Source organism: Ambystoma mexicanum, chromosome 2q (genome assembly GCF_040938575.1).
Source record: "Ambystoma mexicanum isolate Mex_15411 chromosome 2q, UKY_AmexF1_1, whole genome shotgun sequence".
NCBI classification, from domain to species: domain Eukaryota; kingdom Metazoa; phylum Chordata; class Amphibia; order Caudata; family Ambystomatidae; genus Ambystoma; species Ambystoma mexicanum.
The window spans coordinates 1335933916-1336078094 of NC_090924.1; positions in this window are offsets into that span (position 1 = coordinate 1335933916).

A 144179-nucleotide genomic window follows, 5' to 3' on the forward strand; every position below is an offset into this window, starting at 1 on the left:
GGTTATTGAACAAATTGATATCCATACCGCAGTTACAAAATATTAACACAGGGGACATAGAATCCATCACCCTACCGAAAATTGGAAGCTGGGAAAATTGGGCTATTGTCCGATTGAGATCCGCGGTGTTTGTTGATCTTATACGGGAGAATTCAAATGGAATATGGGGGAATGAATATGAAATTGTGATATGCAAATCTCCCAAACATAAAAATCCCAGTATATTAAATAGGGGTTTGGAGGAGTTCCCCTCAACTGGCACTGAATATGGAAGTAACTCTAAGGAAATAACAACTTTGAAAGGAAATATCCCATGCCCTAACTGAGATAAGGGATGTATTAATGAATACACCCTTCTCTCTTGGAATTGTAGGGGCTTTAACTCTCTTTTACATGAGGATGGCATACAATTATTATTAGAGAGTGAACATCTTTGCCCTCCAAGAAACTTGGATCACTGAGGAAATCTTATTGGATGGATATAATATATGGCATAAAACTGCCAACAAAGGGGAGAAGGGTTGTCCCTATGGAGGGCTTTGTATTGGGATAAAAAATCACTTTAATTATACACCATATCAGAAACATGCTAATTTTCAGAATGTTATGTGTGCATCTATAAATAGAGGAAGCTCCACAAGGAAATTTCTTCTCATAAATATCTACTCTCAACCTGGTGGGGAAAAAATCCGGGAGATTGGGGAGTATCTCAATTTGACTCTTGAAAGTTGGTCTCTGGAATCACCTGATTCTGACATTTGTATAGTGGGAGATTTTAATGCCCACTGTGATTTAGCTGTAAAGGATATGAATATGTGCAAAGAACTGTGGGAGGAAACAGTTATAACTGCGTCAATAGAATCACAGGACTGTATCGGGGTTGGGGGGAAAAACCAGCAAACCCTATTGGGCTGTCGATGGATGAATCTGATGACTGATTGGGGACTCATGTACTTGGAAACAAATATAGGTACAGGTGATGGGAATACTTGGTCCAATGGAAAGGCCTCTTATAGGTTAGACTGCATGTTCGTGAATAATAATCAAAGATATTCTAACACCTCGTTCGCGCATGTAGATATCCTGTTAAGCGACCATATTCCCCTTAGGGGTAAATTTAATTATGACCCTTGAACCCAAAGATGGGGAGTGGACAAGGAGATGAATATACAATTCTCAGCAAGTGGAAATAGGATTATGTGGTCTGATAAAAATCTAGCATCTTTCAATGGTCTGTTTGATCACTTAATTATTGATGGTCAAGACATTGGCCCTCATTACGACCCTGGCGGAAAGTGACTGACCTGACCGCCATAGCGTAAATAGCGTTTCCGCCATTGCACGACGGAGCAAAGTGCGGCTAATTCCGATCCATCGGGCACGAGCACTACGCCATGGCGGAAGTGCAAAGTCCGTGATGGCGGAAATGTCCCCAAAACGCCCCTCACCGCCGTCGTACGGCGCCCTAGGTGCAATTCCGCCACCCATCTTAGCGGTCACCGTAATGAGCGGCAATCGGAAAGTACGGTGACCGCAAATATACGGAAACGGAAGTAAAAACATGGTCCCGGAACGGGAAACAGCACGCCGTACACCTATAAAATCAGAATTCCCACACAACCATAAAAAATACTACCCTGAGACACATCCCAACCCGTCATCCACCCTAGTGAAAGCAATAAAAATGGGAAAAGTAGCGAAAAAAGCGTGCGACCGCAAGCGGCAGGTCCACTTCTCCCGTGAGGAACTCACCGTGCTCACAGAGACCCTCCAGGAGAATGCTGCCGTCGTCTTCTCGACGCAAATGACCAGGACGGCACTTGCGAACAAGAAGGCCATATGGGCCCTGGTGGCACAGCGGGTAAGTGCGGTGGGGACCGCACCCCGCAACCCACAGCAATGCAGAAAGCGATGGGACGACCTGCGGATACGCGTACGGAGCATACTATCCGTCAACCGTAACATTGCCACAGCTACCGGGGGAGGATCGGAATCACCCATCAAGTTGACCCCCTGGGAAGAAATCTGTGCCTCCACCATTGGAATGGAGAGTATAGAGGGAGTCGGAGGGATGGAGAAAGGAGTGCAGACATCCGAAGAATCAGGTAGGTGGGCCAAATAAAACAATGCTAAATCCACAATGTCCAATCCTGTGAAGTACCATGTGTCCACATAGTGCAACAGTAACACATGTCCAGGAGAACGTCCACATACATTGGCCTGATAGCGCACTTTAAAACTCACATGAAATACATAAATAATTAAAAATCCTAAAAACACCCTCTACACGTGCAGCAGGCACACCCTAACTGCAGGCTGCAAAACAACTGCATCCTCAATCCACACAAAAATGAAACCACCTCCAAGGCCCCGACCCAAATCACCCTCAGGTACCACCCCAATGCATGTGATACATTGCCATTCCAATTTCCACAGACCCATTAATAACGCTCGCCCTCCTTTACTCCACCACAGGGTCCGATTCAAACGACGAGCTCCAGGACACCCCTACCAGCACACCTGCAAAGAGGGCCAAGACCAACGGCCAAAGACCCTCCACCTCAGCTGCACGCATCAAGACACGGCAGCAGCACAAATCAAGTGGCAGCACACAGGAGGGAACTTCAACAGGCACCCCAGCAGCCAGCATGCCCACAACAGCACCACCACAGGTCCCCCCAATGGATGCCACAGAAGGCACTGCTTCTGGTGGCAGCAGCACCATAGGTGACACTGCATTAATGGCAGCATGCTCCGACACAGAAAACGGGGATGTCGAAGTAAGATCCATCCATGACCTGTCTCAATCCCCCTGTTTGTTTCATCCCGTACACCATGAGGATACCACGCAGGGGCACCCACAAGACGACGACTGGCCATCCCCCACAAGCCCTGTGGCAAGGCAACATGAGGTGACCAGCCCCTCTGTGACACCACCGCAAATGGCCATGGCACAGCAGAGGCAACAGTCCCTCGACCAGGTGATCGTGCAACAGCAGCAACTGGCCACGCTCCTCAAGGACCATGCTGATGAATGTGGGGGTACTAAGGCAGCCATAGAAACATCAACTGAGACACTTAGGGCAGAAATGGAGAGAAGTACAGAGACACTAAGGGCACAAATGGAGAGAAGCACCGAGAGCCTGAGAGTACAAATGGAGAGAAGCACCGAGAGCCTGAGGGGGGAACTGCATGCGACGTCCAAAGACGTATGTGCTGAACTTGCCGCTGTGCGCCGTGTGCTCACTGAGCTCTCACAAACCCTTAGGGACATGCATGGACGTGAGCAGGCAGAGACATCATCCGTAGCAAGTTCCGTCCAGGGCAGCCCCCAACGTAGATCTGGGAGGAACCTGCGCTCCACAGGCAGGGGTGCCCCTGATACCCGGAGAGGGGGCTTGCAATAGCGTCTGCCCACTGACAATGAGCATCTTTGGACACTGGTGTTCGGGGGGGAGGTAGGAGGGTGGAGGGGGTGTGTTGGGCTCACTTGGGTGGCGGGTCGATGGGGTGTGTAACATAATTTCACATATGCTATAAACATTGCACAATCATCCAATGAGATGTGTGGACATTGATCTTTGTGTACGAGGCCTTTATAGCCGTACAGTCCATATTGTGCATGTTCCAGACACACACAGTGCCACAAGTCCCGTGTCCATGTATCAGCCACCAGGCGTGAGTGCTAGAAGCATGAATCTATGAGAATCTGACGAATGTCACGGCCCTCCTGTGCCTCGCAGACTCCTTGAGGTGCTGCCACATCCCCACCCTCATCATGACCATCTTCAGGTGCTTGCAGTTCTGCGTCAGGGGGCATGGGCACATTTCTACGTACGCACATGTTGTGTAGCATGACACATGCCATGACCATCTTTGCAACCTTCTCATGGCGGTACAGGAGTGCCCCGCCAGACCTGCTGAGGCAGCGGAAACGAGTCTTTAGTAGGCCGAATGCCTGTTCTATGACTACACGGGTACGTGAGTGGGCATGGTTGTAGTCCTCCTCATGCTGGTTCTGTGGGTTCCGGAGTGGTGTAAGGAGCCATCTCTTCAGTGGATACCCGGCATCACCTGTATGTGGACAATAAAGGATGTTTGTGGAATGACATTGCTACGTACGCACCCCCCCCCTTCCTGCCAGGTCATTGCCGCATCACATACCCCACATTATCATGCATGAAATGAGGCTCACCGAGTAGCCAGGATCTGTTCCCTGCGTGTCGCTCCATGTAGCGTGGTATTGTAGAGTTCCTCAAAACCATAGAATCATGGGTTGATCCAGGAAATCGGGCACAACAATGTGTAATGATCCTGTTGGAGTCACACACCATTTGTACATTAAGAGAATTAAATTGTTTTCGGTTGCGGTACTGGGCCTCCATGGCATGTGGGACGACCAATTCCACATGGGTGCAGTCGATGGCACCAATGCAACCCGGTATGCCGCCAAGTGCATGGAATCCCACTTTTGTGTTCGTAATTTCCTGCTCCGAGCGTGGTAGAGAGATGTAGTCGTCTGCGTGCTTCAGGAGGGCATCGAGCACTTGCAATAGTGTCCGTGAGAACACTGGCTGTGAAATGCCATGCAACTGTCCGACTGTGTGCTGGTAGGTGCCTGTGGCCAGGAAGTGGAGTACAGACACCACCTTCAGTAGGGGTGGGATGGCGGTTGGGCTATCTATCATGCTGACAAGGTCAGCCTGTGTCATGTCCACAATGGCGGTTATGGTGTCCCGGTCCAAACGGTAGAGGGTGTGGATCTGCTCATCAGTGAGGTTGAACGGATGAGCTCGGAGGCGTGGGATTGCGGGCTGCCTGCGTGGTGGTAGTGGCTGTGCTGGCGGGCCTTGCTGGCCCTGCCTTGCCCTCCTCCTCCTCCTGCGTCTCCTCTGTGCGGCCGGTTGTTGTAGTAGTTGGTGTTCGTCTTCTTCTTGAAGTTGGAGTACTTGCAGTGCTATCAGGTCCCCCAGGGCCAACATCGCTAGTCTTGCCGGTAGCATTTTGGAGTGGGTGTGGTTGTGGGAGGGGGTTGGGTGTGCAATTTATGTGTTTTCAAGCTGTATTGCCTCCACCTGTGGTGATTCATTCCACCTGTGCAAGCTGCAATCCCCTTTGGGCGAGCACGTCCCGCACACAACGCTGCAATTTGACGCATGCCATCTTGCTATTACAATCATGTATTTGATCCCGATGGCAGTGAAATATTGTTTCATATGTTCATTCTGCTATGGTCCCATTGTTTCACATACTATCTTTGCAGTCGCGAACAAACTTGTGAAGGGTCAGTGGAATGTAGTACTCGATTGACGGTGGACCCTCATGCAGCACTGTACCTCGGTTCACCGACGGGCGGGGCGTCCCATTTGTGAGTGAAGCCAGTTTGCATTTTCACACATTGCCGCACTACATGGATGAATTTGTGATTTCAAGCGGTCACAGATGCCTTTTCGACGTGATGTTGCAAATGAGGAATTCGAAGGACGGCGCTTTCGGTTTTCAGCTAGCGGCGAGGAGACGCCCACAGGTCTGACTGCAAATATAACGTTCTATTGTTTAATGTCCTTGGGACAGGGGCCATGGCGAGAATGCAATGATTGATATGAATAGTATGGGATGCGCAATAGCGTAGTGGACGATAAGGCAGGACGTTCCCAAATACATGTTACTTCACAACACTGGAATTCCGGCCTGGAGCACAGTGGATTTTGCAGACTGCATTACGCACAGACTCAATGGAAATTTCACATGTTATGTGAGTAATTAATCAGGCGTTTTCATACCGGGATGAGGGAATGATGTATGGATGCATGGACAGATGATTTGATGGAGAGTTTGCCATGTACAGGGCTTTTTGGAATCTATCCACCTCCCCTGCGCTATGTGATGCAGAGCTGCCATAGTGGGACCATCGTCTATCTGCCCTTGTTGAACCCTCCCTGTCTCGACGCGCCTTCAAACACTTGTGTCTATGCACGTTACTAATCCCATCGAATGGATTATGTTTTGACAGACGCATGCACACAAACACTCGTTTGTAATAGTGTTTTCACCTCGATTTTTATAGTTATGATTCGCAAGTGATTTTTGGGTGGGAATAATCCTTTGGAGTGGGCTAGCATGCATATGGCTGTAGATTTAGTGTGATCATTGAAGTGAGTAATACAAATGAAGTTCTGATGCCCATACTATTCTTTTTCATTTCATTTGGGTGACAGGTATCTCCTCCCCTTTTGCCGCTGCCATCTGTATGCCACTCCTGCAGATGGCTTTTACTCCCGACACCTGCTGCTTCGAGTTAATCAGTGGAGCACCATTACGATCTTATGGGACGATCGCCAATGGGCCACATGCCCTTACGCAGTACTAGTGGCTAGGAGCAACATTTCGACCTTTCAGCTGGACTAGTGCCTACCTAATGGGACGGCCCTGCGGTTCTAGGCGCTTCCATGTTGGCTTTTTGAACGTGAATGTAGCCCCTGTGTACCATGAAGGAACAGGGCGTCACACAAGAAGAAGCTGGTCATTTATTGCGGATGCAGCCCACAATAATGAAATATATTTTGGAGTTCATGACCTAATGGCTGTATGGGCTTGGTGATTTTGTGGTGCATTAAATTTCTATTCTGATATTGACCGTGTAGCGTTCTTCTTTGCAAGTAATGTAGCATATTCCTATTTGTGGAGCGATGTATTGTGAGAAGATCTGCATTGGGTTCCGGCTTCTGAGTATAGTTGCGTGGTACTGTACTGGGCGCGTTTGCCTACGAAGCCCAGTGTGGTCAGGGATAGGGGCTACCATTATGACTGTTTTAATGATGTCATGCTCAGGGGCGGGGGATTAGCTTTTGTGTAACAGATGCCGGTCAGCCAGGTGGATTGGTGGAATGATGTGATTATCAGAATATGGCTGGTCACAGGTGCCTGTGTTTGCGTGCGTTTCTTGGAGGGAGACTGAGGTCATGTCCATTGGAATAGCTTCTGTATTCGTGCCATCTGTGCCCTGCAGCTCCCATTGGCCCCTCTTGAGATGAGCCTGGCTGCTCAGTCACTCTGCCAACTTGTGTGGTACATGCTTATGCTGATGGTTGGTTTGTTTACTGGCAGGAGTACAGGGCTGGTGCAGTCTCCCTCAGGATACTGCTTTGAATGTTGCCGTACACTGGTGTCAGTCGATGGGGGGGCCTGTTTTTGTTTGTCTCATTTTTCTGCTCATGTTGCTGGACTTGAACCTTCACATGCCTGTGCTGCATCAGTACGGCAATGGTGCCATGGCAAATATGGATGGCCACTCACAAGGCACTTGGAGCCCCTAGATTCATTTGTTCGTTGGCATGCATGGGTGACTTGTACATTTCACTGGTTGCATTGTGTGACTTCATTGCACCTACGAGGAGTTGTGCAATGTGGCCAGGGAGTGGTGTACAGGCACTCAGTAGGGCCGTTTACGGTTGATTCGCGATGCCGTACTTCTCACCATGGCGGAATGGTACTTTCCGCCATGCTTGATGGCGTTAGGTACATGTCCGCTAGGGTCAGAATTCGCGTACCGTTGCGCCATGGTGGTAATTACGGTTTGGCATGGCGCGCGTGCGCGTACTTGGTGCAGTTAGCGTTGGCGTTCTCTACGGTGTCGCTAATGGCATCGTACTTTACGGTGACGGGTCATAATCGCACCGAGCGCTATTCGATGGCGGTATTGCATTTCCGCCATCGTTTTTCGATTTCCGCCAGGGTCGTAATGAGGGCCATTGCCTGCAATGGGCTCAATTCTATTACCAACTTATTGGGTATAATACGACGTACAAACAGTAATGTTATTTTGAAAAATACAAAGGGGAAAAATTATTCACATAAGTTTGATCAAGCAATTTATGATAGGAAAAAAGAGATGATGCGTGACATTCGAAAACTTAAGCAGATGTGTGACTTAAATGACAAAGAGAGAAGTAAAAGAATTAGTAACATAAAGACGCATTATAAAAATTGGATAAAGGATTATACATACAACACCAATAATGCAAATTGGAGATGCATATATAGGCTATGCAAAACCCATGACTCAAAAAAATGTTGGTACCTTTATCGACAATTCCTTATGGATGAAGACAATAGGGAAAATAATGATGTTGGCCAGGAGGCTTGGAAACAATATATTACTGATCTCTTTTTCACAAAAGTATGTGTTTTGTTTTCACATACGAATGGGACAGTTATGACAGCAGTGCTTACACAGAGGACTACATTGGTGTACAAACCCCTGGAATATTACAGTGGGATTTTAGATACAGGTATGCAAGGGCATTTTCCTTGCGAACAATCACTGGCAGCAGCCTCAGTCGCAATAGAGAAGTCTACTGGTTTTGTGATGGTGTGTTCTATGACATTGTTTATTGAGTATGCTTGGTTTGCCATTTTGGAGAAACCTCGGGGTACATTGAAATCTCAGAGGGCTTCTGCATATGATGTAGTTATATTGAATCCAGCAATCAAAATAGTCAGGTGTAAAAAAGTGAATCCTTACATGTTTGTAGCCGAACCTGTGGTAGAGGGTGAGCATGTGCATGATTGTACTAACTATGAGAAGTTCTATGACGACATCCCACGCATAAAGGAAAATGTGTTAGCATGGAGGAGATTCTATTTATTAATGCTTATTCATAAATTGATCAAACTGATGGGGAAAGGCATTCTGGTTCAGCTGTGGTAAGACACAGAGCCAATGGTGAATTTGAGGTGCAAGTACAAGACTACTGTCTCGCTTTTCAACACAAGCAGCATAATTGGTGGATTTTTTTGTTGCGCTCGAAAAAAATGCAGGGCAGGAAGTAACGGTGTACAGTGACTCCGCCTACATGATACCAACCGTGCACGCAGGGCTAGCACGTTGGAAAAGGAGGAGCTACCTCTGAGCAGACGGCACTCCAGTGCAACACACAGAATTATTGGATAGGTTTATTAAGGCACTACAGCTCCCAGTAGCCATTGCAATAGTTAAACATGCAGCACATACTAAGCAAACTACTTTATCTCTCGTGGGAACAAAGCCGCAGACCAAGAGTCCAAAAGGTTTGCATTTCCACCAGATATTTCAGGTTTTGATACTGTAGATGTAGTAATAGTCATGATTATGATTGTAAATGAAGGGTTTAACCATTTGTCAAGAACACAGTTGATGGAGGTTCAAGGTGGAGCACCACAGGAGGAGCAAGAATTGCAGAAACTGAGGAGGTGTTCTTTATCCCCCTCTGAAGCAGTGTGGCGACAGGACAGCAATGGAAAGCTGGGGATGCCTGTAGCCTTGTTAAGGGTAGCGCTTGAACAGCTGCACTACCCAGTGCATGTAACTAGGGAAAGCCTGCAGCAGCTATAGCGGAGGACTGGTTTGTACCAAACCTGTTAGAACATGTTGCATCTTATGCAGTAAACTGCATCGTATGTCAAAGGTTTACTGCTGGGCATACACTGCAAATTATCAGAGGAGTGATTTCTTGACTGAAAGGTCCTATACAGCATTTACATATTGACTATGTTGATAGGCTGCAAGTATGTAGAGGATACTGGTGTTAGTGAGAATTCTATTTTATGGCTAATTTCCCTCACCTAGTGAGTCCCTCAGCAGCTTTGCTGGATTTCAGGGGTTTATTTTTTCCACCTGGCAAGAGTGTGAGCCCTTTTTCCCACTCTTACATGTGTTTTGCCATGTGTATTTCTACTTTTTGTGTGATCTTGGACTCTGGAGCCATACCACTCCATTAACCCCACTTTTGTGTGTGTTACACAGCACCTTCAGTGCAGTGACACAGGGTTGTCTTTTGAGACTTCCCACTGACTCCATTTTTCTGGGGCTGACTACTGTCCCCCAGGAACATGTAAAGTTGCCATTACCTTTATGTAGTCTTTTTAAATTACAGACCCAGTACACTCCATCTTACATGGAGTATTGGAAACAGTTAATTCCTACCCCTTTTTGTCTGTGCCTCCTGGAGCTCTCTTAACATTTAGACTTGGCTGGTGGCAGTGGTATCTACCCTAACTTTTCTACCGCGATTATACTATATAAACATGGTACTGTTTTAGGCTATTGTATTAGCCTCGAACATAAACCCGCTTGACCAAATAATTTTTATTTTGGCTCCGGTCAGGTTTAGTCGCCATTTCTTTTTGTTAAGGTCCTTCTTGTGTCTTGCTTTTCATGCCATACCAGGTTTACCTTCTTTGTTCGCCGACCTTTGGCAGGCTTCTGATCAGAAGCCCTCCTTTGGCGTCCTGGTGTCTAGGTGGGCTGAATGTGAGGGAGGGGTTTAGTCACCCCCTGCACAGGGTGTCCTTGGAGACCCAAGTCATACTTTGTGTTGATTGGCTGAGGTGGTTGTCTGGGCCGGACAACCGCCCTGCTGAGTGATTGACAGCCAGGCTGTGTGAATGGGGGATTTTGGCATAAAAGGCAGGACTCTTGGCCTGGAAGTCAGAGTCACCACTGGAACTGCAAAGAACCGAAGAGTAGCGGAGAAGAAGACGGCTGCTGCAACTCCGAGTCCGGGTGAAGCCCTGCTGCAGTCCTGAGCTATCTACCCTTCAACGACCAGAGAAGATCGAGTCTGGAGTCTTCTTCCCTTGAGCCTGGTGGGGTCGACCAGCTCATCTTCCAAAGCCTGAGGATCCTCTTCGTGGTCAAAATCGCTGCACACTGCTGTAGTGGTCCGGATAGCATTCTGAAGAGCCTCTCCTGTTTTAAAGGAGCGCACCTTTTATTCACTGTTGCTTCGTTGCTGCTGTCCTCATCCCTGGGTAGTGCAGATCGCTTCAGACATCCTCCTTCTTATCCCCACGACTAAAGCTCCAGGAACCGTGAGTCTGCAGGAAACTACCAGGAACAACTGCCGTGGCACCAGCTTTCTTCAATGAGTAATGTACTGTGTCCGACTTCGAGGAATTGGGGTGAACCCTTCTTCCTCACCAAAGGCTTGTCCTTTTCTTTCTTCCCTCTTATAACTTTTGCCTCCTTTTATGACAATATCTAAGTACTCCTGGCAACCTCGAATCATGAACTGTCTGACTGTGTGATCCTCAGCAACAGGAACCCTGTTCCACTTAACACTGGCTCAGGCCTATTGACTTTTATCCACTGATTAGAAAGTGCCCTCCGATTCTATCTGCCTTGACAAAAGTATTGCCTATGATTTTTATCCCCAACTCTCGTGTGTTAATTCATGTGCTAAGTGTGTTTGACTACGGTTACATTTCTTCCCGCGGGAACGCTTATCTTTAGTAAGACCGAACTGCCATTACTGTCAAAAAGTGATTGTATATACTCCAGGTAATGTCTTTGTTTCATAACACCGGTCTGTCAAATCCTAAGGTACTTACCTTGAATTGTCCTGCACAAGTTGTTAGTCTGAGAAGTCTTTCCCAGATGGGCAGTATGTGAGATGCTGAGATCCGACAATGAGCCCCATTTTGTTAATAAAGCATTAGAATATATTAGCCTATTGCATAGTATAAAAACACGTTTTCTTCTGCTTATCACCTGAAAGTGAATGGGATATATGAGAGACTCAATGGTCTCCTTAAAGAGAGAATTGCTAAATTAAATTTGACATTGAAGAAGGGATGCTGTATTGCCTGCCCGTTGCATTATATGCATGAAGCAATCAGCCTGGGTCGACCACCACTTCACACCCCACAAGCCAGTTATACGGAAGCCAATAAGAATGAATGCCTTTGTCTCCTCCATCGAGGAGAAGAAATGTATCCCAGAAGAAAGCAGGAATGTTAGAAAATTAATTACATGCTTATTTAATCTGTTTGACTGCTAATATCTCTGTCATTTCAGATCAACTCAAGCGCAAGGGGGGTCAGTCTCAGGACACAGATGAAGACCATTCAGCAACCAGATTTCAAGAACTACTTCCTGTACCTAGATTATTTGTGGGGGATTCAGTCCTAGTGCAAAACTTCACAAGAAGCCACATTTTAGTGGTCCCTTTATTGTTGAGAACATTACTCCCTCAGTAGTAAAAGTCCAAGAGAGACGTGCATGGACCCACTTAAGTGATGTACAGCCTTACGCTGGTGACACCGTTGCACACCCAAACGTTGATTCAGAATCAAGGCAAGAAGAAGAACTTCAACATGTGCAGACTCGATTGATGACGAGGAAGAAGGACGCCAAGGTTACTGATTACATAAATACAAGTGTGCATTTGGACTGTGACTCCCCCCAGAGACTCTTTATAGATATTATAGCAGGAGTGCAAAACCTAAGTTATGAGTCAAAGGAATCTTTTATATTGGGCTTTAGAAAGCATTGAAATATTACAGATATACCAAACCTAGAATTTGAATTTGACGACTGGAAGCGTGAGCAGTTTCCAGATTCATTCCTCACTGAGTTTCCTTTTGGTTAAACCCATGGTTCTGTCAGATGCTTATGTCCATAGACTACTTCTCGCTGACTTTGTTTTCATACTCCAAACTTATCCCGCTCTTGTTGGGCTTAGTACTAATATTTGTGTCTTTCAGCAAGATCCTAAAAGTGGCCCTGCAATTAGGAGGTTACTTGTGGCGATAGTTGAACAGATCTTGCAGTTACCTGACCATTTAATGGAGTTGACGTCATGAAAAGATTTTTTCCTTCCTTAAAGCAGTATACAGGCACAATGAGGAATGTCGAGAATGGTACAGTTTCAGAAAGTGAAACTCAACGAAATGGGGAGAATTGTAAATGGTGGGGACTAATGTACTGGTGCAATATTTATGTGTGCTCAACATTTATCATAGTTTTTCTAATTTTTCTAATTCATACGGTCTATTTCATTGGCCCAGGCAAGGTAGAAGTCCCTTTGATTCTTCACATTCCAGTGAGTTATGCAGATGTATTCATTATCAAAAGGCCAAGACCATTTGTGATTATCCCTACACCAGTGACACATGTAAGGTCACCCATTTCTCTGAAAAGTGTTCCTATGATCCCCCCTGTAGGAAGGACCCTTATTGATGTACTCCATGAGCATTATGCACACACCCTTCCTGCAAGAGGGAGACCCAGGAGAAGCACAAGGGAAGATGATTATGAGTTAAATAATTATCTAGACAGTACAGCACATTTGGGGAATAACGTGGTATCAGCACATGAAAAAGTTGGGAGAAAAAACCTATATGGAGAGTTGCTATGTCTGTGCTCTACTACCTTATGCTATGGGTAATTCCAAGATATTGATAGCTATAGAAGTAGAACCCCAGAAAGCGCACTGCCTAACACACCTTGCACTGTGCCATACGAGAGGTCAGTTCCATGGTTGAACAGCCTCCTTGGTATGGGTGACCGAGTGGACAGCTCTAGCAGAAAATGATTATGTGCAAGATTAAAATACAAGAGCAAGAGCACACACCAGAGATCATGTGATAAGATATGAACAGCCTGGAATGAATGGAGAAGGAATCAGATGGGAAATAAACAAAAAGCTCAAGTGTCAAGGAAAGGACCCTGAAGAAATACAAAGATGGATGGGAGAAAGGCCTGATTGTGTGTAAAGCATCAGCATTAACCGGACAGCCTGAAGCAATTGTGTGGCATGCAGAAAATGAATGCAAGCAGCATTCTCCAAAGATTGCAAAGTTGCTGACATGGATCAATGATACAGGAGGCCCGTTGCAGATAGTGCCTCTAGCTAGTGCAGTACTATGTTTCAGAAACAATGGCACAAGAAAGGTTGGAATGAATTAGCAGTGCAGTCAAACTTTCGATGTACCAGGAATGAAGGATGGAACAGTAGTGATAATGGGTCACTACTGTGCCTGTGGATCCAGAGAATATATGAAGTAGCCCAAGGACAGGGGAGGGTTGTGTTCTATAGTGATTGTCCATGTTCCAGCATGGGTGATTCCGAAGAGCGACCTGAACATTGGGGAGATTCCAAAAGCAGATACTCACCAGAGAAAGAGGAGATCAATTTAACCAAGAGGGAGAAATACTTTTCTGCTAAATCGATAGAGGCCTTTGATTCTATTCCGTAAGAACACATGTTGTTCAGTCAGACTTGGGCATTATTCCCGACAATCTTCATGCCAGGGATCCAGACAATGGTGAATGCCAAACTGTTACAGATTACCAGATGGGAGCTCCTGCAGATGATCAACACTACCATAAAAGGATTTGACGCTATGAATGAAGAATTGAGAGCCATAAGACTGATGATCCTTCAGAATAGATATGTCTTGGACATGATTACAGCCATGGATGGAGATGTTTGTGCCAAAATCGGAGAATCATGATGCACATTCATCCACTCTCACGATGATGAGAATGGGACCTTGACAGAAGCCATAACAATGTTGACAAACTTGCACATCAAAATGAAAGACGAAGTAGAAGATATTGCAGATGACAGCTAGTTTGCATCAATCTTATCATGAGTTCCACAATGGATGGTGAATATCTTCCATTTCCTTGGAGCATTGTTAGTGATGATCATGTTTGAAATCTGTGTGATCAGAATAATAATCACACAGTGTAAGAAGACAGCAAAGAAAGCAGTAGGAATGAAGATCATGATAGATGTCGAGTCAGGGTTTGGACCCAAAGAGCTGACAGATGAAGAAATCAGAAAGTATATAGAAACAAGTATTCTAGCACCTGAGAGAATGAAGTTCCTGTGTGCAAGAAACCACAAGAAGTATTTGGGAAGATGGATCTCCTGCAGCCCGAATGGACAATGTAGTAACATAACCTGGAGTGTTGATGAACATATAAAATCAGCAGGATCTTTAAAAGGAGCTATGGCGATATGGACTCCAAAGAAGTATTTGTTTCAGACGAGGATGTCTAGACGTTAAGACAGATGAGAGAGTGGTTGATGAATCAACCAGAGGGGGGAGTGTAGAGGATGAGCCACATGCCTCTACCAGAAGTCCTGCCCCATTCTTCCTATATGTTGGAAAACAGAAATTGCAACATGCATGACAGCAATAATGGTACCTATCCCATGACAAATCCTTGAGACAAAGTAAGTATCCATTGAGAAAACCCTACATGAAGTACCCACGGAGAAATGACAGTCTCTTAAAGGAGGTTCCAGAAGAACTGTGAAAATTAATGAAAAATTCAGCTGGTTTCTTCTACTGCACCACACTTTCTGCCCTTCTGTTCATGGGGTCCTAGTTTGCTTAAATCCAGATTATAAGTCCATACAACTATAGACATAATGTCCAAAAACAATCATAACAAAAGGCTCAATAAAAAATATTAGAACATCATCTATCGAGATATCAAACAACTGTTTGATTTATCCCAACTAAATCTAAGTGACATGCTGGGGGCGGCTTTGCAATAAAAATTCCATACTAGAATTAGATGCAACACAAATCCCATGACAATGCTCAAACGTCTATGGCGCAAAAATAGTTCACTAATAGCTGTTACACCAGAAGCCCTAAGAGAGGGGTAAAGCCACCTTGCACCTAATGTTGAGTAGGATGCACACAATCAAGGACATTGAATAAGGGCTTCTATACACTAAGGAAAAAAAGGACATTTATTTAGGTGTGCCTCGCTCAAACTATGAAATGTATGTACCAACAATAAGGCAGTATATTTAAAAACCACTTATGGTCAAAAATGGTTTGATGTCATTAAGATATTTTTAAGGTCCGGGGAAAACACCCAAATAGACATGCCAAGCCAACTGCCCCATCATCTAAAAATGCACATTGTAATCCATGAATACCTTCCTCTTCCTCTATTATTAGTTTGGGCTATTAAGTGGCACTTTAGTGCCACCTATACGTGGAAGCTATTGCATTAGATCAAAGATAGGGAGAAATGGTATATGATGACAGACACAAAGCTTGAAGTTGCAGTATCCACACCAGTGCAGATGGAGGTGTCAGGAAATGCCCAAGAGTTTGCAAACACTAGAATAGCTGTGGTTTGGTTAGAAGTAAGGTAAGTACAGTGGGGCGGGGGACCGCAGTACCCTAGCCCACAGTGGCAACACGTAAGACAGCTGCGAGGAAGAAGTGGTTTCTGAGGTTTAAGGCGACGGGGGTTTGGAAGAATGAGGCCCAGAGGGGGAGGAATGGGGCCTTCACAATGTGGGGAACTGCACAAAGAGGGGGCATTTCGCAAGAGAACGCAGGAGCATACCATTTTTTTTTTTTTAAACTTTCTTTATTGGTTTTCAACAGATTAACAGACCACAAACATTTCAAGTACTATATGTATGCCACACGTCCAAAACTTCCCCAACACCACCCCCCGCCTTCCTCCCCCACCTCCAAGATCCCGGTCAATACCCCCGTCCTATTCCAAACCAGTTTAGAGGCCAGGGCTGGCCGATCCTTCTGAGGGGTCGTCCACCACTCTGGGGTGGAGTAATGGCACTGTCAGCGACACCCAGCAGTGTAGTTCCGCACTGGAGTCTAGCCTCTGTTCGTGGATTGCGGTTTCCCATGCTCCGGTCTCGGCAACTATCCACTTTGTGAGGTCGTCCCACCATTGCGCTTCGATCGGGCCCCTGGGGCTCTTCCAACCCATGGCTATGCGTCTTTTCGCCGTGATATAAATTAAGTCTCTAAGTCTGTTTAGGGGCTTGTTCTTGCGGTCACTGCTGTATCTACCCAGGATGCAGGCCGCAGGGTCGTGCACCTCTAGTACAATATCTGCTTTTGCCACCCTTTCCCGTACTTGCGTCCAAAAGGTGCGTATCACTGGGCAACCCCAGAACATATGAGTCATTCCCGCCCTCGGCTCATTGCATTTAGGGCATAGCTGGATAGCGGCGCCCTTGAAACTCGATATAGTTTCGGGAGTAAGGTAGGCCCTGTTGGTGATGTATAGTTGGATGAGTTGTAAGCGGGCGTTTCTGGAGATTTTCTTGTGGTAGAGGGTGACTCTTTCCCATTCTTTATCGTCGAATTCCAGGCCTAGTTCGTGTTCCCACTTTCCTCTGCTTCTGAGCTCATTCCCGGTCGTGCCTAACATTAAGGCTTCGTAGAGCCGCGAGGTTTGGTGGCCCCCTTCGGCGGTGTTTAACATTGTTTCTATGATCTCGTTGTCCGTAGCAAGGGTGGCCGCCTTAGGCCATCTATCCTTCAGAGCCTGGATCACTGCTCTATGGAGCAGGAATTGACCTGCTGGTAGCTCCGTGGTCTCGCTGAGGTCGGAGAATGTTAGGATTTCCTGGTCATGAACCAGGTCTCCAAGGGTGGCCACCCCGCGGGGTTCCCATTGTGCACGCGTTTCCAGACGGCCCCATGGGAGATGGGCCATGAGTGCAGCTATGGGAATCTGTGGGGAATATGGATCTGGGGACCCCAATGTCCTGCAAGCCCTTTGCCAGAGCCGGGTTCCGAGCTTCACCAGGTATGGGTACTGCCTTAGGGTTCCCTCCTTGACCCAAAGTAGGTCTCTGAGTAAGAGGCCGGTCAGGGCTGGTTGGAGAAGTCTGGTATCTGTAGTGATCTCATCGGCCATCCATCGCATCACGTGTCTTACCTGGCATGCTAGGTAGTACAGTTCGAAGTTGGGGACTTTCAATCCTCCCCTTTCGTAGGGTCTTTGGAGTGTCTCCAGCGCCACCCTGTGCCTGCGCCCCTGCCAGAGGAACTGCCTACATAACTTATTAATGTCACTGAAGAAGGAGGGGGGGATGTTGAAGGGAACATTGGTGAAATTGTGTAGAAGGCGGGGAAGTGCAACCATCTTGAGGAGACCCGCTCTCCCAGCCATGGAAAGTGGAAGCTTCCCCCAGAAGTCCATGGATTTTTCTAGGGTGTCTTTAGCTCTAATCGTATTGAGGATGTGTTCCGTGTGAGGGTTACGGTGTATAGTGATTCCCAGGTATCTAAAGGAGGTCACCTGCCATTGGAGATCTAAGGGGGGTAGGGATCTGAAGTCTTCTCTGTATAGTGCAGCTAACGGGTAGAGGCAGGACTTGTCTTTGTTGATCCGGATTCCCGTGTGTTTGTGGAAGCATTCTAGGGTTTCGAGAATGTAGGGCAAGAGGTGTTCGGGGTTATGTAAGTATAACAGGGTATCGTCAGCGTACATGGAGACAAGGTGGGTTATCCTGTCAATCTCAATGCCCCCATCCCCGTATTCCTGTCTAAGGTATGCGGCCACAGGTTCGTTGGCGATGATGTATAGCATCGGGGAGAGTGGGCATCCCTGGCGGGTGCCCCTGTGGAGGGACCACGAATCAGAGTATGTCTTGTTGGTCCGCACCCTGGCAGAAGGATTGGTGTAAACCAATTTGGACCATTTCAGGAAAACTGGTCCTATTCCCATTTTTACCATGGTGGCGTAAAGCCACTCCCACCGCAGGCTTTGGTGGCGTCTAGAGACGCAACCGCGTATTTCTGGGGCCTCAGTTCCGTGCTGTATATAACGTGGTGCAACCTCCGCAGGTTCTCGGTTATGGAGCGCCCGGGCACATAGCCCGTTTGATCCTGATGGATTAAGTGTGGTATTACTCTACGTAATCTGTTCGCTAGGAGGGAGGTTAGGATCTTGCTGTCAACGTTCAACATGGAAAGGGGCCTGTAGGAGCCGCAATCCGTACCATCCCTGCCAGGCTTGAGGAGAGGGATAATAACGGCTTCCCTCATGGTGTCAGGGAGGGTGCCATGCTCATAAGCTTCATTAAACACCCGGGCCAGCAGAGGGGCTAGAGTCTCCACATAAGTCTTGTAAAACTCTCCGGGGAGGCCATCAGTACCTGGGGCTTTTCCAGATGGAAGGGATCTAATGATTACCTTTACTTTGTCAGGGGTGATGGGTTCGTCTAGCGTCTCAGCCCTCTGTGAGTCCAATTTAGGCAGCTCAATGATGTCCAAGACATCTTCAATACGGGCATCAACTACAGGCGGGGTCTCGGAGTACAGGTTATGGTAGAAATCTGAGAAAACTGAGTTGATTTCTTTTTGGGTGTGTGCCGTGGTGCCATCTGGCTTAAGAATTTGGCAGATGGGTGCGCGGGGGGTTTCCCTTTTTTATAGCCAGTCTAGGAGTTTCCCGGGTTTGTCTCCCAGGGCGTGGGTTCTTTCAATGTGTTTAGTGTAACTCAATTTACCAAGGGATTCCCAGTGAGTTAAGCAGGTTTGCTTTATGTCGGTTATTTTTTGTAGGAGTTCTGTGGTAGAGTCGGCTCTGTTTTCTAATTCGCCCAGCTCCCTTTCCAAGCGTTCCAGGGAGGATATGATGGATCTACGGGCTCCACCTATGGACGCAATCATTTCCCCTCTCATGACCACCTTGTATGCCTCCCATGCAGTGCCTATGTATCTGACGCTATGCAAATTACGTTCCCAGTAGTCCTCGGTACAGTCACTTATGTGTTCCCGGAAAGTCGCATCATGAAGGGCTTCGGCTCTAAGCCTCCAAGTAGGGACTGGGGGTCTAGGCGGGAATACTTCCCAGGTGGCCAGCAATGGGGAATGGTCAGACAGCACCCTGGGCAGGTAAAGGGCGTCGCCGAACATAGCTTGTTGTTCTTGACTTACAAACAAATAATCCAGCCTAGTGTGGACCGCATGGGGTGGGGAGTAAAAGGAAAATACTCGTTGGTCAGGGTGCAGTTCTCTCCATAAATCGCGGAGTAACAGTTGGCGAGTCAGTTTGGACAAAATTTTGGCCGGGGGGGACGGGCGGGTATGTTTATTATCCGATCTATCTTTTAGAGGCTCTAGTGTGCAATTGTGATCACCTCCCCAGATCATGGCGCTGTCCCTGTAGGGGCTGAGCCTCGGGTACAGGGAATGGAAGAAAGCTGTAGCGTCGTGGTTGGGTGCGTAGGTACTAACTAGGCATACCTCTCTGCCTTCGATGGTGCCGCACGCTAGTGCCATCCTGCCTTCATCGTCTGTTCTAGTGCATGTTACTCTGAAGGGGATGGATGGGTCAACCCATATCAAGACTCCCCTAGCATAAGAGGAGTAGGAGGATCCTATCAAGGTCCCACGCCAAGTTTTAGCCAATGTCTTCAGTTTATCAGCAGATAAATGTGTTTCTTGGAGCATGGCAATCCCGGCCTTGCATCTTTTCAAATATGCGTGGATGCGACGTTGTTTCACATAGCTATTCATGCCTCTGACGTTCCACGTAATGATTTTTATTGTGTCAGCCATGGGTGATTGGAGGTATAGCGTTTATTTGGGGGACTAGTACGTGGCAAGGGGCGTGTAGAGAATTTTGGTGGTCTTGGTGCTTCTAGATGGAGGTACTTGACTATAAAGCCACCACATCCCGTCCCCCCTCTCAGCAGCTTGGGGGTCGCCGAGCCTAGGGGCCGTGTTGACTTCAGGTTGCGTATGGTGGACGTCAGTGGTCTAGGTGTTCCCCTTTCCCGGCACCTAACATTCGTGCCAACTCCCGTTTTCCCTCCCCCCCATAACCTTAAACTCCCCAAACTGAAAGAAGGTCGAGCGAGGTCTCCCTCGTTGTGACTGTCCCGTTTCCGCTCCGTTAGTCTGTGCATAGGTCGCCTGGTGCCCTACGGGCGGGTATGTGTATACCCAAAAGAGGAAACTTCCGGGGGTGGAAGAGTGTTCGACTCGGGTGCCCCGCTGTGTAGAATCTGTTCAGCTGTGTAAAGCTGGCATTAGCATGGAGGGGCGCTAGAGGGTCCTCAGACCCGAACGCCGCCATCATGGTGTGGTTCAGCGCGGTCGCCTTCCCTTTACATCTATGTCAGGGATCTGTTCTCTGTCCATCCAGTCCTGGGCTTCAGAGGGGGTGTCAAATAGATGGGCTTTGTTGTTGCGTATAACTTTCAATCTGGAGGGGTAAAGGAGCATGTAGCGCAGTCCGGCGGTCTTCAATCTGGCTTTTGTATGTATGAATTGAGCCCTCTTCAATTGGACCTTGAAGGTGTAGTCGGGGTAGATGGATATTTTGGCCGAGTCTTTGAGGATCTGGCCGCCCGACCGTGAGTAGGCCAGGATGGTCTCCCGGTCTCTGTAATTAAGAACCTTCGCTATTATAGGTCTGGGAGGGGCGCCAGGGGGAGGCCTTTTAGTGAGGGATCGGTGGGCCCTTTCAATCGTGAAGCCTTGAGACAGCTTCTCAGCGCCGATCTCCTGTAGTATTAAGTTCTCCACGTAATTTGTGGGGTCGGATCCCTCAATGCCCTCAGGCAGGCCCAGGAGGCGGATGTTATTCCGGCGTGCTCGCCCTTCTGCCTCCTCAGCCCTTTCCTCCAAGTTCTTCACTCTTTGCTGCAGCTCATCAACATCTTTGAGGAGCACCACTTTGGTTTCAGTGTTTTCGCGCACCTGAGCCTCAAGTGTATCAGTCCTGTTGGCCAAGGAGCGGACGTCCTGGCGTAGGAGGCCCAGGTCTATGGCCACCGCGTCAATTTTGTGTTCCATAGTGGTCTGGAGCAGTTTAATGGCTTCAAGGATATGGGTGTTGCTAGGTTCAGTAGCCGATCCCGGGGGGACAGGCTGTGCATCTATGATTGAGCCGTTAGAGGTTTCGGAAGCCAGGGGTCCCTCAGCCGTGAAGGTGTCCAAGGTGGTTTGGCGCTGTTTGGACCTGGCACCTTTGGTGGACATGGCGGATGGCCCGGCGGATCGCTGTCTGCTCTAGCGTGGGCCCGGGGTGGTCTGAGCGCAGCGGGGGCTGGGCGGCCGTGTGATCCCCGATAAGGGCGTTGACGGTAGGGCTCCCTAGGGCGGTGGTCGTGTAGGGAGCTCAGGGGAGATCCGTGGTGATGGCACCCGGGCCTTCAGTGCTGCCGGTGTAGTCCTGGGGCGCGCCCAGCAGGCCCTCAGCGCCTCGGGGCAGGTCGCCCCTCCTGGCCGACACCGGGCCCAGACTTCCAGGCCTGTCCCATAGGGCCTCAGGTATACAATTCGTGGTGTTGCGCCCCACCCGGTGAGTATGGTGGGCAAGGGGGGGGGAAATGCTGGCACGGCAATCCGGTGATCCCGCTAGTAATGGGCTTTCCCCCCGCTCACCTCGTGGGCGTAGCGATGCCCGGGCTCTCCGCTCCTCTTTCCGGCCGCCACTCCAGGGGCTCCGCTCCCAGCAGGCCGCACCGCCCTCTGCCTGCGCGCCGGGCCGCGTGTGTCTTCCGATGGCTTCCCTCACCGATCGGCTAGGCCTTGCAGGGTCCTCTGCTCAGCGGGGGGACCCAGGAGTGGTCCCGGGCTCCGAGCTCTGCGCAGGTAGGTGAGGAGGGACAGGGCGAGACCCCAGAGCAGCACAGGGCCCGTATCCTGCCCACCGCCCGCGCGGCTCCGCCCGCCGACCGCTCCGAGGGCAATGTTCGTGGCTGAGGGGCTTCCCCTCTTGGCTGGGCGCCCAGTCGGGTGTGTCTTGCGTTGGCGTCCAGCGCGGGTCGGGCCGGACCGCTGGTGTCGTTATGTCCAAGGGTATCCGATCGGTTCAGCCGGCGCGGCGTTGCAGCCCATGTGCAGCACTGGTGTAGGGGCTACCGCGTATCTTAACGCGAGGGAGCCGCCATTTTGGCTCAGATCTGCCGCGACTTTCCGTGCGGCCGCTCGGTCTTCGTAGGGCGTCCACGAGTTTGGAAAAAAGCCAGCGGGTGCAGGAAGGTAGCAGCGTTCGATGAAGAGGACCACGGGCATCCAGGGTTCACAATTTAAGTAAGAAAAAACTGCTTATGTTGGTCGCATCGAGCGGAGCTCACCCAGAGCATGTCCTCTTCACATGGCAGTTAGCCACGCCCCCAACGCAGGAGCATACCATACGAGATACACCAGGCCTACACCCAGTTACCCCTGTAGATACCTGGTCCACCAGCACAATAGCATAAGGCAGTACAACAACACACACCTCAGCACACCTTCCAGCAGGGAAGTGGCACAACCCTGTTCAATGGAGCACCAATGGTACGGTTGCCCCCTTCCTGCTGTGGTGGGGTGAAATCCCTTTTTGTTTCCAGGACAAACACATATTATGACTAGAACAGCCCACAGAGAACTCTTGCATGTCCTCTTCTGTCAATGACCCCCAACCCGAAGAGGAAAACTTGATCGGGGCAGAGATAGGAAACAAGCAATTCATATTTATGGTCGATTTGGGTGCAGCAAACTCATGCATCAGTGAGGGGGACTTCCCACGATAGTGTAAAACTGTTGACACACAAGTCTTCTCTGGGGCTATTTCTACAGTTCCATATACTGAAGCGCTGGATGTAAAGGTGGGAGGGAAGGTGGTGCATGCTCCCTTATTGTATTCTGAAAGTTCTCCTGTCAACCTGTAGGAAAGGGTCCTGCTCAGCAAGCTGAACATGAGAATCTCATTCACAGATCACAGCATTGTTTGTGCTACGCCAGAAATTGGGGCAATAAACGCAATGGTGGTAATACATGCAATGGCAGGGGAGGTAGTGGTCCGTGAGATACCTGTGGACCCAGACATGTTTATATACAGAATAACAGTAATTGTGTGGAGAGCTGTTGGAGAGTGCCGCAGATTTTATCTTTCACCCTTTGGTGTGCCCAGAGTTGGTGGCGGGCACAAAATTGTCCCTAGACCTACAAGGTTTGCTGGTGTCAGCTAAGAGAGTGTTCATACTAGGGACAGACCGGGATGGATGCGAGTGGCACACAGTACTTTGCATTGACCCCACTGTACCTCTGAAAGAGGTGAGAGATGCAGAATTGTTTGAAAACAATGACGGTGATAGAGAGATAATTCTAGAGATTTATGTCCCCTGCAAAATGATGGTGCAGTATTGAAGAGTGAAATGCCCCCTGATCACCATTGTGCCACTGCTACCTTTATTGAAGCAGACCTAAAGTATGTACCTGAGCGGGTGCGGACCACCAATCCACACAATGTCAGACTTTTATGTGAGGTAACCACAGGACCTATAACACTAAAAGTAGGGGTACTGCAACCCCAGCCAGAAACAGTACCCACTATCAAGAGAAACAGAGGAGGAAATTGGACAAACAACACAGGCCCTGCTTCATCAAGGTATAATAGTGCCATCCACATTCCTGTACAACACAGCTATCTACCCTGTGAAAAAAATCAACGGGGCAATTGGAGTATGATACAGGATTTACGCCCCCTAAATGATGTGGTACAGAAGGAATTTCCTGTGATCCCTAACCCTACCATCATTCAATGTAGTATCCCCAAGTAGGTGACCCACTTCACAGTGGTGGATCTGAAAGCCTTATTTTCAATAAGTTTGCACCCCAAATCTTAGTGTGTTTACCCATGGAGGAATATGCTTCGAGCACACTCATTTGCCTCAGGGTTACTACGAGAGCCTAAGCATTTTTAACAGAATAGTGCACAATGACTTAGGAAACATTCATGTATCCAGTGTGATGATCCAGTACAAGGATGATTGCTTGTATGTACTGACAGTGAGCAGCACTGCCGGAGAGACTCTATAACACTCGTGCAACTACTGGCCTGTAATGGGGTACATGGTTGGCAGGGTGAAACTACAGTACTGCCAGAAGGAAGTACTGTACCTAGGGCAATTATATCAGCAAATGGCAAAAGGATCATACCAGATTGGGCAGCATCTGAACGTGCCACCCCCAACCCACCACAGTGAAAGACATGCAAACATTTTTAGAGTTATGTAACTTCTGCAGTGAATGCATTTTTGACGGTTGCCAGTCATTTGGTCGAAAACCAAATGGTCGAAAAAAAAGGTCACATTTTTTTATTTTTATTTTTATTTTATTTTTATTTTATGGGGGGGTTCACCCCAACCCCCCTTTTTCTTTATTAAAAAATATTTTTTAAGCAACCAAAACTAAAAAAAATATATAAATGAATACATTGTTTTCGACCATTTTGATTCGATCAAATGGTCATTCGACCATTCATTTTCGACCAAATGACCAGACACCATTTTAGACTATGCAGCATATATCAGGCCGCTCCTGCCGGCCCTCAAGGAAGCACAAAAAAGCGATAACAAAGTGGAGTGGACAGCAGACATGATATCCAATGATATCAATTTAGTGAAGTGATATCTACAGCCACTCCAGACTACACACAGGAAATTATACATATTCTCACATTCTAACGGTCAGCTTATGACTGCAGTATTTACCCAGAAGAGTGCAATGGGTCACAGGCCATTTGCTTACTATGGTGGCACACTAGATTAGTAATGGAAGGACAGGTCACAAGCGAACAAGCACTCGCTGCAGCTGTGTTTGCAATCCAGAAGAGTTCAATGATCGTGAGGGGGTGTTCCGTCACTTTGTATCTGGAGCATTCGGTGTTTGCCATTCTAGAAAGATCAACATCCACCTTGACCACACAGAGAGCTTCAGCGTATGAAATTATGCTCTGTAGCCCAAACATCCATATTGTACGATGCAAAACAGTGAACCCTGCCACCTTTTTGACAGAAATGTGTACTGAAGAGGACTTAGCGATGCATGACTGTGTCACATATGAAGTGGAGGGAGATACCATCGCCAAGGCAAGAGACAGCCCATCATAGGAGGGGGAGGTTCTCTTCGCTGACGGGTCAGCAAAAAATGATCATGAAACAGGCCAGAGGCACATGGGTGCCTCATTGATGATCCTTGAGGCAGATGAATATGAGACACTTATTATGAAAAGATTGTTGATGCATAATTCGGCCCAATCAGCAGAGCTCATAGCCCTCATTGAAGCGCTGTGGGAGTCAAAGGGGTGTCACGAACAGATATTAAATGAAAGCACACTTGCTGGCAAAAGGGTCATGCTTGCTGGTGACAGACAGTTTGACAGTCTAAGATTTTCCACTTAATTCTGCCCTTCTTATTTACAAGGAATGGAAAGTAAAAAAAATAGTGAGTTTGGTCATCAGGCAGGTTTCTGAATGTACATCATCTGATGCCATGGAGAAACATGGTTTCATTAAATCAATCAAACTTCTGGAATCCAGGAGAATGCAAATAGACCTGATAGCCACTGACAAGCATGTTGGAATAGCAAAGGCCATGGGAGAGCAGTTCCCACACATACAGCATCAATTTGATGTATAGCACACTGCAAAATCAATTTCTAAATAAATGACAGCTGCTGGTAAAGAAAAGTGTTCTGAAAACATTTTGAAGTGTTCTCATTCTATCAGCATTCATCTTTGATGGAGCTCAAAAACTTGTAATGGATCTTTAGAAATTCTACTTGAAAAGTAGCATTCATTGATGCACCATTGTTCCAACATACACCCTTGGAGAGAAAATGAACATTTCCATGAATGGGGACATGGACCTTTGACTAAGGAGCAGGAGCGTAAGAAGAAGTAGTTGGTGGTTCTCCTTCTCATGCAGCACTGGAGAACATTTTACAACAAAATGCTTTCAAGAGACCTGAAGGGACTCACCAAATTCTGCCACACTGGAGATTTAGAGTGTTCCGTAACCTGTGCTTAAAAGTACAGGCCAAAAAGTTTGCATTTCGGCATTGACAACATGGAGGCCAGAAACAGACTGGCTGTACTTGCGCACATAGCAAGAACATTGGGAGGGACCAAGCAAGAACTGCAGGAACCTTCAGAATGCTTTGTTACAAATGGCGTTTCCAAAATAAAGCAAACAGTGGGTGGCCAAGCCAATATTCCAGGAAATGGATTTTGAATTTGTGAAAGATCTGACATTGACTGTGCTGGCTATGCATAGGCATGGAATGTCTCCAGAGTTTGTTTCCAGGGCCCAGACTATGCCACACAATATTACAAAAGAGGCTTGACCTCTGAAACTTGAACTTTTTGAGAGGTTGACTTCCAGATTTAAATAATTCACACATTTTTCACAAGCAAGTTCCAATATGTTACCCAAGGTTTGGACACTGTATTGATTAAAAAAAATATAATGGTATAACATTTGCAAAGTTAATGTTCAATAATATATTTGTATTTATTTATTTTTGGTCACGTAATTGTGTTAAATATGCATACATTTTTTCATTTTACCTTTCTTCTGTTTATATTGCTTTTCCTCTGTCATTGAATATATATTCAAATCTAAAAAATGTCAATGGCCCTCATTACGACCCTGGCGGAAAGGGGTTTACGCCGGCGTAAAGCATGGCGTACCTTTCCGCCTGACTACGAGTTCCCGTAGCGCCATGGTGCTTTTTTCGCCTGCTTTTTCCAGGCGGAAAAATCCATGGCGCTACGGGACTTGTTGTTAATTACGCCACCGTAATTTACGGTGGCGTAATTAACGCCTTCCCCACTCCCATTATACCCTATGGGGCAAAAATGGGAATGGGGAAGGGTAAATGGGGATTGGGGACTTACCGCCCCGCCAAGGTCGGAATGGGGCGGTAAGTCCGCCAACCACCATGGCGAAGTTGGCAGCTTAGCGCCATGGACCATGGTGCAAATTGCACCATGGTTCTCCGCCAGGGTCGTAATGAGGGCCAATGTCATTATTTGAACTATGTGTCTTTATTTCAAAATCATGGAAACGTTTTTGGTGATTGAAATTCTTGAGAATTATGATTTCCAATTCTCTAAATCTTTCTTTGTCGCTCCCTCTCCGGACATATGGACTACCCACATGGTCTCTGTCCTCTCCCGTTTCTATTCATCGCCCATTAATAGTAGCACCAGATGGGAAGTACTCTTGTCTATCAGAATGGGATCCTCTGATAAACCCTCACTCCCTGCAACCCATGCAATCCCTGGCACTTGCGCTGATGGCCTACCCTTAGCACTGGCATGGGCCCTGTGGCCATCTGCCACACGCTCCACCCTCCCACTCCTTTCACCTGCATGCTCTCCTCTTTACTCTGCACTTCCCTTCACATAGTAGCACTCCACCCACACCTCTTCCTCGCACTTCTTACTAATGCACTTGCACTATCCAAATTTCAAGTGAACTTGTAGGTAGGACCACTATTATTATCTTCATCCCTTGTCCTGAGCCACCTCCCTCCACCCCCTACTTGTCGGTCTTGTGGCAAATTAAAAGACCATTAGTTGTATAGGAGCATTACAAACATCCCACAAAATAAATGAACAAAAATAAAGTTCAAACAAGGATCGACGGAACAGAAAACATTAGTTGTGTGGTTGATATTCATCAAGCAATCTTACCAGGTAGAAGTGGTAGGGACGCTAAAGTTTGTTTGTATTAGCCCAACTGCATTAGCCCACATAACTCAATGGCCATTTGCTTGCAACTCATTAACCTCCATTGCCCTTCATGAAACACCACAAAGTGTCTTTTTGCTGCGCAGTGTCACTTTGCATGGCAAAAAAACACTTTGCATTGTTCCATGAATCAGGATGTATGTTGGTAGTCAAGGTCACTTTGTACCAGTGAAAGTAACTTTGCACAGTGCAAAGATTCCATGAATTAGGCCCACAGTGTTTTAAAGACTCAGCTCATGGTGCGTGTGGCTGCTCGACATGAGAATAAACACATGGGAGACATATGTAGTGTGAGCAGGCAATCTCATCTACTATCACCCGATGGTACACAGGGCTGCTTCAGGTGCGCAAGTGAGCATGAATAGACATGTGGAAATTATAGTAAGAGGCATACAATATTTGTCAGAAATGTAGATAGCGAAAATACGAATCAAGGGTGGAAAGGGTCTTAGAAATGAAGGTCTGTAGGTTTGAAGGAGACTAGGCAAAGTGTTAAGGATTTTAAAGGGGCGTCACACACCAGACCAGGACTCTTGATACTGGCCTAGGATGCAGGGTACAATTAAAAAACTTTGGGCGAGAAGGGGGCGCTGTTGTGCAAAAAGATGGCCGCTTGAGTGAGGAGCTCCGCTCTGGCGTGAATCCTGATCGAATTATCCCCTGTTTCCAGAATGCTTTGAGCCTCGTAAGCTACCCGCGCTGTTCCCGGAGAAAATCCTGAACTTGCTGGCGAAATCCCGACCGAAATCAGACTTCCCAAGCTTGGGAACCCTGGTGGACCTTGAAGTGACGGACCCGAGCCGCTTTGCAGCTCCACAAGAATCTACGAGGGCGCCGCGGCTCCCTCCTACACTGGGCCTCACAGTGGGCGGAGCGAGACTGGCGGACCGCGGCCACAATACACACATTCTCTGGGCATACTGTGCTCTGCCCAGAATAGAGCGCCCTGCAACGTCCCTCCCACTGTGGACAGTGCTTGCAACGAGGCCTCCTCCGTCCCCTTGTTACTGCACCCCTGGGGCCGCGGTGTGCCGGTCCCCTGCTCGGAACCCAGCTTCCGGCTTCCGGGCCCTTCACTTGTTCGCGCCTGTGGCTGGCGCGATCACCTGTGCGTTCTGACACGGTCCACCGATGGATCTCTGTGGCAGCCCGGGGCACGTCCTGGGTAGCGACCCGGCGGCCTGGATTAGACGTCCCCGTTCCCGCTCCTTGTCCCCGAGGTGAGAGCTGCGTGGGGCTGGGCTGGCGCTGTGGCTGAGAGCGAGGCACGTGTAAGGCTCTCTGATCCGAATCAAACATATCCTGGGGCGGCCCCTGACGGACACGGCGGGCGTCCCCCCGGGTCACGCTGTGCTCTCCTTCAACTGGCTCAGAGCCTCTACCATCAAATTACACTGGGAAAATTCGCGCCTGTCAGGTGTGGCGGTCATTGCCCCGCTTACGCCATGGAGCACACCATCTTGGAACAACCAATGTTTCGGGTACACCGGGATCCCTGCGGACCTTGCGCTCTCCTGAGCCGTACTCCACCGCACTTGATCACGCGGTCCTCTCATACCATCAGGCCCAGGCCGTTTCTCTACTTCCACAATGCCTGGAAAAAACTCGGGCAAAACTAGGAAGACGGGGCCTATGGACTCCTTTACCAGCTCACAATCATCTCCTGAACGCCCGGATCTTCAACCTCCGGACTCACCCCTAAATGCAGAAGATACGAAATTTGATCATCTGCTGACAACTGTTCAAAATGGGTTCCTGGCCATTAATGTCAAACTTGATGACATTGTCTCCACGATAGGCTCCCTAAAAACTCGCCTAGACAAGGAAAGTGCCAGAATCACAGAAGCTGAACGCAGAATTGGCACGAATGAGGACTCTACTCGGCGAAACACCCAGGACATCGCAGTCCTTAGAGGGGAAATGAATAAACTCTGTGACAAGTGCGACGATTTGGAATCCCGGTCCAGACGGAACAACATCCGCATAGTCGGCCGTTCGGAGACCTTCTGCAAGGGTCCAATGGAGTCCCGAATCGAAGACCTTTTGAAATCTTTCCTTGGGGAAGAGGCACTCTCACCCCAGTTCCTCGTTGAGTGGGCACATCGCTCCCTCGCTCCGCCACCCAGACCAGGGTCTCCTCCCCACACAGTGATTGCCAAACTGTTGAACCACAGGGACAGGGACGCCATCCTCAAACTGGCAAGGGAGAAAGGACCCCTGAGGTTTGGCAACAACAACATCCATATATACCCGGACTTCTCCGCAGGCGTCCAGACTCAAAGACGATCCTATGAAGCTGTCAAGCACCAGCTACGATTGAGACAGGTCCCCTTCGCCCTTCTCTTTCCGGTGAAATTTCGTATACAACATGCTGGAAGAGCGCACTTTTTCGAATCTCCTGGAACAGCTTTGGCCTACATGGAAGCCTCGATACCCCTCCCGCCCGGGAGACAGGAGCTTGACCAGAATGACTTGCAACAACCTGTATAACCTGTCTTCCTACTCATTGGTCCCAGCCGCAGTCATGGCTGGTCTATGCTGGTCACTGTAAATGCTGGAAACAGGATGAAGCAGGGGGGCATCCTCTGCCCTCCATCCTTTGACGCTGCCGGATTAGATGCGCCCGACCTCGAAGCGGAGTTGCTGCACTCGTCCCCTTCTTTGGGAACATACAAGTTATTTAAAAGGGTTCATCATCAAGTTGGGCACGATGGTGTGGGAGGGGGTGGGTACTGGCAACAGGGGACTGTTCCACTGTTCGAACATTACGTTAACGCTGCAGGCAGTCCCTGTTGGGCACCAGGCACGATGTTCAGTTGGCTTAACCATCGGTAAAATTGCACTCACAGTTTCACTTGCTGTCCTACGTTACGTGAAAAGCCACTCTTCCAAGCTCTTGTATGACACACGGAAATGGTGCTGAAAACTAGTACACTCAGGGGGCTTAAACTAAAACTGCTCACCTGGAATATCCAGGGTTTAAACAACAGAGCGAAAGCCAGCAAAGTGGGCGCTTACATTAACAGGCATCACCCGCATATCGCTGTGCTCCAAGAAACTCATGCATTAAAATCCACCAACGAAAGTATCCTGCGACAGTGGGGAACAAATAGGTATTACACGGAATACTCTCAAAATAGAGGCGTCATCACGTTAATACACCCCTCATTGGGGTTCTCCACCGAGAAAAGCATAATCGATCCACAGGGCAGATATGTTGTGGTCTGGGGCACCGTGGCTGGCAGAAAATTTATATTGGTTAATACATATGGTCCAAACCTAGATGAGCCAGAATTCTACACGCACCTCCTTGCAGAGATAGACCCTACAACGGAAGCCTGGGTATTGTGGGGAAGAGACCTTAATACTATCCTTGACACTACATAAAGATAGGTCCTCAAGTAAGCCTAGAGCCCTTACTAAAACAGCCAACATTATACACCAAGCCCATGAGGAACTTGCTTTGTCCGATGCATGGAGAGGGACCGACCCTACAGATAGAAATATACCTTTTATTCTTCGGTCCATGATTCTGAATCCAGAATAGACTACTGGCTCATCTCCTCCTCCCTCATAAATTCCATCGAAATGCTGCAATATTCTTCTGCGCACACTCTCGGATCATTCCCCTGTAATTCTAGATATACTGCTCTCCGACATCCACCGCTCTGCACAGCGATGGAGGATGCCCCCAACATATTTAAGGACCCAAATGTGGTGAAGGCTCTATATACTGAGATGGAAGAATTCTTCCAGCTGAATAAGGGTTCTGTGGACAGCTAGGCTTCCATCTGGGAAACATGTAAGGTGTGGGTACGGGGCAATCCTATGTCCAAGACGCCCGGTCTCCTCAGAACCGTTAGAACCACCTTGGGCAACACAGAATCGATCCTGTAATCGCTCAAATCTGCCTATAGTAGGACCCATGACAAATGCATTTTGGCGGACATTAGTCTACACCTCCAAACCTTTAACGAACTGGCCACCAAAGAACAACAATACATGGCCATCCCGACTAGGGCAAGCAAATAAGGGGAGGGCAACAGGGCGGGCCACCACCTGGCCCGTATACTTCACAATGACCACAACCACACCCCTATGGCAAGTATTCTAACAGATGGGGGAACAGCTGTACACGGGGAGGATGAAATAAACTCTGAGTTCACAGACTATTACATTAATCTTTACACCAACCACGATAGATGCACACGAGACGACGTAAAGTTGTACTTGAGTAAGATTTCCCTCCCTAGGCTAACTTTAGAAGACAACTGGTCCCTTGAACAACCCATGACGGCTGAGGAAATTGCTGAGGGCGATTAAAGCACTTGCAGCGGGTAAAACTCCAGGACCGGATGGTCTACACGCCGACCTGTATAAGGCATTCTCTCCGATACTCGCCCCAGTATTGTCCCTTGTATGGGAAGAGGCTATGAGCACTGGTTCACTCCCTGAGTCGATGTCAGATGCAGTTATTACGGTGCTCTTGAAACCCAGACGCCCGGCATATGAACGCTCCTCCTACCGTCCCTTGTCCCTGATCAACACAGATGCCAAGATTTACGCGAAGGTACTGGCCACTAGACTGCTCCCCAAAATGACCACCTTAATCCATCCCGACCAATGCAGATTTATCCCTACGAGATCCACGGCCCTGAACCTGCGCAGACTATTCAGTGTTCTAGCGCAGATCAAACCAGGAGCACAAGCGGCAGCCATTTCACTTGACGCCGAAAAAGCGTTTGATTTGGTATCATGGCTTTATATGTTTGAGGTCCTTCACAAATTGAGATTCGGCCCTTATCTGATAGGTTGTGTCAGACTTCTCTACTCCTCTCCCAAGGCCAGAGTTCTAACCAATCGTAACCTATCGAATCAATTTACTCTATGCAGGGGAACGAGGCAGGGATGCCCCTTCTCACCCATCCTTTTTGCCCTTACCATTGAACCAGTGGCAGCTGCAGTCAGGGCTGAACAAGACCTTTGGGGTATAAAAATGGCCGGGGTATACCAAGCCATTTCATTGTAAGCAGACGATGCACTACTATATGTTCGGGAACCAGAAAAGAACCAATCCCCCATTTTGGCGGTGATCACCGAATTCAAATACTTCCAAATCCGAGATCTTTCCGTTGGCATGAGCCACTACTTGCCCTACAAACACTCATGGCCTGTCATGGGCTCCCGATCACATTCGATACCTGGGAATCCTGGTTTTTCACGACAAGAACTCTCTTTATATAGATAACTTTGAATCCACGCTACAAACCATATACCCTAAACTTCAAATTTGGTCCAAACTCCTCATATCTCTTGCCGGCCGGATAGCAGTCCTTAAGATGACAGTACTCCCTAAGCTCCTATACATCTTCTGTAATGTACCTATATGGCCGGACAAGCTCTTCTTCGACAATCTGCGTTCCATGGCCACCACCTTCGTGTGGAATGGTGGCGCGAATAGAATGAAATGGAACAAATTGGTCGAACCCTATGATATGGGAGGCTTCGCCGCCCCTGATTTCGAACTGTTCTACTATGTGGCACAGGCACACTAAGCAAAGTTCTGGCAGGACCCCTCGGATAATACATCACATATACCCATCGAGCGTCATTCGGGCCGCCCAACCGATTTGAGATCCATCATATTTACGAAGTCCCATAAAGATGATTGCAAGTTTGACCCTGCCTACTGTACAGTTGCGGCATGGGCTGCAATAAGCAAACGCCTGTACATAGACTGCCCTTATGATTCCCAAGCCCCGCTCTGGAACTTCCCGGGAATTAAGCCAACATACGACATTGCCATCCAGAAAAACTGGCTACCCGAATATGATCTCACAATGAAAACCATGTTCCCTAATGGTAAATTTTTAACTCCTGAAGACTTCGCAAACTCAGTGGGAAGCAACCAACTAGCCACTCTACAATTCCAACGTATGAAAGCCGTGTTCAAAGAAAGGTGGCCATCATTCCCAGACTAACCCCCCGAACATGTATGCTACCAGTCATTGTACTCTCAGGCAGGCACTGGGGTGTCCAAATTATACAATATTGTGCAGGCTCATAAAAAATCAACAAACACCATTAAAGCATCGTGGGGAAAAAGACATGGATATTACAATCGAGGCAGGGAAGTCGTCCAGATATTGTCTCCTATCTAAGAAGACCTCACTTAATGCAGGCCTGAGACTAATAAAATTCAAGGTTCTGAACAAACTACATTTCACTCCAGCCAAAATGGCAAAGTTCTACAGGACCATTCCCGACAGTTTCCCGAAATGCCATGCCCCTGGTGCGGATTTGTTTCATATGTACTGGGCCTGCCCCCAGATAGCGGGTTTCTGGCTCGCAGTGGCCAATATCCTTGAGGAAATAATACAAATCCCTGCACACCTCAATCCACCTAAATCCCTGTTTAGCGACATTGGTAAGGTCCCTTAAAAAACGAGGAGACTGTTTAACGTCGCCTGTGCAGTAGCGAAGAAATGCATCCTTCAGAAATGGAAGAGCGGCCAGGCTCCAATAGCAGAACAGTTCCTTGCGACCCTCACTTACGTAAATTAATGTGAAGAAAACTGTGTTGGTCTTATGCCTGAAATGCCAAAAGACATTTGGGCCCCGTTCAGGGCATACTTAGATGAAACCTCCACAGACACTGACAATTCTGACAATGATAGCGTGGATGATACGCCATGCCACAGAGCTAGCTAAATGTATCTTCATTCTGTGGGAATACCCGTGGACATACACCTGATGTAAAAGACTGTAAGGGGAGTTGGGTTGTCAATTTGTAATGTGAATCTGTGTGATGTAGATGTGAGACACGCAGAGTGTACTGTGACATGCAAATCAAAAATAAAGTTCTTAAAAAAAATAAATAACACTTTGGGCCTCATTACAACCCGGGCGGTATGTGTTTAACGGCACTGGTAAAGGTTACGGCGCCGTTAAACCCATACCGTCCTATTACGAGGTCCCCTTGCAGGAGGGTGGTGATAATTACCCTGTGAAATGATAGAACACACTTAGTTTGACATTTTAACATCAGACATATAAGGCAAAAAAATACAAGCAAGATTATTTTCAGGAGGTGTTTTCTGATAGCACCACCATTAATATTTCCCCCTGCAACACACCCTCAAACCCCTATTAACTGAATTGTGCGTGGATAGAAAGGAGTAGCAAGGAGTCAGGTATACAAGGCAACAAACAGAATTCCAGTCCGACTTTCCCAATGAACAAAATAGCACTCGGAATGAGTAAATAGTTATTTTACATATGCGTTTGAATGAATGAGGTAGCAGTGAGGATGGCTGCGTCAGAGAAGTACGAACACGAGTAAACTACAAGGCTATGTACTAACAATGGGCATACGGTTCATAAAATCAACTTTGGAAGCAACACACAATGCAGCAAAATCACACGTGGAGAAATTACATTTGCTTGATTTCACAGGTTTAAAATGACAAAACAGCTTGGAAAACAGGTTAAACATGCAAAATCGGAATGTGGTTTCGATGCTAAGGGACACATGCACATCACAGGGATAGTATGAAAGTGAAAGGGTAACTCTGAATGGATGACTGGATGAGATTCTTAACAAGAAAGGAAACTCGTTTTTTTGTGTTTTTAATGGTAAACAGTTGCACAGGGAAAATCGGTTTGAAAAAGAAATGACAAAAAAAGGGTTACGCTGCAGTCTTAACCCCCCCACACGCCACGTGTCTCTTTATGTGGGAATTAATTAGTTTATTCCAAATATGACTAAGGACTTATGCAATGGATTAAAAGTATAGGAAAGAATGGCGCTAACACATTGAGATGAAAAAACAGGATTCACAGAGGATTATGACAATTTAAACAAGTTACTGGGATATTTATGGGATTACTTATAGCGTGGAACAAATGGCAAGGTATCAAAATGGGATATGCTACGCTTTGCTCTTGGGAAGGGGTTATACTTACAATAATCTTACTTACAATAATCACTTGCATTGGTTATCTTGGACAGCCAATCGAGTTTCTGGACAGCGGTACAAGGATTTGGTCATGGTACACAGCGGCGGGCTCTCCTAGAAAGGGGCAGCTGGCAACTGGGGTCTGGTGCCAGCAGATAGCGAGGTGCATCAGCTGGATGAAGCAGGTAGCAGGGCAGAGCAGGTAGCGCAGGAGAATCCCAATGAGGTTTCAGCCACCTTTCCCCCTTTCTCCCTGGATTACGGGGATATTTGTAGGGCTTGAGTTCTGCAGGGTGGTTCTTCCTGTATAGGAGGGTTTGGGTCAGCTACCCTTGTCCTGGCAGTGGAATCTAAAATCTTGCAGGGTAAATCTGGAATGTCTGCATCTCTGGATGCGCAGGAGCTGGAAAAGTCAGAAGAGAGTCCTTTGTCTCTCTGAGCCTCCACCTTATATAAGAAGGATGACATCATAGGATTTTACTTATTGGGGCAGACTTTGGCTGGACATGCCTCTAACAACTGGATTGGTCAGGGGTGGCTGTCACTGCCTTCCTGTCAGCCGGTTGGACTTCAAGGACATGACATCAGTTTTATGGTGTGTGCTTACAATGCACATGGCCCTCCCACAGTTACTTTTGCCAAAATCAGTTATGAAATAAATTGCACATTTTCACAGTTGTGGCACTTTTGCAAATCAATTAGGCAAATGCCATATTTTACACAGATCGTGTCATTCTAATTTCCAAGTTTGTATGATGTGGTTTGGTCCCTCTAATAATCTTTCGCAATATTTAGTGGGAACCGTCTCCCCTAAAAATCTACACATTGGTACACTGAAGCCTATCAATGTGGGAAATGTCATATACAATTTTTTCATAAATGTCATTTATCTGGTGTTTGCATCTCCAAACTGCTAGGAAATGCTATGTCTTATTTTAATGGCGCACACATTACATTCAAACTGTTAACATTTTGTGTTACTGTGTTTTCAGATTGCAGAAATACATGTCTTAAAGTTTATTAAATAAGAAAAGTCTTTTGACCCAGAATGGCCTGGCTTTGTCTTCCAGTATGGACAATCCTTCCAGCCCACAGCCAAATGTCAGACTCTTGTCCAGTGTTGCATGGATTAGCCTTTGAAGCCTTTCAGTTTGCGTTGAGGGGAGGTGTCCCCAGGACGTCACACCTACGTGTCCTGGAAGTCCCTTGTCTTTGGGCTGCAGAATGCTGCTTCATCTGACGAGGGTGTTACATTCTTCCCCTTGCCCATTCATAGTTTCCAGGGGGATGGTCTATTGGGGGAAAATGATTCTGTTCCCAGGAAGAAATGATTTTTGAAGCCAGGGCCTGCCAAAAACCTGTTCTGCCGGATTCACAGTAATTTTATTTAATTATTTATTTTTCTTTTCTTAGCCAGAAAACCAGTCTTTTAGAAATAAATATCATGTATATGTTTAAAGCAAGCCCCCATCACATTTTCATGCAAGCAAAAAGACTTAGTTTAACATTTCACTTTTTAAAAGCCATTTTCTTGTTTGTCAAAAGCACCATTTTACACGTGGGTTAATATTCCTTAAATGTCACTTTCAAATGCGGTTTTCTCTTTCATATGTGTTCTCAGCATTTCCATGGCTATAGTCAATTTCTACCGCACAGGAGGCTGTCCAAGTCAAGGGTCCAGTGAAACAGACATAAGGAAAGAGAGAGAGAGTTTCTTGTGAAGGGTTTGTCTGTTTAATTTTGTTGCAAAAGTAAAGCATTTTGCATACGGCTTGGAGTAAAGTTCTCTGCTATTTCACAGATTTTGCCTGACACAACATGGCATTCAGTGAGGAATGCCCCCATTTGCTGGTGTACAACCTGCATGTAGATGGGCATTAATGTGTCTTAATGGAACCAAACAGTGTACTGTTGAAAAGATGAAAAAGAGCATCAGGGTGCAGTCATTTTAAAAGGCAGAATATTTTCTTTTTCAATGAAAAGTTTTGTCCTGGCAGCATAGCAGCGCTGCCTTTGAATTCTTTTCTTTGATGCACATAAAGAAAACACTGGCAGCCATTCTCGGGGTGTTCCATGTTCCATCTGGCCCTATATTTGCTTGGCAAAGAAAGTGCAACCATCATTTTTGAACTGCTGAAGTGTAGTTTGGTGATGTAAGGGTATTATGCTGGGCTGGTAAATGTACCCAACATCAGGGGTATGCTTTGGGCAATGAAAGAGTGTGGGGCGAGCAGGAAGGAGTATCGATCTCCTATTCCTACAGTGCAGAGATAGCCCTTGAGGTAACAGCAATACATGATGTTCTGGTGTGTTATTGCTCCCCTGTTGAGGCACATATTGTAAATTGCTGTGTTTAATTGTCCTTATTTTTCGAAACCTAGTGTCAGAAGCAAGGTCTTATGCTGTATTTCATTTTTTTGTGCCATTGTTTCTCCAAAATGTAACCTACCCCTCACTTGCTTAGATCACTGAATGCATGCTGGCATTGTTATTTTTCCTTGAATGAAACACACTCACAGTTCAAAGGACACAATGTGTAATAATAGCCACAAATTATTGGCAACATTGACTACATTGAAAGTGGAAATACAAAACTTCAGTTTCTATTTTTGGGATCTGTTGTTCGGAGTGGTTGTTCTGCTTGAAATCGAGAATGGAACACCCTGAAATTATGTAAGCGTAACTTTCCATAATATTTGGGTGATTGAAAATGGCACTTGATAACTATGTGACAGACAAATGTACTTTTTGATGAAAAGAATGCACATTGTATGTTATGTTATGTTGAAAAATATTTATACTTCGCACTATAACCACCCGATTGTTGCATTTGCGGTTGGTTGTGCCTTTTTACGATAAAATATTCTGAGCAGAGTTGTAGGTTGTTAGGTGGCATATATTGTGCTGATGACTCCTCTAATACCTGCACCCACAACCTGTGTTCAGGCTTATTATGTCTACAACGCTTTGTCCTGTGGCATATGCCACTGTGCAGCCACCATCGCATCCCTTGGCACTATTAACGCAGGGCACAGAACCTTTTCCCTGTGCCCTTGGGCTCCCTCGGCCCTCAGGGTTATCTGTTCACTTGCTAGATTTCTTACTTTAATTATAATGCCCTCTGTCTGTGGTTCAACCTAAGACATTCCTATCTTTGTCCTTAGTTTCAGGTAGGGGCCGATATGGGAAACAAGTGCACCTGGGTCTCCCTCCCATTTAGTGGTCTGACTCAGAGGTGTGGCTAGTGGGGGTAGGGAGAATAGTCCCTGGTCTTTTGGTTGTAGCCCCGGATAGAATCTCAGGAGCTAAAACCAAAAGGTTAGCTGGCCCCCAGACAGTTCCAACATCAGCATAGCCCTGTGTCTTTTCCAGACCTAGCAACATCACTGATTACTTCCGTTCACTTCCCTGCACGTCATGGTGTGACCTACTCCCCCATCTTGACCTCTCTGTTTTCATTCCATGTGGTGTGGGTGTTGCTCATCGCTTTCGTTTGGTACTGAATTATAACGTAACTTGTAAGCTAATGTATTTTAATGTGTACATTCGATTATAAAATGGCTACTGAAATATATAATTTATTCTGTCATTTACATAGCTATATTCTACCGTTCTGCAGATGCCATAGTTTCCAGATGCCATCAGATGGATTCTTCAATCAATATTGGATGTTGATCATCAACGTGGCTTCTTTGATTACCATTATGGTGGGACGATCGTCAGGGACCAATCAGTCCTTTAGCGTTAGCAGCAATAAGGAGAAACCTGTCAGTGTTTATGATTTGAAAACAAGCTGATGGGAAGGCTTTGCATTTGAAAGTCAAACGAATCCTTATCTCCTGGCTAATCAAACAGTATGTGGTTCCAAGAAACATCAGCAATGTAACATAAGGACACAAGGAACATAGATGAAATGAAACACAAGGATTCATCAATCGCTGAACGCAATCAGTGCATCATGAGCAACTTATTTAAAACTTTCAAAGCATGCCATGTACGCTAGCTATAACTTCTCTTGGCTAACGTTATCATTTTTTCTTGGATGTAATCTTCTATTTTGAGCTTTGTGTGAAAAATAAAAGTACTTGTTACATTGCAGACTATTGATGTTTTCTTTCAAATAAATGTTTTCTTCTCCTATTTGTGAAAACAAAGAAACGTTTCATGATGTGAGAGGATGTGTGTGTTTATATTACTGGTTCTGCGTTAGGTAATGATATGGCGTGGGTTATGACAGGGTACGTTTGGCTACGCTGGCCACTTATCTCATTAAAACAGGTGGAGTCTACCAGTTGGACAAGTGATGTCAGTTTGAGGGGTGGGCAATCTATATTATGGTCACGATTGCACTTGAACTTAGGGTGATGTATAAACGGATAAGATTAGCACAGGATGGCAGCGCTCAACCCATTGTTTTCACATGTGTGAATGTAAGGAAAACAAAGGTAAGATGCATAGGACATTGCTTTAAGATTGGTTAAGGTATGGTGTTTCATGCTTAATCCACCTCGAGTAAAAATATTGTTGTTGAGCCCCCCAAACCCACGAGTAAAAGCAATGTTGCCTTGTCCCCTCCAGATGGCATATCTGCTTATATTTTCTCTTAAAAACAATCACTGTACTCACTTATTGAAGAGCTTTGTGCCCCCATCTCCTGGCCATCCTTTGGGCCCCCACGGTTTGAAGACCACTGCTATATACAAATGTTAAACTAGGAGTTTGAATTGTTTCTGGAGGTTTGCTCCATCCTCTGCCCCTTAGTGATTGGATCTGTGCAAACCATTGTTGAGAAAGGATCAAGCCCATCCCACCCCTCTATGCGCTTTAATGTAAGACAGGCCCCATTGAAAGACCTATAATAGACATGGGGAGCATCCTAAAAGTCCCCACACAATCATAATATTGTATGTGATTTAGACATTTAGAAATAGTGCATGTAAACAAACAAATGCCATATTTGTAGATAACAGTAGCCATAGGCCAAGCACAGGCCCTGCACGGCCATGCAGTATTAGATGCGTTAGATACAGGCCGCGTGCCTGAAGGGGAAATCTGGATAGACCCAAGCGGTGATGAGAGAATCCAATGCTGCAACTTCCACAGAAACCCGTTTTTGTTTTAAGGTTGTTGCAAATATGTTTGTTCTAAAAGAATGTGCCCTGCAAAGCCACGAGACAGTACTGGGTGCCCTGGTGTACGTGTTATCACATACAGGCCAAAGCAGGCCTCCAACCTCTACCCAGTTTAATATGAGGTATAACCCATAAAACTGCCCTAGTCCTGAGACCTTGATTTCCTAGATACCAGTTGACCCCAGACCACCAACCATAAAACAATCGACCATAAAGATCTAAGAGAATGGTCATCCCACCTTTATTTTGTAATGACATGGTTTGTAGTGCAAGGTACAGGGAGGGATACATTAAAGTTCAAAAGTGAGGGTGGAAGCCTTAAGAGCGATGATGCAATTGGGAATGAGTAAAGTATGTGCCTGCCTCGAGCCTGCCAGGTGCACTGTTTAATGATAGAGTAGCATTGTTCACAAAGGTAGCTAATTGCTTCTTCTGCCTTGGTTCCTTGGAGATGATGAGCCCAGCAGAACCAATGTGATGGATGACGGACTGATTGTGCTGGGACCAATAACCTGGCATCCCATAAGGAGCACACCGACCAAGTGTGGGGTTGCACCCACCAGCCACGTGGGCTTTGACTCCTATGGAACGACTTCATCTATGACACTGTGGGCCTCATTCCGAGTTTTCCCGTCTGGAAATAAGGGTGCCGGTAGCAACTTGGCAGCATCCTTTCCGGACAGACAAACTACAACATTGCGCCCGGCAGGTATGACTTGCTGGGCGCAACAGCTACAAAAGCAGACTTGTATTAGACGCACTATTAGCAACACTGCTGATGCTTCTGAGTCTTCATTCCTGTGGAGTCCTATGGGACTAAATACATGTTTCACTTGCAAGAGCATCTTGGGCCTTCTTCCCTAGCGGGTTGCATTTTTTCTGGTGTGAGCGTTTAGGGGAGTGCCTTCACCAGCCCCCACCCTAACCCCAGATCAGGCAAATCTTCATATCGCATTTGGCCAGTCCGCCGCTCCAGCGAAGTGTCCTGGTAGAATGCACTACAGGGAGAACTTACTGTGGTGTGAAATCCCAGTAGAGGGACTTGGCCAGGATAGCAGGTATAAGAGGATAAAGGGTTCCAAACCTTCCTAAAGAGATCAGAAGGAAGGGGATTCATGGCACAGCTCTCTGCACCATTCAAACAAAGGAGACTGGTGACTGTGCATTTCTTGCAGAAGGCAACATATACAAACAGGCTGGGTACAGTCACAGGTCAGGCCTGCTTTCTTTATGGGATATTTGAGTTGTTTACAAGTGCGTTTTGGCTTGTCTTCCAGGACGAAGTATCTTTACTGCTAGTTTAGTATCTGGGATGGTCAGTGGCGCCACATGTGGGTGAGAGTATGCCACTACTAGTTAAATCTGCATTTAACGTTTGGAGAATTTCCTAGGGGCGGGTGATCAAGGTGTCCTTGTCGAGATTACCAGCACACACAGCATATTCCAGTTGCAGGCATGCTGCGCCTGAATCTACGCAACTGGACCACCGCCAAACCCAGCGAATACTGCACATGATGGCGGCAACATTGAAACCATGAGCAACCCACCCCCGGTCGGCCCCCAGCCCAATGGGACAATTATCATTATCTGAAAAGCCAGTTTTAAAATAGTAAGCATTTTTGGTCCAGTCGAATCAACAGGCCTGGAAAGTTGGCATCCCCTCTTATTCAAACAGTGGAGTTCGAGGCAGGCCTTGGCAGGTGTTTCCACAGGGCTCGGAGCGCAGTTCTTAGCATAGGATCACTGCCAAGGCACATAGCAACAGGAAGGCAGTGTTTTCCCTACCACAGTTGGGACGCTGTTATGTATTGGGTGAGCCCTACACGGTGGGGCCTTGTTTTGAATGCTTGCGCTTTGCGAATCCACGTGCTTCGGATTTTCAACAGGGGGCCGCAGGCTGAAACAATGGCTGGCTCGCTCCAAATAAGTGCACGATGGGGCCTCCTAGGTCTCGATATCAGTTTCTCAATGGTTGCCAGCATTTCCTGACACCCTCCAATCCCCGCCGGGACCAGTGTTATTTGCTTTTCCTCTGGGGTTAGGACTTGGGGGAACATTGCTCTGTTTCCTTCGTGTGTGTCAATGTTATCTGTAATAATTACCTTTCAAATACATGTTACATTCTCATAGGTGTTTCTTTATTGTTACTCTGGCCACCGAACTCTGACTTTTCCTGTGGTCATGCGTGAAAAGGCCATCCTGTCCGGCTCCCCCCTTTACCCCCCTTTGAATTCTGCAAAATCAATCAATCAATCAATATGCTTTATTCAACATGCCTCTTGCAGCAAAACATGAATAAAATACACAAACATACAATCCATATACAAAAATAGAGATTATATTTAAAAAGCCTAAAAAGTTAATAACAAATACTTTTATTAAAAACTGTAGCAGTGACAGAACATAATTTGACATCTGTTGTCTCATGTTACTAGCTCAACAGATATACAAACATCTTCTAGGCGTGCACACTACTTATGATATGATAGGTTATTTATAATGCGCTTAATACCCAGAGGTTTCTAAGCGGGACTGGGGATCGAATCTGTGTTGCTCCGTGTCGTCTTGCTTCCAAGGCGAGCACGTTGCCCCTGAGCTATCCTCCCAAGACTTACGCAATCCAAATTAATTCCTAACAGAGAATCTTGATTTAATCGGGGCTCAAGCGACATACATGATGATTTTGGCAGTAACGACATGTGAAGAGTTTGACTTGCACAGTGATGTTGCATCTTTTGTTGTTCATACATGACCCTCCCTAAGCAAAGGTAACATGTAATAGGATCTACATTTGCTGCATCCTGGGCAGAAAAAGATAAAATGTATCAAAGTTTCTTCTGGTCAATTGCACCCTGGGCCTGGATCCTCTGGACCATTCTTCCATCTAGCAACAATGCTAGCTACAGGAAGTGTTCCATCTGACCATTCTTCCATCTAGCAACAATGCTAGCTACAGGAAGTGTTCCCTCTGACCATTCTTCCATCTAACAATGTTAGCTACAGGAAGTGTTCCCTCTGACCATTCTTCCATCTAGCAACAATGCTAGCTACAGGAAGTGTTCCAAAGTGGAATTTCATGTACATTGCTCAGCTATGCGGATTAGTGTTTATATCGTTGCATCTCTCTGCTCCAAATACAGACATGTCTGCCCACTAGTCTCTTGCCAGCATGGATCTAGTGGAAGAAGCCATCCTACTGGCCATGGCCAATTCAAATGTTAATCCATGTTTGTGTTCCTTGATTACTGAGACATGTATTAGACCGCAAATGAGCTACACGCAGATAAAGCAATATTGATTTTGGGTGGGTGCACCATGGAGTCGATTTTGCAAATTGTATGTTTTTTTTTTTTCATTTCAATTTGAAAGATCGGAAAACTACAATTCCCAGAATTCCAAACAAAAGCAGAACTGGAGGGCCTTCTCAGGCATTGCCTGGGGAAACCTGAGAGCTCTGAAGTCAAGTATGTAATACTGATTTTTATTTTCTGAATTCAGAATTCAGCTCGCAGTGTATTGATATTGATCCAACATAACATAACGTAACATATACCCTTTGGGGAAGAAAAAAAAAAGCAGGGTGGAACTAGCATAGCACTGATGGATCCCTCACAGGGCATCCCCTCCCCCGAGAGCTGAGAATGGAAGAACACCACGGCTACTTCAGGACTAAGCTCTAAACGTTCCTCTTAATAAAAACACCCGTCTGGTGCGTGACTCTTACTTGCTAGGTCCACGCTCTGTCCTGACTCCTAGATACCCATCTGGTTACCTATTCAGTGCTTGCTCACCACGCTTCTCATCCCATACTATGGCTCTTTTTGTCTCTGCCTGGTGGTGTGAAAGACCCCCACCACCATTTAAGCAACATGGCCGCAGCCAGCACTTTGTAAATCAACAATAAACAAATACCATAATATAACATGACATAATATAGCATAACATAGCACGTCCGAACAGCACTGCAAAGCCTAACATGGAATAAAATAACACAGGACAGAATGCACGTTTTAGCCAATGGAAAATCATAACATGATTGTCCCCCTGGCAACCCTTGCACTCGAGCACTGCTGCTGTATCGCTATAGCCCCTACTAGCACTTGACTACTGATGTCTGCACTCACCGTTGCACTTGCCACCTGTTGGCTGCACTTTTATCTATTATTTATTGTCTTTATTTATTATACAGTTTTCTTTATTGTTTTGTTTTTAAACTTTTTTTTTGGTCTTTAAAACAAGGTGACAATCAACCCATGCACCGGCCTTACTGATCATCCCTGCCACCCTACCTCCCCCTCCCCGCCCACCCAGATTCGACAGATACTAAATCGTAAGATGGTCAAACAGATTATGTATTTCAGATGGCGTTTGCTTAATTCGGGTGACATTGAGGGTCCGTGTTTGGGGACGAAGCCTGCCAAGAGGTTGTGACCACAGCGATCAGATAGGAAGCGTATGGGCCCCAGATGTCTGGGGGTCGAGCGTGACGAGGCAGACTCTTTATAAAGCTTGCACATCTTGACAGTAGGTCACATCGTTTAGCCACCCCTGCAGATTTGGAGGGGGTCCACGCCCCCAGGTGATTGCAATCCTTCTCCGTGCCAGGACCAATAGTAAACCTGCTAGTCTGCGTCCCAGGGACGGTAGGTGCCTCGTTAAACCAAGAAGTGTCAGAGTAGGGTCAGGGTCCAATTGTACTCCAATGATTGCTGAAGTTTTTTAAGTACTAGGCTCCAGAACTGAAAGATGCGTGGGCATGACCAGGCTAGGTGCATGAAATCTGCATCTGGGGCCCCGCAGCATTCGCATGCTCCCGAGATTGTTGGACGTTGTGAGTGAAGTCTCGCTGGTGTATGGTACACCTGGTGCAGGTAATTGAAATGTATTTGTTTATAGCTCATGTTGAGTGATACCTTCTGGGTCTGTCGCAAGATATAGGTCCAGTCTTTGTCCGTGATTGTGGCCTTCAGGGCTTTCTCCCATCTCTTTTTAGGATTTGTAAGTGGGGCAGTCGTGTCAGCCAGGAGCGTCTTGTCTATATCGCAGACTAGTCTGCCATTGCCCTGTGATTGTACCACCCCGTGTAGAAGTTGCCATGTGGGTGGTTGTCTCGGTAAGGTGGCGAGGCTGGTTTGCAGAGCATGGCGCAGCCGGAAATAGAAAAACATGTCCAGGGCGCTGCTGCTTCCTTTGACTCAGGCTTGTTGTGGGGTTAGAAATGTGCACTTAATGAAAAGGTCGCTTAGTGATTTAATTTGCATTTTGTCTGCCCATTGTAGATATATCTTCTCGGTGGTTAGGGGCATTCCAGGTATGAACCTTGCCTGGATGAGAGGGGAGAACCTGCTCTGAATGTCACTTTTTTGCGCAATTTTCTTCCAGGTGGCGTAGGTGGTAAGAACTATGTTTAATGTAGTGTGAGGTACTTGTAGCTGACCGAAGATGATTGCTCTAAGGAGGTATGGGGTCGCCAGGGCCCTCTAGACCTGGACATGGGGCCTTATAAAGTGCGTAGCATACCAATGGCCAAAGAATTGGGCTTGCACGGCCCAGTAATAGCGTTCCAGGTCGGGGACTTCCAGGCCACCTTTTGCCATGGGTTGAATGAGTGTAGTGTAAGCCACTCCTTTGCCAGGAACAACGCTTTTTAAAAGCACTCGCACCTTTCTTTTGCCTCCTGCCCAGTTGGATTGCCTAAGCGCCGCCATTAGAAGTCACGAGGCTGACCACTTGGCAAGATGGCCACCTCAATCTCCTAAATGTGTGCCTCGGCCCAACACCCTTACCAGCCTCCATCCAAAGGTCAGATTGGCCCAGGCTGCCCATTTTACAGCCAATCACGCGCTGTCAGGCGCACGCCGTCCTCCAGCATGAAGGAAGCAGCACCAAGGCTTGTGTCTGTCCCGAGCCTGTCCGTGAGCTGTCGGAGCCAGGGGCCACGAATGCTGCCCTAATCGTGAGTCACTGCCCCCAGAGTCAACACTTAATCCGCACACTTTCTGGGTAAGTGCTTGCACTGTGCCCGGCAGACCCCATTAACTACCGTGACTCTTGTACGCTACTTCGTTGTACTTCGCTAGCTGCTGTTTTCCATAATCACTTTCTGAATCGTATTTACTGTCTGTAAATGTGTTTCCCTGATCCTATGTAAGGCTAGTAAAACGTTCTCTTTGCTTTCTATGTACTGCTTGTTAAACAGACCTTTACCTTAATGTACCCCTAGTACGCAGATTGTACATCCTGCACACGGAGTGATCCGCCCTCTGCCTTCCCACTCCTAACGCTACCCTTCCAACATCCTCTGGTATCATAGACTTGATTTTCCTTATACAATGCCTTACGATCTTGCATATCGCGCCAACTTAACAAGTACCGTCCTGAGCCGCTAACTCTCCACACGTGCTGATTGTCTACTTTGTGCTGCACCTTACTGTAATTTTCCAATGTAGGTGTTTTAATGCCTCATTGTGATTTTCGAATTTAGGTGTTTTAATGCCTCATTGTGATTTTGTTACTTAAGTGTTCTAGTGACCCACCGCTTGTTACTCTGCCTCTGCCTGCTAATGTGTACAGTGCAATACCTAGACCACCCTATCTACGCTGCTTCGTTCCTTACCTGCTCCGCCCATATTTGATGCAAGCGCTAGTGTACCTGTAGAGTCCAAATTCTGTGTGGCTCATGGACGCTAACAGACCACATTTGATTGAGTTGTGCCCTATGGTCGCTAGTTAGCTGCTACCTAAACTTGGCTGTTAGTCCTGCCACTTACAAGCCACTTTGCAAGTGGGCTTCAATTCCGTATCTAGCGCTACCTCTAACTAGCCTGTCTGCCCAGGGCACACAAGCACTAGCATAGTCAACAACATCCACCATCCCTCTAGTATCCCGCCCTGAATCCATATCTAAATTATGCCAGCCTGGCTAGTACTCATCATGTTCCCTTTCTGCATTATGCCCGATTGCACGCCATGTAGCAGAAATAGTTTTATCCCATTTAGTAATGGACTTGCCAAGCTTGGCTGTCCCAGACACCATCCCGTTCCCTGCCCTACACCCTTCCTGCCCTCCTGGCCTCCTTTCCCCGATAGGGCACCTACAGACCACAGTACTAAAATCAGCGTTACTTTAGGCAACCCTCCACCTAACCTTGTCACAGATGACCATCCTGACAATATCCAGAATTCATGTAATATGCTAGTACATCGCCTTACAGCCTACCCTAACCTCACGACCCGTAACGACAGACTAGGTTGCAGACTCCCCACTTTACTTAACAAAATGACCAATAATCCCACAACCAAAGTCAATAATAAAAATATCATTGCAAATACTATGCCACTCAAAGGAGCCTTAATTAATGTTAGATCCATCGTGGCCCACCCTACGGAAATTGCCGACATCATCTGTTCAGCAAGCCTGGATTTCCTCGCCACCACAGAAACCTGGCTTCATGCCGCAGCAGGTCCCTCTCTAACCCTCGCGGTTCCAGACAACTACTCTATCCTCAGGGCCGACAGACCTAATGCCCGTGGAGGAGGTGTAGCACTTATATTCAAATCCTCGCTTGACATTAGATCTGTGACCTCCCTTCCTCTAAATTCCTGTTAACACTTATCCATTGAAATTCAAACCACCCCTAAAAATACTATCACCCTAGAACTAATATACAGACCTCCTGGTCCCATAGGTTCCTTTGAGGAAGACATAACCTTCCTCATAGCTGAAAAATCTAAACCTTTATCACAGAACATTATTCTAGGTGATTTTAACCTGGGATACAACGATCCTCACGACATTCCAGCATCCTCCCTTGCTAATACACTTCGTGAACAGAACTACACTCAACTTAATACCCTACCCACACATCAGAAAGGCAGAACTTTAGACTGGCTCGCTGCCCACAACTGTAACATTATCTGCAAGGACCCACAACCACTTATATGGACCGACCATTTCCTACTTTCATTTGACATCAGCACTAATAACCCACACTATAGACAGTGGCCACCAGCACCAGCATGTCTGACAAGAAATAAGCGGAACATCACCGCTGAAGCCCTCATCCCACTGGTTCTACCCACTCTAAATATGGTCCCGAACTCATCGGACCTTAGCCTACTAGTAGACACATACAATAACGCCATAACCAAAGCTATCGATCTTGTTGCCCCTCTAAAACTACGTAAAGGTAAACCTAAAGCACATCTTAACTCATGGTACACACCAGAACTTAAAATTCTAAGAAATAAAAAGTCCAAAATGGAAACCCTTTGGAAAATGAACCCATCAGAGGAACATAAAATCAATCTCACTAATGCATCCTCCCTATATTAAAGAGAAATAATTCACACTAAAAAGGATGCCTATAATACAAGAATAAGCAATGCTAGCTCCAATACCAAAGAATTATTCACCATCTTGAAGGAGTTAGAAAACCCCATTCCACCTACGGACCTGTCCGTCAAAGACCAACTCTGGTGCACTAGCATCCAAGATGCCCTTGCAAACAAAATCTCTGGCCTACAAACAAAAATTGAAAATAAAAGACTACAACTTTCCAATAGTAGCCTCACCTCTAGCCCCCCTATCCCTAGCCCACCCACCACCTCTAACACTAACTATGGCTTCACCTTCCAAAAAGTAACTGCACTAGAAGTGCAAACAATCATAACTTCACTTAAACCGTCAAACTGCAAAGGGGACAGTTGCCCTGCACAGATTATAAAAGATGCAGCAAGAGACCTCGCCCCCTTCATCTCTAAGCTCATAAATGTATCATTCTCTACCAATTCGGTACCCAATAATTTGAAACAATCATGGGTCCTCCCGCTACTAAAAAAACAGACCCTGGACCCAGCCATCCCTACTAATTACAGGCCTATCACTACCGTTCCCTTCCTGTTAAAAATCCTTGATAGAGTCGCTTACTTGCAAATTCAGCATTACCTAGAGTCCAACCAATTACTCGGATTGCGTCAGTCTGGCTTCCGACCTCAACATGGAACAGAAACTGCCCTCATTGATCTCAAAAGTCAGATTGACGAAATCAAAGATAAGGGCAAGGCTGCCATCCTACTCCTCTTAGACCTTTCAGCAGCCTTTGACCTGGTTGACCATAAGATACTCTGCAACCACCTCTCCGTTGCCGCCCACTTTTCCCCCTCTGCTGTCTCTTGGATACAGTCCTTCCTGGCCAATAGAACCATGAGAGTCTTCTCTCGGGTGGCTGCCGCAGACCCCATCCCTATCACCTGCGGTGTCCCACAAGGCTCTTGTGTTTCACCGACCCTATACAATATATTTACAAAGCCCCTCTTTGATAAACTGGACCATCTGGGTGTCCCCTACACAAACTACGCGGATGACACCCAGATACTCCTCACCATTTCGTGCAACTACAATACTGATGTAGCTAGGATCAACGAAATCTTCTCTGTCATTCAGGCATGGATGGCCACACATGGCCTCTGCCTGAATGACGAGAAGACCGAACTGCTAATTGTTGGCTCTCTGAACAATTTACAAAAACGAAGTCCCAACTACTCCAACATCATAATTGATGGCAATACCATCCCGGTCGCCAAAAATGTGAAAACACTTGGCTTCTATCTCGATGCCAATATTAACCTCATCAAAGAAGTCAACTCAACTGCTTCAGCCACCGCCTATACAGGTAAACTAATTAGAGCCTGTAGACCATTTCTTTCCTCTAACAGTTGCCTCACGCTAGCAAGAGCTCTTATACAATCTAAGTTAGACTACTGCAATAGCCTCTACTTAGGTGCCAAGCAAGCGATAATAAGTAAACTCCAAGTCCTCCAAAATAATGTGTTACGGGCAGCGCTAAACATTCCCAGGCCTGAGCACATCTCTGCCACTAGAACTACATGTAAATGGCTTACTATCCAACATAAAATTGATCTCAAAACCCTCCGCCTTACTTACAAAGCTCTCAACCATCTAGCCTCCCCTACCTTACAGATACATTCACCATGAAATCTTCCATCAGAACCACGAGATCGTCCAATACCTTATGTCTTACAGTATCTAGATTTACCTCTAAAAGAGCCGGAGGCTCGAGCTTCACTGTCCTCGCCTCCCAACTCTGGAACTCCCTGCCACTGAATGTTAAGTCTTCCAAATCCCTCCAGTCGTTCAGGAAACTTGCCATTGGGTGGCTTCTGACAAAAAGTCAACCATTAAGTTAGACTTAGCTATAAATTGCACATATTGTTTGGGTCTCATTTTATCTTGATTTGGTTGCTATTACCTATACTGTCTGTATATTCTGTAGATATCTGCTGCCCTACTATTACTGTTTTTACCATGTACTGTGCCTTGTAACTTGTACTAAGCGCCCTTTTACTCCAGGGTCTGGAGCGCTATAGAAATAAAATAAACAAACAAACAAACTCTTGCTACCTTGCCTGCCCATAGTAGATTGAGTATCAGACTCCGGATGCAATGGAGGAATTGTTGTGTCAGTAGCAGAGGGATGTTTACAAACAGGTAAAGAAACTTTGGTAGAATGACCATTTTGACCAGGGAGACTCGCCCGCACAGCGTGAACAGGAGGAGTTTCTATCTGTTTACTTTGCTCTGTAATGTTTGTACTGTTTTTTCATAGTTGTCTTGCATGATATCCTGGTGGGATCTGGACAGGAGAATACCCAGGTGTCTAACTTTCGAGCATTGCCAGTGGAACCCAAAGTCGTTAGTGAATTCTTTAGTACTTGCAGTTAGGGGAAATAAGACAGATTTCGAGTGATTAATTTTCAAACCTGAGAAATTGCCGAATTTGATCACCTCTCGCATGATTGGTTTCAGTTTCTCTGCTGGGTTACGGATAAAAAGGGCCATGTCAACCGCATATAGGGATATGATCAGTTTGTGGGGTCCAAGAGAGGGGCCCTTGTCTAGATGGCGAGATCGAAGATTGGATGCTAGAGGCTCCATTACCAGAGCAAACATTACGGCTGATAAAGGGCATCCTTGTCTTGTCCCCCTTTGTAAGTCTATGTCAGACGACCTGGTATTCCCAAGATAATATTGGATGCCGGGTGCTTGTACAGGAGGGTGATTAGTTTAAGGAAGTAATTACCCAAGCCCATGCGCCTCAGGATGGCAGGAGGAAGGGCCATTCGACCGAGTCAAAGGCCTTTCCGGAGTCGAGCAGGTCTGCCGCCCCCTGGCACTCGGGGTCGAGTGCTTCCATGACACCGAACATCCTTCTTATGCCAAATGTTGTGTTGCTGCCAGGTATGAAGGCCGCCTGGTCAGCCAATACCAGGCCAGCATTAGGGGGAGTAGCCTTGAGGCAAGAATTTTTGCCAGTATCTTGTCTAGGTTTATTAGAGAAATTGGTATGTAAGAAACACATTCTTCTTGGGGTTTACCGGGTTTATGTAGAATGATGATGTTTGCCTTGCGAAAGGTTTGGTGGCAATATTCCAGTATCTATCGCCTCCTCATATACCTGCAGCAGGAGCAGGGCTAGTAGGTGGGCAAATGTTTTATAAAATTTGCCTATCAGGCCGTCAGGGCCTGGGGCTTTAGTGTTGCGGAGTTCTTTAATTGCTTCGAGAATTCCTTCTAGGGTGATGGGCCTGTTGAGCGGTTCTCTTAGCTCGGCACTCACCCAGTACAGTTAAATATTTTCGAGATATTGGGACAGGTCCATTGGGTCATCGGTGTAACTGGTGCTATAAAGCTTTTGGTAGTAGGCGCGGAAGGCTTCGGCAATTTCCTCTTCGGTGTGCACCAAATTGCCATGTTGGTCTTGGATCCTCTCTACTAGGGCTGGTTTTCTTTCTGCTGTCACTAGCCGTGCCAGGAGGGCTCTGGGTCGCTGGCCTTCGCCGTATTGATGTATTTTGTGGCCTCTGGTCAGAAATTTCACTTCCCTTTCGGCTGCGGACCTAAAGTTCTCCAGCTCTACCTTGAGGGCTGCCTGGGATTGAGAGTCGTTCGATATTGTGTAATTATGCTCGAGCTCTTTCAGCTGGTGCTTAGTTCTCTCCTGATCAGCTTCAATATCCCATTCTCTCTCGCCAAGCACACACCCCTAACGTCGCATTTCACTGTTTCCCAAAGGATGCCAGCCGACGAAAACAGAGCCTTGGTTTAGTTCAATAAAGGATTTTATCTCAGCTTGAAGTTCGTCTGCGAAGACCTGGTCTTGTAAGGCTCCTGGTTTAAATCTCCAGTGCGGACTGCCCTTCTTGTTGCCTAGTGCAACGCATTCGAGAGTCACTGTGGAGTGGTCAGAAAGGGTCCTGGGCAGGATCTGGCTATGCCCCCAGTGGAAATGGCTTTGTGAGGACACCAGCAGGTAGTCAAGCCGCAAACTCGTGTTGTGGACCCATTTGTGAAAGAAGTATTTGCGGGTCTCCCAGTGGTCGTGCCTCCAAATATCTATGAGGTTATAGGCATTACAAATTTCAGTAATCTGAAGACTTGCTTTGGAGGGGTGGGGGGAGGTGTTGGACCCTGAGATTTGTCCTTTTGGGGATACAGCGGTGTGTTTAGGTCTCCCCCCCATGTGACTGTGGCTGATCCTGCAGCCTCCAAGTGTGTCATCACCCAGTTGAAATTATTTGGGCCATCAGTGTTCGGGCCGGAGGAGTTCACCAGGCTGATTTATTTTCCTTCCAGGATCCCTCGTACCATGAGTGTTCTGCCCTCTGAGTCTTTTTCGGTGCATATTAGTCTAAATGTTGCTCTTTTGTCAATCAAGATGGCAACCCCTCTGACGAAAAAGGAGTATGAAGAGAAAAATCTATGGCTGCCCCAATCTCGGGCCCAGCCATTCTCGGAGCTGGGAAGAACATGTGTCTCCTGAATCAGGGCTACGTCTATCTTCTGCCTTCGAATATATTGGATATCTTGCAGGTTTTAGTGGGCTGATTGCCTACCCTAATGTTCCACGTTGCTAGATTGAACGTGGCATTCAGCGCTTATCTCTATGTCAGAGTTTTTCCGGTGTTCTATTTGGTTATGGTTGATTTGTGGTGTCATCCTGTTATCTGCAGATTGGTGACAAATGGTTAAGCCGCTGTCGGTTGAAATAATGGCGGGGTCGGACGGTGGGTGGTGGATCCACAACCGGTGCATTCCCAAAACTGTGCGCTTCTTCAGCCTGGGCTAACCCCAACTTGCCCTTGTTCACCCCCCATCGCACGGGCAATCCCCAACTCGCCTGTAGTTGTATCACTCCTTTGAAACAGTGTAGTTAATTTTGCTGCGCTTGGGGCGCTAGTGTCTTCCCAAGCGTCGAGGTTCCCTTTAACAACCTCATGATTTTGGGTTCCGGTGTGTGACGTCAGATCCAGAGGAGCAAAGCGAGCCTGGGTACGGTGTACTATCATGGTGGGTTCCTCCTCGCACGGTCTCTCCTGGGTGGTCTCTGGTTGTTGTCTGCAGGTTTGCAACCAATCCAATCTAGAAAGGCATTTGCTTCCTCTGGTGTATTAAAGAATTGCACCTTTCTATCCTGCTGAATGCGTGGTTTAGCCGGGAACAACATGGAGTAAAGCAGTTGTTTGCGTTTCACCACTGCAAAGGATCTTCTTTGGGCTTGTACTGCTAGGGTAAAGTTGTATGCTGTCGCTGTCGTATTGGAGCTCACCTTTATCCCTGGCCAGACGTAGGATGGTATCGCGGTCTTTGTAATTAAGGAGCCTGGCGATGATCGGTCTCGGTGCGGCACCCGGGACGGGCCGGGTGATAGGGATCCTGTGGGCCCTTTCAACCACAAATAGCTGTGATAGAGCTGATGCTCCTAATAGTTCTTTGCAAATATTTTCTACAAGATCTTCCATCTTCATCAGGTTTCGTTGTTCCCTGACCCTGACCAGCCTGATGTTATTTCGGCGAGAACGCCCCTCAAGATCTTTGTTTTTGTCTGTGACTGTCTTCATCTGTCGCTCGAGTGCAGTGACTCTCGCCGTAAGTGCAGCTGAGTTGTCATCGAGGTCTGATACATGCTGCTCCACCTTGTCTAGTCTGTCTCCGTGCTTATCTAAGCGGTGCTGCAATTGGTCGACCTTGGAGGACAGCGCATCCAATTTGTTATCAAGGTTGCCAATGCCTGCTTTCAGTTCAAATAGGATCTCTCTTATATTTGTGTTTTGGGATGGCTCTTCTTCCTCCTCTGCTGCGCTCGAGGGGGACTCAGGCCGATCGATAGGTTTGGGGGTTTTGGCTACTGCCCCCGCCTCTAAGTTTAGCTTCCGCTGGGATTGTCGGTTTTACCCATGTTTTGCGGCTTATGTTTGCTTCGGGAGTGTAAGCAATGATGAGATGTGCCACTGGAGGCCAGTTTATAGAAGTGATGGCTTGAGGATGTGATTTAAGGTGTAGGGCTGCTAGTAAGGGCCGTATCATCGATTGCTGTAGGTTGCGCTTTAACTTGATTGTGCTGCCGGGACAGCGCAAGGGAGGTGGCTTGGGGTCACTCGGTTGGTGACAAGGTAGCTTGGCTGGGGCGGAATGATGCCGGCACAGCGTGGCTTTCGAGACGTGGCAGGTCAGCTGGGGCAAGGATGGATGTGAGCGGGAGGAGAGGGTCCGTCCGTTGGTGTTGAGATGTGGTATCTGTGTGGGGAGCAGTACCGTTGCCGGCTGAGGTTGGAGCAGTAGGGAGTGGGGTGCTGCTGATTGTCACCTGCATAATAAGGAGAGTGAGTTATAGGCTCACCTGGTATCTACAGGGACGCCACCCTGCCGGGTTACTCGCTGGTATGCTACTCAGCTTTGCCCTGATGTGGTCTGCAGAGAAGGTTCTGCCTGAAAATACAGGAGGACCGTGTTCAAGACTGACCGACTGGGGTAAGTATCCTCCCTCCACCCCCGTATGATTTCAGTCCCTCTGGCGCCCTCTCCTCACCTTGTGGTAGAATAAGGCGTGCTCTCCGTCCTGCCTTCTTTGCAGGGGCGCGTTGTCTTTCATGGGCGAGTGCGGTCCAGTTACTTCACTGACGCGGCCCGTTTGATATTGTTCAAATAGGTCTTATTGCTGTTCTTTAATTTTGTTACTATCCTGCATGCCTTTCTTTGTTTAAAATGTCTCTTTTTTCTCCCTTAGGTATGCAGAGCTTCAGCGTGGCGAACTGGCTTGGTTGAACCCCACTGGTAAATGATGGCGCATTAAGAGCGCTATGATGCGGTAAGTAAGCGCTATGCGCAGCGCTGCAAAGTCTTGCCATTGCTAACCTGTGCCTTCCTTCCTTGTAGGTCGCGGTGTTCTTCAGCGCGGGTGGAATGTCCGGAATGGTGCCAGCCGAGAGGCGACCAGCCAGGTAAGCCTTTTGAGCAGTTTGTAATTTGTAAATGTCTCTACTGCTTTCTTTAATGTTGCCTTTCAGGTCATTCTGTCCGGGAGGCGTGCAGATTCGAGGAAGCTGTTCTCAGTAGCTCTGAGTGTTTAAAGATGAAGACTGCAGGTAAGATGCTGCTGCTAATGATGTTCCTTTTGTCTCCTTGCAGGTTCTGCTTCTCCGAGGTTCGAGGGAATAGCTGGACACGGTGAGCGTCACGTTGCAGGCTGCAAAGTAACGCGAAGCGTGTTGTCTTGCTCAGGTGTGCTTTAAATAGCCCCAACAAAATAGTCCATAGTCCAGGTAAAGTAGTCCCTAGGCTGCCACACCCAAAACACTAGACCGCATAGCTTGATTCTTAGGAACCAAGCTATGTGGATGCCTCCATGTTGGCTGACAATACAATAAAGTAGTTGCCAAGCACATTGTTTTTCATGGTGTATGAGCCTGGCGCCATAGGCGCCAGGACTGGCCCCATGAGGGCTTTTGAAGAGGAGGCCAGGCTCTAGAGGCTGAGTCCTGACTCCACCTGGCCAATGGGTTTGCCAGAGGAGGTTTGGGCGAGGGTTGTGATAGTGAGGCAGGGCCGCTCTTCCTCGCGGTCTGAGCCATGAACCGGATGGACCCCACCCGGCCCATGAGAGTGGGGGTCTCCAAACGGCCCTTTAACATGAGCAGCAGCACCCTCGAGATAGATGGGGATGCAGATTCGTACTCTTGCATCAAATAATAATGACAACTCAATAGTTTGGCAAAGGGAGTCTGTTTAATGATAAGTACAGAAAACGGGGAGTTTGATGAACATCAGCAACCACTCGATCTTCCTTCTCGCTTAAACTCCAATTAATATCAGCAAAAACACAACATTAACACAAAAAACTCGTCATCATTGACGTGGATTCTCAAAAACCTAACATGCAACTTGATTGGTTATAGGAAGGTAACTTTAACATAGGAACTATATCTGTATATGGTAACAGGGAGAGGGGATTGGATAATAACGTCAGGTGGGGCAACTAAGCCCTTCCTTCAAACTGGCCACTGTAAACATCACTAAAACTACGACGTCCCATTGGCTCTACTCTCTATAGTTCCCTAGATTACATGGCCCACTATGATTGGTTGACATCGATCCCACACATACCCTTTCCACTTGCGCTTAGCAGAATGCAGAATAATTAGCCAGGTGCAGGGAGTAAGTCTTCACCCCAGCTTCCCTCCAATTTATGTTACAACCATTCATCACCTCAGTGGCCCTGTGTCAATTACTGCTTTGTAGTTTGGCCTTGAGTCTGCTTCTTAGTCTGAGAAAGTTAAGGAGTATGGGTATGGCAAGGCTCCATGCGTAGGTGTGAAAGTCTCATCCCTTTCTGCCTGCCTTGCCACGTGACTAGCACACCGTGAAATCTGCCTCTTCTTCATGGAATTTCGTGTATTTGATTCAATTCTGTCATCTTTATCATCTGTGGCTTATCTCGACCTTGCTGAACAGGAGACTCTGTTATTTTTTCTCTTTAGTTGTAGGCATTGCTAGCCTATTCCAGCCTGATATGACCTTGGCTCCTTTGCATGGTTGCCTTCAGCTAGGTTTCTCTCCGTCTTTAATTCTTGATTTATTTACTGCAGCCCTCTCCTCTTGAGACCTGTAGTAACCTCTATTCAATTCAGCTCATGTGCGTAGTGGATTTACACTCATCTATAAAGAGCTTTAGAAGTAGATATATGTAGTTGGCGCTTGCCGCAATCTACTTTCTAATAAGTATAGCAAGCTTCACGATTTCTTTGCTTCTTGCGGTTTCTTGCATATGTACACGTTTAAACTGCCTTAATGGGCCTCATTACGAGTTTGGCGGTAGCCATGGAGCTATTAGCTCCATGGCTGCCGCCAAACCGGGCTCCTTTACCGGGTTCCCAGAATGAGGAATTACCGGGCCATTCCGAGTTCAGAGGGCCCGTTAATTCCTCCCTCTCGGAACCCGGGCTCGGACCTTTCCCATTCACATCTAAGCCCCCATAGGGCTCAGATGGGAATGGGAGAGGGAGCTAACAACGGGCCGATTACGACCAGCCCGTTGTTAGCTCCCTCTTCCCCTCGTGGGACCCGCTAACGACGCCTGGTTTTACCAGGCCTCCTTACCGGGTCCCGCGAGGGGACCTCTGTAATCGTGCAGAATGGTGTTAACGGGTCCGCCTCCATTAGCAGGACCCGTTAACCCATTCCGCATGGGTCGTATGAGGCCCAATGTCTTCGTCGTGCATATGGCATAAGTTTCTTCACCTTGATATCAACTGCTTCACCTTAGGCTCAAGATGTCACTTATCCATGGTGTTTTGTCTCTTTATCAGCATCCTTATGTCATTATTTACTCTATATGTGCGTCAGTCCGATCTCTCATGACGTCACCAGTCGTCTTCTTTTAGTATCTACTTGGCTTCTTCAGGTATTCCATTCTGACAAACGTCCTTTTGTCAAGTCTGTAGATATGGATTTCTCAGTGGGTACTTTACTGTCCAGGTTTGCTTGGGTGTCGGTACTTCAATAGGTGCTGTTATTCTGATAGGCACTGGGCAGAGCCCTACAGCGGCTCTCTGCTGGGTTATCTGTTCTTCATACGTCACATATTTTGGCATGAACGTTCTGGGTTCTACGACACTTGGCACTTCCTTTTCAGCCACCTAAGCGCCTTTTGAAAAATAGTTTGGTCCTCCGGCGGGCACTGAATTACAGCCCAGGCGTAATGGGATAAAGGTTTAGATGGTACTTGGAGCTTTGTTGTCTTATGTAGCTGCATGCTGGGCGATTTCCATGCCAGAGTGTCCCCAGATCGTGGTCTTGCGCCGTAGCCTCAATGTGGTCTGAAAGCGCTGAGTCTCCAGTGGCGCACCTCCGAAGAGGGACCACCAGGTTCCAGTCTCGAGGCACGTCTGTTGTTCCTCCTCTGAGTGATGGTGATCCTCCCAGGATTCCTGTCTATATGGGTGATGGAGGATGCTGTTTGGGGCCTTCAGCATGTCAGGCCTCAGGATTCAGCCTGGGGCGATCTCCCAAGGAAAGGTAACAGGAGGGTGTCAGGGCACTGGGCTCTGTGTGTCCTTTGCCCCGAATTGGGGGGAAGTCCCGGGTGGGCTCAGTGGTACTCCCGGTGGGCTGGCCCGCATGTGTTGCAGTGTCGGGCGGGTCGCTGCACCTCTGCCTCGAGGGCCGCCAGCTTGTCTGCGACCATTATGATACATTGGAGAGGGAAGGGAGGAGGGTATGCTGCCCAGAGGGCGGCCTTCCGCTCACCTGTTGCTCGTGCTGTGCCCGGCCATGGCAGTGGCAGCGGCAGCTGCTGTCCTCGGAATTGCAGCCCTCTGGTCTCTCTCTTCTTGCCTGCCATCGCCGCTGTGCAATCTGCCCAGGATTTGGATGGCGCGCCACTCTTCTCTGGACCTCCGCGCCTCAGCACACTGCCAGTGTTCACCCTGCGGGGCGCGATGTAACCCAGGAGGGGCTGAACAGGCCCAGAGACGGCACGCTTATCACAGGTGGCACCGCGTACCTGGTCTGGTCTGCCTTCGCCGGTCGGTTTCCGGCTGTTTGGAGGCAGACAGCCTCCGGTTGAATCTGGGCCGTCGGCGCCCCGCCAGTTGCCGCAAGCAGTGCAGGAGTCGTGGGGTCACCGCTGTGGTGACCTACCGGTCCGACAAGCCGGGATCTGCAGCGACTCCTCGACGGGTCTTGCCAGGGTTGCGACTCAGGAAATGTGTTTCACCGCGTCACTCCGCTCCGGGCCTGGAGTCGCAGAGCTCCATTAACTGCGTGTCTCTTCAAGCCGGGCTCTGGGAGGCACTCTCACTCCATCCGACTCCACGGCACGCTCATCCGGAGTTTAGGCATAGTTATCTGTCACTTCGAGCTGTCTCACACACCGGAAAGTATTTTAAGCAGGATTTATTCGGGGGGCCCCACCGGAGCTCACAGAGGAGCCGCCATCTTGGTTGGCCCTCTAGCGCCCTCTGTATTTATTTTACTGTTATCTTATGTACTGCACTACCCCCTCCCCTTCTCCCTGCACTTTTCCCCTTCCTCCCTTCCCCTGCACTTGCACGATCTCAATGGGCCTCCTTACATGGTAGGCGGTAGCCATGGCGCCATTAGCGCCATGGCTACCCCCTTACCGCCTTCCAGGTCCGGTTTGCCGGAATAGGGACTTACCGGTCTATTCTGACCTTTGCGGGACCGGTAAGTCCCCATTCCGGGAACCATTCCCCATTCCCATTTGAGCCCCCATAGGGCTCAATGGGAATGGGGAATGAGCTAATAACGGTACCACAATTTGCGGTACCGTTATTAGCTCTGAAGTCCCTCTGTGGGTCCCGTCCTTAACGCCTGGACAGACCAGGCGTTAAGGACGGGACCCGCTGAGGGACCTCGTAGTAGGGCAGTAGGGGATTACCGGCACCGATGCTCTTACCGGTGCCAGGAATCCCCTACCGCTTACCGTGTAATGAGGCCCAATGTCAGCTGGCCTAGTAGGATCGTTGTCTCTGTCTTCCCTTTGTTTCCCCTCCCTTGCCTCGTCGCGCCTTGAAAAACTTGTGTATAGGCGCGTTATGAATGCCATATCATATCATGTCAAATCATGACAAAGCAGCACAACTGTTGAGGCACTGGTGGTGTGAATGGGTCCTACCCCCAGGCGAGAGGATGTGTTTCCTTTCTTGTCCCAGTGGAGAACCCCAACAGTTCTTTGTATTGATCCCCATCCTTTTACTCACCCTTGTAGCGGTCCTATTACTTTAATGTGAGGCCATCCCCATCCAGCCCTGTCAGGTAGCTACCATTTTAGCATAACAACAGGCACCCCTTTGTTTATGCAGTGGGCTCCCCAATGCAATAGATGCTTTCTTTGTTGGGGGGATATGCACTCCTGATTAAGTCCTACTTAAAGGCATTGGTAATCAAAGTTAGTGGCTATGATCAGAAGTGTGGAAACCTGGAGGCAAGCACAGAAAAATAATGATCAGATTTTAATCTTATGAAGCTAGCAAACGCTGGCAAATGCATTGGGGAAGGGTGTTGCTTAATGACCTGTTGGGATCTGGTGGGATTAGAATATAAAAAGTCATGAAATACGTGTTGCTGGATGGCTTTCAGTGGGGGGTCTAGCAAAAAGGAACACACTTGGCTTCCTCTCTCATAGCAGAAGGCAAAGAAGGGGATCACTGAGGAATACAGAGGGATTCCACAGTGTAGTGAGGAAGGACATTCTGCATGCAACTCATAGGCAGATCATTGCAGAAGCGGTGGATCCACCAATACATGAATCAGGAATTGGTCCGGCTTCTCTCTCCGTAACTTCTATCCCCTGCCTGTAACCCCTGCAGCTCCTCTTTCTCTGGCCTTCCAACTCCAAGAGGGCCCTTAATAATCTATCCATCTAATTGTACTCATATTTTTGTACCCAATTACTTTATTAGCTTATAGAGAGATCTGTAGTTTCACAGCTATGTTCACCCTATATTAAACCAAGCACATACATACGTATGTGTAATGCATGTTTCTGTATATTTTTGCTTAACATCAATTTCAGGGCTGTAGTGCAATAGGAGAAAAGAAGATGAGGGGTGGAATAAGAGAGGGGGTAGAAGATGAGTTGGTGAGATTGGGAGATCAATCTATTGAGTGAAAAAGAAACAGGTTCTGGCAGCATGAAGGGGGTTAGACAACAGAAAACCGAGGAGTTCTGTGTTCTCTTCCACCCCCCCAACCCCCATCAGGTTTCTGCAGATATGCCCTTCCTGGTCTTTGACTTTCACCCTGATAAGTGCATTTGCCTGCGGGTCCAGAACTGACCAAGTGAGCAAGAGGATTGTAGGGCAGAGGGGCACTGACAACGTCTTGTCCTAGGGAGGCGGATTACTGAAAGGACACCCTTCCCAGACTACAACTAGACAAGATGCAACACTTTCCATTCCCAGGACTTCTGGGGCTACACTCCAGATCCCAAGGCCTAATCCTAGTGTACTTGGGTGGCTGCTTGAAAGAGGAATGTTCCCAGAGAGGGATGTGGCTTGCATTAAAGATAGGCATAAAATGCTTATTTCCCAATTCGGTCTGGCCGCTTCAGGATTATACTCTGCTGTGCAAGCGGAGGACAGCAAAGGGAAAGTTACTCAACCAGGTACTGGTAAGCAGAGGGCAAAACAACACAGTTTGTGGGAGACATGTAGAAGTGCCAGGCTTGAACAGACATTCCGGGAATTCAGGAGGCGTGGCTGCAGTATTCTTCATTGAGGGAGAATTGGCTGAATTTGTTTTGTTGCTTGTTCCTGCAAATGCATGTGGGGAATAATAAAGGTAGGGGGGTTTGTGGGGGATGGGGTGTGGACTTTGTGTTGTAGAAATTCCCATACATTCATTCATTTTGATTTTTTTGAGTGAGCACGTCACAACTGCACTCACCCCCCCACAAACAGTGCACAAGCATCCAACCCACCCACAACTTGACCCTACCTTTTAAATTATGTGGAATTTCCAATAGTTCAGCTCCAGTGGAGCTTCCAACTGCAGAGCGTACGTGTAGATCCCCAGTGGCATAGCTTCAGTGGAATCTCCAGTAGCACAGCTCCAGCGGAGCCTCCTGTGGCAGATCTTCTGTGGAATCTCACTGGCACAGCTCGAGTGGAGCCTCCAGTGGCAGAGCTTCAGTGGAATCTCCAGGTGCACAGCGCCAGTGGATCCTCCAGAGGCAGGGCTTATGTGGAATCTCCTGTGGCTCAATTCCAGCTGAGCCTCCAGTGGCAGAACATACGTGCAATCTCCTGTGGCTCAGCTCCAGTGGAGCCTCCAATGGCAGAGCTTCAGGGAATCTCTAGTGGCACAGCTCCAGTGGTGCCATCAGTGCAGAGCTTCAGTGGAATCTCCAGTGGCACTACTCCAGGGGAGCCTCCAATGGCAGACCTTATGTGGAATCTCCTGTGGCTAAGCTCCAGTGGAGCTTCCAGTGGCAGAGCGTACATGGAATCTCCAGTGGCTCAGCTCCAGTGGAGCCTCCAGTGCAGAGCTTGTGTGGAATTTCCAATATCTCAGCTCCAGTGGAACCTTTAGAGGCAGAGCTTACGTGGAATTTCCAATGGGTCAGCTCCAGTGGAGCCTCTAATTGCAGAGCATATGTGGAATCTCCAGGGGATCAGCTCCAGTAGAGCCTCCAGCGGCAGAGCTTCAGTGGAATCTCCAGTGGCACAGCTCCAGTGGAGCCTCCCGTGGCAGAGCTTCAGTGGAATCTCCAGTGGCACAGCTCCAGTGGAGCCTCCAGTGACAGATCTTCTGTGGAATCTCCACTGGCACAGCTCCAGTGGAGCCTCCAGTGGAAGATCTTCAGTGGAATCTCCAGGGCACAGCTCCAGTGGAGCCTCCAGTGGCAGAGTCTACATGGAATCTCCAGGGGCACAGCTCAAATGGATCCTACAGTGGCAGAGCTTATGTGTAAACTCCTGTGGCTCAGCTCCAGCGGAGCCTCCAGTAGCAGAGTGTACGTGGAATCTACCTGTGGCTCAGCTCCAGTGGAGCCTCCAGCGGCAGAGCTTCAGGGGAATCTCCAGTGGCACAGCTCCATTGGAGCCATCAGTCGCAGCGCTTCAGTGGAATCTCCAGTGGCACAACTCCAGGGAAGCCTCCAATGGCGAGCTTATGTGAAATCTCCTGTGGCTCGGCTCCAGTGGAGCCTCCAGTGGCAGAGCTTACATAGAATTTCCAGTGGCACAGCTCCAGTGACATCTCCAGTGGCAGAGCTTATGTGGAATTTCCAGTGGCTCAGCTTCAGTGGAGCTTCCAGTGGAAGAGCTTCAGTGGAATCACCAGTGGCTCAGCTCCAGTGGAGCCTCAGTGAAAGTGGGTATGTGGAATTTCCAGTGGCTCAGATTCAGTGGCAGAGCTTACGTGGAAACTCTAGGGACACAGCTCCAGTAGATCCTCCACTGGAAGAGCTTATGTGGAATCTCCAGTGGCTCAGCTCCAGTAGAGCCTCCAGCAGCAGAGCCTCCAGTGGAACAGCTTCAGTGGAATCTCCAGTGGCTTAGCTGCAGTGGAGCCTCCAGTGGCTGAGCGTACGTGGAATCTCCAGTGGCTCAGATCCAGTGGAGCCTCCAGTGGCAGAGCTTACATGGAATCTCCAGTGGCTCAGCTCCAGTGGAGCCTCCAGTGGAAGAGCTTCAGTAGAATATCCAGTGGCTCAGCTCCTGTGGAGGTAAACAAGTGTTGTGAGCAAAAGGGTTCCTCAGTTTTTTTGTAAAGGGGTCTGTGGTATGTGAGGAAAAATACAAGGAAAAAGGGCATGCATTAACCACTAGCTACCCACCTACAACACAAAGAAGGAGGCTACTTATCAGAAATGATCCTCACAGTGGAAGTTACATGAGATTCTATCTACCACCACGGTCAAGGTAATGTGTTTAACATATTTTAATCATTATTTTCTCTAAACATAATAATAAAAAAGCATAAAGAACCATATACAGCATTTGTCATTTACGAAACCAACAGTGGAGAAAAAGAAAGAGAGAATACCACTTCACATTTATGGCTGTTGTTAGCACCAATGTAATAACAGTTTATAAACACTGGTTGCTTTGCGTGATGTTAGTAATGGTGTGACTTGATCACATTACAATTATACAAAAACATGGTATAATGGCGTCTACAATCTGATGTGTTTCTGGGGCAAAGGACATCACTGTTGCAGTCACGGGCTCATCAGTAGTGTCCCAGGACCCGTCTTCAGGACGCAGTAGGTTAAATATCAGGTTACACTGACAACATGGCGCCTATGTGTCAGTATGATAACCTATAGAAAGAATAAAAATGAGGTAAATATAGGATTTACTCCATACAAATAAAAGCCTTGTATCCTTGGTGTGAGTGTAGCACAAGAAAAGTAGCCAGATTGCTGACCTTATGATGATTTCTTATGGTGTGATGGGCGAGGTGATTGCACTAGTCAATCTTGGACTGGTGGCAGACAATTCCGTCCACGGAGTTTAGACTGTCGCTCAGTTCCTGACTGTTAGTTTTGATGTCAGCAATTTCACTACAATTCCGTCGAATTGTTAGGAATTGCCCGTAGGACAGATTTTCCCGTAAAGTAGAGGGGTGGAAACTACTAAAGAGGAGTAACATATTCTTGTCTGTGGGTTTTTTGAAAAGTGTTGTGCCCAAGTGGTCTTCCTTTTTGAAGATTTGTAGATCAAGAAAGGCTGTGCTTTCACTACTGTGAGACATGGTGAATTTAATGGTTGGAGTTTGTCTGTTGAGCCATACAAGTAAAAGATCCAATTGATCTTGGTTCCCATGCCATAGCATGAAAACGTCATCGATATAGCGGTGCCATGCGCTAAAGTGCTCATGGAATGGATTGGTCGCCGCATAGATGAAATTGGTTTCATAATGATCCATGTACAGATTTGCCAGGTCTGGTGCAAATGTGGCTCCCATTGATGTACCTTGTCTTTGTTGGTAAAAGGTTTGGTTGCATAAGAAAAAGTTTTTGGTTAATGCCAACCTCACACATTCAATGATCAAATTGGACATGGGCTATAAGTGCCCTTCACACCAATAGTCATGTCAGTAGCGTCTAAATAGGAAAAAAGGCCCCGCTTCAGAGGCTGACCGGCCTCCACAGGGGGCGCTAGACATACAGCCTGCATAGCGGGCTGTCCCCTCTGGCTGCCACCTTCCGGGGGTGGTCAGGCTCTACTCTTCCTCCCCTGGGAGGTGGAAGAGGCGTCCCCCCAGGGCCTGACTTCCGGTGGCAGGCGCCTGGGGGTCGAATATAAGGTGGGGGCTGCTGCGATTCAGTCCTTTTCCAGCAGCCCCCGCTGCCTTTTGATCTATTTATGACACACTGAGGCCATAGTAGCAAGGGTTGGCCAATGGGGATCTCCCAGCTATGAGGCCAAGCCTCAGTCTCTCCCACAACAGAGAGGCCGGCCTTTCCAGGGAAGCTACCTCCCGCTCGCTTGATCCCTTTGTAGGGTCGCGCTCCTCCATCAGAGTCCTTGCCTGGGATTGAGGGCTCTGGTGCTACTTCTGCCTCTGATGCTACGACGGTGGTCGCCCTGGCTCCTTCCTCATTTACTCCATCTCTGTTTGCTTCACTTGTGAACACCTTTTTGAAGAGTCTGTATATTGTCCACTCTGATCGATAGCTTTGCCCCTTTCACTCAGAATCCAGTGTTTAAAAAAAGCTGATTACAAGCCCAGCGGCCGTCAAGCAAAAGGCCCTCCTGTGGAATGGCTCTGCATTGGACATTAGCCCTAGAAGGACTTATTCCTCACTGCTTCGCAGTTACTCGCCAAAGCTCTTGCCAGCCATTTTGCTGTGGGCAAGTCTGTGTTGTGTTGGTGTCTGCCGGCCCACACAGGACATTGTGCACTGTACGCCACACTTTCCTCCATGGAGGTTGGTTTTCACCTATTTTTTCATTGGTCGTCGCTGTATACTTATGGCAGAGGTGTTGAGGTACGTCAAGGGTTTCAGTGTGGACGACCATGTGTGCTGCTAGGCTGGACTAGCATAGCTGTGTCTGCATTCTAGAGTGTATGGATGGGTGGCCATGCCTCTGGCCTGCATCCACATATGTGGTGTAAGGTATACGGACCGTCACCTTGGCTGTAGTTCAACTGCTTTCTTCTTCTTCTTTTCTTCTTCTTCTGAAGAGCAGTTTTTCCCATTTATTAGATTCAGACATGTCCAGTACACCCAATATTAGGACCTTCGGATCCAGTTCAATAGGACAAGTAAGGGCCCTGGACAATTCCGTACAGCATGCATTCCAGTAGTCACCGATCCAAGGGCATGTCAGAGGATATGATAGAAGTGCCTTCCTCCTCTCCACAGGGGAGACAGTTCGGACTCCCTGTCCTCTTCCAGCCATATAAGACAGTTCGAGGGTAGTACACCCTATGCAGGATTTTAAGTTGCACCAATCTAAGTCTGGAGGAGATGGCTGCCTCCCGTGGGTGCATTAGGACCTGGATGCAGTCCTCAGGGTCTATTATCCCCACCTCCCTTTCCCATTTGGCCTTTAATCCCGATAGCTCGGGGGTTTGCGAAGGAGGTGATAGCATTGTAGAGAGTGGATGTACATTTGCTGGGGATATACTCAGGTAGCATATTGCGTTCTATTGGAGTATAGTCGGGGACTGAGTCACCTGGGGGTATATGGGTTCGGAGGGCATGGATCAATTGCGTGAAGTGATATCGCTCGGTGTTGGGCAGTTGGAATCTACCCTGCATGTCTTCAAATGAGGTTAGTTTCCCATCTTTAAGGATATCTTTAATTCTAAGTATTTCCGCTCTAACCCAGCGCGGCCATGGTTCAGGTTACTCGATTTCCTTCAGATTGTTGTTGTGCCATAAGGGTTGTGCTGCTGTTATTTTATCCCCCCACCCAACAAACACGTGTGCCTGTCTCCAAATCGTAGTAGTGTGGGCCTTAATTGTGAGCGGGCGGGCCTACCCGGAGATTGGTCAAGCTCCTGCAGTAGGTCCGTACCTTGCATGGGTTCCACTTCTGCTCTAATGTGAGGTAGCGCACGGTCCCCGTGGAGCAGGACATTGACCACCGACAGTTGTGAAGCCCAGTAGTAAGTCTGGAGACAGGGTATGCCTATCCCACCCTCCCAGACTGACCTCTGCAAGGTACTTAGTGCAATGTGTGAGTGGCCTCCCCCCCAGATGAGTTCCCTAAGGAGGGTTTCTATACGATTGAATTCAGGGGCAGGGATCACAAGCGGGGCTTTCTGCAAAAATAGAGGAATCTTGGTAGTGACATCATATTTAAAAGTGCGGCTCTCCCCATGAGGGTCAGAGGGAGGAGTTTCCAGTGGTGGACATCGTTGACCAACCTAATCATGATCGGCTGGAGGTTGTGTCTTTCATATCTAGTGAGGTCAGGTGTTACCCAGATCCCCACATATTTAAAGCCCTGCCGTTCAAGCCGGTATGACAATGCAATAGATGGGTACCCCCTACGTCGCTGGCAAAAGGGGAAGCAACCAGCAACAAAGCACAAAAATCAAGCCAGCTGATATGTAAATAAGTCTACTGAAAGAATCACAATCCCACCAGCAGTCGGGAGCGGTCCCTCTATAAACTCCTAAGAAAACTGCACATAATTCACAAAAACATTTATGAAAAATTTGTTTTCCTTTATTTAATTAGAAACATTAAAATGATTATTAAATAAGTCAGAGCTCATACATGAATAAGAGTAAATGTAAATATAGAACATACAACTATACAGCACGAATAAAGTGCATAATGTGAATAAAGTACTAATTTCCCAATAGGACTGCTAAGAGCTTGCTGCCAGATCACAAGCTGTGGAATGATCACCATCGTCCCTAAATAGTTCTAAGTCAGTGTCGGTGGATTAAACCCACTCAAGAGAAGGGAATCCCTCGGGTAGGAAAAATCCTGGTCAACCGAACAAAGTCAGGATGGTTTAGAAAATAATTCAAAGATTGATTGAATCCTGAAAGTGGCAGAGAAGAAAAATCGTTGTTTCCAAATGTAGCAGTTCAAATATTTCATAAAACGAGAAACTGAAGAATCTTCACAAAAGTAATAATAATAAACCCATACTCTAAAAAATCTAACATGGGATGCTATACGTCAACTACTCAGGTGACATGCAAAATAAACCACAAACACATAAAAACAGTATAGTGAGCATGGCGCCTTAGAACATGTAGTTTCGATGGAAAACACATCTAGCTGAATTACAGATGATGTCCATCTTCATCAGGACGTAGCATTCCCGGATAAACTTTCTTGAAAATTCATCTGTGTCTTGGATTTACCTACACAAATGTTACAAATTACAGAGAGACACTAAAATGTATGTTCTCCAAACAGAAAATAATATTAAAAAGATATAACATCAGAACAACCATATATGTAAACAGCACAATAGTTCATACATAATATCCGTACATAAAAACAAGTGATCTGAGGATCCCAAAGAAGGACCAATCCCCCAACATTGGGTTGGAACGTGCAAAGTGACTAGTAGGGGAGAAAATCTAATTAGAGAAAATCTAATTACCATAATCTCAGACCCTTTTGGGATGGGCCCAGGAGCCTGGCAAAAGAGTCCAGGAAGTAGCGATCCGGCCACACCGAAACAAATCTCAAATAAATTAGATCTGTAATGGATAAAAATAAAAAAAGCCACAATGTGGTCCTAAAATTTCTCTGGTAAAAAAGAATCGAGTGAGATGCAAGCAGCCAAAGAGGAAAACCAAAAGTAAAGAAATAAATAAATTCCATTCTAAATAAAGTAGACATATAAAAATGTAAAGGAAAACCCGACAATGGGACCACCCATGTGTCAAAGATAAATTAAAAAATAAGAGATGGAAAAGCTGAAAAAGTTATACGATAGTAATGATAAAAAAGAAGATCCTGCATCCGGGGAAAAGGGATAAGGGCAACATCCTAATTTGTAATTATGCTCACCATTGATCAAGTCCAGATCTATCAATCAAGTACCATTAATCGGTGATTCCTTTATCTGTGGTACGGCCTCAAGTTCATAGACAGTTTGGGATTTCAGTGGGTTCCCCAAAAGGGTGAACCTCCAAGTATCATTCAAGGATAGACAGAGTCTATGGAGCAATAGAAGGTACAAAAAGCTGATAAATCATCTGTTATGCCCCGAAATATAACGTACATAGAATACATCACTGCACTGTATGAGGTAAAGGCAGAAAGCATAATCTGAAAGTTCGTAAAAAACTGAATTTACACAACTCCATGCACAGCAGGATCTATATGTCTATTGTTTAACCTAAATAACGGTACTGAAAGGTCTCAACATATAACCAAGTCTAATTCGTAAACATAAATACCTCCACCATAGATATTTAACGTAATCTAGAATAGAAAGGTGAAAAGAAGCCGAAACCGTGAGAGATTCCATCTGGCTACCTGCTGAACGTTACTTACCTCAGAGGCACACACCACGCGGGAAATCACGCAGCGAGGCCAAAACAAAGGGCCGGGGCTGAATAGAGGGCCGATAGAAATAAATCACTTGACTGGCCACGTGGTTCAGTGTAGAATGCGTGTCAGATTATAACAAGATGTATGATGCATTAAAAATCAAACTAGGCAGAGCCTAGAGGCAGAAGCAAGCAATCCAGACAGAGGACTAAGGCCAGAAAAGCCAGAGTACATCAAAACGAGGGCATTTGTATAGTATGCCACAATAAAAAATGTGAAACCAATCTCAAGGATAACAACCGGAATAACACCAAAAATGTTGAGACAACGAAGGGAAAAATTATTATACACCCAAACCTATGGTACAACTCTACCGATGTCAAGATGGACGTAACACCTACCGTGTTATCAATGAAGTTGTACAGGCTAGAGCCTGAAGGCACCAAGAATAGCCAAAGGCTAGAGGGCTAGAGTCCAAGAGCTGTCTCGACATTAAAGATCTATTGAAATAATGCATACCATTCTTCATGGGCATTCAGGCCCAGTGTATGACTTTGTGTGTTAAATATCCACCACTGTTCCCTTCGGGACAATTTGGTGGCAATAGCATAATGGTCTGGTCCCGTGACTCTTTCAAGACACCACCAACGTAAGTTTTCACAGTCGTGTTGGTGTTCAACAAAGTGAGCAACTAAAGGAGAAGAAAAATTCTGGATTTATGCTCAGAGATTCTCAGTTTAATGGGTCTAGAGGTTTTGCCTATATATGACTTGTCACATGAACACATAATCACGTAAATCACGTTTTTAGAATTACACGTTGTGTGATCCCTCAGTTTCCAGACTCTATGGTTGATGGTACCATTATTGGTCACTGTGGTAGATCTGCACTGGCAACAATTACCACAAGGATAGTTACCAGTAACCCTTTCCATGCCCCACATTTCAGTGATGGTTTTAGCAGTCCTATTGGGAAATTAGTATTTTCTTCACATTATGCACTTTATTCGTGCTGTATAGTTGTATGTTCTATATTTTCATTTACTCTTATTCATGTATGAGCTCTGACTTATTTAATAATCATTTTAATGTTTCTAATTAAATAAAGGAAAAAAAATTTTTCTTAAATGTTTTTGTGAATAATGTGCAGTGATCTGAGGAGTTTATAGAGGGACCGCTCCCGACTGCTGGTGGGATTGTGCTTCTTTCAGTAGACTTATTTACATATCCGCTGGCTTGATTTTTGTGCTTTGTTCAAGCCGGTATGGAAAATTCGGTAACTCAACCTGCTCCCCCCCTTTCACCGGAAACATTACGGATTTCTTCCAATTAATTTTCAACCCACTGAATTCCCCGTAAATGATGAGTATTTGAGTTACTATGGGGCAACTCCGAACTGGGTCAGCCAGGTATAATAGGAGATCGTCCGCATAAAGAGATATGCAGTCTTCATGTCCTTCGGGGCACTTAAATCCCTTCCATGCCCCGCTTTGACGAAGCCACAGTGCCAACGGTTCAATGGCGAGGGCAAAGAGGAGGGGGAAAGGGGACAGCCCTGCCGCGTACCTCTACCTAAGGGAAAGGCGCTGGAGGTCCATCCATTCACTTTAACTTCTGCCCGGATGATTGTATAAAGCAATTTTACCCAACCCAGGAAGCTTTCTCCAAATCCCATACGGGCCATAATTTCCCAAAGGCAATCCCAACGGACAGAATCAAATGCCTTCTCAAAATCTATTGCCAGCAGTGCTAATGGGGTATCAAGGATGGGGGTCCATTCTAGCACCAGGTGGACTCGGCGTAGATTCATCCTGGTTGATTTATGAGGCATAAAGCCACACTGGTCTGGATGTATAAGTGTATCCGCTACCCATTGCAGTCGGTTAGCCAAGAGCTTGGCCAGGACCTTGGCTTCGCCATTAATTAACGAGATTGGCCTATAAGAGGCACATTGCTCTTGGGGTTTATCCGGCTTGGGGATGACCACTATGGTGGCTTTACATAGGTCGTCCGGGAGGGAGCCCCGCTCTAGCACGGCCAACAGCATCTGATGCAGGGGAGGTGCTACATTATTACCTCCCAGTTTCTGCCATATTTCTATGGGGAATCCGTTTGGGCCCGGGGTCTTCCCCGGCTGCAGCTGTCCCAGGGCTTCTACCAGCTCGGCCACAGAAAGATCAGAGTCCAGCATCTCACGTTGCTGCGCCGATAGAGTGGGGAGCACCACTCCATCAAGTAGTGTCCTGTCCAACGGTAGCTCCGGGGCATGGTATAGTTCAGCATAAAATTGGGCAAAGGCTTCTGCTATTTCGGCGTCTGACCGACAGATCTCGCCCTGCGGGGTGATGATCTCACAGACCGAACGCCGACCCTCATCCCTCTTCTCAAGCCAAGCCAGCAGCTTACCGGCTTTATCCCCCAGCTCGTATATCCGGGCTCTGGATTCCCAGTTGGCCTCTTTGGCGTTGTCTAACGTAAGGTTTCGGAGGCATTCGCTGGCACGTTGAAGGTACATATGGGTCTGTGGGGTAGGGTCTAGGGTATGCTTGTTCTCTCTGTGGGTTACCTCCTCCTCTGCCTCAGCTATCTTTCGGAGCCTCTCCTTTCTTTTGTTCGCTGTCCAAGAGATTATCTCTCCCCGCAGCACGGCTTTGTAGGCCTCCCACAGCACCATCGGGTCGGTTTCATCAGAACCGTTAATCTCGAAGTACTCAGTTGAGAACTACGTAAGGCAGTCCACCAAATCCGAGCTGCGTAGATAGTTAGTGTTCAATCGCCACATTCTAGGGGGGGCCAGTCCCTGCAGCCGCTTCTCCACCAGGAGAGGCGAGTGGTCCGAAACCCCCCGGGGGAGGAAGTCTGCTGAGAGCATATTAGACAGGTCTGTGTGCTAAACAAATAGGTAATGAAGCCTGGAAAGGGAGCCATGTGCCCCGGAGTGGAACGAATAGCCTCTGGTTCCCGGGTGCAGTTCCCGCCATACATCACCAAAACCCAGGGCGGACACAAAGTTAAACAGCTTTGTGGGGAGGTTCGGATTGCGTTGTCTAAGGTGTGAACGATCTAGGGTGTTACACATGACGTCATTGAAATCGCCTCCCAGAAACCACTTGTCCGATTGGTGCCTACCCATCAAGGAGGTCAGGTCATCAAGGAGTTCCTGCCCCAGCCCAGGTGGGGAATAAATGGAAACAAGTCCCAGTGTTTCCTCTCGGAGTGCCCCAAGCACCATCACGTAGCGTCCACAAGGGTCCTGCTCTAGTGCATGTAAAACAAACGGGACCCGTTTATGTATAATAATGAGGGTGCCCCTGGGTCCCATGGTATATCCCGCATGGAAAGCGGTCCTATAATTGGTGCATAGAAAAAATGTACAGTGTGCCCCCGCAAGGTGTGTTTCAGTGAGCAAGGCCACGTCGGGGGAGTATCTTGAGAGTAGCTGCTTGACCAGACGTCTTTTGATCGTGGAGCCCATCCCATTCACGTTCCATGTGAGAACCCTGAGAGAGCTGGGGCGCGTAGACATGGATGGGTGAGATTGGTCAAGTGGCATCTACTAGAGGTGTAAGAGGGATAAGCGAGCTGCCCCCGAGGGTGTGGTCCCAACTGGCCAGGAGCTCCACCATCCCTGGAGAACTACCAGGGAGGGTCAGTCCTGAAAAAACAAAAAAAGTTCACCAACTAAGTCCTCCCTCCCCCTCGCTATACTCCACTCCAACTTGAAGTACCTTTCGACCCAACATTGCTGACAATCAGAGAGAATAGATTGTCAGCTTTAACTGCCCTTGTTAAAGTTCAACTAGAAAGTCAGGGGGGGGCTGTGATGGTGTTGTACCCCCTCTTAAACACCCAAGTGGGGCGGCAGTAATCCCCCGCTTCCCGCATTGCAAGTATGTGAAATCGCCTTTGGTAGCCCCATGGCTTCGCTTTGTCGCATCAGTGGGTTCAGGACGGTAGCCCATCACCCCCATCTCCCGGCGGGTCTGGTAATGGTGTCCAGTCCGGCCTGGGACATTGCTCCAGTGATGGTCTGGGGTTCCTGTTTCTGTTGTTGTTACCTCGGGGTGCGGACCAATCTCCTTCAATGTGCTGCTCCGCCCAGCGCCATGCCTCTCCGGGATCATCGAAGTGGACCGTCATGCCCGTGTGATAAATTTTCAATTGTGCGGGAAACAGGAGGCTGTACTTGACTCCCAATATATGTAGTTGCTTCTTAAGTTTCCCAAAGGACTGTCTCGCTTTCTGTACATCCCTGGTGTAGTCGGGGAAGAAGGCAAGTCTAGATCCATTGAATGTAATTGTGCCCTTGGTTCTTGCAAGTTGTAAGAGCGCATCCCGGTCTCGATAGTTTAAGAACCTCGCGATCACGGTGCTTGGGGGAGCGCCGGGCAGTGGTCTACCTGCGGGCATTCAATGCGCACTCTCAATGGAGAAGAACGTTGAGAAGGATTGCAAGTCAAACAGGTCTGTTAATAATTGTTCCAAAAAGAGTTCGATGCAGGGCCCTTCCTCTTTCTCGGGGATACCAAGGATGCGGACGTTATTGCGTCTGGACCTTCCCTCGCTCTCCTCCACCCTGGCCCCCAGCGTTGAGTGTGGCCGGGATTCCATGGATCTGTTGTTGCACATTGTGTAGGCTGTCTTCTGTCGTCGCAATCCGTTGTTCTGCCTCTCCAGTGCGCGCAGACAGCTTTTGAAGGTTGTGTCTAAGGAGGGAGACGTCGAGGCTTATGCGGTCTATCGTCTGCTCCATAGATGAGCAGGAGTCTGCAATGGCAGCCATGATGTCTTTAAGCGAGAACGTGTGTTCAGTTTCCATCCCGTCAGGATGTAGCGATTGGGAATCTGTCTGTTATGATGAGGGCACAGTATACTGTTCAATTCTGTTCTGCATGTAGAGTTTCCTCGTCTTTTCTTTGCCAATGGTCGCTCCCCGATCCTGGGGCAGTGGCTCGATGATAGTGTTCTTCCCAATGGCCTTTGGCGGTGTCCGCTGGGCCGATCCCGTCTCAGTCGGGCTGTGGCAAAGCCGAGAAGCGATCTTGTTAGTATTGCGGTGCCAGGTCTACCTCCCGTCTTTGCGGCCTCGAAAGCACCATGGAGGGTTCAGGGAGTCGGTATGCTATTTATAGGTGATGTTCACTATCTGTAGGCACTCAGATTGTGACTGGCTTGAGTCCCCAAGGTTGCGCAGTCCAGCGTGAGCTGTTATAACTCCTGCATGTGCGGTTGCCTCTGCAGGGAGAAAGGTGGTGTGGTTGGGCACAGAGCCCGCCGCCTGCAAAGGTGATGCCACACCCTCAGTGGGCAACAGCAGCTTCGTGGCCCTTCAGTGTATCAGGATGTGTACCGTGACTTTGGCCTCTGGGTGTACTCCTGCCGGGATTCGGGATTTGAAATGTTCTTGCTCTCTACTCACGGCACTGCTGGGTTCTTCCCGACGGTGTACCACCCTCACTCTGTGTGCTCCGTGTCCTGGGGCTGTGCCGGGCCGGTCCTCTGGATCGCCCTGCGGTCTCAGCCCGGGGGGCGTCTGTCGTCTAAGCCAGTCCCGGGGGTGTTGCCGGTTCTTCACCCTCCTGGGGGGCCCCCCCTGCGAGCGATGGTTCTGCAATGCAAGGCACGACGTGCCGGGTGTCCCGGGCCAAATAGTATATGAGTTGGTGCCTCGTTACAGCAAGGTCTTTCAGGATCTGTCTTTCTGCATGAGATGGAGCAATGCGGTGCTCTGGACCTTCCCGCTCGTCAAGGCCACCCCGTTCCTCCAATAGCCGATTCGCCGGGTCCACTGCGCACTGGAGTGGATTAATGGGAAAGACCCGGGAGCCGCTCTTGACGAGGCCTGGCTCCCCTTCACAGATATGGCGGGTGGAGAAGTCACTCGCGTGAACCAGTTTGTGTCCTGGGGGAAGGAGGGGCGCTGAGGCACTCGCTTGCAGGGCCCTACCTCGGGCGCCTTGACGCGGACGAGGCCCGGGCCCGGATCCTCAGGGCCAGGGCGAGTCGTCCACCTCCCCTGCTGTTCCGCTCAGCTCCGGGTCCGGCTCGCTGTGAGGCCGACTCTCGAGGTTCGCATAGGAGCTTCCAGCTCCCTTCGCGGTCTTCTCCGTCCGGTGACGCGGGTCGGAGCCCGCTGTGACAACCCCACCGCACACCGGAGCCTTCACTCCGCGGAGACCGCCAGGCACCTCGGCGGAGCCCGTCGCAGCACCTCGTCACCCAGTGTGTGCCGTTCGTTAAGTCTCTTCACTCAGGTGGCCATTTTAGGAGGGCGCCAGGCGGCTCTTCTTCCACCTTCGCTTCGCCGTATCTCTGTGCCCTGCTTCCGAATACTTTCACCGCCTGGACCAAGTGAACACCACAGTTCCCGCTATGCATGGAGGTTATTTTCACATTTCATAATTAGCGATATCAGGAGATTTATCAGGATTCATGCGGCGATCGCGGGAACGACGGAGAGCTACGTCCACCTCATCGCGCTGCTAGTCACGCCCTCTCCAGATCTGAGAGTTAATAAGGAGTGGTTATTGGGTGAATTTGTTTTGAAGGAACTCTGGCCCCGTGTTGTGGATGGCCAGCAAGGTGATATACATTGCTTTAAAGGTAGTGCATAGGCCAATAGAGTGCCAATGGAGAACTCTCAGTGTAGGGCTGATGTGTTCTCTGGGAGGTAGGTTAATGAGCAAGCGAGCTGCAGCATTTTGAATTCTTTGCAGTTTCCTTAGCTGAAACACTGGTGTGCATAGGTAAAGGCAGTTTGAGTAGTCTAAGTGGGAGAGGATGATGGAAATGTGAGTGGAAAAATGGTGAGAGTAGGTGAGGTGAGCGAAGATATGCTTTAGGATGCGTAGGTGGAAGAAATAGGTTCTGGAAATGGAGTTCACTTTTTGGGAGAAGGATAAATCTGTGTCCAAGGTTTTTAACTGAGTTGGAGGTTGTTGGTGGGGGGCCTAGGGATTGCGGCCAGGGTATAGGCTGGGGGAGGAGCGATATTTTCCCACATATAAGGATTTCAGTTTTCCCAGGATTGAGGATGAGGATGAACTGAACGTTTGGTTATAGGCTGCAGTCCTAGACTGAATACATTTAGTGTAGACTATAAAAGCTTCATCATTGGAGACTATGTAATACCAGCTAGGGATAAGATAAGGACGCTGGGGCTCTTATTGGATGAAATCATCTGCCTGAAGGCTCAGGTGAGTAGTCTGGTCTCCTCAGCGGCATATTATAATAGACTTCTTTCCCATATTCCCCCATATCTCTCTCAAAAAAGTGGGGAGACCGAGGCCTGAGTGATTATTGGATCTAAGATAGATTCAGCCTGTTGGTGGGGATTGGGAAGGGAGAGGTGGCGAGATTAGAGGTAGTACAAAATAGTACTATCAGAGCCATAATGGGGCTGAAGAAATTTGAGCATCTGTCTAATGTTAGGAGACACCTCCACTGGCTCCCCAAAAGAGTTAAGGTTTGCGTTTCTGCTACTCACCATCACTCATAAATGTTTGTCAGGGCATTATCCAGCATACATGAGTGTATGCAGAAGGTTTAGATATATGTTGACGAGCAGGAGAGAAAGGGATGCTCCTTGTTGGCCCCCTTTTGTTACTGGTTGTGCGGTAGAGGTGCATGATTTGTGAACGATTAGAGATGAAAGAGGATATACAAGATATCACTGTGTCTTTAATTCCCAATGAGTGTAGCATATCTAGGAGGATGGTGTGATCGATGGTAGCAAATTCTGCATAGAGGTCAAGAAGGATCAGTATAGTGAAGCCTTCTGCATTAGCTGTTCTTTTTAGGTCATCCCAGACGGACACTAGGGAGGATTCTGTTCCTTGGAGCAGGCTGAAGCCAGATTGCGCAGGGTCCAAAATGTTGTTGGCTTCAGTGAAAAGGCCAAGCTGCTTGTATGCTGTGCAGTCCATGAGTTTGGCTATGAAGCAGGTGTTGGAGATAGGCCAGTAGTCCTGTGGGAGGAGTGGGTCGAGTGTAGGTTTTTTGAGGAGAGATTTGATGTAGGACTTTTTTAGGGCTTCCGGGAACGTTTTCGATGTTAGGGAGTGGTTGAGGATTGAGCATGCGATACTGTCTACACAGGTTGAGGCTAGGATGTTTTTGAGGAGGGTGGGCAGGTAGGGTCCCCCAGGGGAGCCTGATGGGTGGCTTTTTGCTTGGAGCGAGAGGAACTCCTGGTGTGTGATTGGAGAGAAAGAGGTGAAAGTTTGCATTGAAGGGGTGTTTCAATGCGGGTTGGGCTGTGGGTGGGTAGGGGGCATTTGTTTCAGTTTAGAGATGATAGTGGAGTGTCTGTCGATAGCAACATTGTGGAAATGTTCTGATAAGGTGTCATATAGGGATTGGGAGGTGGGTGCAGGGGCGGTTGGAGCAGGCTGGGGCCTTGAATTCAGAAATGATTCTAAGCAGTTCCTTGCTCGGGTTCCAGGAGTTTAAGATTTGGTTCCCATGGAATGTTTTCTTGCCTTTTCTGATTTCTAGTCTGTATGCTCTGGTTAGTCATGCTAGGGCGCTTTTGTTCTGGGCAGTAGGGGTGGTTATCCATGTGATTTGAGGTTGGTGGTGTACTACCTGGGTCTGGGTCCTGATCTCTGAAAGGACTGTTTTGAAGGGGTGAGGGGTGACCTTTCTTGGAGGGTTAGTGTTGGGAGAGAGGAGAGGAGGTAGTTGACTAGATCTGGGGTTATAACGACTTTATTCCATAGTGGAATGAGAGTTGTGGGGATTGGTGGAGGTCTGGCATGACCTTGGTGTGAGCCGTGGTGGTCAGTGGTACAGAGAAGAAGATTGCTGAGTAATCAGTCCATGATAGGGGATGTGGGGGCAGTGTGGATATGTTTGCCGTGGTGAAGATTGCATTGACGGTGTGACCTCCAGTGTGGGTGGGTGTTGTGAGAAACCTGAAGGCGTCTCACTCACTAGTCCCCGGGGATCCTGGGGGTGGACCAGTGTGGGAGGATCACCTGGATGAGGGGTCTTCAGGGAGTTGAAGTGGGACACTGGATTGCAAGATACGGTATCCCCTTATATGTAACACCTTTTGCCCATCCTACCAGGTAGGATACCCAGGAACTCAAACCCCACCCCCTTTCCTGACACAAACACTTTCTCGCAGAGAGTTCACCGTGAGCGACAATGGACTAACACCAGAGCTGTATACCTGACATGTCCCAATGCCACGGTGAGGCAAGGTCAAGCAATCATGGACATTACACACACCTGACTTCCATCACACTTCCCACACGGATAAAAGGCGGAGCATGAAAGCACACTCTGAGTGAGGCAAACCACATGAGGAAACAGCAGTTCCAAGATGGCAGTTTGATACAAAGAGAAAGACAGTGAGACCAGAGAGAGTCGCAAGGAGAGAAGCACCCATGAACTCTAAAGACTGCTACTTTTGTGAGCTTTGGAAAGTAAGAAAACGAAGACCAAGAACTAAGGCTGATCAAACCTGAACATTGTGTCGGAGGTTCTCAGCGCTCTCACGCGTTGATAACTAAGGTGGGGAGGAGTGATTTCCGCCATGGTACTGTCCTTGGCTCCTACAACAAAGTTGCATCAGAAAAGACAGCACAGCCGTTGAGTCGGAGAGACTGATACTAAACCAGCTTGTGTTTTGAACCAAGGTTGCAAGCAGCAACATTGTACAAAGAGAACAGTGTGTGAGGCATTTGAAAGGAGCTACGCGGATATAATTGGAAACCAAAAGGAGTAGTTGAACTTTATAATTGCACATTGAAAGGCCAAGAAAAGATACCATACACAGAGTGGTCCGGGCGGCACCACTTCGGTGCTCATTCGAAAAGTCTCTGTTAGGTATTCAACTGATGCTGAGTGTTAGAAAAAGAAATATTGAGATCGGAGTGGTTATGCAATGGGTCAAGCTGAGCCCTGTGCACATTCAAAAGTCTTTGATAGTCTAAATTACATCACAATTGGTCCAAGCCCAGCTGAGGCAGACTGATTGAGTGAAAGAAAGGGATCTGAGCCCGGCTCAGGGGTATCCGGGTTGAACCATGAGTCGCCCGAGAAATAATTATCTCTACATAGTTTGAAAGGATCTGATACTGGAACCAGGGGTTCCAATGTTGAACTTATTGTCTTGAAAAAGGATCTGAGCCTGGCTGAGGGGATCCAGGTGAGCACCCAAAATGAGTATTGGAAAAGGAAAATAACGTTTTTGTGTTGTGTTTGCATACCAGGCCTTCTGAGTCAAGAGCCTTTCAAGAAGTAAAGAGGCTTGGACACAGAAGGTCTTGAACTGTGAAAATGGAACTGTATCATCATGCCACAGAAGCCAGAGTGTGTGCTTTGCTCCAGTGAACCACCTTGTCCCATGCTGAAAATGTGGGGAAGGGAGGCCAACAGGCCAAACATCCTGATTTATCATTTTGTGAACACTTCTTTCTTTTTCATGAACATCACCTCACCTTATTTTTTAAATTAGCGGTAAGGATTGGCAATCGTTTTTTTGTATAGGCCCTTTTTAATTTGAAAAGACTCCACTAGGACTGCATCATTATTATTTGATTGTCATAGCTTGCTCCCATCTGTAGATTTGGGTTTAGATAGGCATTTATCTCACCCTTGTGAAAGTTCAATAAACACCCTAGAACTGTGGTCACTTGTGTCTGTCTTACTGTTGATACTATGCCTTCCTTACAGTGTAGAGATGCATTGCGTCAGCTTGAATGCTTCTAGGTTGTATGTGAGAGATTGGGCCATGGAGTTTGAGTGTGAGTCACACCAGATGTTGATGGTAAGTATTGGATGGAGATTGAGGATGGTTTTCAGAGCATCAGACAGCATGTCTGCTACGTTTTTGATGTAGCCAGGGGGTCTGTAAATAAGTAGAAAGCTGTGTGAGGTGGAGGGTAAGATTTGGAGTTTTACCAGAAGAGATTCATAGTCTGTGGTGTTGGCTGAGGTATCCTGTGTGACCAGGTGGGGCAAGAGGGGTGTGGAATGGGAGTTGGACAAGGGGTAATGGGCAAAGAGAGGAATAGGGCTAGAACAGAATTAGGTGCCGGCGGAGAGGTTTGGGCCCTATAGTGAGGGGGATGGGTATGGGATCTGGGTTGGTGAATGGACGAAGCTAGAGGGACCAGGCATAGTCTTGGTCTGAGCCATTCCTTGACTTTCTGGTGGCCCATGGGATGTGGGTGAGAGTGGGGGGGCTGTGTAAGTTGGGGTTTTGGCCAGGGCTGCTCTTGCTGTGCTAAGAGAAGGGCAGTGTGATTTTGGGGTGGGGAGTGAGCAGAGAGTTTATGTGAGTAGTTGGTGGGGTGGGGCCAGAAGATTGGTTTACCTGGGTCATTGGGTAGTCCTGAAGATTCCAGGGGTCAAGGTTTTCTGCTACCGCTCTCCATCTTGCCATTCTTGATTGGGCGGAGTGAGATCTACCTGGAAGGTGTTGCAGGTGGGAGCTGGAAGGCAGGGATGATGGCCTGTACATTCTGGATGGCTGCATTAGGGTGTGGTGAGTCTCATCAGGCCTACTGGTGCTCCAGCGTGCAGCCCTGATTTGGCTAGTGTGTGGCATGGCGTCTAGGCTGTGGGAGGGGTGAATCACATTGTGTGACTGAGTAGGGGGCACATCCAGCTGGGCACGTCCAACTTGGTGTGTTCTTACCTGGCAGTTTTGGAACTGTTCAGGGTAATAGGGGTGGGTTTGGTGTACGTGGATAGAGTGGGGGTACCTAAAAGTGGTACCACAGTAGAAAGCAAAACCTAGTAGCTCCTAGATTTGGGACAGTTGCATGAAGGGCGGAATGCCCAAATGGGGATAAAGCAGTAGATGGTCAAATACAGTAGCACCTAGATTTGGGACACATGGATAGAGGGGGGCAGGCCTAAATGGGCATACAACATTGGACAGTAAAATACAATAACACCTAGATATTGGGCACCTGGATAGTGGAAGAAACATCCAAATTGGGTTGCAACAGTAGACCGTAAAATACAATAGGACCTAGTTTTTGCACACCTGGATAGCGCCTTAATGCGGTTACTGCAGTAGACAGTAAAATATAGTAGCAACTAGTTTTGGGACTAAGAGTGTGGTAGCACCTAGATTTGGGACACTGGATAGAGGTGGAGAGGCCTAAATGGGCACACAACAGTAGACAGTAAAATACAGTAGCACCTAGTTCTGGGGCACCTGAAAAGCAGGAAAACCACCTAAATGGGGTTGCAGCAGTAGACCATAAAATTTAGTAGCACCTAGTTTTGGGACTAAGAGTGCGGTAGCACCTATTTGTGGGATAGCGGAAAGAGGGGGAGATGCCTAAATGGGCACACAACAGCAGAAAGTAAAATACAGTAGCACCTAGTTCTGAGGCACCTGGAAAGCATAATATTTAGTAGCATCTAGTTTTGGGACTAATAGTGGAGTAGCACCTAGATTTTGGACACCTACATAGTGGGAGAAATGCCTAAATGGGGTCGCAAAAGTAGACAGCATAATACTGTAGCACTTAGATTTGGGAAGCCTGGATAGAGGGGAGGACTTCCGAAATGGGGTTGCAGCAGTAGAAAGTAAATTACAGTAGCAGTTAGAATTGGGACACCTGGATAGAGGGGGAGAGACCTAAATGGGTACACAACAGTGGACAGTAAAATATAGTAAAACCTAGATTTTGGGCACCAGGATAGTGGGAGAAACGCCTACATTGGGGTGCAATAGTAGACAGTAAATACAGTACCGCTTAGTTTGGGACACCTAGATAGTGGGAGAAATGCCTAAATGGGAGTGCAACAGTAGACAGTAAAATACAGTGATACAGACACCTGGATAGTCGGAGAAACACCTAAACGGGGTTGTAACAGTAGACAGTGAAATACAGTAAGATGCAGACATCTGGATAGTGGGCGAAATGCCTAAATGGGGGTGCAACAATAGACAGTAAAATACAGTAAGATACAGACAGCCGGATAGAGGGAGAAACACCTAAATGGGGGTACAATAGTAGACAGTAAAATACAGTAAGATAAAGACACCTGGATAGTGATAGAAACGCCTAAATGGGGGTGCAGCAGTAGACAGTAAAATACAGTAGCACCTAGTTCTGGGGCACCTGGAAAGCAGGAGAACCACCTAAATGGGGTTGCAGCAGTAAACCGTAATATTTAGTAGCACCTAGTTTTGGGACTATTAGTGGAGTAGCACCTAGATTTTGGACACCTGGATAGTGGGAGAAATGCCTAAATGGGGTCGCAAAAGTAGACAGCAAAATACTGTAGCACTTAGATTTGGGAAGCCTGGATAGAGGGGAGGACCGCCAAAATGGGGTTGCAGCAGTAGAAAGTAAATTACAGTAGCAGATAGAATTGGGACACCTGGATAGAGGGGGAGAGACCTAAATGGGTAGACAACAGTGGACAGTAAAATATAGTAGCACCTAGATTTTGGGCACCTGGATTGTGGGAGAACAACCTACATTGGGGTGCAATAGTAGACAGTAAATACAGTACTGCTTAGTTTGGGACACCTGGATAGTGGGAGACACGCCTAAATGGGAGTGCAACAGTAGACAGTAAAATACAGTGATACAGACACCTGTATAGTGGGAGAAATGCCTAAATGGGGGTGCAACAATAGACAGTAAAATACAGTAAGATACAGACAGCCGGATAGAGGGAGAAACACCTAAATGGGGGTACAATAGTAGACAGTAAAATATAGTAAGATAAAGACACCTGAATAGTGATAGAAACGCCTACATGGGGGTGCAACAGTAGACAGTAAAATACAGTAGCACCTATTTCTGGGGCACCTGGAAAGCAGGAGAGCCACCTAAATGGGGTTGCAGGAGTAGACCGTAATCTTTAGTAGTACCTAGTTTTGGGACTAATAGTGGATTAGCACCTAGATTTTGGACACCTGGATAGTGGGAGAAATGCCTAAATGGGGTTGCATAAGTAGACAGCAAAATACTGTAGCACTTAGATTTGGGAAGCCTGGATAGAGGGGAGGACCGCCAAAATGGGGTTGCAGCAGTAGAAAGTAAATTACAGTAGCAGATAGAATTGGGACACCTGGATAGAGGGGGAGAGACATAAATGGGTAAACAACAGTGGACAGTAAAATATAGTAGCACCTAGATTTTGGGCACCTGGATAGTGGGAGAATCACCTACATTGGGATGCAATAGTAGACAGTAAATACAGTACTGCTTAGTTTGGGACACCTGGATAGTGGGAGACACGCCTAAATGGGAGTGCAACAGTAGACAGTAAAATAGAGTGATACAGACACCTGTATAGTGGGAGAAATGCCTAAATGGGGGTGCAACAATAGACAGTAAAATACAGTAAGATACAGACAGCCGGATAGAGGGAGAAACATCTAAATGGGGGTACAATAGTAGACAGTAAAATATAGTAAGATAAAGACACCTGAATAGTGATAGAAACGCCTACATGGGGGTGCAACAGTAGACAGTAAAATACAGTAGCACCTATTTCTGGGGCACCTGGAAAGCAGGAGAGCCACCTAAATGGGGTTGCAGGAGTAGACCGTAATCTTTAGTAGTACCTAGTTTTGGGACTAATAGTGGCGTAGCACCTACATTTTGGACACCTGTATAGTGGGTGAAATGCCTAAATAGGGTAGCAAAAGTAGACAGCAAAATACTGTAGCACTTAGATTTGGGAAGCCTGGATAGAGGGGAGGACCGCCAAAATGGGGTTGCAGCAGTAGAAATTAAATTACAGTAGCAGATAGAATTGGGACACCTGGATAGAGGGGGAGAGACCTAAATGGGTACACAACAGTGGACAGTAAAATATAGTAGCACCTAGATTTTGGGCAACTGGATAGTGGGAGAACCACCTACATTGGGGTGCAATAGTAGACAGTACATACAGTACCGCTTAGTTTGGGACACCTGGATAGTGGGAGACACGCCTAAATGGGAGTGCAACAGTAGACAGTAAAATACAGTGATACAGACACCTGGATCGTCAGAGAAACACCTAAACGTGGTTGTAACAGTAGACAGTAAAATACAGTAAGATACAGACATCTGGATAGTGGGAGAAATGCCTAAATGGGGGTACAATAGTAGACAGTAAAATACATTAAGAGAAATAAACCTGGATAGTTGGAGAAACACCTACATGGGAGTGCAACAGTAGACAGTAAGATAGAGTAGCACTTAGTTTCAATGTGAAATATTGCTAATTACCACATTTCACCTAGATGTGAGAAACGGCTAATCAACACAATTTGGCTGGATGGAGGAACTAACACGGTGGGTCTATATGCGAGGTGTTGTTGGCCTGTGATTGTGGTTATATGCATCAGACTATAAGCTTTGGTTGGTAGAGAAATAAGAGAGGTGGGTCAGTTTAGTGGGGTGCATTGATGCCCACACCACTCTTACCTTTTCAGTAGCTGATGGTAGACAGCTGCAAACTTCCTGCTTCCTGTGGCGATCCTGAAACACAACGTAGATATGGTCAAGCACATCAAAGCAAACCTTAGTGTTGCATAACCCTGCTAAAGCCAACATAATAGTATCATATTTTTGGCTAGCACGAGATGCCTGATTCCTATTTCTCTGAAGTGCTGCAACAATATAGCCGTACAGACCGCGAGAGGGTCCTTATTGCAGGATAATGACCCAACACCAATGTATGGCTCGAGGCAAAGCTGAGGGTCATAATATGGGCAAGGGTCAGTATCCCAAGCAATAATGACAAATCCCGAGGTCTATAAAGATATTAGCACATAGTGGCAGTAGCTGTAGATGTTTTGACGTTTTCATGCTGAAGTAAAAATTGGTACTTTAAAACGTGGTAAGGTAAATAGACAACTGAGTCAGTAAATGACATGTGGTTTTATTTTGTAGTATTGAAATAACATGGCTGTCTGTTGTGGGGTTCGCGGGGCTCTGGTGGACACACTGATGCAGGAAATCACACAGACAGGATGACATGCATGCAATGATGGTAAGTACCTTTGTTAAGTGCCGTGTGACACCAATACAAACTGTACTCATGTGTGTCCTTAATGGTTGTTCCTCTGACATACCGACACCACCACCCAGGCTAGTTGCTGCACTCTTCTCAGTAATTGTCACTAGAGGAATCCTCATAGTTAAGACACCACTAACATTCTATGTATGACACAGTGATGACATAACCTCTGCAGTCTACTGACCACTACATTGTCCTCCTGAATTAGGCATTTTAATCCCAAACTTGGGTGAACTGAAACAGGTTTTACATGAGCATGCATGTGGTGTCATGTAAAAATAAACAGTTTCTCTGTGAGAAAGAGAAAGCATTTTCCCATGTTTTAGCTTTCACTTTTGTTTGTTAAATAGGATGTTGTAGCAACAAAAAAAACAAAACCCAGAGAGGAAGTGTCTTGTTGAAAGAAAGCATGCTGGAAATTGTATGGTTTTTTTCCCTTTCTGCTTTTGAAGACATATAGACATATTGTTCGGAACGCAGCCAATACCAGTCGTTATTGACTGCATTCTAAATATTCTGATTGGCTGAGAGGTCAATAAATAATTCTATGAGCTAATGGGTGTTATTATTCCTTACTCTAATGAAGCTACTTATACACCTGGGAAATATGTTGTTGTAAACTTTTCTCTGCTGAGATACAAGCCTGTGCAAATGGGTACTCCTGTCATGAAAAGATGTACATGCCCAACCAGTTGAAGAGGTGCCATTTAATGCTGGGTATGCAACCGTTAACTCTCCAGATGTTCCCCACTACGAATTCCATCAGCCCTGGCCAGCAATGTCAATAGTGAGGGAACCTGGGAGTCATGGTCCAACACATCTGGAGATGTACATGTTGCAAATCATTCTATTTTCACAAACTCAATTAGACTGGGATATTGTGCATAACGCAGTGGATGAAGTATGCATACATAAGCAGTTAACTATGCAGATGCTTGCACACATCCCAATCTCCACAATGGCATATCTGTTGCAAGTTGTTTCTCCTCTGCAGGGCCCATGTCCAATAGCTGCTCTAGGCGCTGAATCACTCCACAATTAACCACACACAAGTTCTGGTACCACAGTTCCTGCCATCTAATCATAACAGAGACTGTGACCTGAAACATGTAGCATATATGTAACATGCAGAATACTGTATTCACTTAAGTCACTGAGAAGTTCCATAACCAAATAGAGGAAGGAGACTGAAGATTGTGTTCCTTTATAAGGTCCAGGAACTACAAGGTAACCAACAATATCTGTTTTAAGCATGGTAGGGGGTATTGTATTCCTTATTCAACACCGTAATTCCCTTCAATACTTGATTTCATACTCAAGCTGATCAACCTATTTTCCAATTGTGTATACACAAAGCGCATTGAGTACACACAGGTGGGGGAAGAGCGCTATATAAATGACCAAATACAATACAAATATAATATAATGTGTAGGATAAATGTGAAATAGGTAAATGTTGGCAATCAAAAACCGTCAAGACACAGTGCAATATGTTGCAAACAAACATCGTAAGCAGATTTACTAAAATACATTTAATAGCAATCTGTATGTTTTAAAATAAGTTTCAGCATGCAACTAGTTGACAGCTTTACTGTATTGAACTCCAGCAGTGCACTATGTTAACATACTACCACAAATGTCTCCTTATTAATAAATGGCTGTAAATTGGCACAGGCAGTTCATAAAACACGAGTGTGAAAAGTGGGCTATCGCTTTAAATGAATGCTACGCTGATGCAGCATTCTGATGTCACTACCCAACTATAATCATTCTTTACAGTTTGGTAGTGATGTTATGTTGTTACCACAATCGAGTAGTGATGTTCCAAATAGACTGTAATATGAACATTATTTACAGGTTGTTATTCAGATATTGAAGGCTTTCACATATTATACAGCAAATAGAATAGCCACCACTGTAGGTTCTAAGGTTACTGCAAGTCACTGAAGAGCTCCATGACCATATGGACCTTCCTATGGTCAATGCTCTATGGTGTGAGTTGCAATATCCATAATATGCACTATAGGGTTCATTTTATTCCACATAGTATTGTGGAGTATTTTTTCCACACCACTGCACCACCATAGTGCACCCCTTAGCCAATGGGGAAAGAAAACTGCCAAAAATGGAGGCAATAACCCCTGTGCGCACTAAATCTGCAAAATTGCGCAGAGTTCATGAACCACCAAAAGAGCTGCACGACCTGCCACATACACAGGCACAGTGGTGTAAAAGCAGGAATCCCTGCTGTCATCTGTCATCTGTCATCTGTCACCTGAAACAAGGCCACAGAAGAGCCTAATCTGAAAATGCCCTTAAAATTCTGTCATTTCCCTTGTGGCAGATTCTTGACCAAGTTGGGATATTTGATTACCCCTTGTCCTGATGGCAATCAGATCTACCCCTTCTTCTGCAACAAAAATGTCTCAATTTGAGCTGATGACTGGACCAAGGATGGCGCTACCCCAGCATCTGCTCTACAGAACCCAAGAGCAGACCTTGATAAATGCCTCCACAACTTATGAGTATGTTGTGAATCTGATAAAAACACCTTCCACATGCTTTTGCGTATGCTCAGTGGAATCTAGAAAGATCTGCAGATAGTATGAAGACCCACTATGACCTTAAGACAACTAAAAAGGAATATCAAGTAGGAGACCGGGTCTACTTGTACAATTTCCAAAGGAACCGAGCCAAAGAGTGCAAATTCCCCCCAAGTTAGTGGGAACGCTGAAAACGTGCATCCTGCTATCTACTGTGTCCAGTAACCAGAAGGGGCCCATTCAAATGCAGTCTGAGGTGCAGTCAAAATTGATCAGAACCGCCTTGCTGATCCAATCCCGCTAGAGGTGCCCTGCTGCCGGTAGACCAGATCCAATTCATGGACCAGAGCTGATGGCCAATTTAATAACTTCTTCTGTAAGTATTAATAGGAAGAACAGTGACCCATAGTATATTTGCATTGTAGTACCCCTATCTCAACCCATCCCATCTTTAATTCGGAACTCCAGTATTGTTAGAATCCTTCTTGTCCTGATTGTCTTGCCTGTGTTCCAAAACCATAACTCCCTAGTGATGTTGAATAACTAAAGTAAATCCCAGGAAGAAGTAGAGTATCCACAATGTGACGGGTTACGCTGATCATGTGACTGTAAGATCCATATGTGGCATTCTCTTTTTCATAGTCATAATATAGTGTAATCAAACTCATCTGTCATTTTCAAAAGCGCATTTATGTTTCATTTTCGCGCCTATTTTGCAAAAATGCCTCTCACTAAAACCTCTATAACTCCTTCAGTTTTAAAGATAGAAATGTAATTTCAACTCTCACTGATACCTAAGACCCTTAGCTATCTCCACGCATAATGTATTTGACCAATTTTTTTTCAATATCGCATAGTAAAGGTTTGCTGCGAATTTGCAAAATTCACAGGTTTACACGTGTCATTTCCCCATTTCAAAGTGCTTTTTCCATCCCATCCTGATCTGAAGGGTGTATTGTTGTTTAAAATTATAGCTCATGTATGTTAGGACCTGATTAATGTTGCTATCCATTTAAGCATTTTGCACCCTTTTGCAGTCGTTCACAAAGCCATTTTCATCTTTCAGTTTAAAAGTGTCATTTGGCAAAACGGTTTTCTCTCTTGTTTAGGGGGGAAAGATTGCCTATAACTCTAGACATTGTATTTCCTTCCTGAATACCTGCTGATTACGCACATTGGTGCACGATTGCTCATTTGTAGTTAAACAAAACTTTGCAGGGGGAATATTAACCTAAACGCTATCTGTGCACCAAACAAAACTGTTCTTTTTCCCTGTGGTTTCTATTCTGCATCATTATAAGTGAATTCAATTGCTTTGCTTATTTCTAAATTGTATCATCACCCTTTGCTCACCATATATATATATATATATATATATATATATATATATATACGTATATATATATATATATATATATATATACGTATATATATATATATATATAGTAAACTTATGTGTGATTTGAATATTAAATAAATGTTTACCTTTACAAACTAGTCTGATTCCTGGTTCAGTGTGACCTGGGGGGCGGGGGGTATTTTGAGACGGGTGTGATATGAGTGGTATATCATTCAGAATATTGAATTTATAGATAAAAATAAAATAAGGGTTTCATTTGCGCACTACATGCTAGGCGAGACTTGGGTGTGTGCCTGATTGAAATCCCTAACAGTATATGCATGATGTATTTTAATACTCAATCTTTTGTTTCATCTTCCAGCTCTGAATATGTGGAAAGCTCATAAGTAAAGTAATTGCCTCTCACACTGAGAAAGCACGAACTTTGCAAGGTTGAATTCCACACAGGGCAGACTCAGCGCTTCCCCCTTCCAAGGCCAATACATTGAGTACCATTAAATTGGGTAATAATACCAGCTATTAATACAGAATTTAGAAGGCGAAGGAATCTGGCATGAAGTGCTATATAAAAAATGTATATTATTAAGCTGAAACAGTGCTGCAGGATTATACCAACCAATATGGAGCTTGTAACACTTTGAACATATTTAAGGATACAAAAATAAGTAGTACTTTCAAAACAGATCACTGCTTTCCTGTTCTAGACTTCACAGAAATGCACAATATGAGTATACAACTATTGCTCCTTATCAACCAATGACCATGAATTTCCAAAGACATTTTTGTTTAAAAGGTAACCATCTCTCGAACTTAGTTTTTAAGTGTCAGTTGTTCTTTGATTCAGGTAGACTTGCCTTGCATTTAGCCAATTTGTGTAAGTCAGCCACATCTCGCATTAAGCCGAATTGTGTAAGGTAGCCTTACCTTGCTTTTAGCCCTTTTGTGCTAGTCAGCCATATCTCGCATTTAGCCTAATTGTGTACGGTAGTCTTACATTGCTTTTAGCCCATTTGTGTTAGTCAGCTATATCACGCATTAAGCCGAATTGTGTAAGGTAACCATAGCGTGCATTTAGCCCGATTGTGAAAGGTACCTAGATGAAACCCAGGATATCGACAGTGTTGCTTGTACAGCTAACACATTTTTCCTCCCACACACTGCACCTTTATAACTTAGTGGAAGGCACAGACTCACTCCACACACCCTACACTCTACACTCTCATATAACACAAACACCATTGCACAACACTTCTGCCATACGAATGAAGCTACCTTTAACGACAACTATTCGAATTGTAGGTTCCCACATAGTTCTCTGTCTCCTTAAAGACAAATTCACCCCTGTTTAGTTCATAGTAAACCTACGCTGCGCCCATTCATAAATCATTCAGATACGAGTGAGTAGCAGGGTCTTGGCCGCCCTCAAATAACTTTAATGGTTGAAATGTGCACACACACATAATAGCACCTCCCAAATTCCCCAAATGTGGACTCCGGTCCCTCCGAGGGCTTTCAACCAACAGCATGTTGGGACCATAATTATGGTGAAAGGCACTATACAAATGACACACTGAATGAATGAATGAATGAATGAATGAATGCGCTGCCTTTCGCACTGTGTGGTGGCTACGAGAGCAGGCAATGTGATCACAATTTACTGTAATGAAGTGTTAGAGCCCAGGTCACCGGGCTCTACTGTGTGATAGAGGTCCACCCCTCAGGGTATAGTCCTGAGCTGAAAGCCTTTAATGAGCATGACGTTCTCCTAGCACACAATAGAGCCAGGTGGTAAGGGCTCAAATGATGTCAGACCTCGTTCTGGGGTGAAAAGGGCCGCCTTCCCAGTGACTTCCTGTGTCTCCTTGGCCAATCCCCAGTGTGTACACATCACAAAAGTAAAAGGTTGGAATAAGACTGTACAGGTGGCTAAAGCCTCCATCCATTGCTTGGAATGATAATCGTATTTCATAAAATAATGTATATGTTTTTTCTAGGTGTTGAAAATGTTTTGTGGTCAGTAGGTGAGTCAGAGTAAAAAAAGAAGAGTTAGTTTCCAATTCCAATACAATTAAATATTTCCAATTTCAATAGATTCTGTCACTGTGAATGCACACAATTTGTCTGCCAAAATGCCCTTATTTCTTGGAAAGCAGAATGCTCAGATTAGCCAATAACCTATTTTTCCTGTGACCATCAAGGCAATGTTTAAATTTCTATTTGGCCACTTATTGGTTTGAAGCACTGCTGAGGCCCATAGTTTACAGTATGCAAAAGCACTAATAATTTAATGATAACAGATAATAAACACAATTGAAGACCCTGCAGCCTTATCCTCTGGTCCCTTACAAGGTTTGTCAGAATCTCCGAGTCCCACACAGAGTGTATCCGCATCCCCCACACCACCCCAGTATGGACATGTTGCCATCAGTGCATGGTAACATTCCTGTATGACACACACACACACTGACAATGTATGGTCCCACTTCAGGGGACATCCCTGTTGCTGATGCCCTCACTTAACTTAAAAAAAACACAGAGTGCCCCACATCATACTTACCAATGACCTGGATCAGACCAGTGGCATGAAAGCCAAAGTGTATTCCATTGCTGCCTTCCCTTAGGTTGTGGGGCATGGACAGCACACACACGGTGCTTGCACCACCCAGGGTCTGAGATTAGATCCTCTGTGAAAGACACATGCAGAACTGCGTCATCACACACGTGGCTGAAAGGGGGATAACACCAGCCACCGGGGCAAAAATCATACATATCAGACCCTCACCTGACATCACCTAACAACATGTTTGCCTGTTTATCTTACAGAGCGCCTGACTCCATACCTACCCTCACGATCTCTCAGATCACAAGATCATGCCAAACTTGTACAACCCAGACTCCGCCTGATCAAGTATGGGGGGACAAGTTTTGATCTCCTGGCCCCTGTTTATTGCAGCACCATCCCCCACGAACTCCAAAAAAGCCAAACCATCATTGAGTTTAAAAAGAGGCTGAAAACCTATCTTTTACATTCTCCCTCGATCTGAATGCTGCCTTCTCTCTTTCTGACGTGCACTTTCTGTTGTCTTGTCTTGTTTGTTTTAAGTGCGCCCTGAGGCCTCTGTGCGATTTGGTGCATTTACAAAAAATTAATTAAATAAATAAATAAATCACATGTTTCTGACTGATATGTTCCATAAAACCACTGCAGAAAGGCAAAACATCCTAATTTTGCATGTACGCAACGATGGTGAGTAAATAGAGTTTCGATCATGATATTTTGAGCAGCTGTATTTCAGCAATGCCTCCATTTCCCCTGCTTCTGAACATGGGCTTCTGGCTTTATCTTCAGTAAAAAGGAAGCAAATGAAATAGTAAGGCGATTTGCTAAACAATCCTTTTTCTATGTCTTCCGCTCCTGTGTAGTCGCCTTGGGAAATGATGTGGGTGTGGGCAACTCTTGCCACATTTCCAAAGAGGAAGTGGCTTCGTTATCTGCAAGAGCCAGTTATTGATAGGCCTGCTTACAGCCTCTTCCCAGAAGCCCACATCAGTCAGTCACTGCTGTGGAGTTCTGTGGTCCCTGGTGGATGCTTTTAGGAGATCTGTACACCTCCCGTCAAGCCAATTGGATTTTAAATGTTAGGTCAAATACAAGGAGTATGAAAAACCTATGTAAACAATAAATTGCATTTTCATAATTACACAACTAGAAAAACGAACAATTCCTGTAACAGCGCCTCAATGCCCGCGGGCTGTGTGAGAGCTTTAAAAATGCAAAATAAATCAATAAAAATAGTTCATCGATTTGTGTAAACGTACTTCTTTGATGGTGTTTGTATAGCGCTCCCTACGGGTTGGCTTGTGCCCAACCCAGAACACTTTGAGGGGGTGGGATACCTAAAAGACCCAACAAGAAAAATAAGGTGACTACACCTTACTATGGTTGGCGCTCACCGTTAGCTCCCAAGACCGGCTGTTTTAGTCAAGCATTCTTTTTTTGAATCTTCGATCTTTGGAAACAAATGCTTTACTCATGGATTATGCTGCCAGAAATTAGCATTCATTGCTTATATATAACTGAGCAATCATCGTACTAGGCCTATATTGTACATGTGCCAATGCATTTCGGTAAATTTTTGTCAGGGCTGTGCATAGGCTAGTTATGTAATGCTCGATTTTCTTGCTTTAGCTAATTATAATATACACAGATGTAAAAGATCAACACATCATGCAAAAATATAAACAAAAAGCACGTACCATCAATAATTGTGTCATCCGATCCATCCCAACATGTAACAAGAGACATAAAAAGAATGCGGTTAAGTTTTAAATATTATTGAGAACTCTGTATCTGTGTTTCAATCTTTGTTAAATGACATACCAAGTCAGTTGTGAATCAGATTTCTCAATGCGTGCAAGCGCACGTGTAAAGAGCTGTCCCTGCTAAAGATTAAGAAAACTATCAGTTCATATCTTTCTATGTAGATCTACTCATTACATAAGCTTTAATCAGAGAGCTCACCTCTTCTGCTTGTTACAAACCAGCCGGAATGAGTCGCAAGAACGCGCGCTTGCGCAGACTGGATTCCACTTTATGCATTGCCATGAAGACGTGTCGAGGTGCTGTGGTCCAGCTGGCTGGAGCACGTACGTATTCCAGTGTTTTTTAATTATGGCTTTGATACGATTACTTTGTTGTGAATATTTCGAATCAAACACCAGTGGTGGTGTGGTGCCCTTCTTGATTTTGGTTTTGAGGAGGTCTCCTATATTCTGTGATTCTGCTAGTATTTCTGCTGCTGTGACTTCTTCTTTAGTGTACCCCCGGTCAAGGAATTTCTTGCCCATTTGTTTGACTTCATTATCATAGTCGGTTGGTTCACTCACTAATCTTTTAACCCTAAGCATCTGGCTGTGTGGCAGATTCTTGATTAAGCTCGGTTGATGGAAACTCAGCCTTTGGAGCAAATTGTTGAGATCAGTAGGCTTCCGGAAGATGGTTGTCTGGTATTGAGTATTGGTTATGAGGATTTTTACATCCAAAAAATGGATGCTTTCTCAGGAATATTCGTTCGTAAACGGAATCCTGTTGTCGATGCTATTCAGATAGTCAAAAAATTCTCGTAATTCCAGTTCAGTACCTTTGCACACCCCAAAGATATCATCAATATATGTAAGCCAAATGCTTAAGTTACTTTGCCAACATTGGTTGAGGAGTACATGCTCAGTCTCAAACGTATGCATAAATGCGTTTGCATATGGCGGGGCCATCATTGCCCTCATTGCTGTGCCTGCTACCTGGAGATAGTACTTGTCTTTATATTGAAAATATGAGTTGTTGTTTATAAATTCCAATAAAGCCATTATAAACTCTTTCTGCGCTGGTATGTCTGCTTCTTTGAGTAATATCCATTCACCTGCTTCACTTCCTAAGTCGTGGGGAATAGAAGTGTATAAACCTTTCACATCTATTGTAAAACAAATGTTGTTGGGGTCAAATGGTATTGAGTTCGGATGTTGGAGGAAGTGAGTCGAGTCCTTTATGTACGTATTGGTTTTCTGGATGAGCGGCTGTAAAAAGTAATCTATGTATTTGCCAAGGGGTTCTAAGATGCTATTAATTCCTGCCACAATCAGCCTGCCCGGTGGTTTCACTAAATCCTTATACACCTTTGGGAGTGTATAAAAATGTGGAATACGGGGATGTGGATTTGTCAGAAATGTCTTTGTATTGTGATTGATCCATTTGAGTGATTCTGCCTAGTTGAGTAATTCTTCCAAATTACATTTAATTTCCAAAGTTGGATCATCCTGAAGCTGAGCATAAGTATTTCTATCTCCAAGTTGTCGCTCACACTCTTCTTCATAATCTGTGCTGTTCACAAGTACTAGGCCACCTCCCTTATCTGCAGATCTTATAGGTACAGTTTTGTCTCGATACAGATCTTGGATCAATTTCAATTCATGCGGTTTCATGTTTCTTTTTTTTTGTGCCTGAAGCACATTTTTTCTAAGTCTCTTGTAACCTGTTTTTGGAAGATATCCAGTGAAGGTATTGTTATTGGTGGAATGAATGTGCTCTTGCTTCTAAATTCTTTCAAATCTTCGTGGCTGATCTCCTGTGTTCCTTCTTGTTCTAGTTCACTAAAGAAAACTTTCAACTTCATTTTTCTGATGAGTTTGTACAGTTCGATTTTGGAATCAAACAACGTACTATCATATGTAGGAACAAAACTCAGACCTTTCTGCCACGTTTCTATTTCTTGTGTTGAAAGTATTCGAGTTGATAAATTGATGACTATGTTTTCTTTTGTTGTAGTCTCGTATTCGGTTTTTCTCTTTGTTTTTCTCTTCCCCCTTCTTGTTCTTTTGTTCCTCTGTCTAAAAAAGCCGTTCTACCTCTATTTGGCATTTCTGTTGTTCCGGAAGGTCGTGAGGTACTTGGAAAATCATCTTCTTCTGTGTTTGCGGTCTCTTCTCTGTGTCCGTGCCCGAACTTGATGTTTCACTAGTATTTGTTGGTTTAGATTTCCTTACTGGGGGACCATATTTGTCCATCCAACCGTAGACTTCATCTTTTAGATAGTCATATGTGTCCCTTTTGAATTTTTGAATTTTCTTAGCTTCAAGTTCTGTTTTATATCCAGCCAATTTCATATTAATCTCTTCCAAAAATACTATCCACTTCTTCTTTATTGAGTGTAGCTACGATGTCTTTTTCTATTTCTTGGTTTTTATTGCTTAAGTCTTTCAAATTGTTAGCTAATTCCTGTATTGTGAGGAGAATGAGGTCCAGAGAGCACTTATTTAATATTGCTTCCCATTTTTTCACAAAAATCTTGCTCTCCTTGCACAAGGTGGGGCGCAGCTGTATGCAAAGACCTCTTGGAATCCTTTGGCTCTTATGGTATCTTCCCAGCGTTGTTGCATGTAATTTCCGATTAATTTCTTTGCGGATCAAATATTCTAGTTGTTTGATCTGTTGTGTAGGAACTTGCTTTTTCGTGTTTGATGCTCCGAATCTACTGTCTTTAATTAGACCTAATATAATGTCTGCCTCTTCTGTAGAGAAGCGCAATGTGTCGGCTTTGTTAGTAGTTAGAGCTTCAATATCTGTAAATGACATTGTCTTTTTATTTAAGGCAAAATCTTTAAATGGTGTGCCTCCACCTCGATTGTGCCGAGAAAAATGTTACAAAAGTGGAGAGGAGAAGTGGGCACCACAAGTTTATGTCTTGTTCCTGTGTTTATTATTTTTCAATTTTTCAAGATGTGTTCCAAATTATTTTAACATGGAGCTGCCAGCCCTAAATGGTCCTTTAGCACGAGGACAATATACATATAAACCAACAAGAAAAATAAGGTGACTACACCTTACTATGGTTGGTGCTCACAGTTAGCTCCGAAGAGCGGCTGTTTTAGTCAAGTATGATTTTCTTGAATCTTTGATCTTTGTAAACAAATGCTTTACTCATGGATTATGCTGCCGGAAATGTTTAATTCACATCTCTGTTATTTTTGTTTTACATAGCATTCATTGCTTATATATAACTGAGCAATCATCGTACTCGGCCTATATTGTACATGTACCAATGCATTTCGGTAAAACATTTGTCAGGGCTGTACATAGGATATTTATGTAATGCTTGATGTTCTTGCTTTAGCTAATTATAATATACACAGATGTAAAAGATCAACACATCATGCAAAAATATAAACAAAAAGCACGTACCATCAATAATTGTGTCATCCGATCCATCCCAACATGTAACAAGAGACACAATTATCGATTATTACATAAATAGCCTGTGTACAGCCCTGACAAAGTTTTTACCGAAATGCATTGGCACATGTACAATCTAGGCCTAGTACGATGATTGCTCAGTTATATATAAGCAATGAATGCTATGTGAATATAAAATAACAGAGGTGTGAATTAAACATTTTTGGCAGCATAATCCATGAGTAAAGCATTTGTTTAAAAAGATCAAAGATTCAAAAAAATCATACTTGACTAAAACAGCCGCTCTTGGGAGGTAACTGTGAGCGCCAACCATAATAAGGTGTAGTCAACTTATTTTTCTTGTTGGTTTGTATGTTTATGGTCCTCGTGCTATAGGACCATTTAGGGCTGGCAGCTCCTGGTTAAAATAATTTGGAACACATCTTGAAAAATTGAAAAATAATAAACACAGGAACAAGACATAAACTTGTGGTGCCCACCTCTCCTCTCCAATTTTGTAACTTTTTTCTCGGCACAATCGAGGTGGAGGCACACCATTTAAAGATTTTGCCTTAAATAAAAAGACAATGTCATTTGCAGATATTGAAGCTCTAACTACTAACAAAGCCGACACATTGCGCTTCTCTACAGAAGAGGCAGACATTATATTAGGTCTAATTAAAGACAGTGGATTTGGAGCATAAAACACGAAAAAGCAAGATCCTACACAACAGATCAAACAACTAGAATATTTGATCCGCAAAGAAAGTAATCGGAAATTACATGCAATAACGCTGGGTAGATACCATAAGAGCCAAAGGATTCCAAGAGGTCTTCACATACAGCTGCGCCCCACCTTGTGCAAGGAGAGCAAGATTTCTGTGAAAAAATGGGAAGCAATATTAAATAAGTGTTCTCTGGACCTCATTCTCCTCACAATACAGGAATTAGCTAACAATTTGAAAGACTTAAGCAATGAAAACCACGAAATAGAAAAAGACCTCATAGCTACACTCAATAAAGAAGAAGTGGATAGTATTTTGGAAGAGATTAATACGAAATTGGCTGGATATAAAACAGAACTTGAAGCTAAGAAAATTCGAAAATTCAAAAGGGACACATGACTATCTAAAAGATGAAATCTACGGTTGGATGGACAAATATGGTCCCCCAGTAAGGAAATCTAAACCAACAAATACTAGTGAAACATCAAGTTCGGGCACGGACACAGAGAAAGAGACCGCAAACACAGAAGAAGATGATTTTCCAAGTACCTCACGACCTTCCGGAACAACAGAAATGCCAAATAGAGGTAGAACGGCTTTTTTAGACGGAGGAAGAAAAGAACAAGAAGGGGGAAGAGAAAAACCGAATACGAGACTACAACAAAAGAAAACATAGTCATCAACTTATCAACTCGAATACTTTCAACACAAGAAATAGAAACTTTGCAGAAAGGTCTGAGTTTTGTTCCTACATATGACAGTATGTTGTTTGATTCCAAAATCGAACTGTACAAACTCATCAGAAAAATGAAGTTGAAAGTTTTCGTTAGTGAAATAGAGCAAGAAGGAACACATGAGATCAACCAAGAAGACTTGAAAGAATTCAGAAGTAAGAGCACATTAATTCCACCAATAGCAGTACCTTCAGTGGATATCTTCCAAAAACAGGTCACGAGAGACTTTAAAAATGTGCTTCAGGCACAACAAAAAAAGAAACATCAAACCGCATGAATTGAAATTGATCCAAGATCTGTATGGAGAGGACACTGTACCTATAAGATCTGCAGATAAGGGAGGTGGCCTAGTACTTGTAAAGACCACAGATTATGAAGAAGAGTGTGAGCGACAACTTGGAGATAGAAATACTTATGCTCAGCCTCACGATGATCCAACTTTGGAAATTAAATGTAATTTGGAAGAATTACTCAACAAGGCAGAATCACTCAAATGGATCAATCACAATACAAAGACATTTTTGACAAATCCACATCCCCTTATTCCACATTTTTATACACTCCGAAAGGTGCTTAAGGATTTAGTGAAACCACTGGGCAGGCCGATTTTGGCAGGAATTAACAGCATCTTAGAACCCCTTGGCAAAAACATAGATTACTTTTTACAGGCGCTCATCCAGAAAACCAATACGTAAATAAGGGGCTTGACTCACTTCCTCCAACATCCGAACTCAATATCATTTGACCCCAACAACATTTGTTTTACAATAGACGTGAAAAGTTCATACACTTCTATTCCCCACTACTTAGGAAGTGAAGCAGTTCAATGGATATAACTCAAAGAAGCAGACATGCCAGTGCAGAAAGAGTTTATAATGGCTTTATTGGAATTTATAAACAACAACTCATATTTTCAATATAAAGACAAGTACTATCTCCAGGTAGCAGGCAACGCAATGAGGGCAATGATGGCCCTGCCATATGCAAACGCATTTATGCATAAGTTTGAGACTGAGCATGTACTCCTCAACCAATGTTGGCAAAGTAACCTAAGCATGTGGCTTAGATATATTGATGATATCTTTGGGGTGTGGAAAGGTACTGAACTGGAATTACGAGAATTTCTTGACTATCTGAATAGCATTGACAACAGGATTCAGTTTACGAACGAGTATTCCCGAGAAAGCATACATTTTTTGGATGTAAAAATCCTCATAACAAATACTGAATACCAGACAACCATCTTCCAAAAGCCTACTGATCGCAACAATTTGCTCCAAAGGCTGAGTTTCCATCAATCGAGTTTAATCAAGAATCTGCCATACAACCAGATGCTTAGGGTTAAAAGATTAGTGAGTGAACCAACCGACTATGATAATGAAGTCAAACAAATGGGCAAGAAATTCCTGGACCGGGGGTACACTAAAGAAGAAGTCACAGCAGCAGAAATACGAGCAGCATCACAGAATAGAAAAGACCTCCTCAAAACCAAAATCAAGAAGGACACCACACCACCACTGGTGTTTGTATCGAAATATTCATGACAAGTAATCATATCAAAGCCATAATTAAAAAACACTGGAATACAGTTACCTGCGATCAACGGGTAGAACATCTGTTCAAAGAGGTTCCTACATTTGCCTATCAACGCAGCCAAAACCTTAAATATAGACTAGTCAAGAAATGATCAGCAAAGAAAAAGAAAACCACAGACCGCATTGGAACCTTTCCATGTTTGAACTGTAGCAATTGTGGCTACATAATGAAGAGAAAATCAGTCTACCATCCATATACTGGAGAGACGATTAAACTAAAAAGCTATGCCAGATGTGATTCACATAATGTTATATATGCAATCAAATGTCCATGCGGCCTATATTATGTAGGCCAAACACAAAGGGTGGTTAAGGCCAGCTGGAACGAACACAGATCCTGTATATGTATCTGAATAAAAATTCGGCAGTAGCCAGACACTGGTAGGTCAAACATCACAATTTGGCCGAGATAAAGTTTGTAATTTTGGAGGTATTGCAGAGAAAAGAAAAGCATGAGCATCCAAAAAAGACTGGACCAAGTTGATACCTTTTGGATAGACCGGCTTAGCTCTCTAACCCCAAAAGGGTTAATTGAAGAGATTTACTATATGTGTTTCTTGTAGAGATTCCATGGAATTCCTCAGACTTTTAATGCAACAAATTGGATTTTGCAAGATATCTGGATGTATTTGCAATTATTTGTTGCAATCTGATTGTGTTTTGACGTTGTGCTCCATTCGAACTGTTTTACTTTGTTTTTTATTTAAAACCACTCAGCTTATTACATATATACTGGGTTTAGATGGAATTTGCGATGACTCGTATTTACTAGGATTCACACACACCATATGGAATACATTGTTCGCCTTTTTGTTCAAACTGGTACGTAACTATACAAATCGCTGTGAATTATTCGAATCCGGCGATAACATGCCCTCACAAACAGCCGCCGTTGCCAAGGAGACATCCCCAGGTGCACACGGGGGTGGGGCACGAGGCGTACGAGCTCCAGCCAGCTGGACCAAGGCACCTCGACACATCTCCATGGCAATGCATAAAGTGGAATCCAGTCTGCGCGAGCGCGCATTCCCGTGACTCATTCCGGCTGGTTTGAAACAAGCAGAAGAAGTGAGCGCTCTGGTTAATGCGTATGCAATGAGTAGATCTACATAGAAGGATATGAACTGATAGGGATCACGCATTGAGAAATCTGATTCACAACTGACTTGGTATGTTATTTAACAAAGATTGAAACACAGGTACTGAGTTCTCAATAATATTTAAAACTGAACCGCATTTTTTTCATGTCTCTTGTTACATGTTAGGATGGATCGGATGACACAATTATTGATGGTACGTGCTTTTTGTTTATAATTTTGCATGATGTGTTGATCTTTTACATCTGTGTATATTATAATTAGCTAAAGCAAGAAAATCGAGCATTACATAAATTGTCTATGTACAGCCCTGATGAAGGTTTTACCGAAATGCATTGGCACATGTACAATATAGGCCTAGTACGATGATTGCTCAGGTATATATAAGCAATGAATGCTATGTGAATCAAAAATAACAGAGATGTGAATTAAACATTTCTGGCAGCATAATCCATGAGTAAAGCATTTGTTTACAAAGATCGAAGATTCAAAAAAATCATACTTGAATAAAACAGCCGCTTTGGGAGCTAACTGTGAGCGCCAACCATAGTAAGGTGTAGTCACCTTATTTTTCTTGTTGGTTTATATGTATATGGTCCTCGAGCTATAGGACCATTTAGGGCTGGCAGCTCCAGGCTAAAATAATTTGGAACACATCTTGAAAAATTGAAAAATAATAAACACAGGAACAAGACATAAACTTGTGGTGCCCACCTCTCCTCTCCAATTTTGTACCTAAAAGACGCTACATCGATAGATCATTGATGCACCTGACTAAGAGTGGGCTATTCCAAGGGATATTCTCCTGATGCATGATGGGGGATGGATGATGCCTCATGTCCGCATACAGGGGTTCTGAGTTGGCATGGGAACAGGCAGATGGTCTATTATGAAGTCTATCAGCTGCCTGTTGATGGCGACCATTCTCTGGAGCAAGATGGAGCACTTGTGATTTGTGGTGCAAGTCACAAATGTTTGCTTGAATACAAGTTCTTAGATACTTCCTGTATTGGGGATAAGAACTTCAATCCTGGATAAAGAGGCTCTTCTGTGTTGGGTCTCTTTCTTTGAGAATCTTGAGGAGAACCATCTCCGGTTCCGGAAGCACCTCAAGACATTCCTCTTTGCTTCTGCTTTCTCTCCTCCTCTCCCCTGCTGATCTCCTGGCTGAATCTGAAACTGCACTGGTTACCTGGCTACCCTCTGATCTCGCACCCAGATCCCATCCCCGCCTGTTGCACACCTGCACTGCCCCCCTGGGAACCCCTGCATTCGGGGACTGTTTCTGTATCCCTATAGCCACCTGCATTTGACACCTGATGTCTGCACTCACCCTTGCACTTTCCACCAGCTGGCCACACATTTTATTTATTGTCTTTAGTTATTTACTTTTATCCTATGCACTTCACTGTCCCCTCCCACCTGCACTTGTTCCCCTTCCCCCTCCCCTGCACTTGTGCAATCTCAATGTCATCTGGCCTAGTAGGATCGCTGTCTCTGTCTTCCCTCTGTTCCCCCTCCCTTGCCTCGTCGCGTCTTGAAACACTTGTGTATAGGTGTGTTATAAATGCCATATCATATCATATCATAGCATATCATATCATATCATATCATATCATATCATATCATGAGGTTTGAACTCTTTCTTGGCATACAAATGATTATGTCTTTTGAACCAAGAGTAAAACTACCAAAGTCTTTACAGAATTATATGTTTTCATTTCATCATTAGAGCTTACCATCTATGTTCCTCACATGCATTGGGTAGCTGCTGATAGGGCACAAGGGTGTGCATCACACATTTTCTGAATGGCCATATCGATTAATATCGGCTTTCATGTTGAACACAGATGTATGTAGTTTGGATATAATGTGAGGAAGTGAAGACATTCCTAGGTTGGCATTTGTTTTCAGCGTGGGTGTCATGCCTGTTTTGCTGTGTGAGTCGGGTCAGAAACAATATACTGTGTTTGGTTGTGGTTAATAATGTGTTGTGTTTGCTACTAACCTTTATTAGGAAGAAAGAAGCGAATCTTAATATGTAATGATTCAGGATGACATTGAAAGCCTTACGTTCTGATGCTATCCAGGGCCTGCAGGTCCAGAGGGGGTGGGGAGGTAGGCGCAGGGTGCCCAGTCACCCACCATCCATGAGGAACCGTAGGTGCTGCCCATAAGTAACTGCCCAGTACCTCCCACCAGTGGGGCCCTCAAAAGAGACTATCAACCACTCGTTTTAAATCCAAAACAACACATCTGTACACATTCTCAGATAGTTATATTGACCACTGGAGATCACGGCACTTGCATTTCTCAAATTACATTCTAAGAGCAAGAATGGTTACGTCCAGTTTAAGTAGTGGGGATTTGACATCCAGGGAGCGAGGTGAATGCATGAACAGTTTTATGCCATTTCAACAATTTTCTTTACGGGCATGTGATTTTCACATTTATCATCCAAGTTGTAATAACATGGCCTATCGCAATGTCAAGGATAGAAGCTCCATTTTCTTGAGAGTGATTCAACAGACCTTCACCTTATGTGTTCTCCAGTGTATACATAACACAAGAGATAATGGATGGAAGGTTTAGAATTAATATTAAACTCTGGCACTGCTCTGGGCAACCCTCCAGACCATCGTTCTTCGCCTGCCAAGCCAATAAAGAAGAAGGAAGCCCATTAGCATATCAGGCTTGGTCCCACCACAAAAGGGGCCGTCCAGCCTGAACTGCTAGGTCACATCCCTTCGGCAGGAGACCACAAGCATCCCCAAACCTGATTTGCATATGGTCTTTCTCCTCTTGTAATGGCTTGGCAGGCAAAGAACGATGATCTGGAGGGTTGCCCAAAGCAATGCTGGTGGTTAAGATTAATTCTAGTCCTTCCAGTCATCACCTTCCATTCATCACCTCTTTTGTTTTACTGCAGTGTATGCATGACATGCCTGGATCTGCCCTTGGTCACCAACTCATGGGTTCAAAAGACAATGTACAGAGTGATACTGCTCGTAACTCTAACTAATGAGCACACGTAAGACCAATCCATTGTGAAATGGCAGAGTATGTCTATGTGCATAAATGAGATCTTTCCGTAGTCATCACCAACCTCCTTATTTTGATGCGACCTGCTCGCCGGAATAGCCATCCCAAGGCCCATCCATGACTGCATCTAAGGACTACTCTGATGGCATAAGAACCGGGATCGACCCCGGATCCCGTGCAATTCCCCGCTCCACTCAGAAAATGCATGCGCGCCCATTATGTTGGTTGGAAATGGGAGCCATGAAAAGGATCCCTATGCACTCTGCTTGCTTTTACTATGCAGAATCCAAAGGGATGATGTGGGTGGAGACACTGGGTTTACCTCAAAAAAGGAGGGAAGCACATTGAGCAGATTTACCACTCTCTGCCCCACGCTTTTAGAGCGCTCTGCAAAAAAAGGGCCATAGGATGTCAAAAATGGCGAACGAGAGCTTGTGTGTTCATCTTTTATGACTTGTGGGCCATTTTGCACCACAAAAAAAGTATATCTGAATTATTTGTATACAATACAATATTTATTGTATAACACACTATGCATTTGAACGTTTTCCTTGATAAATATTTAATCTGCTAGTCAGACATAAAAGGGGAAGTGTCCTGAATTTCTTCCCCATGCCAAGAATTAGTCCAAAGATGTGAAATATTGCGAGCAATTTTTTCGATTACTTCAATTTTTTATATTTTGGTATCATTTATTCTTGCTTAAGTCAGCAAGATTGCTCAAAGAGTTAAGCACTTGCTTCAGAGGCATGCACCCAAATCAGCCAGATGGATTGTCCAAAATGCAGCGTGCTGTCAGTGATAGAAGTGTACCAACAAAATGAGTGAAACTACGACTCCAGTGGGTGACAGATTAGGATGGAAGGGAGCCACGTGAAGCAGATTATTCAAGGGTTGCAGTCATGCTGGTTGGCAGCCAATTGAGTGAAACAGATTTCAGTTTAGCTGTAACTGATATCCTGTGGTAAAATACAGAAGTGTGCTTGAACTTCACAAAGAACAGTTCCGGAATGGTGAAACAATTGCAAAAAGTAGTGGAGCTGTAAACAGTAAAAAATAAAAGTAGTGGAACACCGCTCCCGTTCTCGCTCACTTCGACCACTATGTGCTCGCCTTCAGGACAAGAAAAAGCTGTGCTAACAAGGTTCGATTTCCATGCCAGCGCTTAGAAGCCAGGAAAGTCTGACATTATGAGCAACGTAAATCCCCAATAAGAAACCGTGTGCATGGTATTTCTATAACGCCAACTTGGCAAGCCACTGATCCCTGTACAAGAGAGATAGTGACTGACTGAGTTGTTCACAAGACATTTCTTTTAACAGCACCTGCTAGCTGGAGGCATTCTACATGAAGCGCTATATAAAAATCGCACTTTATTTTATCGACTTTCATTAGATTACAAAACGATTCTGGATAGGGTAGGAATTTCCATTGCTTGTTAGCATGAAGACATTCTAGTACTATTGAAGACATGCCAAGTATTATGCGTCACTTTCTCTACTATAGATTTACATTCTATGTAATCTATGAATTTACATTCCATCAACAATGCAAAACTATAACAGAAAACTACGAATCCCAGCAACACTTGGGTTTTACTGTATGTGTTATCATTTGGCTAATACTCAAGCAGTAGTAACACCGGCACCGCTAATAAAGGTGCCAGTGCTTCCGTTACGGCTTGCTTACCGTGGCCGCTGTGTCCGGCAGGGTCTGCTCTATCAGGCGCAGCGGCTCTGGTAGGCAATCCGTACTCTACCGGTCCAGTAACAACGGTGCCGGTAGGGTTACTGGCACCGTTGTTACCAGACCGGCGCAGTTAGAATGAGGCCCAATATATCATTGATAATGGTTGGGGAACAAATGTCCCACAGAAGATTATCATACAAGGAAATATCACCTCACAGGGTAACAATGTTCAATGATATTTGTTTCTGAAAGGGAGGGATAATACTCAGATCCAGTTCTTTGATACAGCTAGGACTCCAAAGCATTATCAAGTAATGGGAATTCCTACTCTTTGGCAAAACCCGGAAGCAAGTATTATCCATGCATGATACCTTAACGATCTGACCCTATGTAGAAGGGTAGGAGCAAAAAAGACATCCAGAGGCTTCTAGAAGCCGAAAGCAAATGGATCATTCTCGGTTGACTGCCCAGCCCTGACACCTGCTAGTAAAGTACCATGCAAAGGCAATGGTTACCAGGAAAAGCCAGCAAAGACAAGGAGGACAAGTTAGTTTTAGTACAATCGAAATTGAAAATGTAACGTCCATGGGTGAAAACACTAGTGTGAGATGGTGAGAGGCTGACATTGAGAACATCGTTGCGCGAGATCACACACAAGAGCAAAACCAGCTTGGTTGACAAAGATTTGATCGTAAGGCGTTTGTTCTCTTCCCAACATGGAAAAGAGCTCTAAAACGAAATGAATGTCCTACAAAGAATTGCACTTAGAAGTTGGCAATTACAAAATGTGACTCCTTTCAGAAAGCAACCAATTAAAGGATGTTCCTTACCTGAAACACTCTCCACCAAGTCATGAGCTGCTGAAAAAGCAGCTTTATGCACCGGATCATATGGAAATCCATTGCCCTCTGGTAACAGATCAGCCAGGAACTTGGCTACCATCACCGGTGTGGCTGTTAAACGATTATCATCCCATTCCAAATGCAGCCCTTATTGCCTTATGGATTTTCACCATGGAAGGAGCCCAGGCGCTCCTGACGAGGAATGCAGTCGGAGCAGAAAGGCCTAGTACAGATCAGTAAGACCTGAAATCTGCCAAGCGGCAGGTTCCAGATTCCCATTCATCATCATAAGATGATGCTTACCCAGGTGATTCGACAAGAGCTCGGCTCTATGGGGAAGTGGGAATGTAGACAGTGCCAAATGGAAATCAACCACACGACATCCAAAGGCAAGGCATTCATAAGAGATAGAGACTAAAACCTGGGCAATCATTGCCAAAGAAGGGAAGGCCTAACCTCTCCCCGTGTCACATGGATGAGGAAGGCATCTGAATCCACTTGCAATGGGTCTGGCCTCCAGCTTAAGCAACGAGGCTCCTGAGCATTGAACCTTGAGGTGAAGAGATCCAATTGGGAAGGGCACCATGAGATCTCTAACATTATGAATACAGAGGGGTTCTGCTACCACTTGCCGAGGTCTTTAAGGTTCTGAGCATTCCTGTCTGCCACTGTATTGGTATTACATGGCAGAAAATATGCTGTCATTGGCAACCCCCAGAAGTCACTTGTCAAATCGATCAACAACTTCAATCGAATGCCTCAGAAAGTATTGATGTACCGCACTGCTGAAGCATTGTCCATTTTCATCAGATGCAGGCATCAACCTCTTAGAGTCCTGAAGACAAACAAGCCTTTAAGCAGTCCTGCAGATTTAAGATGAAACGTCAGATTGGCCCGTGACTATTTGCCCCCTGCCATGATCTTTCAGCAGTGAGCCCCACCCCACCTAGTCAGCGCTGCTTACTTAAATTTGATGACCTTGCTAAGCACTGAGTGAACAAGTGTGGTAGAAATGCCAGTGCAGTTCTGACCAAGCTTTCTAATTAAGGGCAACCACATTGACATGTGTGAGTCCTCTTTTTAGGTGTCTTATCTTTAGCCTTCAAAGCACTCAGTAGTTCGTTGGTCCTGTTAAATATCACCTAGATAGAGAAAAACAGAAAAATCACTATCGTGGCTAGGATCCTGAGAGAGACCAATCCCCTGTCGAGCGGTGAACTTATTTCTCCCTTGATGGTGTGAATCTTCCTGAGCGAGAGATTCAGCATGGCAGCTGCTGTGTTCACGCTGGTCCAGGGCAACTCCATAAGGCGGAAATGGATCAGACCTAATTTGTCCCAGCTGATAATGAAACTCTAGCTATAAAGGAGAGAGATCTGGGACATCATTTGGGGGTCACCAGGGGTAGCAACTGCAACCCATGTGGTCTCCCTTGCTACCCCTAAAAAATCAATGTATATGTATCTTTAAAAAAAAAACAGAATCTCCTAGGCTGTGGCCATCGCCATGTGGCTCTTTGTTTCTGGAGTGGCTGGATTTCTTGTTCAAGCCTCTTAAAAATAACTGGGGGAGTTCCCAAGTGTAACACTTTGAGCAGTGACCCTAAATAAGAAAGAATAGGAATAACAAATAATGTGTCTTTCTAGAATTCTATACAATAATTGCTGGACTAATTAAATGTTCATTTTAGGCACACTTCAGGGGTGAGTCACTGAATTAGTGCGTTCTTAAACACCTCAAATTCACAAGGCAGACAAAAAAATCCAAAAAGCAATTAGAGTATAATAAGCATCCAATTCGGTCTATGTATTTTTCTGTTCACAAGCTGCAGTTATGGCATGTTTTTCTTTTCTGCCATTGTCTCTGTTACGATCATCACAAGACCTTCCATCTCGGTGTCCTCGGTCACGTGAAAAAATCCTTGTGCCTAAAAGCTTGTGTACAGTGAAGAAATGTTTGGCCAGAGCACGTAAAGTGGCACTTGATTTCATTGTGCCACAACTAATGCTTTTTTGTAATATGTCTATCTTTGCCATCTCCCTGCCATGCTGTTCCTGATGTTTGTTTGCATGTATAAGGTAACGAGCGCCCAGTTCCCAAAGCTGCAGCTGTTGTGATCCTGAAGTTGGGGCCATGAGGACGTGGACTCCTACTACCCCTGTCTGCCCACTAAGCTGCACCTCGCCCTGATGGACCATCCTCTGCCTGCCAGCCTTCACCAAGACAAGCTCTCAAAGGTAGGAGCGTTGGGGGGAAAAAACAATATTTATCTTTTTATATGAAAAAAATAAATATTTTAAAAAATTCCATTAAGACCTTGCAATGTGCATTTATTCTATTTGTATGCACTGCATGCACGCTAATACCGCGTTTCAGTGTGGCATTGCGCTGGGGCTGATCTTCATGCCTTTCTGTGTTATGGCACCACGAGGTAACTTGAATATGCTGCCGCCTTCTGCCTTCACCAGAAGGCCTCCGGAGTCCCTCATCTCTGCCCCTCACTGATCAGGGATTGGCTGACTTATTTCTTCAACTGCCCTCTGGGGCGCTTGCAGGCTTTAGCTGGCCCCTTCTCGAGGACCCACTTTCTAAGGCCCTGTCTGTTCCCCTGTCCGTTGCCTGGCCAGGTCTGGGTTCCTCACCTACACCCCTCAAGCACACATGGAGGCTGAGGAAAATTCCATGTTCCCTGTACACACGGTAATCAATGGACCCCCATCACTTCTCTAAAGGTCAGTTCCCTTAACTAACCACATTGATCCTTTCCTTCACACCAGGACTGTTCAACCTCTCACTTGACCTCATCTCGGCTTGACTAAACCCGCTTTGCCCAATTAATGAATATTTTTCACCTGTCCTGATAAAAAAAAAAATCAAATTTAGTTATGCCCACTTACTGAATGTGTTTCACCTGTCCTGCTAAAAAATAGAATTTAGTTGTGCCCAGTTACTGAATGTGTTTCACCTGTCCTGCTAAAACATAGAATTTAGTTGTTCCCTGTTACTGAATGTGTTTCACCTTGCCCCGCTGAATTCGTATTTACCTTCCCAGTAGCTGCATGAATCTCACCCGCCCTGCTGAAAATCGATTGTAGTTGTGCCTAGTTACTGAATGTTTTTCACCTTGCCCTACTGAATTCGTATTTAGCTTCCCAGTTGCTGCATGTATCTCACCTGCGCTGCTGAAAATCGATTTTAGTTGTGCCCAGTTACTGAATGTGTTTCACCTGTCCTGCTAAAAAATCAAATTTAGTTGTGCTCAGTTACTGAATGTGTCACCTTACCCTGCTGAATTCATATTTAGCTTCCCAGTTGCTACATGTATCTCACCTGCCCTGCTGAAAATCGATTTTAGTTGTGCGTTGTGGCTGCCTGTGATCTTCACTAGCTGGCGCGCCCCCTCTGTCTTCCCCCTTGTGCTCCCCACCACCCGTACCTCCTATCTTCAAGCGCATAGTGCTTCAGCCTGGTGTCGTCCCACCTTCACTTAGCAAACCATGTTGCTTTCTATCTCACCTATCCTCTCCAACTGCTTCACTATCTCCTATCCTTCTCCTGTCACTAAATCTGGCCGGAAGAAACCTAAGAAGACATACTGGGCTCCAATAAAGGCCTTCCTATTGCAGACACCTATATTACGGCTTCCGCCAGAGAGACTTTCACTGACATCCTCTTCTTCGTTAACGCACCTGACCTATGGACTCACTACATGGTCGGCTTTCTCTCTCCTATCACATCTTCTCCCATTAATGGTGGCACTCGCTGGGAGGTCCTACTTGACCTCTTCGCCATTTCCAGAGTCATCATTAATGTGTATCTCATTGGTAGCATCATAGTTCAGGGTCCTCAACCCAACCTACTTCTCTTCTACAGGTTCATCCCTCACTTCTCTATCTAACCTCACCTCTCCCTCCAGCCAGGCTCCCTTACATTCTGCATCTTCCTCCTCCTCTGCACAGGCTCCCTTGCCTTCTGTGCCTTACTCCTCCTCTATACAGGTGCCCCTGTCCTGCCCTACTGCCCCGGCTCCCTTGTCGGCCTTGGCTCCTCTGTCATCCTCCACTATCCTCCGTCCCCCTTGCCAACCTCTGGGGGGGCCACTGTCCCCTGTACTCCCCCAAGGAAGACCCTCAAAGATGGCAAGCGGCTCCACATTGCCACTCTCAACACGCAAACTGCCATCAAACAGTCATCTGATATTGCCATCAAACACTTGTCTGATATCTGCAACCTCCTCGAACTCATGGATCTTGATGTGCTCGCCATCACTGAGACCTGGTTCAAAGATAGGTCAGCCACAAGCTTTGACACACTCCTCCCTGAAGGCTACAAAATCCTCTCGGTGCCCAGGCCTAAAAAGACAGGTGGAGGAGTGGTGTTTATCTTCTAGAATGGATACCTGTGTCCATCATCCCTACTAAGGCCTACTCCTCCGTCGAGTTCTTAGTTTGCAGTCTCTATCCCCTAAATCTTCTCTCATTATGGCCACCTTCTACCGCCACCAGGCCAGGCCACTCTCTTTCTCTCAGAATGGGCTGACCTGGCTTCCTCCCTACTCCCCTCCTCCTCTCAACTCCTCCTGATGGGTATTCTTAGCATTCACCTAGACTCAAATAACTCAACAGGTCCTTTCTGCATCCTTTGTGACTCTCTCGCCCTATCTATCCTTCCTCTCTGTCCCCACACACACCGAAGGCCACACCTTGGATGCTCTCATCTCTACTGACATCCCCTCTCTATCCCTCTCACTACCTCCGTCTCTTGGACTGACCACTCTCTTCTCTCAACACACCTGAAGCTCTCCTAGCCTCTTGCAGAAATACATCCGGCACAGCTACTTGGCATCAAAGTCCCAAGACCCATGAAAAAAGTGACAGTGGCTGCCTTTGCTGCCTCCTACTCTCCTCCACCCATGCCGTTGGCTGACTCCCACCCTGACACAGTACTCGCTAACCTCAATCTCTCTATCTCCAACAATCTTGACATCCTTGCCCCTGTCATGAGGGTCCGACTGAAGTCTTCCAAAAAGTACAACTCTTGGTATGACTCCGACCTGGCTGTCCATAAAGTGTAGGGCAGCTGAGCGGAAATGGAATTCGTCGGTCGAACCATCTGACAAACAGGCCTTCCGCCTCCTTCAAAGTCATTATCAACTCTGCATCCATACCAAGAAAAGATTATTTATTTAAGCCTGCATCTCCGTGGCATCAAACAACATGGCCAAAGTCTGTTGTGAACTAGTCAATTCTGAAATTGCCCTTCTTCTGCCACACCCACCAAGGACCTTTGCGCGGCCCTGGCTTCACATTTCACCACACAAACACAAGACATCCTTTCCACCCTCTCTTCCACACCACAGCATACACCAACAACGGAGCCTCCCTTGGCCACCCCTCCTCTTCCCCTCTCATCTCTTTCGCCCATCACACCGGATGAGATCACCAGACAAGTCTGATCTATGAAGGCTTCATCCAAACAGGTGGAACCCTGCCCCTCCAAAACCATTTAAGACAATATTGACTCCCTTGCCCCAGCCTTAGCAGACCTCTGCAATCTCTAATTTTCCACTGGAGCTTTCCCAACTGCCCTGAAGCACACCCTTGTGCACCCTCTGCTCAAAAAACCCTCTGCCGACCCCTCCATTCCGGAAAACTACCGCACTCCATTACTCCTCTCTTGGGCAAACTCCTGGAGAGAAACTGACATCTCTCAGCTGACCCTCCACACTGAATCTATTGGTTGCTTCCACAACCATCAATCTGACTTTAGAGCATCCAGAGGCATGGAAACTGCTCTTCTGAACACCTGTGAAGACCTGCTCTCAAATTTTGACACTAACAACCCCTCTATCCTCATTCTCTTGATCCTCTACTCTGCCTTCGACACAGTTAGCCACGACATCCTGATCGCATGTCTCTGTGACACCTTAGTAATCGCAGGTCAGGCTCTGGCATGGTTAACCTCCTTCCTCTCCGACGACCCATCCCAGGTAGAACTCAGAGGTTTTCACTGAGCTATCACTCTCTCATCCTGTGGTGTTCCCCAGGGATCCTACCTATCCCCCTGGTTCTTCAATGTCTATATGGCTTCCATGGCACGTGTGATTGCCACTTTCACCTCTAACTTCCAGTGCTACAGAGATGACACACAACTATCTTTCAGGCTACCCTCAGCCACCTCCTCCTCTTCGCTCATATCTGACTGTCTGTCTGCTATTCAGTCTTGCTGTGCTGCAAATGACCTCTGCCTCAGTGCCACCAAGACTGAGATAATTTGCATTGGGACCCATGCTCCCGCTTTCCCACTATCACTCTGGCCGGCCTCCCTTGGCTGTGCACCCGCACCCACCTCCGACACAAAAATCTGGGGGTCATCTTTGACTCCACTCTCTCCTTCTCCTCTCACATTTCAGACATCTCTAAAAAATAAAACTATCAGCTTCACCTCCTCAGAGGTACTCTACCTTTTCTCACTTTCCCCCAGAGGCTCACTGTCTTCAGATCCCTAGGTCTCTCCTGGCTGGACTACTGCAACAGCCTCTTCCTTAACCTCCTTTCTTCTGCCCTGCACCCTCTGCAACTCATCCAGAACAGAACAGCTAGACTTATCTTTGGCCTCAAGCCCAGAGACTGCATCACTCCGGTGCTGAAATCCCACCACTGGCTCCCGATGGCTGCAACAATCAAATTCAAGACCCTTTGCATTGTGGCAGGCAGATGGGGAGCAAGTGCAAGTGGATCTAGGTCACCCGGCCTAAGCCCCGCCCACCTGGTGCCTTCCTGCCTGCTGCTCTTTTTCACCACTTAGCAAGCCCCGCCCACCTGGTGCCTTCCTGCTTCCTGCTCTTTTTTACCACTTAGCAAGCCACGCCCACCTGGTGCCTTCCTGCTTGCCACTCTGTTTCCCTACTTAAGGAGCCCTCCAGCTTCTTTTCCTTTGCAGATGGGGAGCAAGTGCAAGTGGATCTAGGTCACCTGGCCTAAGCCCCGCCCACCTGGTGCCTTCTGCCTGCCGCTCTGTTTCCCTACTTAAGGAGCCCTCCAGCTTCTTTTCCTTTGCAGATTGTGAGCAGGTGCAAGTGGATCTAGGTTACCTGGCCTAATCCCCGCCCACCTGGTGCCTTCCTGTCTGCCGCTCTTTTTCACCACTTAGCACTCCTGCCCACCTGGTGCCTTCCTGCTTGCCGCTCTTTTCCACCACTTAGCAAGCCCCGCCCACCTGCTGCCTTCCTGCTTGCCGCTCTGTTTCCCTACCTAAGGAGCGCTCCAGCCTCTTTCCTTTGCAGGTGGGTAGCAGGTGCAAGTGGATCTAGGTCACCTGTCCTAAGCCCCGCCCACCTGGTGCCTTCCTGCCTGCCGCTCTTTTACACCACTTAACAAGCCCCGCCCACCTGGTGGCTTCCTGCTTCCTGCTTTTTCACCACTTAGCAAGCCATGCCCACCTGGTGCCTTCCTGCTTGCCGCTCTGTTTCCCTACTTAAGGAGCCCTCCAGTCGCTTTTCCTTTGCAGATGGGTAGCAGGGGCAAGTGGATCTAGGTCACCTGGCTTAAGCCCCGCCCACCTGGTGCCTTCCTGCTTCCTGCTCTTTTTTCACAACTTAGCAAGCCACGCCCACCTGGTGCCTTCCTGCTTGCCGCTCTGTTTCCCTACTTAAGGAGCCCTGCCCACCTGGTATTTGTATTTATTTATTTATAATGCGCAATCCATCAGGCCCGGAGGCATCAGGGTGCAATTTGTACAAGGTTACAGAAATGCAAATATACAGAAAACATTACATAAATTTACACACAGGATCTATACACATATATTACAGTGGTTTCGGTGCCGCTAAGTGATAGCATAGGTCAGTGCCTTCCTTCACCATCACTGTCTTGTGGCCAATGCTGGCTTTGACTTTTATGGACTGTTTTCATTCACGGTGCGTCACTCTTTCTCAATTCTCATGCTGGACTTCCTTTGCATCTTGTACTCATGGTGGCCCTGAATCATGCTATTCCCATCTTCATCTTGTATCCTGGCTTGCAACATTATGTGTTACTACTGACTTCTGCAATTGTATTCGCTTTCCACTCTTGCTTCTCCACTCTTTTTGACTGCTTACTCTCTGTTCTCTCCTCCTTTCCCTTCTCCCTTTTCCTATCTCCTCCCCTTACTTTCTTCTATGCACTTACTTTATCAGAATTGTCCCTAGACCTAATCTGATAGCAACCTCGTCTGTTTCCTCCACCCTCCCATTACTGTTTTTTTCCTCCCCATCACCCCTCCAGCACTATCTGAAATGTTGTCAGTCCTAGTATGATAGTCGCTTGTTTTGTTCCTCCCCTCCCTTTCTGCACCCCTCTCCCTCACCTTTGTTTTTCTCCAGCTCTACCAGAAATGTCGTCAGGCCTAGTACGGTAGTCGCCTGTCTGTTTCCATTTCCTTCCTGCTCTCCTCCACCCTTACTTATCTATGTCTTAGCTCTTGCACTATCTGAAATATTGTCAGGCCTAGTACGATAGTTTATTTCAGATCCTTAAAGTTCATGGCCTGTAAGAATGTGGTTGTATTTTCCATTGTTCCCTTCCTTGCCTTGAAGCGTTTTTGAAACACATTGTGTATAGGCGCTATATAAATAAACTATCATATATAAATAAACAATCATATCATTGTTCACAGGGCTTTCTGGGACCTGGGACCTACCTAACTGCAACACTGCCTTATAAATACTGTCCCTCATGAGACCTCCGCTCATCTACCACAAACCTTCTGCGAGTGAGCCGGTTCTCCAAGCAGAGATTTGGAGGGAGATCCTTATCCTCAGCAGGTGCCTCCCTCTCGAATAGCCTCCCTGCCGCCCTCCATCTTAAGCCGGATCTCCTTAAATGTTCCGCTTCTCCTCTTTCTTCTCTCTCCCTCTGCCTTGCTAACGCAGTTCTCTGTTCTTCTCCCTCTCTCCCTCGTCTTCCTTACAGCATGCTGACTGGCCGCCGGTGTAACTCAGTGTCTCACTGGTCCCCCGCACTCCCGCCCAACCTCTTTCGCACTTGCTCAGGGCCCTGCACCACACCCACACTGAATGCACTTGAGAAATCAACCCTTGAGAGTGGCTCTCTCTGCACTTACCCCAGTCTCATCCTACCGGGTGCACTTGATCTGCCCCACCCCCCGTGACCCTCTTTGCATTTGCTCGATGTGTATGCACCGCGAAAATTGTATGTCTGTTCTCCCTTGTCTTCACCCCCTAATTGCACTGTTAAAACTGCAGAATCGCCGGCAGGCTTATTTGCTGTCTCCCAAACAATTTAAATGTATTTTTTACGCACTTACTCTGCCTTTGCAGATTATTATCATCTCAGAATGTCAAGGGCTCTGAGTGACTGTTTGTTTTTCCCCCATGTTCCCACCCTCCTTGAGTGCTTTGAAACACTCACCTGTGTAAAGGCGCTATATAAATAAACAATACCATACCATACCAGAGTTCGGGATGCTGTGTGAGCGCGCTTCTCTAAATTCTTTAATACACAGTTATGAACCCTCCCAATGGTATGTATTTTTCCAACCTCTGAAGCCTGAAAAGTAGATAAACGCAGGCTTGACATGTTACCACTTTGTGCCAGACCTGCAGATGAACTGGCCTGCTGTTACATCTCAGTTACCAGTTTAATGGTATCCACTACATAGTCGAATTTGCTTTCTGAGTTTGAGAACATTCAGACCTGTAATTGTTCATTTTACTATAGCCGGTAACATAGCTACAGCTTGCGCCCGTGTGATATATTTGTTTGATATAAAGCGCTTAAGCATAAGTGCTATATAGTAACATATCATTATCATTTGGCCTTGAACGTCTGCTTGCATTCAGTGATTTGGCTATATGGGCCTATACACAGTGATATTAACGATGCATATGGTGATACATTCTTGTATGAAATGTATATCATATTACAGTGATATCGTAACCATATGTTTCGTAGTTTACTTAGGAACAATGCTATGTGATGCCACTTCCTGTTTTGTCAGGAGGTGAAAGGTCATGTTCCATCACTTACCGGGATGTCACTTCGGGATGGGGTCAAATTAAATCACTTCCTGTGATGTCATTAGAGGTCAAGGGTTGTGTGATGTCACTTCCGCTACCCCTGGCATTTTGGTGAAATGACGTCTCTGGAGAGACTGCCATGTCAATGTTACCCCACAGGCAGACTGCATGCTAAGACGTAAAAATCATGTCATTCACACATACAATCAGGTGTATCCTCTGTGCCTATTAGGCATGTGGCAGTGCGTGCATACATTTTGTGAAGCACACAGCTGCTTAAGATAATCCAAATAAGATACCTGCAACTCTGAGGCGTTATCCTCAAAGTCTCAGACCAGGAAGTGCTTGTGTGAGCCGAAACAGGGAACAATAAAGCATGCATATCTGCAGCGAAAGCAAACTAGCCAGTCGTCCTGCTACAATGTGTCCCTGAGTAGGTGGCAATAGACCATCCAGGTTTCCAATGCCTTCAAACTATTTATGGGCCTCACCCTCCATTTCCGATGCACAAAAAAGAGATTGATCCAATAAAGTGTGCCTGCATGGGAATGCAATAAAGATCAGGATGGAACCCTTGCATGGCATTAGAGAGCTAGGAATCTTCTGACATCAGCCCCCCATTATGCACACATTTGGCTGCATGACCACCCACCAGTATCAAGTGCGAATGCATTCGGTGGTAATGGCTGGCGGGCGTGTTTTATATGATCTGTGGCCTGATCCCCCCAGCCTCTGCTCGGGAAGAAGGTGTCTTGTGGGTGAGACCTTGATTATCCTTCATTACCTCTCCAATGTTATCTGGGAAAGTTTTCATGGAAGCAGCTGGACGAGTGTCCCCTGCCACATCTGCCCTGACCAAAACCCCTAGTGGTTAAAACCTTCCTAAAAGTGGTAGGTTGCGGACTTAACCTATTCATCCTGAATATCATGAAGAAGGAAGCCATGAGAACCGAAAAACACGTTTATCTCACATTTATCTATCTATCTCATGAGCTGTTTGTTATCGGCAATCAAAGAACTTCATACGAACACCGACATAAAAATCAGATTGGATCGGAGAGGTACAATGTCTAACCCAATCAAAACTTACTGTGGGGTGAAACAAGGTTGTCCGCTGGCCGCCATTGTATTTAACCTTTTCATATCTGACATAGGAGTTGACTTTGACAACATTGCCTCATTCAATCCGAAAATAGGCGACAAAGAAATAAGTTGGATCTTACATGCCGATGATTTACTTGTGTTGGACTCTACACCCATAGGTCTACAGCGGATGTTAAACTTAATCGAACAGTATGTAACCAAGAATGGGCTTTGTAGTAACATCAAGAAATCAAAAATCATGTCTCTGCAAGACCTGACTAAAAACAAATCCTGTGCAAAAAAGTTAAAATGATATCTTGGCCAGGAGCAGGTGAGGAGTGTCTTAAATACCAGATATTTAGGAATGTCAATCAGTTCCAGCAGAAACGACATGATCTGAGTTACAACTATTAAAGCCAAATGCCGTCAACTAGCTGTGCAGGCAGCAGTTTTACAGAAAAGGTATGGAAAAGGTTCACTGCTACCAGCTCTAAGCTTCTATAAAAAAAAAAGCAGTGCCAGCAATGTTGCATGGTGCGGACTATGCCCTTGGTGTCCAGACACACTATGGAACACACTGGAAAATATTTTCTGGTCGAAGGTGGCTACCAAAATAAATTCCAACAGTGTGCATAAGACATGAACTAAATTTGACATCTATCAGCTCCAGAGTCGATTGTAATATGTTGGCTTTCTATCGCAAAATGACCATGAAGCCGACTTTACCACAATTTGAGATACTACAGAACTCAAATGACATAGATAAGTGTAACATACTCGCACAGCGGTCATCACGATGTGAGCGTGTGAAGAAGCATTACGACTTAGAGTTTATTATTCATGAAATTCCACTTGGATGCCTTTAAAACAAGAGAAGTATTAGCATACTGGGACAAGAGTACGATTAAAGACAACGAATTTCGCTTATGTAACACACAAGAAGACACTCTAAAACACTTCATACTATTCTGCACTGCTCTACGAGATGAAAGAACGAAACAGCTAGGTAAAATACTTGCTGAACTCCAAACAGTGAGCGGAGATGAATTGTGGGCTCTGTTCTTTGGAGACTCAAAGAGAAGACTAATAATTGCATTAAAGTTCTTCTTGGAAGACATAATTAGGAGATTTAACGAAAAATCGATTGTTATTTAGACGTCTCAAAATGTACCGTAAGAATGTATGAATGATGAAATTAGAATAGAGATGAAGATCTTTTGTTTTTTTATGTAAAGAACTGCAAAATATTTTAAAGGTTTGTAACAAACCATATAAAATACAAATACAATAAAAAAACCTTCCTGACAGAGACATGAGCTTTATCGAGCAATGTGTAGGTACACCTGAGGTTACTGAGCTCTTTCGCCGTAGTTCAGAACATGGTCAGGGGCTTATCAGCTCCTCCAGTTTCAAATCAGTCTTTATCAAAATGCCTCACTCACATCCTGTGGAAACAACACATTTGGTGTTAGAAAAAACTCAAACCACTCTCTAGACCTAAAGGGCCAAGGTGAGGGGATTCACTAGAATGCCAGTGTTTGTTGCCCTCTCCACAAAATCCATAACTTTAGGCGTAGACCCAGTCATATCCAGGTGCTTGTCATGGAAAGCTCATGAAGAACGGTTTTTGCCCTTCCTGCGGTGTCCTTTGATAGGATGAAGAGCCTGTGGGGTTCTAAGTCAGGCAGACATCATGAGAATTTCTTCGGCAGTCTGTGGGGAGTTTTGCTCTTAATAACTTGTCAAAGGCTTTTCAGAGATGAAGGCTTAAGTTCTCTTCTCCTCTTGTCGAAGGCACCCATTCTGAGGCATGTGTGTGTTGGATCGGCTCGGGATCAAACATGTTAGTCGCTAAAACATCTGATGGTCCCGACCAGGAAGGTGCTAGCAATTTCTTAATGCAATTAGGGTCTACCCAGTCCTGGTTGTTCGAAAGTTCATCATTGTCAACCACATGTTCACCAACCACCTTGCCTCAGGGTCTGAGTGTATGATGCCTGGTGATATCCCTCTTACTGTGAAGTGTCTTTCAAAAGCAAACCTGGCTTCAGCAAAGGTGACCTTTCTAGTGTCAATGCACCTGGGGGTAGAAGAGGCAGGCCTCTTCCAGGCATGGGTACAGCCCCTTGACTGAACCTGGATTGGGCTCTAGTGATTGAGAGGAAACTCTGCTCTGGACCCTAGAATAGGAGCCACGTCTAGTAAGGTTGACACAGGGGTCTGCTTGTTCATAGTGGCCTCCAATGGCATTGGTAGTGGCATGGACTGGTTTAAGGCCATCCAATTCAGCAAGGATTCTCCAAAACATGATGATCCATATGCCGTCCCTCACAATATACTGTTGAGACCATCCTACATAGGAGTCCATGGTACTGTTAAGTGGGTGCCTTTGTAGATGTGGGTTCTCAGTAAGAGGCCCCTAGGCAATGAGGCAGTGTGCGTTAACAGGGAACCTATGACACAATTTACAAACTGCTTGTATTTCTCCTCAGCAGAGTTTCAGCACTGTAGATTCAATGGAATGGAAGAAACTCAGATGCGACAAGCAATCATATTTTTTTCAATCGTGTATTGAATGTTATTACAGTTGCTGACTGTGTCTTGATGTGATGGAATTACTTCTGTTCTAGAGAAGTGCAGGGATGAGTAAAGGGTAAACTGCCTACTCAGCCTCACACTACTATAAGCCAACAGTGATCTCATCTATAAAAGTGAAACAGGCACAGTCAAGAAATATAACTCCTTTGCATTTTTTTGGTAATGAGGGTTGTAAAGTGATAACAGTGGCAACCCAAGCAGCAATAGAGTCAACACTGCAAAATAAAAGATGGTCCAATCAAGGTTCTGTACAAATATATTAACTTTTTTTACACAAACACAAATTCAAATAACTGACTAGAAAATACAAACAACCCCACCCTCTGTTTGAGGGAACACAGAAAATGCACATCGTGCAGTGAATAGCACGTTGGGTATTTGAGCTGGGGTAATTGGGCAAGCAATTGCAGCAACACCACTTTAAAGTATATGTCTTTTCAAGGAAAGATGCACGACGGGGCTTAAAATTCACTATGGTCACATAAAGTGGCATTGGGGGACAGTGCTTCTTCACAGTACCTTTTTCTTGACATGAAGGGCTCAACAGAATTGAGCTAGGCTTCTAGGAGCTTCTTGAGTCGGAGGTTGATTGTTGAATGGGTAAGCTGTCTGACTGGATCCAAAACACAGTACGTTCCAAGCAGCAAAGGCACAAGGCACGAAGAAGCTTGGGACAGGCAGGTGATATCATGGGTGGTGATATGATAGGTTATATATAACATGCTTAATACCTAGAGGTTTCTAAGCGCGGACCCAGGGATTGAACCTGTGTTGCTCCGTTTTGTCTTGCTTCCAAGGCGAGCACGTTGCCACTGAGCTATCCTCCCGGGACTAAGGAGCTCACAAGCAGTTCAATGGAGGAGTCAGGGTACAGAGCTGTTCCTTGACCCCTGGGGTGCAGGGTCCTCCAGTCCATTATCTCCTGGGATCAGGTAAGCCCTTTTGTAGTGCACTTCCTTTCCAAAGAGCTTGGCTGGCACCTACAGGGTATCCTTCACCTCTGGTGAACAAGGTCCGTTTCCAGTTCAGCCAGCAATGAGGCCTTGGTAGAACAGCAGTCACCACACTGTTTGCTGAAGAAGGTTAAGGGGTCAGAGCAATCCTCTGTCTTGGATACATTCTGTATACTCCTCTATAGTAGAGGACATCGGAATGGACTGCACTTATATCGGAGTTCCAAAACTGTGTCCTTCTACTTTTCTTGATGGGCCAAAGATGAAAAATGGAATAGCAAAATGTACGCAGACATCATCATAAGCCTGTCCAAAATGAGGGGAAGTGGACACAGACCTGGTTCATATGTTCTGGGCCTGCACAGAGATTGGCAGATTCTGGGAGGAAGTGGCTCTGACACTAGCAAAGGTGGATATCACCCTGGAGATTGGACCCCCCTCGTTTAAATTTGTTTTTTTAAATACAAAAAAACGTTATAATGGAAGGAGGGAAGAGCTGTTCCTTATAAAGGTAAAAAAAAGGTCCCAGACAATTTGACATTTCATACATTTTATTGAATTTATAGAGCTCCTTTCGCCAAAGGCATGAAATAATAAAAAGTATCCATAAAACAGTACAATTCATAATGATAAAAAATGAGCATAGGTGCAAGTTACATCGGAAGAGAGCGAAAGCAAGGAAGCAAGTACACTGTACGGGGTCCACTATCTGTTGCTATAAACAAGTGACCCTTGCCTTCTTTCATAACAGCCAGAGTGGCTAATTTCACAGAAAATGGAGGGGGCAGGATGGAAAGAGAGACCCACAGAAAACCAAAATGGTGGACTCCTTCTTTCCGGTCCAGTGCCTTCTATGGCTTCTCTAAATCTGCCCCATTTCCATAAATGCAAATTGACAGGCCCTGGGGTGTGCAATACCCTAGCGTGAATGGGGCTTTCTTGCATGAGTGCCACTTAGAAAGCAAGGATCTCATGAGATCTCATGGTGAGATCTCCTTTGCCTAAGGGTAAGCATTATCTCCTGGGGATTCAAAGGATGGCACCACCCTACCCGTTGTCACACAGACAGCGTAACAGATAGACAGCCTGCTATGAATACACATTGCCTTCATATAGCCGGTCTCATCTCACAGGGTTGACACTTATATGATATCAAAATGGTGTGGCTTTAATAATTGTGTGCTTTTATCAGTCACTATAGGTATAGCTCATTGTTAGAGTTTACCCTGGCACCAGATGGATAAGGGTAACACATATTATATTTTGGATCAGATGTGTCGATGCTAAATGCAGTCTATGCTGACATTGACTCTGGATCACAGCAGCAGTGAGGAATGTACATGTGACCTTTTTTAACCTGATTGTGCCACTGGAGAGCTGGGGTTGCAGTTGACAGGAGACTAGTGCACCAGGAACACATGAATTACCTGTGTCGTTTTATTTGAATACACATCAGAACAAGCCTGAGCTTTCACACCCTCGCCAGATGGCAATCTGTCACATTTGAAAAGTCACTGTACAGTAAAATAGATCAAACAAGCCTGCAGTTTAAGATGTGCTTCTGTCGCTAAGTGCTGCACCTATGCTGCTGCATCTGCTGTGATCAGAAGACTGAGCTCCTATGGAAGCTTGTAGGCAGCTGGTCCCCAAACCACACATGCACAGGGAAGTCCATCTGTGCCACCTATTCTTTTATCTGTCTCAGTGGAGCAATAATGAACTTCAATACAACAGGCATGGCACACAGGGCAACATGGCGAGAGACACAAATGCATAGATCAAGAAGAGCGGACAGACACAAGCCAGTACTAAACACTTAACAACATGTTTGAAATTAACAATGACACTTCTGTTTGAATAACTATAACGCACACATAAATATAACTAGTGTCTATGCTTATTGGTCTGTGTCATCTCACTAAAAATCTCATTGGTGATGCAGGATGAGATGCCCAGTGCAGCATTAAGAAGAAAGTGCAGGGCCAAAGTTCGGACATATACATAAGAAAACAGAGCTTGAACTCCAGTCTAGGCAAGACCATGCAGGTAGTGCAACGAGAAAAGAACACATTGAATAAAGCAATTATTTTTACAAAAATAACATTTACTATTGTAGTGATAGAAAACAGAGAAAAAGGGCGAGTGGAAAGCACTGTATTAAATAGTAGGGCTGGTCAATGATACCATGTGATATTAAAGGTTCAAAGCCCTTAAAGGTTCAAGCCCTACAGAAAAGCCCATGTGTTTCTTGGGTTAGTAGTTTTCTGTTATAGCTCTGCTTTGCCCGGATGTATAGGTTTTGGCCGTGGCACAATTGTTTGTGGCCGAATTGACTGTGGTCAATTCAGCCGCAAAACCAATTTTGCTGAGGCCAAAACCTCCTAATTAAAAGCCCACCCACTCACACCCCACCCACCCCCTACTTTTTCTGCGTCTGTGCCAGTTGTGACCCTGCAGCATCGGATCCGTGGTTTGATTGGATTTGACGCTGCAGTGTCCGCTTTTCATTTGTTTTTTTCTTCGTACCCCGCATCCAGAGCTCCGGAAGTGGGGGACACCCCCACCACCCCCAAAGGCAAACACTACCAAACATTGAGAGTGGGGGACACCCCTGCAAACCCTGCTGCCCATGTTTGGTAGTGATTGCCCAAATTGGTTGTTTCTAAACGACCAAATGGTACTGGCCGAATTCGGCCAGTTGTACCATACGGTCAGTTAGAAACAAGCAATTTGGGTAATACCCTTTGCCCACTGGAATGTAAAGTTAAAGAAAGTGATGCATAACACCTGCCTGCGGGTGCTATTATAGAATTACTTTAGTTTCCTTATTTATAAAACGTGGCAAGGGGAGGACTGGCAATATTTGTGTTGGGGGGGCAAGCTTACTTTTCTGTCCCGTAGTGCAATCGCCCAAGACCACAGTGCAGCTGCCATAATTTTCCAGAACAAATAATCTCAATAGCAACCTCTCCCCCTCCCACACATTCCTTAGTTTACATAGTAGAAATTATTGACTTTACCTTTCTTTTCTGCAACTTATTTTTCAGTTATGTTTGTAGTTTGTTAGGAACCCGGATCCCTGGAAATTCCCCCGCTTCCCAAACATAGTTGCATTATTTCACCAGTATAACATAATTGGTGTAATGGAAAAGCTGGGATTTGAATTGTTGAAGAAGGACAAAGGGGTTATCCTGCAGTGATGACTGCACACTTATAAACAGTGTGAAATGCAGAGAATTTTAACAATGTATAGTTACAATGTCAAAATAATAACTTAATTGTGTGCAATAATTAACAATAACAAATACGATTGACAAGCAATGGTGGAAATAATGATTTAATCAGTGTACAGGCAGAGAGCAATGGCCAATGCATTTTGGTCCCGAATTGGTCCTCCAACAGGGCGAAATCTGTGTGGAAAAAAAACAGGAAGAAGGAAAAATAAACAGTGATGCCCTGGTAACAGAACATGTAATATTCAAGGTAAAAAAGTTGAAAAAGAGGAAGGTACCTGACTTGTGACATAAAGGAAAAACCAACAATCACCAATGGACCATGCTGTGATCTAAAAATTGGAGGAGAAAAAAGAAACTCACAAAGAGTACGACTAAGGTCCTGTGCAGGGTAGTCAACAAAAGTGTGACCCAAAATTGGAAGAAATAAAAAAAGGCAGAGGCATACCTGTTGAGAAGTGTGCAGTGTCATTACCCTGTTCTGTCACAAACAAGGCTGCTAAGTTCATAGAACAGTAGTAATGTATTGCTAAAGAAAAATAGATTGTGCCAGTGTAAAACACGGAGACTCCATGTACAATCATGAAGGTAACAAATCCAAACTGGCTCCAAATGTTTTAAGTCTTTCTTTTTACTGTAATGAATGGAAGCACAGGTGGGCAGATTTGTACACCATTGAAGTAAGTTACCAGCTCTGCTGGTGGTATTCCTAAGAGACTTCCCTACTCACAGTATGTCTGTTGTAGTCCAAATGCGTCAGGATATAAATGTTTGTAGTTAGTTTGGATTTCTTGAAGATTCATATAACCAGAGGGTGGTCGGTGTCTTTATCTCTGCATCTTTGTATCAAACTGTATAAGATGTAGGTAGTAACATTGTACCTCTATATTTGTAACATAGTGTTATAAGATGTATTGTGTATGCTTTCTTGTTGATCTTCATGTTTTTTCTTTTTTATATAGTATTTTTATATTGTATTTCCTTTCTGTATGTATGTGTAAAAGATCACATTTTTGATCAAATTCACAATAAAAAAACAATAACTGCTTGTCACAATCATCTAGGAGGATTAAGCAGTATTACATTTGTTTTCCAAGAAAATAGAGATACAATGTTACTATCTACATTTTATACACTTTGATACAGAGATAAAGATAAAAAAATAAATGATCATACGTAGTATTCCCTTCAATCCCTTTCCTGTCATTCTCCCTCGAATCTCTCTATGACACTTTCTTACTCTCTATTTTTCCTTTTCTTTCTCACTACTCCCTGGCTCTGGATTACTGTTTTTCTCCAACCTTGTAAAACATTTCACAGGTTATTGGCAGCACAAGTTAACCAAGTGTGATGTATGTATCTATCTGTGTGATGTTGTTATGCTCTGCTGCACGTGTTGGCAAATATCCACGTCCGCGTGCAGCAGGAGCCTGGAATGGGCCTCTGGGGTGTTAAATGGGTCAGACATAGAAACCATTACAGGGTATTCAATGGCCCCTTTCTTGTAAGGTTTGTGTAATCTCTGTTGGTGGTCAGACTGTTAGTGAGAACAAGTTGTAGATGTCCAACGCATGTCTGCGTGGAGAAGTGGCAACACATGCCATATGTTACACTCCTCCCAGTTCCAGGCTATTGTGAGACTTAAGGTGAAACTGGTGAAGAAGGAATAAACTCGGAAACAGGCCTTCTCTTGCTACACTCCTGCCTATGTGAACATTAGGTTAGTTGAGGAAATTAACTCAAAACCGTGCGTGTTGCATTCCTGCATCACATTCCATGCCAATTGATATAACCTTGTAGGCAACATATTGTAAATCCCCACTGCGTACCACATATGTTACCCCCAAAAGTATGCACAATGCTCTGGTGTGTCCTAGCTAGGTTTGAACTGTATAAAACCCCAAATTAAATACAAAGTTGTTCTCTAAAGATTTAATTTATTGGAATTGGCTTCCAATGTTTCCTGATAGTTATATGGATTTTATGGGCTCTGAAGATAGGATACAAAGAGTTCCAAAGCTTAAGTCCATGCATTTTGAATAGGTTTCCTTTGAATTTGATCTGACATGATTTGCATTGTAGGATTATTCGGAAATTAACAACTTGGATTCCCTTGGGATCTGTAGGGTAGTGTCCATTTTGGGACATATTTCTGTATATTGTCCCTGAGGATTTTGTTGGACACTGCATATGAACCTGAATCTGAAATTGCACTCAAAGAGATCGAGGGTTGACATTGACAACAAGATAATTTTGGTGAAATGTTCCAGTTCCATGTCTGCGAAAAGTAACATTTCTGCTGGTATAATTGGGTGAAACTCATAATTACTTTGCTAAGCTGCAAAATCATTCTATTATTTTCCAATCATGCAGTAAAATTGCTGTACAAATATTCCAGCAAAAACTTTGTTTGCAGGATTTTCTATCAGCAAAACAAATGGAAAATGCTAATAAAGACTGTTCTTTTGGTGAGAACGTCTTATCTTCCTCAAATATTTATCTCCATGAAAAACTCAAGTAAATTGTTTCAAACTGTTATAAACTCACTTTGTTTTAAAAAAAAGTACAGACAATATTTGGCTGAACATGTTCTAAAACTTTGTTTGCTCAGAAATTCTCAAGCAGCAGTCCATTAGCTGACTGATTGGCCAGAGGTGTTCAGGTTTTAAAAAACACAAAAACTATTTCTGAAAGGTTTGGTTACCATAAATGTACTGATTGTTAGACAATAGACAATTTTGTGAAACTGGAGATTGTCACATTTGCACACACCTATGAATACCTCAGAGGGCTCTCTGAAGGCTTAAAAAAAGTGTCTTAGAAAGACTTGAATATCAGATGTTTTGCCAATATCAGATGTGCCCTGGCTTCTACAAGGGATCTGAGACTTTTGTGCTCTCAGATGTGCTTTGCTGTTCAAAGGATCTTTTAATGTTTGTTTTGTATAACCTCTTGTAATTCCCTATCTCTCACAATGCAGTGGTTTATTGGTGGTGGAATCACGAAGGACCTCGCCCTTTAAAAGCATACCTCATTGTTGTGGCCCTCATCGGCTGCACACTGGACGACGCTGTGTTGCACCATGTTTTGCAAAGCAACAGGAAAGTAACGCAGAAATGAAGAATACGCATGGGGGCATGGAGATGGTCCTGCCCCCTGTGTGGTGATATAATGTCTCTAATCTCAGGAGTGCCTCAAACGTGCAGCCCTTTGCTCTCTTTTTTGCACCCAAAGTGGACACAAACGGTGATGGTATGCCAATGAGTTACCAGTGGTGCACCAAAGAGTTGTGTGGTGTCCCTTAGACGATGAATTGTGGATCTTTTCCATCTGATCATGCAGAGAGCAGGTGTATGCAATGGGTCTGATTCAAATGAGTGTGGTGAGACTCATGTAGCATTCATAAAGTGTCCCTGAGTTTTTTGAGAATGTTAACAGGCCTAGTGGGTGCTGTATCTGCAGGGACAGTGAGCATTACCTGTGCATAAACTGTCTGTAACCAACAGTTCATCTCTCTGGGGTGGATATTTTTGTAGACTCTAGGATCCTTCTGTGCACAAATGCATAACAATGTGCAAACACTGCTAAATGCAGTAGTATCATAAGCAAAATGGGACTATGAATAATATATAAACACACAGAGTAATGTTGATTCAAACCCCCTTTACGGGGTATTTGCTGTTTTCCGTGCTTATTCCATAGGAATTCGGTGGCAAGTAAGGCATACATTCCTATGCGCCTGAACTACCAAATAAGAAATATGAACCTTACCTTAAATACCAAGGCCTAATAAGCAATAGCTAAACATTGCGTAAATAGTATACGTGTAAATAGCAATGCATATCAGAATAAACACACTCGACATAAAGACTGCAACCTGCATTAAAATGGCATAACACATTAACTAGTATTTTTTTCCAGTCTGTTTTCACCCCTGCTCATTATCTCAGACCTGCAATTGAAATACCTGCACAAGGACCACATGGACCTTGCCCATATCATTTGTTCACAATTCTATTTATATATAAAAAAAGACAATCCACCATATACGAGTCTATTCTGTGGAATGATAGCTGCAGTTTGCCAAAAAGCTATAAAGCCTATGTGTTCTCTGAAATACCTGCCAATATGGATTTGGGTTGACATAACCTAATCGTTGCTGCCACAGCCTGAAAGCGTAGGCTGGCAGGGCTGGGGTAACTTCATCTGACGAATCTTCTGTGGATATTCTGTAGCTTGGCTGGTGCTGTAGTACACAGGGGCCAGCTGGCCATCGTCCTTCACCCTACCAGAGTCTTCTTTCTGATGGTGACTTGATGGGCTGCTGGAGGGGAGCAGCAGGCAGCACTTGCATTATTTGGGTGAGGCACTGTTTCTTACTTAGGATCGAATCTCCCTGAGGATGAAGGGGTGGTGCTGCTTCCTTATCTTTCCCCAGGGTCACAAGGGAATATTGCAGGTGGTTTCTTCTTGTCACAGAAGTCCCAGGCAGCAGCCCTTATTTGGTAGTTATGTCCATACGCCTTACTCTCTCTCCCCAGATGAAGTTCCCTGGAGGGGATGCACACTGCTGGGCAGGGGTTGAAGTGTAAAACAAAATGTTGGGGAGAACTTCCGCCCCACATGCCCGATACTTACCACCTTTCTCCCCATCCCCACCCCAATTCAAACCGAGTACCTGGGTCCTTCCTTTCCTCCACTACACCCCACAACGCTGTTTTACAGCAGTACAATCAAGGATGAAGAAACCAAGAAAATGCATTTAAATTAAAACAGTTGCCCAAAGAGCATGCAACTATGTGCAGCCTCCCTTTCAGAGTCACCCTCCCATTTGTACCTCTTAAAGGACATTCCCATGACTATAGCCACACACACGCGCACACACACACACACACACACACCCCTCACATTACCTGCAAAGACCGCTGTGCCCATTGCAATTCAAAGACAGATCTTAGCCTCGCTGGTCTTGGACGTTACGTATGTCCCAAGAAGTCTATTAAAAAATAAACAGGGAGAACCCAGTGTCTGCACGATAGCGCCATGAGATGTGACAGAGGAGTGTTATTGACAGGGGCTCAGGTTCAAATCCGCCATAGGGGGGAAATAAAATAATTTGAAAAGACTAAGTTAGCCTGCCATGCCGACATGGAACGGTGTCCCCAGTCACATAAAATAATGGGATGATTATGTGCCCGCCCGCTTTGACCTTATTTTGTGCTATTGCTCTCCTAGGCCTGTGAGACTTGGTTTCTCCGTCTTGCTTATGCTTTATGCATCCTAGATTGTTCAATACTTGGCACTCACAAATATTCACTCCTTTACTTAATCTGAGAGAAATAAGTCCTGCATATGTAGCTTATCTTCTTCGACTCCAATTATGCCCTGCAGTTAGTTCTTGCTGCGGCATCCTTAATTCTGAGCCAAACAAATATCCTTTGTTCTTCACAAATCTGTATTCCAATACTTGTCAACTCTGAAGCCTGGGTCTTTCTCCTCAAGGCTTCTCACTTCTCACACGATAACGACATCCATTCTCTCAACATGGGTGCTTTACTTGCGTTATATTTCCTACGTTTAGCAATCTTCTACACCGTGTCCTCTACTTTGCGTTTCTGCATATTTACATCTACTGCATCTCTTGTTAATTGTCTTCTAAGTGTATATAGTTTTCTTCATATTCGCATACATGTTTACTTCTTCACTTTAGTCACATCTTCATTTTTTAGACATACATCAGGTTTAGTGCACCCACATGTCTTCTCTTCTACATTGCGTCACTTCACACCTGTCAGACTTTACTTATAGTTCTTCTATGTCCCGTGGTGCCTGCAGACTCATGTCTACCACATCAGTTCAAGAATACAATTGGTATGGTTGTCTCTGTGGATAACATCTCTCATACTTTTGATGGGGTATTGGATGATACCAGGTGTCATGCACAGTGTTCTCTTGCTGTTCTTCCAATATGACAGAAGTGAGGGGGTGGAGGTGAGGGGGTGGGCTCTATAGATGACGCGTTCATCTGCCTCTCTACATTCCTGCTGGGGCTCACCCATACTTGTCCTAAACTCAGGCAGCATGTCAGCCTCCATTGTGGCTGCGACAGTGGTGCCTTCCATGGAGCCTGCCACATAGGATGCCTTGATTTATTCAGCGCAATGTTTGCCACCTGGCACAGGACTAGAGGTCGATTGCTGTGAGGAGCCTCGCCCCGTGATGCTGGCACGCTCTCGCTGCACTGCGTTACCAGGAAGCTCTGTGCACCTGCCATACAACGTACATAAGCGGCCACTGACTGCAGTGTGGTGCTCCTTAACTGTGATTCTTACACAGTGAGCCTCCATGCTACATTCGTTCTGGTGCTTCCGTGTGGATCTATTGACCTGTTTTGCTTCCTGAATTGTTTAGTTTCTCCCCTCATCTGCGTCCACGCCTGGTATTGCCTTGAACTACATTTTTTGGCATTTCATCCTTTATCTGTTTCCTGGACTGCTTCTTTCTATCCTGTCCTGCTGTGGACTATGGATAACTTTGTCCCCTGGACTTTCTGTACTTCATCCATTCCCACTATGGCAAGTTGGATTGTTTCTGCTACACTGGTTTGTTTTTCATCATTTTGGGATTTTTTTTTATTTCTTTGTTCATCACCAGACTTGTGATTGGTACTGGATTGTTGCTACGTGAACTTGTTTGCATTGAACGTTTTCTCCTTCATCTGTATCCATAACTGAAATTACTTTATACCAACTTCCCTCTCTATATTTAAATCGCATCCTCATACCATACGGGACAAGTTTATAACAACCTTTTGAGCATTCTGCTATCCTTCATCTGCTGCCTTTTTGAAGACTTCCCCAACAGAATCCATGTCTTTGCCACCCCCCTCAGGTCACCTGCATGATTTATGTGTTCATCCACACTCCAGGTCATGTGGTAACTTTCTCCAGTTGGTGAACAAAACACTAATCGTTCCACATAGTTCTTATGGTCCTTACAATCAGTGGTCGAAGTGGGCGGGAGCGATCAGGAGCAGTGCTCCTCTACTTCTTTTAATTAGGTTTTACCGTTCCTATATTTTATTTTAAAAAATAAACCGTTCCGGTTTGTGGGGAGCGGTGCAGGCCAGTAGGGAACATAGTTCCACTACTTCTTTTCGTACACTTCGATCACTGCTTACAATACTGAAACTTCATTCTTGGGGGTGACATCGTACTTCCCTTCAAGTGCTCACAGGTGGTGTTTTCGGTCCGTGTGTGCTCATCAGCCACACCATTTACATCAATCATTATCTTCATCCCAATAGCTTTCTTAGCTGTTTTATTGCTCTAGTATTGCTCCTAACATTTTGAAAGCAATTTCCATTCAGGTTGGAACCCACGAGAACGGAGGCGAAAACCAATATTCATCTTCGGTTTCATTTACTTCTTCTACCATTTTCGTATGCAGGGTTGACAACATAGATATTGCTTCTGTCAGTGTTCCATTTTCTCCATAGTGGGCACGTGTGAATGTACAGCAATAAGGTCTGTTTTGTGTGCAAACGTCGCATTCCATTGCTGAAATTAAGTCCAGGACATAATTGTTCTGGAGGGTTATGATGCTGGTGGCCCTCAATTCTTCTTTAATTGCATTGAATCCTTTAATTGTCGTATTGATGGTTTGCAGCAGCTCTCATCTGGTTATGTGTATCCATTTGGCATTTGCTGCAGCCTGAAGTCCTGGCAGGAATATAGCTGTACATATCATTGCTGTCTTATGAAACAATTGGTGCTCATCTGAAATGTCATGATAAGCTTCTATTGATTTTGCCAAAACATAGTTCTCTCTCTTCTGTCGGGTGAGGTTAATCAACCTCTTCTTTCTTTGATGCGCATCCATTTTCAGAAAGTCAGCGATGTGGAGATCACTTTGGGGGATCACCAATGCAGGAACATCTATTATCACAATAGCACATATTTCTCCCCTTCTTTTAGGCAGCTTCATATAAGCTTTGGATCCACAGGCCCAAAAGTGGTCCATTATCATGGCAGTTCCTCCTATCATTCCTGGCACATCAATTATTTGCTTGCATAGTTCCCAGATACTCTATCCACCGAATCACCTGTACATTACAACATTGCGGGAGTGCGCATTGTGTCATACTGGTAATGGGGCAAACGGCATGATAGAAACACTGTCAACAACGCCAGAAATTGGTTGCATTGCCATAAACAATGGCAGTCGCACAGTTTATGGCATGTCACTTATGGAAACAACGTCACAGCCAGAACAGGAAATTCACAGACGGCCATCTTTGAAAACCCAATCCACTTAAAATCACACGGAGTTCGGAGACGAGTTCAGTCTACTGCAGAACTCTATGTGTATGAACCCCTGTGAGGAGCTGCTGCGACGGACCCTGTTGCTTTAAGGCTGAGGACCTGCCTACAAAAGCTGCGTGTCAGCGCGGAGCGCGGCGCGGAGTTCGGAGACGAGTTCAGTCTACTGCAGTCCGCTGCACGTCCGCCTGCACGCCAACACATCCTAGGTAGCGGGCTGAGCCGCAGTCTTAATATAATGCAAAATGGTGACAGCAACACCGAAGGAGGGACCGCAGACTCGGCAAAAATCACTGCTATATCGAAGGAAGCCACCGCAGAGGTCGAATAAGGAGGTAAGCCTGATGGAATTGTCTGTACCGAATGATTCAACTGGGGCAATTATAAATGCGGACAAACTGGGAGCCAGTCGATCGTTGAAAGGCATAGTGCCTTCCTTAGTCCATCTGTGCTAGACTGCAATTGGTTTCGCGCAGCCGGAGACTGCTCACATGGGAAATGAAAGTAATGAAGGCTTAATACATCATCAATGTGTGCATGCAGAAAAACTTGAAAGCGGTCCAGTTGAACCGGTAAATGCCTTCTCGCCTTCGGTCTACATTGACGCTTATGAAACCCCTCAAATCTCTCCCTTTGAACTAACTGACCTCGATTTGTTGGGTATTAACATTCCAAATGTTCTATCCCAGAATAAAGTTTCATTTCCTCCCCCCTTGGCAGATCGGAGAAGATCTGGAGTGCAGTTCGTACTTTCTCCCCCAATGCTTCCACTTGCCACAAAAAATATACCAATGACTTCAATACCATTCAGTACTATGAAGGCAGCTGGTTTTAATACAGTTAACGAAATAAAATCGGGGAGAGGGGTGAGTCTTGATTCTATGCCGACTGAAATACCGAATGAAATGCCATCTGAAATTGCCACAGCGGCGGAGAAAGACCTTAGTCAAAAGGTCTTTCTTGAAGCCGTGGGCACAAATAAAGAACATGTACTGCAGATGCAAAAATCACAGGACTCTTCTAGAGGTAAGAAATCTATCATAGTTCCATCGACAGAACTCTCAGGACGTGAAGCAAGGTTGGCTGCAAGGTTAAAAGCTGACTTTTTAGCAACTTACGAGCGTTTAAATGACAGCTTTCGACAAAATCAAACGGTACATCCATCTAGAAAAGAACCCGCAGACAACAAACTAGTAGGGAATTCATCTTGGAACACATCATTCAGGTCTGAGGGGTCAATGTCAGCTGTGGACAACTCTATACATCAAAAATCGGACGCAAACTTGGAATCGGTAGGCTCAAAGGATGTAGAGGCCAGAGCTGTCATGAGTAACTCCAAGCTAGCTGGTCGGACAAAGGAAAAGAGTGCCGCCCTTGGAGAGAATCAAGATGTTTCCGAACAAGTTAGGTCTGAACCACCTTCCAAAAGCTCGCTATCCACAGCGGCCGGAATACAAATCCACAATAATGTGTTGGCCGCAACATCAATTGCCTTATTACCATTTATGAAATTGTATGAATCCCTGCAAGATGCGGTAAGTGACCAAATGACGCTTTTGGCTTCTGTAAATGCCAAGATTTCAACGTTAGAAACTCTTTCGCAAGTAATCACGCACAGACTGGACTATGAAGCTGAAACATCTCTAAAATGGCAAAGCAGATTATGCGATCTTGCTAGTCAGGCAAATGGTGATAATGCGGGCCTAATTGATGCAGTAATTGAATGCACAAAATGGATGCGCCATAATAATTCAACGAAAAGTCGAACAGGAAGAGCGGGTCTGGATGACTTGCCTAGACAACTATTATTGACTGAATCACCAAAAGGTAAGCCTGGCTTGATCCCAAAACCTTGCCTCAAGCCCTCAGGATTGTCTAGCTATAGTATGGTCCCTGCGTGCCCAGTTGATGGGCAAATGAATATTGGGAACAACGTCCTTGACGTAAGAGACAGGGGTTTGAAGTCAAATGAAGCAAACAAAAAGCAGAAGTCGCTTGTCCAGCTCAACCCCCTGTCCCAGCAAGAAAGATCTGACAATACTAATAATGGCGTCGCGATTATAGCATCGGCGGAGCCGGAGCAAGCACAAGGGGATCGGCTGCCAGGGCTAGAAGTGGAAAGAGCTGTCCCAGGAAATCTATCGGAAATACTGTCATTTGGGATCTTTAATAAATCCACAACAGCAGAAAAAGTGAGCAAAATCCAACTCCTGGATAAAAAGAGAGGGGAAAAAAACTTACAGACGCGCTCTACCCAGAAGCAAGCGGCTAAACGCGCGCGTAAAACGGGCAGTAAAAAATTTATACGGAATCTATTGACACCACCACGCCTGTCTATGTTTCAACGTCAGGCGACGCAACCAAAGGCGTCTGATAATTCCATAAAAGAAACTGAAACAACGAAAGTGCCTAAACGGTGCTTGAAAAGAACAAGAGACTGTTCAGGTTGTAATGACGACGAAACATCTGAGTCATCTATCGACTTATGTGAATTCTCAACCTACTCAATTGACGACGATGAAGTAAAAGAAGTGGCTGTTCCTATGGTGGAAAAATTACCGGGTGACATGGGTAAGGCCAAAGAGGTTCAGCCTAGACCGGGACTTCGAAATGTCATTCCAACTCAAGTAAGTGGGCTAGTAAGCAAAAACAACAAAAAGGAGCCTCTGTCTTTGCCAACTAATATGGAAATAGAAGAGCAAAGCAGCAAATTGTCAGCTGTTTATGCCCAGCCAAATGATATGTGTGCCAAATTAAATCCAAAACTAACAAGAGCACAAATTGAAAAGCTTGGTAGAAATTCTAATTTGAAAAACACAGAGTCGAATGCTCCATCTGAGAGAGGTATCTGGAAAATACAAATCAAAAATGTCCTGCCAGAACAAAAAGAAGTAAATTTGAATCGTCGGAACATATTAAAACTTTTACAGTGCATCCCAACTCTTCGATCTACCAAATCAGACGATATAACGGTAGTTGAATACATGTCTGAAGACCATCTGGACTGGGTCAACTTGCATCTTAATTCCAGCACGCTAAAGGAAGCCGTAAAGGATGCTGCTGCCGATTTTTTGTTCTTTGGCTTCGAAATAATATGTGCCGATGCTCAGGACGTAGAAAGTATTCCCTATCCTTCTATGGAACAAACAGAGAATGAAAAAAGAAGAAAAGAATTGTGGGATCACATGAGGATAAAGCGATCATCAGATCAAAGACACGCTAAACAAATTGGCCAGTAGTTCAGTGTGAATGGATTGGATATCAACAATCAACTAATGTCATGGAACACACGAGGCTTTTCCCATCTTTTTGAAGGTAAATGGCAATTAGCGGACAAAATTTCAATTATATGTTTACAAGAAACATGGCTACGTGAATGCCCAGCGTGTGATGGTTATACAGTCCTTCTCAACCCGGCAGGAAAGAACTTGTTTGGCCGTCCCTTCTCTGGTTTGATAACCATGATAAATAACAGTGAGGACTGGAAGATTCTGTCAACTAAGAATCCAAACATGTTCGCACAAGTCACGACAATTCAAAACACCAGGTCCTTAATTTCCAGTAACCAGGTGACTCTGATAGTGAACATTTATTGGAATCCAGCAATGATATCACAATCAAGATTCATTGCTGAAGTTATGTCCGAAATTGACGAGTGTCTACTCTCATACACCGATCCTGCAATTATAATATGTGGAGACTTCAACTATTCTTGGGTAAATAAACCCCTGACAAAAAGCATAACAACTGCATCGAGGAGCAATGAGCATTTTCAGGATCGGGGTGAAAGATGGGCAAAGGAACTTGCCCTTAGAGACTGCTCTATGCTGAATGGATGCACTCGTGGTGACATCCCCCCAAGTTTTACCTGGAAGCGAGGAGATTCCATGAAGACGCTCGATTATATATGGGTGTCTAGGAACTTTTTGGAACAAATAATCACTTTCAAAGTCACTGACACAGAAAAAAGCGACCATGACGCACTAATGCTGAAATGGTTGAAAGTTCAAAAAATAACCTTGATAAAATACCCGGAGAGGATTACTATAAACAATGGAGCCAATAGGCTACGTCTGAATGAACCTAAGCTGGTCAAAATAAAATCCTGTTTTGTTAACGCGATCGACACCACGGCAAGGATAAATTATACATTGTTATTACATCAATTCAAAACGAGGTCCAACACACGAAAAGGGCATGATGTCGAAGTAAAACATACTTTTAATCCAATAATAAGACGAGAGAAGCAAAATCTTCGGAACGACATCAGGCTCTTAAGAAAGGATCCTAGCCCCTGCAACAACATATTAATTCAAAAAAGAAAACAGCGTTACCGAAACTGGATGAAATTGTTCAATTTGAGTCGAGTTCAAGTTCAAGCCGTGTTCAACAGATGCTGAAATTAATTCTGCAAAAAGATAGCAGACATATTTGGGAGATAATTAATACCGGTGGGATTAAACATACCTTTGCAATGTCAAATGGAGTAAGTGGAGCAAGCTGGGTGGTGCATTTTACTACCATATTTGACGATTGCAACTGCATTAAGGTCCCCGAATTAGTTCTCCCTGTTGAAAGATGGAATGTGGCGGACTCAGAGGAGGATATTAAACGGGCAATTCAGAAGCTAAACTCTTCCAGAGCAGTCGGCCCTGATGGTATTTCAAATATGATGCTAAAAAACCACAGCTCTGTATGGGCAAATTTGATGAGTACACTATTCGAAAGAATTGCGCTGGAAAGAGTACTGCCTGATTCCTGGTCCAAGGCGGTGGTAGTTCCGATATTCAAAAAGGGTAATCGGGACGATCCAAACAACTATCACCCGATCGCCCTTTTGGATACAATCGGAAAAGTATTTGGGTCCTTTCTCCAGAAACGTCTTGCTCACTGGGCTGATGAAGTCGCAGCTGTTGACCGACGTCAAACCGGATTTACAAAGGGTGTGGGGGTTGAGCTTAACTTGGTCCTTTTGAACTGCCTAAAATTAGACGCAATGAGGCGCAAGAGAAAACTGTACATTGCCTTCATAGATCTGAGTCAGGCTTTCGACAGTATCAATCGCAACCTGCTGTGGAAGAAACTGCATGCTTGGAATTGTCCAAGTGAGTTGCTGGCACCATTGATTGCTCTACATTCCAACACATCCATGAGAGTTCGGCTAAATGACTAAGGCGACTTATCTGATGAAATATCTACAAAACGAGGCGTCAAACAGGGTTGCCCTTTAGCAGCCCAGTTATTCAAGCTCTTCATTTCTGACCTACCTCTAACATTAAGTGAAGTAAGAGCCTTTCCTCCGTTGGTGAATGGTCATGAATTAAGTTGGGCTGTGTATGCCGACGATATTGTGATTATGGACTCTACTCCTATTGGACTGCAATGCCTGCTAAATGTATTCCAGCAATATTGTATGGAAAATGACCTACGAATTAATAGCAATAAGTCAAAAATCATTGAAGTTGGTCAAACTAAATCAAAGAAGTCGGGTAACTTTGAATGGAAGATAAACGATGAACTTCTCGCGACAACTAATAGTATAAGATACTTAGGTGTTCTGTTTAACACCTCAATTCGAGAATGGGAGTGGTCTCAAGACTTGATGGCCCGGATGAAAATGTTTGCATTGCAAGGGGCAAAACTGCATGCAGCCTACGGAAAATTCACTCTAAAGCCGGTATTAATATTCTATCTTCAAAAGGTAGTTCCCGCGATAACCTTTGGGAGTGAAACATGTTGGAATCTTCCAGAAGACTTGTTGGACAAGCTCGAAGGCAGATTTTGGCGCAAAGTGTTGAGATTACCAAATAGCTCTTCAATTGTGGCAATACGATATGAGCTATGTACTGAGGCCCTATATGGAACTGTTTTGTGGAAATCATTCTCCATGTTTAGGAAAATGCGGATGGAGACGGTAGTAAAATCATATGAAATCCTACACTCTGTTTCTGAACATTCATCTGCCTTTCTCTTAAAGGAGTGGGAGAAAAAACTACTTCTTATACTAGAAGACGCTGGAGTTTCCGTAGAGACTGTAATATTCCGTCCCCAAATTGCGAAGAAAAAAATTAGCCACCATAATTGGCTAAAAAATGAAGAACGCCGAAACAAACTGACAACTTCTCTGGACCTTGGAAGTGCGCTGAATAAACTCGATGCAATTCCAAAATACTTGGAGAAATTTCCATCACAATATCATCGTAACATGTTCTTGCGGCTGAGACTTAACTTATATAAAACTAGGGAGATACAGCTCTTGAGGTACGATCCGCTGGTGCAGTCGGCACAGTGTCGATTCTGTAAACTTGGCCAAGAATCGGTGAGACACCTAATCTTGGACTGTGAAGCCATTACAGCGCAGCGTAGTCTGTACCTAGATCGCTTCGCTCCCTCGTCAGGAAACATGGATTCCTGGTGGTGTTATTTGATCGCAGGTTTCAATACTCAGCTAACCTGCGCAACAACAAACTTTATGGACGCACTACAGCTAAACAACTTGGAATGTAATTAGTTAATGTTAATGTTACAATAAAAAAATAAAAAAATCACACAGTTCCTGTTGCCATCTAGACATGCAGACACCAGCATTGCACTACCAGGCATGGCATCTCGCATCCGTGAGAGACAGCAGCAGAAGCCACACTGCACTGAGCCGGAGCTCAACGTACTGACAGACTGCATTGTAGGACATGCTGGAGATCTATTTGCAATGGACCACTGCCACAGCACACACATCTGAAACAATGCCATCTGGGAGGAAGTGGCTCAGAAGATGTCAGCTGTGGTAACTGTACCCCGCAGAGTACGTGTCTGCCACAAGCAGTGGGATGACCTCCACCTGAGGGTGAGCAACCTGCTGTCGGCCCACCGCAAGCATTGCTTGTTCATGGCAGTGGTACATGCACACCTGAAAAACTGATGCCATGGGACCATGGGAGGAGATGTGCAGCAGTGTGCTGCACCTTGAAGAGATCGAAGGAGTCAGAGCAGCGGAGGCTGGAGCAGGGATACCTGGAGAGGGTGGTGAGTACAACATGCCACACAAAAAACAAACACAGCGTGTAGGAATATGCAGTGCACAACCCACAGAGACATGCCCAACTGCATGACACCAGACCACATCCAACCTATACAGTGGCCAACAAACAATGGCCTTTGGCTAAGGGCATACCCACATTCCCCCCAAACATCCAAACACACATATGGCCACATAAGTACTTTACATGTGCAGGCATTGATTTCATGAGAACCAACAGATACATAAGGCATCCACGCCCCAGGTGGCATGCATGCACCATATGCAATGTGCACCCGTGACACAACTCAAATGCATGCACGCATTGAATCCGTCCTGATGGACCTCGCCATGGCATCATTTACTGCCTACCTGTCAGATGAACACCCCCAAATGCAGAAGTGACCCTCCTACACCTCCACCTCACTCCCCACCTGTGTCATTCAACAGGGCACCATTCAATCGCCATGGCTCCCCAACACCTACCATGCCCCTCTGGCCCACTACATCACCACCATTGCACCCCACTACCAGTGTAATGCTCATGACACACCACCCACCTACCACCTCCCATCATGTACTACCACTCCATCCTTCCTCATACATGGGTGAATGACTGCTAATCATTCAATGTACTCTGCTGATGATCCCTGCCTCAGTCTCAGAAAGACAGAGAAGCCCCTCATCATGATGCCTGCACCCTGTAACCCACCCACTCACTGGACAACCTCCATGGGCCATCTCCGAGAGCCCACATACCTTGGCGTCACCCTTGACTCATCACAGACCTCACAACTGCACATCACAGACCATTGCAAGAGGCCTGACTTACACCACCACCACTTCAGAGGCATCCACCCTTGCCTCAGCTACCCCCAGAAGCCCAATGTCTCCTGTGCACATGTTCCCACTGGGCCTGACAACAGCAACAGCCTTCACTCACTCTGCCCTTACCTCCCTTTGCCCATTCATGCATATCCAGAATAGTGACATATGATTCAACCTAGGCCCCAAGCACTGGGACCACTTCCCTCCAGCCCTGGAATCATTGCACAGGCTCCCTCTGACCACAAGGTCTAATTGCACAACCCCCTGCCCCATACACAAGGCTGTCTGGGCCCTGGTCCCCCATGAGTCACACTGGTGTCAGCCCATCCTCGCCAAGTCTCCCCCAGCATCCCTCACCAGCACTTGGCCACGGCCACCCTTCCGTGGCATAGCCGGATCTGGCCCACCCTCTCCCCCACTCACATACCATGCACCTGCCCCTGTGGCTCCCATCAACAAGTGCCCAGTACCCTGTGGCCCACACCCCATGCAAAATAGCCTCTCCCATTCCGGTACCCTCACTCCTCCCTCCCCTGCACAACATGGTTCACCCAACATGCACGGTAACAATGCCACAAGGTCCAGTACAACCATATCTCCTAATTTGTCCAAAACATACTTGCTGGAGGTGGCTGGTAAAAGTTGTTTATATGCTTCATATGATTTATCAATGCATGTTCTGTAGACACCATAAACCTGCATCATGTCACATGCTGTCTGAACTGCATGTAAAAGGCAATAGGTGGGCACAGAGGTGACTAACGGCAAGCCCATCTCACCACCACAGGCACATCATCTGACAGCGAACAAGGTGAACCAAGCACATCACGGACAGGCACACAGAGGAGGAGAGCCACGTTACACCAAACTGGTACAAAGGTGACACCAACAACAGCCACACAAGGCACAGGCCCTGTGAGTATGCCACCTGCACTAACAGGGGCACAGCCTGCAGCACCTGTCACAACTCCTGTTGTCCAACAGTGGCCCAACAGGACATCGTTTAGTACCCACACACCAGCCTCCCTTGTACATGGGTGGGTCTATGGATGATGCTGCCAGACAGGATGGCGGGGAAAAAAGAGGGCACATTAGAACGCACCCCCTACCTCCATCCCTTATTCAGCCCCTTCTACATCCACAGTCCACCTAAACCAGCCATCCACAGCACCAGGGACATGGATGCACACCTACAGCGCATTGAGAAATGGGACAAGCAGATGGCGGAACTCGTGCAACAGCACCTGTAGAAGGCCAGGTTGATTTGGGAGACCAGCTTGATCGATAGAGCATGCCGTCCACTGGCCGGCACTGTGCAGGTGGCCGTATATGGTCAACATGCGCGACGGTCTGGCTCACACAGATCCGCCAGCTCACAACACATACACAAGGCATCCCCCTATGTGGCATGCGTGCACCATGTGCAATGTGCCCCCATGAAACACACCCATGCATGCACACATCCAATCGGTCCTGATGGACCTGGCCCTGGCATGGTTTACTGCTGACCTGTCAGAAGGACACCCCCAAATGCAATAGTGCCCCTCCCATGCCTCCACCTCACTCCTCACCTGTGTTGTTCCACAGGGCACTATTCAATCGCCATGGCTCCCCAACACCTACCATGTCCAACTGGCCCACTCAATCACCACTATTGCACCCCGCTACCAGTGTAATGCTGATGACACACCACCCACCTACCAACTCCCATCCTGTACTACCACTCCATCCGCCCTCATACATGAGTGAATGACTGCTTATCATACATCATGTTCTGCTGACGATCCCTGCCTCAATCCTAGCTAAAACAGAAAAGTTCCTCATTGTGATGAGGATAATCCATCCACACCCTGGCTAACCTCCATGGGCCCCCTCCCCCCCTGAGAGCCCACATACCATGGTGTCACCTTTGACTCATCTCACACCTCACAACCGCATATCACAGACCATGGCAAGAGGTCCAACTTAAAGCTCCATCACGTCAGAGGCACCTACCCTTGCCTCGCCTACCCCCAAAAGCCCAATGTCTCCAGCGCACATGTCCACACTGGGCCTGACAACAGCTTCAGCCTTCACTCACTCTGCCCTTACCTCCCTTTGCCCCTCTTGCATATCCAGAATATTGACACATGATTCAACCTAGGCCCCAAGCCCTGAGACCACTTCCCTCCAGACCTGGAATCACTGCACAGGCTCCCTGTGACCACAAGGTACAATTGCAGACACCTACCCCATTCACAAGGCTGCCTGGGGTCTGATCCTGCATGAATTACACTGGTG